At 42.7% G+C, this 126911-nt stretch overlaps 8 protein-coding genes across 26 annotated transcripts in view; 5 read left to right on the forward strand and 3 right to left on the reverse strand.

Annotated features, from left to right (window-relative positions):
• spryd3 (SPRY domain containing 3) overlaps positions 1–5275 on the forward strand; it is a 90993-nt gene extending 85718 nt beyond the window's left edge. For all 7 annotated transcript variants that reach the window (XM_024006358.2, XM_024006360.2, XM_024006362.2 and 4 more), the window contains 2 exons: positions 734–870; positions 2030–5275. In XM_024006358.2, coding sequence (XP_023862126.1) covers positions 734–870; positions 2030–2164 — 272 coding nt within the window. In that variant the 3' untranslated portion in view covers positions 2165–5275. The remainder of the gene's footprint in view (positions 1–733; positions 871–2029) is intronic.
• Positions 5276–6753: 1478 nt separating this feature from the next.
• Positions 6754–20742, reverse strand: LOC111976754 (LIM domain and actin-binding protein 1). The gene is made up of 11 exons (XM_024005854.2): positions 20499–20742; positions 18756–18912; positions 17707–17752; positions 15546–15932; positions 10531–10600; positions 9872–9966; positions 9299–9367; positions 9154–9205; positions 8913–8983; positions 8675–8808; positions 6754–8472 (listed from the first exon to the last, which is right to left on the reverse strand). Exons 2-11 carry the CDS (start codon positions 18875–18877, stop codon positions 7341–7343), a joined length of 2178 nt encoding a protein of 725 aa, XP_023861622.1. The 5' UTR covers positions 18878–18912; positions 20499–20742; the 3' UTR covers positions 6754–7340.
• Positions 20743–30719: 9977 nt separating this feature from the next.
• On the forward strand, positions 30720–34978 carry zgc:174906 (CARD and Death domain-containing protein). Of its 2 annotated transcripts, none has more exons than XM_024006585.2 (4): positions 30720–31008; positions 32599–32970; positions 33084–33164; positions 33287–34978. In XM_024006585.2, the coding sequence occupies exons 2-4, from the start codon at positions 32631–32633 to the stop codon at positions 33577–33579; spliced, it is 714 nt and encodes a 237-aa protein (XP_023862353.1). In that variant the 5' UTR covers positions 30720–31008; positions 32599–32630; the 3' UTR covers positions 33580–34978. The 2 variants fall into 2 exon arrangements, with proteins under 2 accessions (XP_023862353.1, XP_023862354.1); XM_024006586.2 differs by having other exon boundaries at positions 32599–32964.
• A 6945-nt stretch (positions 34979–41923) lies between these two features.
• Positions 41924–52855, forward strand: znf740b (zinc finger protein 740b). 4 transcript variants are annotated; one of them, XM_024006079.2, is made up of 7 exons: positions 41925–42030; positions 43279–43441; positions 43803–44033; positions 45943–46083; positions 46249–46372; positions 48093–48211; positions 49410–52855. In XM_024006079.2, the coding sequence occupies exons 2-7, from the start codon at positions 43397–43399 to the stop codon at positions 49593–49595; spliced, it is 846 nt and encodes a 281-aa protein (XP_023861847.1). In that variant the 5' UTR covers positions 41925–42030; positions 43279–43396; the 3' UTR covers positions 49596–52855. The 4 variants fall into 4 exon arrangements, with proteins under 4 accessions (XP_023861848.1, XP_023861847.1, XP_023861845.1 ...); XM_024006077.2 differs by having other exon boundaries at positions 41926–42030; positions 46246–46372; XM_024006078.2 differs by lacking the exon at positions 41925–42030 and adding an exon at positions 42055–42661 and having other exon boundaries at positions 46246–46372.
• An 11386-nt stretch (positions 52856–64241) lies between these two features.
• Positions 64242–75934, reverse strand: LOC111976741 (coatomer subunit zeta-1). 3 transcript variants are annotated; one of them, XM_024005829.2, is made up of 9 exons: positions 75827–75934; positions 72083–72151; positions 70363–70444; positions 69368–69459; positions 69203–69258; positions 69036–69113; positions 67902–67953; positions 66942–66980; positions 64242–64822 (listed from the first exon to the last, which is right to left on the reverse strand). In XM_024005829.2, the coding sequence occupies exons 1-9, from the start codon at positions 75842–75844 to the stop codon at positions 64775–64777; spliced, it is 534 nt and encodes a 177-aa protein (XP_023861597.1). In that variant the 5' UTR covers positions 75845–75934; the 3' UTR covers positions 64242–64774. The 3 variants fall into 3 exon arrangements, with proteins under 3 accessions (XP_023861597.1, XP_023861598.1, XP_023861599.1); XM_024005830.2 differs by lacking the exon at positions 75827–75934 and adding an exon at positions 75303–75335; XM_024005831.2 differs by lacking the exon at positions 72083–72151.
• Positions 75935–84549: 8615 nt separating this feature from the next.
• Positions 84550–90133, forward strand: nfe2 (nuclear factor, erythroid 2). Its single transcript, XM_024005483.2, has 4 exons — positions 84550–84854; positions 86873–86951; positions 87287–87430; positions 87675–90133. The coding sequence occupies exons 2-4, from the start codon at positions 86904–86906 to the stop codon at positions 88986–88988; spliced, it is 1506 nt and encodes a 501-aa protein (XP_023861251.1). The 5' UTR covers positions 84550–84854; positions 86873–86903; the 3' UTR covers positions 88989–90133.
• A 1270-nt stretch (positions 90134–91403) lies between these two features.
• LOC111976565 (heterogeneous nuclear ribonucleoprotein A1) lies at positions 91404–96308 on the reverse strand. 7 transcript variants are annotated; one of them, XR_011481322.1, is made up of 11 exons: positions 96198–96308; positions 95585–95701; positions 95032–95389; positions 94841–94936; positions 94547–94633; positions 94369–94458; positions 94001–94189; positions 93473–93667; positions 93214–93295; positions 91605–91675; positions 91404–91515 (listed from the first exon to the last, which is right to left on the reverse strand). XR_011481322.1 is itself a non-coding variant. In XM_024005491.2 (10 exons), exons 1-9 carry the CDS (start codon positions 96207–96209, stop codon positions 93225–93227), a joined length of 1131 nt encoding a protein of 376 aa, XP_023861259.1. In that variant the 5' UTR covers positions 96210–96308; the 3' UTR covers positions 92662–92960; positions 93214–93224. The 7 variants fall into 7 exon arrangements, 6 of the variants coding, with proteins under 6 accessions (XP_023861259.1, XP_023861256.1, XP_023861258.1 ...); XM_024005491.2 differs by lacking the exons at positions 91404–91515; positions 91605–91675 and adding an exon at positions 92662–92960 and having other exon boundaries at positions 94043–94189; positions 94589–94633; XM_024005488.2 differs by lacking the exons at positions 91404–91515; positions 91605–91675 and adding an exon at positions 92662–92960 and having other exon boundaries at positions 94589–94633.
• A 164-nt stretch (positions 96309–96472) lies between these two features.
• On the forward strand, positions 96473–103748 carry cbx5 (chromobox homolog 5 (HP1 alpha homolog, Drosophila)). The gene is made up of 5 exons (XM_024005492.2): positions 96473–96792; positions 97385–97602; positions 99416–99638; positions 100505–100605; positions 100897–103748. The coding sequence occupies exons 2-5, from the start codon at positions 97460–97462 to the stop codon at positions 101036–101038; spliced, it is 609 nt and encodes a 202-aa protein (XP_023861260.1). The 5' UTR covers positions 96473–96792; positions 97385–97459; the 3' UTR covers positions 101039–103748.
• The last annotated feature ends 23163 nt before the right edge of the window (positions 103749–126911 follow it).

Below are 126911 nucleotides of genomic sequence, written 5' to 3' on the forward strand. Positions count from 1 at the left end.
GTTAGTGAGCTAGCTAGCTAATGTTAGCCAACTTTTGGCTAAATCTAGCGAATGGTAAATCATCAAATTTACTTCTGTTGAAATGGGACAAAACAGAGGCTACAAAACATTTCCATACACACAACAGCTGTTAGATACCGCTACCTGACAGATAGCTAGAGCTGAACTGTCTGTATTATCTAGCTAACTACCTGCTAGTAGTTCATTAACTTAAGTCCAGAGGGGATGAAACATTAGCTAACTTAACATGTCAGTTACACTTCTAGCTCAGCATTGGGAATATTAGTTTTTTCTTCTGTCAAACAGCAGTTGCCTTGCCAGCTAGATTAGTCAACTAAAGAGTAGCCAGTTTCGGCTCTACTTGCTTTTAAAACTCTGAAAAAAAGCGCAACACAGACAGCAGCTGCCTCTGTCCATCTCTCCCATAATGGTCCTACACTGCAGCGGTTCAGAAGCTTTGCCTTCACACAGCCTGTTTGCACGCTCTGCTCTGTGGTGTCCGTCAGGTCCTAAATCCAGCCGACTGAAACCAGAAACCAGCCTACRCGACAGCTCTGAGGRGTATGCATGGTCCTAAAGCACACCAGCGCCGTGTTTTTGTATCACAGTGCAATGATAAAATTGGGGGGGACAAAAAACAAATCTGAATGTGGGGGACATGTCCCTAGTGAAAGTTGTGCCCCTGATGGAAATAATGAAAGTTAAGATTTGCCCCTTTGTTTTTTGTCCTCAGATGACATAGATGAGTGGGACCCATTGGAGGTGCTGCCGAGGCAGGGCGAGGGGCGCATCCAGAACGTTCTGTACCTGAATGATGAGGAGGAAGAGGGGGACGAACTGGACCAGGAGCATGACGGCAGGAAGGTCATGGTGAGCACATGTCATTGGGCACACACACACAAACACACAACACAATACTCTAGACTCAGTCACTTGTGTCACTTACCTTCTCACATGCAAATCCTTTGACGTAAAATCATGAATTGAATCTGCGTTGTGGTTTGATCGGGTTTGTTTGTTGTTATTTTGATTGACTGTAGCTGCTGGAATGGTGAAGCAGCATTCTTTACAGAGATCATATGTCTCATATGGCTGCCAGCCTTGGCCCTTGTCTCACTGCTGCATTGTGCAACGAGGGGTCAGCAAGATTGTAGGCTGCGTCCCAGATGGCATCCTATTCCCCACATAGTGTAATTTTGACCAGGGCTCTGGTTAAAAAAAAGTAGTGCACTATGTAGGACATAGGGTGCCATCTGTGCTGCTGTTGCAACCTTAGAGAGTGAGAATAGAATTGGCCAAGCTGTAATCCAGGGATTTGTTCATATTTATTCAGTGGGACACATTACCAACAAAGCCTGCTTTGACATTACAGAACACTCTGGCACCGTACTACACACACACACACACACACACACACACACACACACACACACACACACACACACACACACACACACACACACACACACACACACACACACACACACAGCTACACACACATAGTAATTTCACAGCTACATGAGAAAGGCGATATTGACAAAATGGCAGCTCTGCCATTTTTTAAACATCATTCATCAAAGACATGAAACTCTATAGGCCTTCATATAAAGAGCTGCTTTTAGAATGATTGGGTAAATATTTGATGTGTGATTTTAGCGAGTGAGTGTCAGTAACTGTAGGGAATGTCTTCGGGCGTCCCGTTGTGGCTATGCAGGTGTTCTTCATTTATGATGTGGTGGTTTTGCCTACCTCAGTTGAAGCTCGGGATTCAATCAAAGGCACGTTTTAGCCAATCACATTGAACTTGACTTTTAAAGGCAATTTACATTGGAGCCAACGTCTGCAGCGATCTCTGCGAGTACCGTGAAATTGCCTTAAAAAGGTGCATTGCCTGTAGTCTACAATGCTCCTCTGATTGAATCCTGACCTAAGTCTTTGTGGATAAGAGCGTCTGCTAAATTACTCAAATGTGAATGTAAACAGTTGTGAATCTGTGTRTTTTTGGCGCCCCCCTGTGGCTGTGTGGCAGGTGTTTTTCACACGGAACGGGAAGCTGATGGGTCGCCGTGAGGTGGTGGTGCCCCCAGGGGGATTCTACCCCACCGTGGGGATGCTGAGCAGCGGAGAAAAGGTCAAGGTGGACCTGCACCCCCTCAGTGGATGAACCTGACCAACCTGCATCCTCTTAGTGGATAAGATGAGTCCAGAAACCGAACACTGCACCCTGTCATCGCCTGACCAGTGACCACATCAAGCCTTACTGGGGATCAGCGTAGTGAAACWAGGGCAGGGATTCATTCCATGGCATTCTATAACTGACTTTTAAAGGTATTTTATGCTTGAGCGTTTACCATTTATTTGATCTCTGCAAACGTCTGGGAAAATGCTGTTAAAAGGCATATTGTGGGCTGTATAGGGTGCTGCCCTGTAACACAACTTGAATAGAATCCCGGCCTTAGTCACAACCATCAGGTCTACTGTAGCAAAAATATATATATATACACTGGTGCAGTGAAATGTGTTGTTTTACAGGGTCAGCAATAGTAGTTTGGCAAATTAGGGTAAAGTGCCTTGCTCAAGGGAACATCGATTTTTTTCTCTCTCACATTGTTGTCTCGGGTATTCGAACCAGCGACTACTAAAACTACCATCAGGACTCACTGTGGCAAAACTACCATCAGGACTCACTGTGGCAAAACTACCATCAGGACTGACTGTGGCAACACTACCATCAGGATTCACTGTGGCTAAACTAAAGGCTTAGCCTAAGACAGAGTTGTTGGATAATTCTGTGCAATTTGTTTTATCATTTTTCATCAAGCCACATTTTTTTCCCTGTCAAAGCAAATAGTCAGTCCTGCCTGGTCCTGGGCTCTGAAACAGTGGAGCCCCTAAAATGTCTCTCATGAGGTCTACTGGCACACTTTGTTTATTTCATTTGTCATGGCCCCAAACATAGCAATGCATGTCCAACAGAGTCCAAGAGCCTGCTGGCAGTTCATGTTATAGGCACTAGTGAGTGAGTAGTGCTCTCCTGTGAGCACTGGAAGCTGCTTCCCAAATGGCACCCTATCCCTTATATAGTGCACTACTTTTGACTAGTGCCCTATTTGCCCTGGACAAAAATAATGCACTATATAGGGAATAGGGTGACATTTGGGACGCCGGTAGATTCTGTGTGTGATTGAGTGAGTAGTGCCCTCCTGTGAGTGCTCACTAACCTGCCTCCTGGAGCTGAGCTGAGCTTGCTAGGCCCCAGATCTGTTAGTGCTTTATAGCCAACTCTTATGGTCATTGTCATGCCAAACATGTATACACAGATTTGGGACCAGGCTAGAGCTGGGCTAGGTGGGAGTAAAAATGATATTCTCCATATCACATGGATGGCATCCTGGTATCAAGTAACCCTTTATCGAAGACTGGAGATTATGTAAATGTATGAATATACACRACATGGTATGTGGACAAAAGTATATGGACAGCCGTTCAAATTAGTGGATTTGACTATTTCAGCCAGAACCGTTGCTGACAGGTGTATACAATCGAGCCAGCTTCCAACTTTGTGGCAACCGTTTGGGGAAGGCCCTTTCCTGTTTCAGCATGTCAATGCCCCCGTGTACAAAGCAAGGTCCATACAGAAAMGGTTTGTCGAGATCTGTGTGGAAGAACTTGACTGGCCTGCACAGAGCCCTGACCTRAATCTCATCGAACGCCTTTGGGATGAATTGGAACGCATACTGCGAGCCAGGCCTAATCGCCCAACATCAGTACCCGACCTCACTAATGCTCTTGTGGCTGAATGGAAGCAAGTCCCCMCAGCAAWGTTCCAACATCTAGTGGAAAGCCTTCCCAGAAGAGTGGAGGCTGTTATAGCAGCAAAAGGGGGACCATCTCCATATTAATGCCAATGATTTTAGAATGAGGTGTTCGACGAGCYGGTGTCCATATACCTTTGGCCATGTAGTGTATGTATAAATTCTATATCCTTTATGTTTGACTGTATAGATTCATAATCTCCTATATATTTTCCTAGATTTCTCTCCACATGGAATTCTATAACTGAAGACGTGAGAGAGAGACTGTTGGCTTTTTGTAATGGGGGGGATGGGTGGTGAGGGTTTAGTTAAAAATCCTTAGTACTTTTTAAGTGTACTCTATCCACTCCCAATGTAATTTACAAGCGGTTACTTTTTGCCTAATTATATGTTCCGATTCATTTTTCATGAACATATCATTGCAATCAAAGCAGATGAACATATTTTGGTTGAGGATAATAGATCAACTGCACACGAGATTATCAATATGTTGACAATGTCTTCTGCAACAGTATGCTTTTGTCACAAGCACGTTAGAAATGGTTYAGTCGGGTGGTGTCTGTAGTACTCAGTAGAACCAGCAGAGTGCGATCAGCATCCTGTTCAGCCCAATCTGAGAGGAATGTTTGTTTGTGGTCCCAAATGGCACCCTATTCCCCACATGGTGCACTATTATTATTATTTTACCAGGGCCCACTGGTCAAAAGTAGTGCACTATGTAGGGAATAGGGTGCCATTTGAGACTGAGTGTCGAAATGTATACAGAGGAAGAGGCGGAGCTCTTGTCATTTGTTCTTAAGGTTTACGAAACTTGTTCCGATCTATGCCAAATGTTTAAGGTTTGGCAGCTTTTGTGATCCAAATGGATTCTGATCAATCCGCCATATTGCATTTCTATTTGTATGATTTAATTCGCCATGAGATGTTTCTGTGTGCATCCCAAATGAGGCACGTCCAGGTGACAGACAATGTCCCAAATGGCAACGTATTCCCTATATAGCGCACTACTTTCGACCAGAGCACTATAGTCCCTGGTCAAAAGTAGTGCACTATAAAGGGAATAGGGTGCCATTTGGGACATTGTCTGTCACCTGGACGTGCCTCATTCCCTTGATATTGACACAATCCCACACAGCAGCACCTCTGTAGTTATGGTTCAGGCATCATGAAGACCATAGACATGCTTATTCATAGATGACATAGCACCAGAAAGAAGGCTGTACTTGTATCTCAATTAGGGTTGCAAAATTGTAACTTTCCAATAATTCTCAGGTTTCCCAGAAATCGTGGTTGGAGGATTCTGGATTTCCTGCGTATTCCCTCCTGAATCTTCCAGACAGGATTGATGGAAAACCTGAGATTATCAACCATGATCTCAATGTAAATGTTAGCACCTTGCCTACTTCCAGGAAGGCTGTCTTACTAATTAATATACGCATTAAAAGGTAGTTATTTCCATACTACAATTGTTTGACTTTCATTGTTTGATATACAGTACCAGTCAAAAGTTGACACACCTACTCATTCCAGGGTTTTTCTTTATTTTTACTATTTTCTACATTGTAGAATAAAGACTTTGAAATAACACATGTGCAAAAATCATGTAATAACCAAAAAAGTGTTAAACAAATCAAAATATATTTTATATTTGAGATTCTTCAAAGTAGCCACMCTTTGCCTTGATGGCAGCTTTGTACACTCTTTGCATTCTCTCAACCAGCTTCATGAGGCAGTCACCTGGAATGCATTTCAATTAACAGGTGTGCCTTGATAAAAGTTAATTTGTGGAATTTCTATCCTTAATGTGTTTGAGCCAATCAGTGGTGTTGTGACAAGGTAGGGGTGGTATACAGAAGATAGCCCTATTTGGTAAAAGACCAAGTCCATATTATGGCAAGAACAGAACAAATAAGCAAAGAGAAATGACAGTTTCTTCAAGTGCAGTCGCAAAAACCATCAAGCGCTATGATGAAACTGGCTCTCATGAGGACCACCACAGGAATGGAAGACCCAGAGTTACCTCTGCTGCAGAGGATAAGTTCATTAGTTACCATCCTCAAATTGCKGCCCAAATAAATGCTTCACAGAGTTCAAGTAACAGACACATCTCAACATCAACTGTTCAGAGGAGACTGTGTGAATCAGGCCTTCATGGTCGAATTGCTGCAAAGAAACCAGTACTAAAGGACACCAATCAGAAGAAGAGACTAMCTTGGGCCAAGAAACACGAGCAATGGACATTAGACTGGTAGAAATCTGTCCTTGGTCTGATAAGTCCTTGAGACGCAGAGTAGGTCAACAGATGATCTCCGCATGTGTGGTTCCCACGTGAAGCATGGAGGAGGTGCTTTGCTGGTGACACTGATTTATTTAGAATTCAATGCACACTTAAGCAGCATGGCTACCACAGCATTCTGCAGCAATACACCATCCCATCTGGTCTGTGCTTAGTGGGACTATCATTTGTTTTTCAACAGGACAATGACCCACACACCTCCAGGCTGTGTAATGGCTATTTGACCAAAAAGGAGAGTGATGGAGTGTTGCATCAGATGACCTGGCCTCTGCTATCACCCGACCTCAACCCAATTGAGATGGTTTGGGATGAGTTGGACCGCAGAGTGAAGGAAAAGCAGCCTGCAAGTGCTCAGCATGTGGGAACTCCTTCAAGACTGTTGGAAAAGCATTCCAGGTGAAGCTGGTTGAGAGAATGCCAAGAGTGTGCAACGCTGTCCTAACGGCAAAGGGTGGCTACTTTTGAAGAATCTGAAATATAAAATATTTTTTGATTTGTTTAACACTTTTTGGGGTACTACATAATTCCATATGTGTAATTTCATAGTTTGTCTTCTGTTATTCTACAGTGTAGTAAAATCTAAATAACGAAAACCCTTGAATGAGTAGGTGTCCAAACTAGAATGAGACTAAAAGTCACAGAATATTTTGTGTGCCTCCTTTTTTTTTTATTCATACAAACAATGATAACAAGCAGAATGAATATGGTGAAAACCCATCCTGTCCTTTCAGCTGAGCTCTCCTGCTGTTCTGGTCAAACAATCCACCTTAAAAACATTCATCGGACTCTTTAAATACAGACTCATATGTCTCATTCACTGGGTTCAGTTGGTATCATCAGCATTCYTTTGTTTTTTACTGTACCATCATCCAGAGCTAAGGTAGAATAGACAGAAATAAATGATCACAATAGGTAGTTTCAGATAATGGAATATCTTAAAATTAGCGTTGAATGATACACAAACATAAGACTGATCTGTGCTCCAATAAATCTATATTATGGAAAACTAACAATGTAGATATTCTGAGGACTTGCACACTCCAATTGAGGTGATAGTTCAGAGGCACAAATGGAGCTCAGAGAGAGTATAACACCTGACATTGCACCAAACGCAGCCAGACACTGTTCCTTAGTAACAGGGAAATGAAGAGAGGGGAGGAAGTTAACAGTCAGTGTGGTGATAATGGCTGATCGTTTTCATGGCATGAGAAACGCCAGTCCAGTCTCTTTCAGTCCTCGTCTTCCTCATCTTCCTCATAGTAGCGGTTCCTCTTAATCATCTCCTCTACAGACACGGCCTCCTCGCCGTTCCAGAATCCCACATCCTGAGACGTGCGGCTGGTCTTGGACCTCGGCTCAGTCTCCAGAGATGAGGGGGGCGCGGCAATCTCTGACGAGCCAGTCTGGCAGTTTTGAGAAGGTGACCCTTCCCCCTCTTTTCCTGCTCCCTCCTCTTCTCCCTCCAGCTTTTCCTCTTCCTCTTCTTCCTCCCCGTCATTCTTTGTTCCCTGTTCATGGTTTGCTTCTAGTAATTCGTGGTGGTCTTTCAGACGTGCGACTCTCCCCTCCATCCCCTCGTCCTCAGAGCTGGTGTGGATGTCCACGTAGCTGTCGTCAGAAGGCGTGTGGTAGTCAGGTGACAGGCTGTTTGGTTGTTCCTGGTCCTCCATGCCTTGTTCCTCAGGGCTACAGGCCAGTTCAGGCTCCCTGTCCTCGAATGAGCACCTCCTCTCAAGTGGCTCAGGATTGGCTGTCTGACTGGCAGCAAGAGCGGGAGCATGGGAGGCCATGGCCAATGAGAAGGGTCGGCTACGCTCCTTGAGGGAGGCGCTCCTGCAGAGGGTGGAGCGTACGGTGGACTCTGGGCTCTGGTCGGTGAAGGCTGAGTCATCCTCTGGGGGCCACTTAGCACGGGATTGTTTCCCAGCGGAGCTCCCGTCTGAGGTGGGGCTGGCCCCAATGTTACCCCCCTCTCCGTCTCCTTCAGTGCGGGGGGGCCAGGAGATCTTCAGCCGACGTGTTTCCACTGGCTTGTCCTTCTCTGTTGAGCTCTGGGCGCGGGTCTCCAGGGAGGCCGTCACCACGTTGACCTTGGCCAGTTGAGACTCCTCTACCGCTGGGCTGAACAACAGCGTGCCAGTAGAGGCGCACTTCTTCAGCTTGTCTTTGGAAAAGGAGGTGGCCTTGGTAGTCGGCTCTGTCCTGGGTTGCTCCCCAGTCCCACTCTCTCCTTTGGTCTCCCACAGCTCCTTGTGAGGGCGCAGGCCGAAGCCCTCGTCGTAGTTGCCCTTGGCCTTGAACAGCTGGCAGAAGTGAGGCTTGCAGTAGACGTGGCTGTGCAGAGAGGCGTAGGTCCCCAGGCTGGCCAGCAGAGGGAGACAAAGACAACACATTGAGAAATATTTTTTCTAATCTTGCAGCATAAACCCTGATCCTTAACTCAAGAGGAACAACACTGTGGACCTAAAGACAATATAAATTCCACTAAGAGTGAGATTAACAGATGTTTTAACAAATAAACAATTCCTTGCTGCATGGTGTCTGTCCCATCCTATCCCCTCACCTGAGTTTGGTGTTGCAGTGGGAGCACCTGAAACAGGTGTTGTGGTAGACCTTTTGGTTGGCTACCAGACGCTCTAAAGGGTAGACTGTCTTCTGACATGACACACAACTCTCCCGTGCAGGCAAGCAGAAGCTCTGTACACACACAAAATAGAGGCATTCAAGGCACGTTAGGAGAGTGAATGGTTGGTTTGGCAATTGCTGTGAGACAAATACAGAAAAGGGACTGTTGAATTCACCCTGGAGGTCTTGGGCTGAGCTTGGTCCTTCTGAGTCGAGGATGCAGAGGAGGTGCCGGTACTGGAGCTTGCTGTGATGAGACTAAAATCAGTAATGGCACACACTGGACACCAGAGGGAGCTGTTATGAAAATACTGACCTAACGTTTACAAGCTGAAACCTATAGAGGAGACATAAATAATGACAGACAAGAATATACTGTAGATCTGGTGAAATGCAGTGGAGCACCAAATCAGTTACCATTGCTCTCTGTGGAAGATGCTTTCCTACTGTTGGGCTCTGAGTCCGGACCCTGAGAGGAGAGGGAGAGGTGGTGATTTAGGTGTATCTCACACACACACACACACACACACACACACACACACACGAGAACACAATCCCTCACCGTGTCCACACTGCCTGGGGGTACATTCTCCTTCTGTTTGCTGCAGAGGTCAGAGTCCAGCTGATCACTCTGTCAGAGAGAGAAAAACAGGGACGTGTTTTAGAGTTGGGATAAGTGGCGCAGCGGTCTAAGGCACTGCATCTCAGTGCTAGAGGCGTCACTACAGACCCTGGTTCGATTCCAGGTTGTATCACAACCAACCGTGATTGGGAGTCCCATAGGGCGGCGCACAATTGGCCCAGCGTCTTTAGAGTTAGGCCGGGGTAGGCCGTCATTGTAAATAAGAATCTGTTAACTAATTTGCCTGGTTAAATGAATAAATAAAATAAAAGTAACTCATAACTGACAGCTTCTGGCCGGGATAGGCCTGAAGTTCTCACTTTGGGGTCAAGTTCTAGCCTGATCCAAGACCACCGCTGTGCTCTCGTTTCTCGAACAGAATGTAAGCTCGCAAGACTTCAGGATCGTTATACCTTACGAGGCTAGTCAGGTTTAAGAAGTGCAACCATGGACTTCTTACATGATCTTCCATGGCAGGCAGGCAGTGAAGCAGAGTAAAGGACAGGTACTCACGCTGACTGAGGAGGATAACACCTCTGTTTTAGACACAGCAGCCTGGTACATGGCCATCCTGTCCTTCAGGGGCATGGACTCTATGCTCCCTGCATCTAGGAGACCGACAGAGAGAAGCACAGGTTACACACACACACACCTCTCATAAGCTATGGAGACGACAGTACAGGTGATCCCTTCAGCACAATGCAGACTGTCTGGGTCATGGGATGTGTCCCAAGTGGCACCCTATTCCCTATATAGTGCGCTTTTTTTTCTTTCTTTTTTACCAGAACCTATGGGCTTTGGTCAACAGCAGTGCACTATATAGGGAATAGGATGCTATTTGAGACGTGCCCATGGTGTTTGTCAGGCTGCTACGGGAACACAGGGTCACAGGGGGAATAGAAGGGAAAAGCCCTCTTCCCGTAACTATCATTCTTCCTGTAATCAGACATTCTGCTGATCATGGCACTTTAGGAAGGAGCCATCTACAGTCACTGACCCAGTACATTTACAGGAAAGAAGTAGTCTGGACAACTTACATATACTTAGTCTGTCTGTACGCCTCTCTAGCCTAGTGAAACAATACGTGCATCCTCGTGGAGAACAGTACATTTGCTTTTAACTCTGGTGTCTGAGTGAGTGAGAGAGCGAGAGCTCTGTCAGCGTAATAGTACCTCCAAGTAGCTGATCCATGTTGTCAGTGATGCCTCCGGTCCCTCCAATCCTTACAGGCTCTCTGGACACCTGGAAACACAGAACCAAGCCATGCTATCAGGACGGTATATTCCATTAGGGTAGCCTTTACATTGTAGATTGAGCAGGCTCTGAACATACGGAATAAGGCCAGCAGCACTTGCCTCGTGCTTTCCATACAGAACCATATGATGCTCACGTCGCTGAAACTAAATTTAAGGCAGGGGAGAACCTGGGCCATCCATCAGACAGCTCTGAGCCCAGTGCTCTGACAGTGAGAAGAGGAGAAGAGTGGTGAGGAGAGATGAGAAGGAAATAGGTGAGAGAGGCGGAGAGGAGGTGTGGCAGCCTGTCAGGGAGTCAGCTGCAGTATCAGCCTGGCTTGTTGTCCAGCCTCCGTCCCAGCTGTCTGCCTCGTGCTCAGCCCAGCCCTCCTCTACTCTAATCCCCTTGTGAGCTAGAACCTTAGGGAGAAAAGGCGAGATGGACACCCCAGTCTGTCTTCCTGTCCACAGTCCCACATCCCCAGTCAACACCAGCACCCGCCAGGAGACTCACCAGTCACCCTCCTGCCTGACACACGGCACGGCGCATTCTGAACACAGCTGAAGACAAGACAGAGTGGCTGCCTGCTTTTCAACCAACTTTTCAACTCTCGTTTCAGTGATCAGGCCATCGGTGAGAGAGGGATTTCGTAGAGCCAAAGGTCAGTGGTAAAAGCCGAGAGGAGAAGACATGCTGTTCTTGGCACACCTGTAATAGCAGAGACTCAAGTTAAGCCTGGCTTCACCTGGCCTCTACCCGCTCAATGCCAGAACAGCCTATGGTTGAGCCCCAAATGTTGCCGTATTGCCTATAATATAGGGCACTACTTTTGACCAGGGCAAAGAGGGCTCTGGTCAAAAGTAGTGCACTGTGTAGTGAATAGGGTGCCATTTGGAACGCGCACGGTTTCCTGCCTCCTATCCGTCTGTACCGCTTGTGTCTGTAAGCCACGGGTGTGATCGGTATCAGAGATTAGAGGAGCAGCAGGGTGCCACAAAGCCAGTTGGTGCCACACAGACAGACCGAGAGAGATGAGGAGGCAAAGGGTGGCAAAAGGACGAGACAGAGCAGTGCTGTTCCGGGGGAAAAGTCTATATAGAGTTGTGCATTCGTGGCCATCTGGATTTTAGATTTGCATTCGCAGAAGGGGGTGATACGTGCTGTTCCATCCTCCAGAGTGGATTAATCTAGGCTCTAGACTCCAGGCAGAGGAAGCCAGACCCCAGCTGGCCCAGACGGACCCCAGGCAGAGAGACCTCTCTCTAACGCAGCCGGAGGCCCCTTCCCAAGCGTGGCCACTCTTCAGCCTGATCCCTCTCCTCTCAACCCCTCTCCAGACGGTGGTCACGGGTGGTGCCTCAACAAATATGAGGGAGCAGGCGGAGGATGTAAACAAACAAACAGCCAGAAGGCAGCTGAGCTTAGAGAGGGAGGAACTGATCAGCGGCCCAGACAAAGAGCTCTGACACTAATCCCACTGACAATTAAAACCCCCGGAGACAGACTGAGGCTCCTCCCTAAAGCCTACCGCCTGCCGGCTGGCTGCCTGGGACCCAGAACAATAACAAGAAAAAAGGCCAATTCAAATCAAAGTGAGTTGTAGGCTAGGCTACATATAGCACAAAACCACCATTGACAAAAACAAAGTCCTTGAAAAGCCCTATTCACTGACAGACCAGTACTTTCATCAACCATAGTGTAATCAGTGTATATGCTAGCCCTCCCATCAAAAGATTCAATTCACAGCATAATGCGCTATAACCTAATACAAACATACTAATCCAACAACAAGCAATGAAAGCAGACCCCAGATAGTCTCCGCTTTATGTTTCAGAGCCGCAATAATAAAAGTGAGCTCAAGGAGGTCCGAGGTCGAGGGATTTGAGACCAAACAAAGAAGAAAAAAATTACATATTTACCTCTCGCAAAGCAACGCTAGGAGCTACAGAGAGAAGCAGACCGAAGCACGASTGGAGGAGAGAAGACTGTTACGCTGGAGCACTCATACCTGTCCTGGAGGAGTTTGGAACATCAACCGCAGCTAACTCAATTGTGTTCATTAGACTGTGGCTCCACTGGACTGGGCTGCCTGACAGAGCAGAGCAGGGACCACGACTGGACTGGTGCCTCCTTCCTTTCTGCCTCGTCACAGTCACACAGAGAGAGAGAGGAGCAGAGGGGAGGGGAGGCCTTCAAGGGGGCATATGGAGGGGAGTGGAGGGCTAAAGAGGTTGGGTGTGACAGGGGGGATGAAGTTGGGTCAATTAAGTGCCTCTCCCTCATGACCGTCTCCTCCAGGGAGAGGAGGGGGAGAAGGATAAGGCCTTTTCTTTGATAAACCAGAGACCAGGGGAGGAAGAGTTATCTGAGGAGGCTCAGTTGCTCATCTCTACTGCAGTCACGTGCAATGCCTGCCCCATGACATCACCGCCCCATGACATCACCACCCCTGGAAGAGAAGCGAGGAGAGGGGCTAGGCCTACAGGCCAAGGAGCAGGGAGCCAGTCAGGGCTGGACGTGGAGGTGTGGGTTGAGGCCAGGGTGTGGGGGGGTGTGGGGAGAGCCCAGGTCACTTCCTGGCTTTCAGCCGGGAGAGAGAAAGCTGCTAATGTGCTTAAGGAAGGAAGGAAGGAAGGTTCAACCAGCTGGGGTGTGGCGAGGCAACTCATTAAGCCGCTACAAAACAATCCTCTGATCTGGTGTCCAGGCGGGTGCCCATGTTCAAAAACCGACTAGTAAACTAGCTTTAGTTAAAAAAAAAAAAATGAAGGTCTGAATCTTGATCAACAATCAACCAAAAACTCTACCTCGTAAGGAAGTCCCATTGAAAGTCTGGCCTTTCATTTCCAACACCTAATATTTCATACAAGCCAGGGAAAATAAACAAAATATAGACTATTAGCCGAGAGTAAAAAGGTTTAAAAAGGATCCTTTGCTTCTAAACGATCTTATCCACTTTTCTATTATCAAAATGGCTGTTAACCTCCAAAGTGAGTGTGAGGAGGACAGTGTTTGTTTCGAAGCCCCCCCATCCTACCCTCCTATCTGCCTGAGGGCATGTTTATATCTAGCCCATCTGTAGGAATGTACTGTGAGATGAGAACACTCAGAGCGATGCATGTGACTGGCAGCATGACTAACCCCAGGAGGGCTCTGACCCCTGGAGAACACACAGCACAACATTCTTTACTTCTGGAACAGGAACATTGACGACACACAGACCTGTTGTCTCAACCACAATGCTACATCTTCAGAAAAAATCWTTCAAAACTCTACAATTCATAGGGCTGCTTCACAGGGCCTTTCCTTAGTAAACACATCTAAGTCACTGTCACTGCTGGGTGATTTGACAAATCCTAGTCAATCGAATCAATAATATAATACTTTTAGCAAAGGTGTTTATCTTTGGTTTGCAATCTGTAGAGACTATGAGAATAGAAATGTTCTGAACTTTTGTGAAACATCACAGCACAGTTGAAAATTATATGGCAAATAGAAATCAAAACTGGATGGTGTTCAGAGATAGACAAAAAAAACAAGATAACTATTGTAAAATACATTGTTTATTCAACTAGGCATGTCCGTAAAATCTATATAGTACGTATAAGCTGAAAGTAGAAGCCTATGTGGTGTTTTCCATTAGTTTACTCCAATTAGGGGAGGGGTGGAAATATAATTTACATAAGTATTCAGACCCTTTACTCAGTACTTTGTTGAAGCACCTTTGGCAGCGATTACCGCCTCAAGTCTTCTTGGGTATGACGCTACAAGCTTGACACACCTGTATTTGGGGAGTTTCTTCCATTCTTCTCTGCTGATCCTCTCAAGCTCTGTCAGGTTGGATGGGGAGCGTTGCTGCACAGCTATTTTCAGGTCTCTCCAGAGATGTTTATCGAGTTCAAGTCCGGGCTCTGGCTGGGCGGCTCAAGGACATTCAGAGACTTGTCCCGAAGCCACACCTGCGTTGTCGTGGCTGTGTTCTTAGGGTCGTTATCCTGTTGGAAGGTGAACCTTCGCCCCCAGTCTGAGGTCCTGAGCACTCTGGAGCAGGTTTTTTTATCAAGGATCTCTCTGTACTTTGCTCCATTCATCTTTCCCTCAATCCTGACTAGTCTCCCAGTCCCTGCTGCTGAAAAAACATCTCCACAGCATGATGCTGCCACCACCATGCTTCAACGTAGGGATGGTGCCAGGTTTCCTCAAGATGTGACGCTTAGCACTCAGGCCAAAGAGTTCGATGCTGCAGAAATGTGTTGGTACCCTTCCCCAGATCTTGTAGAAACATCAGGAGGATCATTGGAAACAGGATGCACCTGAGCTCAATATCGAGTCTCGTTGCAAAGGGTTTGAATACTTATGTAAATAAGGTTTTTCAGTTTTATATAAAAACATGCATCCATTTCTAAAAACCTGTTTTCACTTTGTTATTATGGGGTATTGTGTGTAGATTGAGATTTGTATTTTATTTAATCCATTTTAGAATAAGGCTGTAACGTAGCAACATGTYGAAAAAGTCAAGGGGTCTGAATACTTTCCGAATGCACTGTATGTATGTTAGTATGTATGCATGTACACTACCGTTCAAAAGTTTGGGGTCACTTAGAAATGTCCTTGTTTTTGAAAGAAAGGCACATTTGTAAGTCACTGCCACAGAGTAGAAGGCCTCACAACACCTGATCAACATGACCACACTGGACTTCTAATACTTAAACAATATACAAGTGTTTCTCCAAAATACATGTGGAAACCACAGATTTGAAGAAACAAACGACTTTGATAAAAAGAAAAGATTAAACAAACAATGCATTTTGCAGTAGTTCGTCAGCTTTGCTCCTGTTTAGCCATTCTAATTTCTTATCATTTATGTGGTGGAAAATGGCAGAAAAATTACATATATCCTATTAAAATATTTAGGGGCATGTAGCTTGTAGATCAGTAAGTTTGGACTTACTTTGTTCTGAAGGTTCTCTCCTTTCTCGAACATCATCTTGAGGTTGTTGAGGGGTATGTCAGGCTTCTCACTGGGGACGCAAGGCACTTCTGCTGCTGCTCCTCCCTCCTGCCCCTCTCGGTCTCTCTGCTGCCGTCTCCTCTCCATACCTGGTCCTGCCTGGTCCTCTGCGGCTGTGGGACTGGTGTTGGGGTCTGGTGAGAGAGGTGGCTGGGCCTGAGTTGCCTGGGTCTGGATCTGGTGCTTGGCGTTAGGATCTGAGGGGAGTAAGCGGCGAGTGTGGGGTAGCGGGGCATAAGGTGTGGCTGACTGGACAGGCTGCTCCCAAAGCTTCTTCAACACACTCAGGTTGCAACTGCGGAAAATCTGTGGCGACGGCTCCGCAGCCTGGAGGAGGGGGTAAAGACAGACAGTCTCAGTCTGACTAACGGATCATAATCACTGACACATTCCAGAAGTATCCCAACTGGCTGAATCCATAACTTAGATACTTAAGAGACCAGTTTTTTTTGTTTTGTGTCGTGTAAAATAGAAAAGTTGAGGAATGATATGCGGTAGTAATTACAGGATGAGGGGGGGGGGGAATACAGATCAGATACCAGTGTTACACCCACGTCAATTGTTTCAGGAGACGAGTTGGTCTCGGATTTCTTCTATAGCTACTAATACAGCTACCGTTAGCATTCAACCTGAGTAGCATCTTTCTCCCAGACCTCTCCCTGGTTAACCCAACCTGGCTATGACGACACAGTTTCTCATGCTCATCAAATGACTAGGACCATATGACGAGAACACTCTAAGGGGTTTTTAACACGAGCTTCAATGCTTACTTTCAAGTAAACAACGGATGCATTGTCCTCTGTTTAGACAACCATAACAGTAGGATAAGTGGAGCTAAAAGTTTCATCGGCCATTTAAATGAATGCGAAATAAGGACCTTAAAAATGCATAGTTTTCCCTTCACTACCGTCTGTCTCCTTTTGTCAAAGAAAAATAGTAAAAACCTTGGAAAGCCCGGTAACCTGGAGATCCAGTTGGCTCTGTGTCTGTTGGGTGGAAATGATAAAAACTCTCCCAGATGTGAGCTTCAAGAAAAGATCTGCATGAAGGAGCTAGCTAGCCCACCCCTCCACGCCAGGAGAGTGTGAGAGAAACACAGAGAGGGAAGTAGGGAGAGAAATAGAGAAACAGAATGGAAGAGAAAGGGGGGGGAACATAGAAAGAGATGAAGAGAAAGGAAAGAAAGAGGATGAGTAAGAGAGAGAGAGAGGGAAAAAAACAGAAACAGAAAAGGTCAATTGAAAGAAGGGGAAAATCCCAAAAACGAGAAAGCGGGAAATGGTCATTTTTGGAGAAATTAACTGTTTGAGGACAGAGACCAGCAGCATGTCCCCCTCCACAAACTGTGAAGACTAACAGATTTTCTTATGTTAAGTTCTTCTGCTAACAGTGACAATGTACATAATTGTAGCAACAACAACAAAAAATCCCACTAAATGCCTTGAAAGTACCTTGAAATGACTCAATTCTACCTAGGCCAACGCCCAGAACATGCACCCTATAAATCAGAGATTGAATTGGGCTCGAACCTGTTCTAATGCTTTAATACCTGGTACCTCTTATAGAATATAGGCTTCAAAATATTAACAGTACAGTCCTGCATCCAAACAATACTTCAAGCCTTGCTCACAATACAATACAACAGCTGACAGTCGACTTATTCCAGACTCAGACACATACTACCTGGGATTGAAAAAGCTTAATGAAAATAACTAAATTCCCTGCTGTCTGTTTATATCCCCTCAGGTGACATTCCCGGGCCCCACCAACAGACCTCTAGGAAGAGTGTCTGTATTTCCCAGGTAGGATCTGGCATTACATTGTAGTCCTTCATGCCTGTGAAGTGTGTGACCACCCAGTGTTAATTGAACAGGTCTGTAACAGAAGCGTAGAAGTGATGCGAGGTACTGGGAGCGACAGAGGTTATCTACCTCCAGATTAAAAGTCTCTGAAGAAGGATTAAAGCTTTACTAGTGTATCCTCCAAGTGCAATATGTGGACAGGCATGACTGCGTGTTTAGGCCTGAGAGAGAAATAGGTTCATCCCAATATCTCTAGCTTTGTTAGATATTAGTCCCTTCAACCTTGCCTGGGTACTTACGGCTTTCTTCCTCTCCAAGTTGGCTTCCTCTGCAGCCAGTTGGTACCTTGGAAGAGGATGGAGGGGGTTGTGAGGATAGGGTTACATAACAGATCAATTGGATCTCAGACATTTTTGGCTGTATCATGGCTTAGCCAGTGCTGTTTCCACATTTGGCTAGACAAACTGGTAAAACTCTAGCCTGGTCCCAGATCTGTTTGTGCTTTTGCCTACTCCATGACAATGAGTTGGCATGATAGCACAAGCAGACTGGCACAATTAAATCCAGTTTCAAAATATTGCTGGTGTAATTGTCTTATCTTGTACCGATCCAGCAGACACGGAGAGGACAGAGAGTGGGAGGGAATGTGTGATCTAATGCTATGGTTTCAAGCAGCAGAACGGACTGGGATGGAAAAAGCTATCAGTGGTCAGTAGGAGAGGGAGAGATAAACGTAACACTGAAGTGAGTATTTGCGTTTCTACCTTGGAACAAGTATGAGGGTATGTACAATAGGAAGAGAGTGAGAGCAATAGATACAACTGGGTGACTTTACATGTGAAGAGTCATCAGAGAGCAAGAAGAGAAAGTGAGTAACAGTTAAGGTGAATGYGAGCGATACTACCACAGACTGAAAGGGTAACCCAGACACGTGACTGGGGCTATAAAGCTCCCGGGTAGTGGGAAAGAATGGAACTAGGTGAACCTGGGCCGACATTCTGCTKATTTTTTTTGTTTTCTGTTCCCAAAACTAGAATCTGTTACGAACACAGTGCCCTAAGTTTTATAGACTTGACGCTTTGCCAAAGTTTTTGGGGGTTAAATTGCGTTGTTTAGAAGGAGTGCAAGGTTCAATTGAGTTTGTGCACATTTCACAAAGGAGGCGTTCCATAACAGAAATATGCAAATACATACTACAACGCGCGGATAGGATCTCGCTCGCGCATGGCTTGGTCCAACTCCTTGTTTATTCTGCCCACTATCCTTAAATTGCTCCCACTGTAAACYACACATATGAACTATCTTGAGTTATTTATAAATATATTTGATACTACTGTACGCCACTTACTTCGAGAAGCGCTCAGCGATGGCATTGTTCTTTCCTCTGGTGCCGACTATGGACAATTCCGTAGCTGTGACTCTGAGGGACTGGGAGGCCCACTGTCTGCGACTGAACGGAGTGACGGCCATCTCGGTTGTTCTCAGGGAAAAACTGCTCTAGCTGGCTGGATAGGAAGAGAAAATATAGGATATTACATTTACCTCACAATTAAAGGAACAAAAATAAGATTCTACCCTAGACAATCATACTCCTCGTATCTCAGCATGTGTGAGGAGACTATGTGTGTAAGCCATAGGTCTATGGTATGAGTAGTCTGCAGTAGGCGACAGTAGGCCACTATTGTGTAAGATGACTCATGGTTCCTGTGGATGAATAAATCAGCAAGGAGTAAGGCACTAGCCAGCACACAGCAGTTACTCATCCAACTCCGGCCTCTCATTGAGACACTGAACTCATGAACTTCAAGACCCCAAGCTACTACTCACAGCATACACAGGCCTTGCCTGGTCATCTTTCTCAGTGTCATACAGAGACAGTGAAGTGTCCACTTGTTTCCTGGGACGCCACACAGACTTTCTGTCTGGAAGCCAGGGCAAGCAGATACATGCATTCACTCTGTCTTACTGTTATACAGTATGCACTTTCATTTCAACTGTCATTTCAGAATTACACATGGTTCACAGTACAAAAACAATTAGCCAATGTGGAGGATGTTGAGGATTCTAGTTAGGAAATAGCCTCTAGGGTTCTGTACAGTTRAATGAGCTAACATATACTGTACTGTCAAACTAGCCTGTTGGTTTAAATTTCCTTTTTAAACAGATATGGTAAGACAGGACAGGTAGACCTAGACTTTTCCTTGGTAATGAGAAATATGAGACACCTTGCACACATCCACCACCAGCAGATAAACCACCATTATTATGAATAACATTAATAATAGTGAAGTCCCCATTTAGCAGGTTGGCATTAATCCAAATATTCTGCTCTGGAATATAGGCAAGCCTTAAAGGCCCAGTGCAGTCAAAAACGTGGTTTCCTGTGTTTTATATACAGTATATTTCCAAACTATGAAATTTGAATAATACTGTGAAAATTATAATAATGCCCTTTTAGTGTAAGAGCTGTTTGAAAAGAGACCCCGAAATTTCAGCCTGTTTTGGTGGGCCGGAGTTTTGGCCTGCCTGGTGACATCACCAGGCAGTAAATTAGTTAATAGACCAATAAGAAAGAGAGTTTCAAACCTCTCTGCCAATAACAGCTAGTTATCAGTTTTCCCCTCCCACTCAAACTACTTCCAGACAGTCCTAGAAAAATGATTTACTAATAAGTTATGTGTCTTTTAGACCATTTTAATTGAAAATAATCACAGTAAGGTACTTAATTATTACCCATAAATTATTTGATATTTCGATCAAAATGGCTGCATTGGACCTTTAACACTTCTCTATTTCTTTGTCCACTGATCAAACACCACATATATCAAATCAAAATATCACCTCAGACAACACATTTTGGAAATTGCCAGCAGCATATGACTGACTACAATCAAATATTTAACTAATAGGAAATGACTTGAGCACAGAGAGCAAAAGATTAGAAAGATTGCAGCCAAATTAGGCATCCAACTTAACTTTCAAATCAGTATTTCCAGAAAGATGTCTAAGTACTAGGATAAGCCTTTCTACACAAAATATTTTTAAAAATCATCACCTCTACCCCCATAGAAAGCTCAGGCACGTTACATACCTTCAAGTATTTCTTATCACTCCTCTCTTATTTCTTGATGCTTGTTTCAACCTCCCTCTTTTCCTTGTCCTCAGTAACACCTTGCTGTCTGGCACTGCTGTGTGCTGTGCTCATGGAAGTATGTGTGCTTGGGAAAATGGGAGTGGGCAAATCAACACCATGAGACTCTTTCCAACCAATAACATAGCAGCATTTACTTCCACCTGGCAGGTACAGTACAAGCTGCCCTTCCCATCCAAACCACTGTGTTCCCCAGAGTGAATCTGAAAGCAAAAAAGGTGGGTACATACAGTATAGACTACACCTCCTTACAGTATGACATACGAGGAAGCATCCCACTCAATTCCTGGAAGTGAAGCAAACTCCACCTCCTTTCTCATGAGGTCAAAGGCTGAGAGGATGTGACTCATTCACAATCCAGACAAACTCAACTGACGGTGTGTGTGTGTGTGTGTGTGTGNTGTGTGTGTGTGTGTGTGTGTGTGTGTGTGTGTGTGTGTGTGTGTGTGTGTGTGTGTGTGTGTGTGTGACTTATCAAAAGATGAGACTTCTTATCACTATATCAAACCCATGTTATCATCCCTCTTCAACTCCTTAACAGGTCTGTATGTTTATCTGTCTTTCGGCCATTCTGTCTATCAGTAAACCCATACCAAAACAACCCTCTATACCTTGTTGTACCTAGTCTAAGATGTTTAAGTCACTGTTATTGTGCCCTCTAATTTACCGTGTGGTTAAACAGGACTGCTAAGCTTCAGATGGTGTGGCACCAGGGTCTAGTCTACATCAGTGACACATCACTACAGTCTAATCCAAACCACATGATTTCCCTGTGTGTGTAGGGAAGGGCTCTGTGTCTGTAGAATTGAGCGTAACCTGACACATAACTATGTCTATGGCAGACATTATTTTGAGAATACAAAGTTGTGTAATAGCTAAAAACCCAGTGTGGATCAGATTCAGGATTAATCACTCTGTCTTTACTTTGGGTGGTCTGTATGTCTTTGGAGCAAAGTTAATAAAATGTTGTGATTTTCTATTTGTTTTTATTTCTATTAGTTTTTACATTTTGATTTGAAATTCAGTTTAGTTTCATTTATTTTTCAGACTTGATTTACTCGTTTTTATTCAGTTTCAGTTTGATAAAAACATTTCTATTGAGTTTTTATATGCTTTAGTTTTACTCTTAGTGTTAGGGAATAAAAGTAGGGTTATGCATGGGAGGCTAGGAGCCATTTATGTGGTGTAGGCCTATAGCAGGGGTACTCCAGTACTATTTGAGATGGTCTGTCACACAAATGTCCAAGGGGGCAAATGTCTGGATGGATGTTGGCATTTATCGGCGTAGTAACAAACCCCCTCCTCGCGACCCATGTGACACCAAACTGTTCACACACTTCTTGTTGGCACAGAGAAAAATGTGCAGTTTTAAATCTCCTTTTCTGCAATTCTACGTTATTCCATGAGAGAGCAGAAAATGTAGCAGTTTTAAATCTCATTTCCTGCAATTCTACTATTTGTAGATCAGAGATTCTACACCTCACTTTGCTCAAGATGATCCTCTCCAACAGACTCAATCCCTGATCATCTGAGGTTATAAAAATGGGGCAATTGTGACAGTTAAAGGGGAGAGACTATGAATTCAACCAGAAAAGCATCTCTTGAACAAAAGAGCATGTCATTACCCCACTGGGACACTCTTTGCAGACAACAATATATTCTGAAAAACCTGCACTTTAGCATCAGATTATAAACGGAAAGGCTTGATAGACAGTCATCGGAAGAAAAAAAACGAAAACATTATGCTGTCTCAGAAGAATGCTTCTACCTTAGAAGGTTGTGGAGGATATAACGAAACAGTCTCATCCTTGCATAACAAGACAATATCAATCAACAAAAATATTTCACAACGCATTCGTTTTCTGTTCTTAACATATGGGTATTATTCATTTATTAAACCTTTATTTCATTAGGCAAGACAGTTAAGAACAAATTTTTATTTACAACGACAGCCTACCAAAATGCAAAAGGCCTTCTGCGGGGACAAGGGCTGGGATAAAAAAAAGATTTAAAAAAGATAGGATAAAACACACATCACGACAAGAGAGACCTAAGACAACAACATAGAATGGGAGCAACACATGACAACACAGCAGGGTAGCAACACAACATGACAAAACATGGTAGCAACACAACATGCAAGAGCACAAAATGGTAGCAGCACAAAACGTGTTACAAACATTATTGATAAGCCTTTTAATATAAGAAAATGTAGAGAGGGAAATGTAGACTATTCTCAGAAGATAAATTGCTAGCCTATTTTCATTCGCTATAGAAATAACCACCCAGTAATTTCTCCCACTCTGTTAGACTACATTATTTGGAGAGATATGCTTCTCTGCCTCCACAAAGCTCGCATAAAAGCGCAGGTACTCAGAATGATATTCTGCTACTGTTGAATAGTTCACTGCCTGTAAATACACTGTATCAGCCAGAACAACTTGAACGTCTTCACCCAGCTCTCCTACAAAATATATAGAACATATTGGTATTTTGTGTCAGTGGATTCGTCTGTTATTATGGAGATGCCTTCTGTTTTTTTGACCAGACTGCGCCRCTGTTCTTCACATGTGTAGTAATGAATGCACTTCATTTACGCTTTTACACGGATAGCGAATGAAAATGGTAACTTTGTACGGAAAGAGGCTACATTTTCTTAGATAAAATGGTTATCATTCCCATATAATGTTGATAACAGACAATACGTTAACATGTTTGTTGATAATGTCCTTAAGATAAGCATTTCATTTGAAGTCAATCCACATGGTTCAACATTTATTTTGAACTAATTGGATAATTAGGTTAGATGATCATGGTATGAACACGATTAATTGTGGCAATTAATTCACACGTGATGTGAGAAGACGCTATATTGGTCTCGAGGTCACATGATTAAAATACAAAAAAATCTAACGCCTGGCCCTACCCATTCATTACATCCGAAAAAAGCTTAAACCCCATTGTGTGCGTTTTTTCCCCCCCCATTTGATTTTTTCCCAAAGTTTAGAAAAAAGAAAAAAAAACTATTGATGGTCATTTTTTTTATTTAGTTTTGCAGTCAAAGATAGTGCTTTCAGAATGTATTCATATACCCTTATTCCACATTTAGTTGTGTTACAGCCTAAATTCAAAGTTTATTAAATATATGTTTTTTTCACACATCTACATACAATACCACATAATGACAAAGTGCAAACATGTTAAGACATTTTTGCAAATGTATTGAAAATGAAATACAGAAATATCTCACTTACCCCTTACACCCCTGAGTCAATACTTTGTAGAAGCACCTTTGGCAGCGATTACAGCTTTGAGTTGTCTTGGGTATGTCTATATCAGCTTTGCACATCTGGATTTGGGTATTTTCTCCAATTCGTCCTTGAAGATTTTCTCAAATTCTGCTAAGCTAGATGGGGAGCAGCGGTGAACAGCAATCTTCAAGTCCTTCCACAGATTTTTTTATGAGATTTAAGTCTGTGCTTTGGCTGGGCCACTCAAGGACTTTGACATTCTTGTTCTGAAGTCACTCCAGTGTTGCTTTGGCCGTATGCTTGGGGTCATTGTCTTGTTGGAATGTAAATCTTCACCCAGTCTAAGGTCGTTCGCACTCTGAAGCAGGTTCTCATCAAGGATCTGCCTGTACTTGGCACCATTCATTTTTCCCTCTATCCATTCTGCCAGTCACATTCTGCTAAAGGTCCCCAAAGCACACACATCCCTGGGTCGCTCCTATTTTCAGTTCGCTGCAGCTAGCGACTGGAACTAGCTGCAAAAAACATTCAAACTGGACAGTTTTATCTCCATCTCTTCATTCAAAGACTCAATCATGGACACTCTTACTGACAGTTGTGGCTGCTTTACGTGATGTATTGTTGTCTCTACCTTCTTGCCTTTGTGCTGTTGTCTGTGCCCAATAATGTTTGTAGCATGTTTTGTACTGCTACCATGTTGTGGTGCTGCCATGTTGTGTTGCTACCATGCTATGTTGTTGTCTTTAGGTCTCTCTTTTTATGTAGTGTTGTGGTGTCTCTTGTCGTGATGTGTGTTTTGTCCTATATTTTTATTTTTAATCCCAGCCCCCGTCTCCGCAGGAGGCCTTTTGGTAGACCATCATTGTAAATAAGAATTTGTTCTTAACTGACTTGCCTAGTTAAATAAAGGTTTTCCCAGACCATGCTGCTGAACAGCTGCTGCCACCATCATGCTTCATGGTAGGGATGATGTTAGATGGGTGATGAGCTGTGCCTGGTTTTCTCCAGACATAGAGCTTTGCATTCAGGCCAAATAGTTACATTTTTGCTTCATCAGACCACAGAATATTTTGGCCACTCTCCCATAAAGCCCAGATTAGTGAAGTGCTGTAGAGACTGTCGTCCTTCTGGCAGGTTCTCCCATCTCGGCCAAGGAACTCTGTAGTTCTGTCAGAGTGGTCAGTGGGTTCTTGATCATCTCCCTAACCAAGGTCTTTCTTGCCCGATTGCTCAGTTTGGTTGGACGACCAGTTCTAGGCAGTTTGGGTAGTTCCATTTTTTTCCATTTCCAAATGATGGAGACCATTGTACTCTTGGAAACTTTCATCACTCTAGAAATAGTTTTATACCCTTCCCAGATATATGCCTATCATGGAGATCTACGGACAGTTCCTTGGACTTGATTGTATAGTTTCTGCTCTGACATGCACTGTCAACTGTGGGACTTTATATAGACAGGTGTGTTTCTTTCTAAATTATGTCCAAACAATTTAATTGGCCAAAGGAGAACTCTAACCAAGTTGTAGCGACATCTCAAGGATGATCAAAGGAAATTGGATGCACCTGAGCTAAGTTGGAGTGTAATAGCATTGTGGTGTGCCTACTTACACTGTGTGGGATCTTATCCCAGAGGCCGACCCAAAACAACGCGGTCGCCGCAGGAGAGGTAGACGGTACTACCTACTGGTCAGACTGAGAAGGTGAGCACACCATACACCGCTTCCGAGCATATTACTCGCCAATGTCCAATCTCTAGACAACAAGGTGGATGAAAATAGGTGCACGAGTTGCCTTCCAGAGAGACATCAGAGATTGTAACATTCTCTGTTACACGCAAACATGGCTCACTTGGGATATGTTGTCAGAGTCGGTACAGCCACCCGGTTTCTTCACGCATCGCGCCGACAGAAACAAACAACTCTCTGGTAAGAAGAAGAGTGGGGGTGTATGCCTTATMATTAACGACTCATGGTGTGATCATAACAACATACAGGAACTTCAGTCCTTTTGATCACCTGACCTAGAATTCCTTACAATCAAATGCCTACCGCATTATCTACTAAAATAATGATCTTTGATTATAGTCACAGCCGTGTATATCCCCCCCAAGCAGTCACCTCGACGGCCCTGAAATAACTTCACTGGACTCCATGTAAACTGGAAACCATACATCCTGAGGCTGTATTTATTGTAGCTGGGGATTTTAACAAAGCTAATCTGAGAACAAGGCTTCCTAAATTCTATCAGCATATRGAATGCGTGACACGGGCTGGTAGCATTCTCAACCATTGCTACTCTAACTTCCGCGATGCATACAAAGTACCTCCCCTGCCCTCCCTTCGGCAAATCTCACCATGACTCAATTTTGTTGCTCCCAGCCTATTACAAGCATTTCGCTACACTCGCATTAACATCTGCTAACCATGTGTATGTGACCAATAAAAATGTGCTTTGATTTGACCTCAACCCCATCGAACACCTTTGGGATGAATTGGAACGCCAACTGCGAGCCAGGCCTAATCGCCAAACATCAGTGCCCGACCTCACTAATGCTCTTGTGGCTTAATGGAAGCAAGTCCCCACAGCAATGTTCCAACATCTAGCGGAAAGCCTTCCCAGAAGAGAAGAGGGTGTTATAACAGCAAAGGAGGGACCAGCTCTATGAAATGTTCGATGAGCATGTGTCCACATACCCTACATGACCAAAAGTATGCTCTACTGGAACTGCCAGTCAATTCTCATCAACAACAACTCAGACTGGTGACCAACTGGGTGACAGCCAAGGCCATGAACGATCATCATCCTCCATAGCCAAACAGTAAACAACAACAGTAATAGAACTCATCACTGAATTTGCTCAAATACATGTTCAAGTTGCTCTTCAAAATATGACTTCTCTACTCTTTTGCAATTGGATGCAATTTTGTTAACTTACAAAAAGTATACAGGAGTAACCTAATAATTTACGAGTTAGTTAGCTGGCTTCATGAATGTCAACCATGCAGCACTCACTTGACACGTGCTGGCTCTCAACAGTCCAGTGTGTGCAGCAGCCACCCTCCACCCTGCAGGCAGCGCTAAGTATCTAGCCATGCACGTCAGCACCGATGAAYAAGATACTAGGCMGTGTAGTTTAAGATCTGGAAAGTCAGAACGTGAGGATTTATGTTTAGAAATGGTGATGCTATTGTTCGGTTTACAAAGAAATGGTATTGAAATTCAGTTCTATTGGATTGCGGTTCATACAGGAGTTAATGGAAATAATATGGTAGTTATAATAGCAAAAAAAAGCTGTGGAAAATAATATTGTGGATATAGAGCCCGAATATATTGATAACAGTCACCTTGTCTTAGAGAGGTTTACACGGTTATCAAAACGTCACACCAGGGTAAGCCTACATGAAACACAGCCCTTATTTCAAGTGTTTCTAAAATCCCCTATTGGAAAAATGTATTGTAGAAAAACAATTAGAATTTCCTTTTTTGACAGCTAAGTTTTATGGGTATTATGACTCATACTGTGGCACTCTATACAGGTGCAGGTGGGTAGAGGGGAAATGAAAACAGATTCTGAAAAATGGGTTAGATTGTTGGCAGAGACAATGGGATAAACATTTTGGCAGACATGTTGATAGTACAAGAATCTGAATGGGATAGAGTGTCATGAAATGGAAACAGAAGGGAGGAAGTTATGTTGTGTAGGATGAGATTAGGGCATACGGGATCGGGATTGAATTCCTCTTTGGAATTGATAGGTCAAACAGGGGCATTGAAATGTGTAATGGCTGTATGGTAGAGGAAACGGTTGAAGATGTATTACTATTTTGTGAAATGTATGATGCAGAAAGGGAGAGGTTGTTTGACAGGGTCAGAAGGGAATGGGGATTGGGTGATATTTTGGGAATAGTGAGGTTTGTAGGGAATTTTTGCATTTTATTCAAAATCACAGGAAGCTGCTGAGGGGAGGACGGCTCATAATAATAGCTGGAATAGAATGGCATCAAATTGATGTATTTGTCACCAACCTCCTGTGTTCGAAATTCAGGGTTAATTAAGAGAATATTGTGGTATAGACAGTTGGTGACTGGCKTCACACTCCAGTACAGTAGGTGGCGGTGTATGCACCTGTCAGTTGGTTGTGATCCGCCAATAAAAAACTCAAAGAAGAAGAAGATAGTACATTTGGAAGAGAAGCTATAGTGGATGTTGAAAGATGGTCGATTAACTGGGGTTTTGAATTGTCGGTGGCGAAGTCTTGTTGTATGTTCTTCTCGAAGAAGAAAGTTGCTGATTGTGATAATATACAGTTGTTTCTGTATGGACAGCCTATGAGGAGGGTTTCTAAGTATAAATATTTGGGTCTATGATTCAATGAGCGATATACATGGAAAGATCATGTCATAAATGTTGAAACAAAATGTAAGAAGGTGGTGAATCTTATGAGCTCAGTCTCTGGTTATGAATGGGGACAGACAATCGTTGATGGATATTTATAGAGCTCTGATCAGGACGACAATTGATTACGGGTGTATAGTTTATGGAACAGCGGCGAAAACTTGGCTTCAGAGGCTGGACAGAATCCAGTATACAGCGTAAAGGATATGTATTGGTGCATTTAAATTAACATCTGTATATGCCTTACTAGTGAAGGCAGGTGAGATGCCTTTGGATATACGGCGTACAAATTGTCATTCGCTTATTGGGTTAGGTTGAAAGGCTGTGAGGTTGAGAATCCCACTGCTACCGCTCTAGACGACTGTTGGGAATATACTAGTAGACAAGGCAGTGGTTTTGGTTGGACAGTTGGAAAGCTTGTTGATGAGAGGGGTTTGAGGGAGTTGGAGATTGGCCCTTCTGTGTTGATAGGGGATGTTCCTCCATGGTTACTCCCAGATCCTGTTGTTGATCAAACCTTGGTAGAGAAAAGGAGAGATTGGTCAGAAGTCAGTGATGAAGGGAAACTGGTTGACAATTACATTGGTAGAAGTTGTTATGCTTTTTTACCACTTTTCACAGATGGATCCAATAACCCAGATAGTGGGCGCACGGGAGCAGGCGTTTACCTTCCTGAATTTGATGTGCAGATATGTAGAAGACTAACAGATGGACTGTCAGTATACTCAGTTGAACTGTTTCGCGATACTAGTTGCCCTCCAGTGGGTACAACCTGTTAGATTTATAATATGCTCAGATTCTGTCTGTATTGAGTTGTTTATCATCTTGTAAATCTAATCGGAGTGACCTACTATTGGAGGTATGAATGTTATGGAAAATTGAGACTGGGTGTAGTAGTGAGAATTTTTGGAGTCCCAGCACATTCGGGTGTGGAAGGGAATGAAATTGTAGACCAGTTAGCCAAAAGAGCTTTGAAACAAGATATAATTGATATTAATGTTCCACTGGGTTGAGGTGAGGCCAAATGTAAGATCAGAGACATTTTGATAGATGTGTGGCAGAWGAGATGGGACTCTGAGCCCAAGGGCCAGCATTTATATGCCCTCCAAAGAAAGGTCGGTGGACCAAGATTCAAAGGTCAGATTAGGAAGAAAGAGGTGGTGTTTGCTTCGATTGTGCTTAGGACATTGAACTCGTCATTACATCTGGTTGGCAAGCATGTGAATGGTTTGTGTCGAGTGAATGGTCGATGAAACGGTGGAGCATGTGTCGCTATATTGTCGTAAGTATGTTGAAGAGAGGGAAAGATTGAAGTTTAGGGTCATCAGGGTTGGGAAGGGATTTGAGGGATGGGGGAGGGTCAATTAGAAGTTAGTAGGGCTCTTTTTTACTTTTCAGAAGTAGTGAGTTAGGTAGGAGGATTTAGAAATGTTATAAACCGTGATTGACCACACACTTCAGCACAGTAGGTGGCGGCATGCTTCTTTAACGTTTGTTTGCAGACCACCATTATATCATAGAAAAATAAGATAATAGTAGTCGCTACAGGGGTCTTCTGGTGGTCCAAACACTTAAAAGATACACCCTCATCCACTTACCCTCACCTTATGCCCTTGGGGGAATCCCCGTCGRCATCTTGGAGGGTGGTCCAYATGATTAGCCAAGCAAGGGAAGTTTGCAACGTAAGCCCCTGAGCCCTCGTTTTTAGTCGGCTGGGTAGAGTGAAGTCTGTTAGGATCACGAGAGGCGGGCTGGCTTAGATTTTTTTGTGCTCCTGAGGATCAGAAGAAATGTGTGTTGGGTCTCACCCAATTTGATAAGTTTGAAGTGTTGTGTGTATCTCTTAGGAACAGAGCACCCCTCAAGGGGGTTATATCTGGCGTCTCGTGGGAAGTAGATGTTGAAGAGATGAAAAATATTATTGGAGTGATTGATGCACGTCGGATTAATTGTGTGGTGAATGAAGAAAAAGTGATGTCTATCTGTTCTTTTGTTTTTTGATATGTAGTCTCTCCCTAATCAAGTGCAGTTAGGGTATATTAACTGCAGTGTCAGAGCATTTATCCCAAGACCAATGCAGTGTGATCATTGTAAAGCTTTTGGTCATGTGTCAAGTGTTTGCAAAGGGAGAAGCCGAGATATCCAAGTTGTGGAAAAGATCATATTATGTGTTATTAAAGTGATGAAAATGTGACATGTTGCAATTGTGGTGGGAACCATGAAGCCACATCTTTCGAATGCCCACAAGGGTGAATAAGAATGAGGTGGCCAAAGTCAGGGCTATTCAGAGCATATCGTATGCAGCTGCTGTTAAAACGGTTGAGGGTGTGAATGGGGCACTTGAAGAGTCCATGGTGGTAGATAGGCCTTCACTGCAGGCTGCTGGGGTTGCCTTTCACCAGTAGGATCCTGACATTTTAAAAGTTAAGGTGGATTTTGTGGCCTTTATAGCTATGGTGATAAATGGTACTGCAAAGGTGGAGAGAAGGTCCAGAAAGATAGAAATCATTGTGGGAGCAGTTGCTGGGCCTGAAAGATTTCTCTGCGAGGGAGTTACATGGAATATTGTCACAAGCCCTACCACGGAGAATTGAAAGAAGGAAGTGGGAGTTTCGTTTTGCTAATGTACTATTTATATTTGTGTGGATTAAGTTAGTTTCCCTATCACGTATGGGTTTTCTTTTTTTACCTTGTTTTGGTTTCAACCCGTCCAGTTGGTGGCGGCAATAGACAATTTGGGGTTGTAGTCCCGCCATCAAACCCACAGAAGAAGAAGGGTCTTCTGGTGTGTTCAAACGTGTCTGGTAAGAAGTTGCATACGATTTTACCATGATAAAATAAAACATTCAGCTAATGATGTTTTGGGTTCCGTGCGTTAAATGCATTTAGCTCGACTTAAAGATAGTGGGGCGACTTCCTGCTTAGACATCAACAAAACTCTGCCAAGACTGCATTATTTAGTTATGGACATTTCGAGTCTTTTCGATGAGTAACGTTAGCCGACTAGCCGCATTCAAATGCTACTCAGAACATGGACATTTCAGACTTGCCAGCTGGTTGTAGTTATATAAGTGCCCTGTTCAAGCAGTTAGCAAGTTGGATATTTCCGAGTGTCCTAGTTCTGACWAGCACCTGCACACAAATAATAGCCGACAATTACACAGAACAGTGTGTGTAATTGCAGGCTAATTTTTGGCGCAAAAGTAATTTGGGAGCTGAAATCAGTAAATGCTTGAAAATCTACCTCGAACTATGAAAAAAATGTAATCTCAATTTAAAGCCAAAAAAGTAGCCTTACATTTTCAGATCTTCACGTTCAAATGTTTACCTGGCCAAATTAGCAGTATGCTAATCAGGCAGCCAAACGCTTCAAATAACATTGTCACATGCTTCYTAAACAACAGGTGTAGACAAACAGTGAAACGCTTACTTACCGCCCTTCCCAACAATGCAGAGGAATAGTAGAAAAATAATAAAACCCAGAAATAAATATACTGAACAGAAATATAAACGCAACGATTTTACTGAGTTCACATAAAGAACTCAGTCAATTGAAATAAATGTTAGGCCCTAATCTATGGATTTCACATGATTGGGCATGGATGTGGCCTGGAAGGGCATAGGCCCACCCACTTGGGAGCCATGCCCAGCCAATTAGAATGTGTTTTTCACTACACAAGGGTTTAATTAGACAGAAATACTCCTCAGTTTCGTCAGCTGTCCGGGTGGCTGGTCTAAGACAATCCCGCATGTCAAGAAGCTGGATGTGGAGGTCCTGGGCTGGCGTGGTTACATGTGGTCTGCGGTTGCGAGGCCGGTTCGACGTACTGCCTAATTCTTTAAAACAACGGAGGTGGTTTATGGTAGAGAATTGAACATTCAATTCTCTGGCAGCAGTTCTGGTGGAAATTCCTGCAGTCAGTATGCCAATTGCACACAACCTCAACTTCAGACATTGTGTTGTGACACAACTGCACATTTTAGTGGCCTTTTATTGTCCCCAGCACCTGTGTAATGATCATGCTGTTTAATCAACTTCTTGATATGCCACACCTGTCATGTGGATTAATTATTTTGGTAATGGAGAAATGCTCCCTCACAGGGATGTAAACACATTTGTGTACAAAATATGAGCAAAATAAGCTTTTTGTGCATATGGAAAATTTCTGTCCGCTTTTATTTCAGTACATGAAACATGTTACGTTTATATTTTTGTTCAGTATAATAACACAAGGAATAAATACACAATCTCTGTAAGCATTTACTTTGACTATAAGTTTCCAATGAATTAAATCAAACTATAGGCCTACATTTGATGAGAATGAATGCTAGTTTGCATAACAGTTTTCATTTGCAGATTTAATGATAGCTACTGTAATGCATCATTTTCTCAGGTCCAGCGATATAAGGGAATAGCGAGCTGATCATGGCTGAAGAAGAACCCCTAGGTGGCGCTCAGCAGGTACTGRGTCGTCTGAAGCCCAAGTTGATCGATACTCTAAGTGCAGACCCTGCCTTTGTGCTGCAGCATGCAGACTCCCTCAGCCTACTGGCCCGGCATGAGTACAAGCAGGTCAAAGCCCTCACTGACCCATCAAAACAGGCCCAGGACCTTCTGGACCATGTGATCAACAAAGGACCCACTGCTGCAGAGCAGCTTCTGCAGCTCCTGAGGGGCAAAGAAATGCAGGATACGTTTCCCAACCTTCTGTTCCTCAAGGAACTGCCAGTGAATGATCAAAGAGCTGCAGGTGAAAAAGGTACAGGTACTGTACACATCTCTTTAGACTCACCTGGGGGATGGTGTCGCCCCTCTATATTACCATATTTACTGTACTGAAAAATTATGCAGTTTAAATCATGTTTTTTGTTTTTCTAGGGGGAAATGAAGTTACCAGAAAGAGAAGACAAACATTTGAGTCCGAAGAGAACCTTCCCGTTAAACAGACATGCAAGGATGGTGAGTTGACGCTCTTGAAACAAGGGAATATAGGGTATAATTTAATTCAAAACGTTATAATGTTGACTGTCTAGTGATAGTCTGTCTGGTGTTTCATTTTGGACCCTTCTGTTGCTGAGCAGGCTCTAAGATGGTGGTGGAGAAGGATCTGATGCGTGTGGCTCAAAATATCGGTCGCTCCTGGAGGGCAATTGGTACAGGGGCCCTAGACATCCCCTCTGTCAAGCTGGATCAGATCCTGGAGGACTATCCACACAGCCATGTGGACCGTGTGTTCGCCATGCTGCGCTACTGGAGCACACTGAAACGGCATGAGGCCACGGCGGCCAATCTCCACTCCCTGCTCAGCCAGGACGACTGGGCCCTGCTGCCAAACAGCATAGACTTTCTCCTGGACCCCATCTTAGACCCTTAGCAGTCTGGCCTTAGCTGCTATTGCATCATTTCCACTGCAGGGATTTACCACAGTGCTTGGCCTCAGACTTTAGTGTTTCCATGGTTGAGGTTTAGTGGGGAAAGGGCGTAACCGGTGGGATTTAAACCCAAGTCTTCTGCATGGTAACTCAACGTCTTTACCATTATACCAGGAGGAAATCCTCATGGTCAGACTGGGTGACAATTGGTCTTTTATTTTGTTATTTTTTTTACCAGATCAGCTTTAAAAACCCTATCTCTTTTATACATTTGTTTTGCATCATCTCTTGTTTTGTTAATTCTTTATTTGTAAAAATATATATATACACTACCGTTCAAAAGTTTGGGATCACTTAGAAATGTCCTTGTTTTTTAAAGAAAAGCAAAAAAAAWTCCATTAAAATTTAGCAGAAATAACGTAGATGTTGTAAATTGTAGCTGGAAACAGCAGATTTTTATATGGAATATCTACATAGGCGCACAGAGGCCCATTATCAGCAACCATCACTCCTGTGTTCCAATGGCACGTTGTGTTAGCTAATCCAAGTTTATTATTTTAAAAGGCTAATTGATCATTAGAAAACCCTTTTGCAAGTATGTTAGCACAGCTGGAAACTGTTGTCCTGATTTTAAAGAAGCAATAAAACTGGCCTTCTTTAGACTAGTTGAGTATCTGGAGCATCAGTTTAATACTTTTTTGCTGATTCCATATGTGTTATTTCATCGTTTTGGTGTCTTCACTATTACAGGTACATTAGCTAATGAGTCATATCCAATGCTAATGGGCTAAAGCCTGAGACTTTTGTGTTTCCATGGATGAGGTCGGCACCCCCCCCAAAAAAATCGCGCTGGCACCAGACACTCTACTTGCCTGTCTCACTCTTTCCTGACTCTTTAATGTGGGTTTTAATCTAATTTTCATTTTATGGTGGGGGGGGGAATCCATGTTCAAAATAGATTACATTATATATTCCACTATATGTACTGATCATCTTTGTTGTTCATAATGACCTTTGTGATTTCATGTAGTTATTGTTTCACTCTGGTCGGGTAATTTTACTCACCCTTGAACCATAAACCTAGTAATGACATGGTCAAGCTCAACACTGCATTTTCATGCATGTTAAGAACATGGACTTTGTACTGTAGACTCCATTCTTAAGGGTCTAGTGCTAGCTATGTGATGTTCATCGTGAACAAGATTTCAGTTTCTGAGATTTGCACAGATGACCATTTACGACATAGACCTACTGTGTTGTATATCCAGCTCCAAGGTATGTTTGAAATGTTTTGTACAACTTAATCTTATGGTTTGTTCTGGAACCATTTTAACAGCCACAGTCTAAGATGTTTATTGCCATAGGAGATTTATTAAAATGAATCCTGTTGCTCTCTGGAAATCGTTTTCTTCGAGTACGTTACTACAGAGTACAGATATATAAATCAAGTGCTATTTGCATATTAAATTGTCATGGGATGCATTTGCTCTATTGTTTACCAATATTTTATGGTATGCACATCACATTTACAGACAGGCTTTTTAAGCCATGCGTCAARTAGCGAGATTCTGGAACCTGGTATGGCGTTCCTCTCGCAATAGCTGGAGGAATCTGAGTGTTGTTTCGGAGCGAGGTGATATGGAATGTTTGTGTTGTCTGATGGGGCGAGGGTGTACATCCGTATTGTGCAGGATTTTCAACCTGTGACTCAATATTTACGATGCATTGATGTTTCCTTCTGAACATTTTGATGTAAAATAAAAACATTGACTAGTAGTGCAAAAACCTTTTTGATTTAAATTATTGAGTGTTTGGTTTCAATTCTTGTGTGCGTGTGTATTTTTGCATCACACTGTCATTTGATTGCCATGTAACTATTCAACTCTTCATTATCTTCCTTCATTAGACTATGGGACAACTACAGAACCTTCCCCCAATGATCTGCTGTGCCTGAATGAACCACTTCTGGACCACAGACAGGGCCAGCACTTCCTAACCCAGGCTTTTAAAGTCATCATGGAAGAGGTGCTGTGTAAGGGCACAGACATCAATGAGGTCTCACATCCCATCTTCACCTTTATATAGTTGTCTGTCTAACCATTGTCTTACCCCAGATAGCGCAACGACCATCTGCACTGATAGTTCATGGCAACGCAGTCACTTTAGAATGACTCCATCTGTTGAAAGATGATTCTGTCTAACCTGTAACCTCCCTGCATTGTGTCCATTTGAAATCAATCACTTTTTGACAGCATCCCTTCTGATTTAAAAATAACTTTCCATACATGTTTGCCCATGGATGAAGTGGTCAGAAAGTGACTTTTTGGACCTGAATGACAAAACATTCAGGAGGTAAAGATGATCAAAGTTGACCGAATTTGCATACCCCACCATACCATGAGACATCCATGTCTTCATCACTGGAAAATAAAAATGGTTGAGTTTGAGATCATTTAAAAGCTTACAGTGTTGTCAAACAATTGCATTATTTCTTCAAATGTTTTGTTTTTAAATAAAAATGATTTCATTTCAATGGTGTACCAGCTAAATTACAGTGGTCTGAATTACAGGTCCATTTAATGAACTATATTTATATTATTTCAATTACACCCACACTGTATTCAAGAGCATGTGTCTCAACCGATGGCGGGACACAACTAAAAACCTTAGATTATGTAAAATAGGGTCTTGAGTTTACAAGTTTTTAGATAATTAAGGTTAAAGTTTTTATTAAAAAAACTTGTTTTCCCAGAAATTATAAAATAGTTTAGCAAAAACAATTAGGAACCACTGGGCATTGGGCTAGTACCGGTAAGTTAATTGATATCTTCCCACCTGATTGTTTGCATTACAATCAAACATTGGAAGTACACACTACCCAGTGCTGTATTTTCAGGGGTTTCTTGTGCTTGTTATACCCGGGCTACAGGTGTGTGAGTGGCGGGACCCGGAGGAGTTGGCTGCTCTGCTGGATCTGGAGCTGAGAGAGAACGGGGAGCCCCAGCACCAGCTGCTGCAGAGAGTACGGGACGTAGCCAAGACCAGTAAGTCCCCCACAGCCCAAGCTCTGGTCCAGGGTGTTAGGGCGGTTTGCTATCGCTGAGCCTTCCTTCACTAATAAGCAAGCTGCACTAACGCCCTGGACCAGAGCTACCCCAACCCCACAGGGAAACATAGACAGAGGGAGATGAGTGTGGTTCTGGTTACAGTTGATTTTTGGTAGGCAATCACTTAGAACTGTCCTGAATGCACGCACTAAATAAAGTTAAGAGCATATCTCTCTCCAGATCATCCGCGTTTCTTCAATCAGCTCTTTGCAGGGGTGGATTACCATGCCTTGACAGGACGATTCTTTACGGAGGCTCTCAACACTAGCCAGTAGGAGAGAGCAATATATGCATATATACCATAAATATCATATACACTTCCCTATGTATTTATTTGGACAGTGAAGCTAAAACTATACTGCAGCATTTTAGATTTGAAGGCATTTTCATTCATATCTGTTTTACCGTTTAGAAATGAAAGCACTTTTTGCATCTGGTCCCCCCATTTGAAGTTATCATAAGTATTTGGACAAATTCAGTTATAGTGTTTTAAATTCAGTAAAATGTTTTTAGTATTTGGTTCCATATTCCTACCACGCAATGACTACATCAAGCTTGTCAAATACAATTTCATTTGATTTGTCACATGCTTCGTAGACTAACAGTGAAATGCTTACTTGACATAACTATATATAGCAAGTAGAAAATAACATGACTATATATAGCGAGTAGAAAATAAACATGACAAAATATAGRGAGTAGAAAATAACATGACTATATATAGCGAGTAGAAAATAAACATGACAAAATATAGCGAGTAGAAAATAACATGACTATATATAGCGAGTAGAAAATATGCAGTCGTGGGTGAACAGGGAGTACAGGAGGGAACTAAGCACACACCCCTGAGGGGCCCCGTGTTGAATGTCAGCGTGGCGGAAGTGTTGTTGCCTATCCTCACCACATGGGGGCGGCCTGTCAGGAAGTCCAGGATCCGGTTGCAGAAGGTGGTGTTCAGTCCCAGGGACCTTAGCTTAGTGATGAGCTTGTGACTCTATAAACTTGTTGGATGCATTTGCAGTTTGTTTTGGTTGTGTTTCCAACAATTTTGTGCCCAATAGAAATGAATGGTAAATAATGTATTGAGTCATTTTGGAGTCACTTTTATTGTAAATAAGAACAGAACATGTTTCTGAACCTTCCCTGTTAGCATGTTTTGGGGATATGATCTTTGTGCCACTGTAACTTTCTCGCACAGCATATTGGTCACAACATAATCCAAAACGCAAGCAAAACAAACTGCAAATACATCCAACAAGTTTGTAMAGTCACAAGCTTGATGTAGTCATTGTGTGGTAGGAATATTGGACCAAATACTAAACTTTTTACTAAATGTAATATACTACAAGTGAACTTGTCCAAATACTTATGACACCTTCAAATGGGGGGACCAGATGCATAAAGTGCTTTAATTTCTAAATGGTAAACAGATATGTTAGAAAATACCCTCAAATAAAAGGTGACAAAAACTGTAAAACATTTGATCTCAAATCCAAAATGCTGGAGTTTAGAGACAAATTAAACGTTTTCGCTTCACTGTCCAAATAAATACGTATTTATTTGGACAGTGAAGATAACTTTTAATTTGTTTCTACATTCCAGCAGTATAGTATATACCATAACATATGTTATGATATGAAGAGGCTTGTGATTGACTGTTGTACAATTCTCTTTACAGGTATACCTATGAGGTAACTCCAGTGTTTGTCCTGATGGAAGACGAGGTCCTCGCCAAACTACGTTCTCTGTTTGGGTGGACAGAGGGAGATGGCATCTTCTGCCCAGYCGGCTCTGTGTCTAACATGTATGCCATGAACGTGGCACGATACCACACCTTCCCAGAAGTGAAACTAAAGGGACTGTGGGTCCTCCCTCCACTGTCTGTCTTCACATCTCAAGAGGTAGGGGAAAACGGACAGTATGGTTGAAGTAATACAATATTCAATTTACCATTCATTCATTATACTCTGTGACCAGGGTGAAGTGGGTGCCTGGTCAGATTGGTAAGGGGGGAGGTTATAGCTGCAAAGTTGGGGATAAACCAGCTATAGTATCCCACAAGTCCCAGGAAGAACCGATCTCTTGGTACGGGCCAGTCACGAACCGCCTGGACCTCCCTCTCCTGGGGCTTGATGTTCCCCCGTCCAATCAGATACCCCAGGTACTCCACCTTCTCGAACGCCAGCTTGCATTTCTTGGGATTCCCTGTCAACTCGGCTTYCCTGAACGCGTCCAGTACCACCTGGAGGCGCTTCAGGTGCTCTTCRCAACCTTGGCTGTGGACGATGAAGTCATCCAAATAGATTGCTGCATACTGTTGGTGGGGTCGGAGGAGTCGGTCCATCAGGCGCTGGAACATGGGCGGGGCTCCATGGAGACCGAACTGGAGGACCCGGTATTGGTATAAGCCGTCCGGTGTCGAGAATGCCGTCTTCTCCCGGGAGGAGGCTGCCAAGGCTACCTGCCAATATCCCWTGGTCAAGTCCAGGGTGCTGATGTACCGGGCCTTTCCCAACCGGTCGATGAGCTCGTCCACCCACGGCATGGGGAAGTCGTCGAACAAACTGATGATGTTGTTCATCCCCCCCCGAAGTCATTGCAGAAACGGAGACTACTGTTCGGTTCGGGCACCAACATGATGGGGCTGCACCATGCGCTGTGGGCAACCTTGATGACCCATCTTCAGCAGAGCCTCCACCTCCTGCTGCGCGGCCTTCCTTCGGGCCTCGGGGATCCGGTATGGCCTCTTTCGTACCGTTACTCTGGGCCGGGTGCGGACGTGGTGTTCAAAGAGGGTCATTCCGATCCGGCGGCAGTGTTCCGATCCCTGAGCTCCCGGAGCACTTGCTTCTGGGCCGGTCCGAGGTCCTCATTGCTCGGGACCACCACTGCTCCTGTCGATGTCCCGGGTTTTGACCACAACATGGCCAAGGCTGTCCTCACGTGCCACCTCTTCAATATGTTCACGTGGTAAATCTGTTGGGTTTTCCGTCTCCCCGGCACTCACCACTATCTGGCAGCTCCCTTGTGGCGTCAAGATGGTTGCCTGCCCGGTCAAATACCTCGTYGTGTCGCCGTGGACACAGGAGATGGACATCACCATGGTCGCTCGGATGGGCCAGCAGGCACGATAGTACAAGAGTTATCCAACAGAGCGTGTCATGACCGTCGACTTGGGCCCAACAGGAGGTGACGTAGTTTACTGCATGGCCCAGCTCGTCTCTGGGGCCCGCTGATGGAATTGACTCCTCTCGACCTAGGCAATTCCATGCGAGGTGTCCCCGGCCGCCACACTCAAAACACCTCCTTTGGTCTTCATCCACCTGGGGTCGGCAGCGGGTCGACTCTCCCCCGGCTTTCTCTCCGCGGGTCTGCAGTCCTTTAGCCCGGATGACTGTCGGATTGGAGAGTATGGTAGTGGGGTCATCCTTCCCCTCTGACGGATCCCGGACTCAGCCTGCGTCCCCTTCAGCAGGGCCTCGGTATTCTGGTGCTTCTCCACAGCTCCCAAGAGGTCCTCCAAGGTCTGGGGCGCACGTCGGCTCGCCYCCCTCCATGTTGTGAGGTAGCGCCCGTAAGAAGCAATCCATGACCACTTTGTCGATAACCAGGAGGGTGGCTATGTCGGTTAGGAGCCATGCCCTGGTGATGTACAGTAGGTCGCTCATCTGGGCTCGGGGGGGGAAGCTTCGCCACGACCCTCCAATTGGGCCCGACGGGCCAAGCTGTATCCATAGCGGCTGAGTACCTTCCTCTTGAGACAGTCGTAGTTAGCCGCCTGTTCGGTGATGAGGTTATACTACTCCTTTTGGGCATCTCRGGACAGGAACAGGGCCAGCAGACTCCCATTTCGCCTTGGGTCATCCTTCTTGGAGTGCTGTCCATTCAAACGTGGAGAGGTAAGTCTCGATGTCTTCATCCTCAGTTAGCTTGATAAAAAACTGATTGGGATGTGATTCAGTCTGCGTTTCTCCTCACAGCTTCCGGACTTCCTCAAGCAGGCAGAAATTCTGTAGATGCTGTTCTTCCAGCGTTCATTCCTGAATGTCCTATTGCGCTTGTTGGGCCCAAATGAACTGAGCTATCAACTTGTCTATGCTGATACTGCTTAAACGTCAACCCTGGTCTGCCCGCATTCGCCATCACTTTTGGCAGACCAGGGGGTTTGATCAAGATGTTTACACAGATCAGACACGAACACAAGTGTGATACCTCAGTTTCAAAGGTGTTTATTTAAAACAAGGAAAATTAATCGGTCTCCTCCAGGAGACCTCTTCCGTGTTACCTTCTAGCCTTCTAGGCTCCAGGGAATGCTGTCTCCTCTGGGGTCGAACACAGAGCCCCTTGGTTCTACCAGACCATGCAGACGTCTATCTGGTAGTAACCTCTCACTACCTCCAACCCTCCCATGGGAGGGGGCTGCTTTCCTGGCAGCTTTATGGGCCCCATACGGCTGGTGAGCAATCAGCCCTTGATTACTCACCAGCCTCAAAGTCCATGTCAATGCTTAAATCACATCAGAAGAGGTATGGTGTGAGGAATGTGCCGGTCTAGCAATGGTTGTGCTGCTGCTGCTAATTTCATGGCAAAATTTGCAAATAACAAATACAAATGATATACTTACATGATATACAGTTAACATTTAATTGAGAAGGCTTTGGAGAAAGTATTTCTATCAGCCCACAAGATGGTTACACACAAGAGTGATAAACAAATGCGGGCACCACAGACAGACAGGGGCAATACTGCTGGAAATTAATTGACAGATATTTTGATAGGTTTGGCTTTGTAAGACAATAGTGGCCAACCAGGGTTGGGATAATAGCAATTTTGCGTTGATTAGATAGCAGCTGGGAGTTTGTGGTTTCTGATATTTGTTTGCGGTGGTACACTTGAAAATTGGAAATAGTTTCAGAACTGTTTGGCGATCTACTCAAAGGTGGGCTGCAAGCTACTGGTAACTCAGGATCAAACTGTTGGAGACCCCTACTATACAGTATGTAAAGCTACTTTAGCAGCTCATTTGAGTTAACATGAACACTGTTTCTGTAGTTAGCTAGATAGCTCATAGGTAATCCCTATGAAGTTTCCGCTGGTACTTTAAACGCAGCCAGCCATGTGGGTGATTAGAGGACTTCCACCAGACTGACTCTGGTCTTCCAACATGGCGCCGCAACAGCAAAACCCTATATTTCCCTTACCAACATGGCCGATATCATGCGTCATTAAACTCACGTGGACGTGCTCCCCGGGGAACACTTCCGGTGTAGTTTCCTGTGTTTGTAAACTGAGAAAATTGGAACTCCGACAAGAAATATTAATCTGCAAAACTCAAAAAAAACTAAGGTAAACCKATTCTAAAATGTAATTCCCAACAAAGCCACAATAGAGTTGCAATGCATAAGTTATTTCCCAGAATTGTAAGGCAATGACAGTTTGTAGTCGGCGCTCAACCCGCACGCCCTACCTGGCTGTTGTTGTGTTGTCTGAGGGGGGTACCCAACCAGTGAGTCATCTTGCGCTAGCTTTACCTAAGCAGACCCTTGCTTTACCCCATAAATTACCCCCTCCAAATATTTAACCAAACATTATTTTCACTCATGGTCTTAGCTAACGTTACCCCATAGCTATGTGTTGGTGTTTGGCCTCGGAAACTCAGTGATGTCTAGCTATCGTTAAATAGCTAACGTTAGCCAGCTAACTTAGCTTGCTAATTAGGTAGCTAGCTCCTTCTGTAACGTTGAGCTCGCTCAGTATTCAGACGTTATTGTAGTTAACTAGAGCAGTGCAGTCTAATTGCATTGAATAATTCTGCATTTGAAGTTAGCTCTAACAAGCTAGGTAGATAGCCCTTCATTTCCAGGCAGCTTTAGCCCCTCACTTCTAGCCAACTTTAGCGGGCACTTTGCATGGAGACTAGAGTACATGTTTGTAGAGTGGAAGGAACACACGATGATCGATCAACTGTGTGTATAGGGTAAACTATGCTTTCCTGTTTGTTTTTGTACTTGACTCTTAACATGTGATAGCATATCATTAGCCTATACTTGGGTCAATATTGAATGGTATCTTGAGTAACTTGCACATGCATGAATCATAACCCCTTTTCCAGATCATATTTATGAACAGAATGTGTTCGTCCTCCTCCAGCTTTATTTCTGTCATCATTGCAACAATATTTGACAAGAATCTTTTGTTTTCCATGGGAAGAAGAGGCATACACCAAACCATTGGGGCTGCTGTCTACAAGCCTGATCAACTTTCTTTGTTGACCATGCCAAATATATCAAATTTTATTGGTCACATACATGGTTAGCAGATGTTAATGCGAGTGTAGAGAAATGCACGTGCTTCTAGTTCGACAGTGCAGCAATATCTAACAAGTAACCTAACAATTCCACAACTACCTAATACACACACATCTAAGTAAAGGGATGGAATAAGAATATGTACATATAAATATATGGATGAGAAATGACCGAGCACCCCTGATAATTAAACCAAATTACACTCTATTAGATATATTAGGCCTGAATTTGAATACCAGTAGTCATGGTCAAATAATTTGGCCTCACAATAACCCTCTATTTCCAGGCTTTGCCACCTGATGATTTGGGTGGGTGTAGTCTTCTCACACCCCTCATCCTGAGTGAACCCCCTTGATGCGCCCCTGTACCCCCAAACACACACGCATTCAATCCACGCACCGGCGATGACACACCATCCCAACAACTCAGTTCGAGACCACATGAAATGGGTCAGTTGAATCCTCCTCCTTTCCATTTTTGTTTTTATTTATTTTGACTCTTGTTTTTCGTCTTTGTGCCACAATTCCATTACATGCATGGCTTGAAGCCTTTCTCTCATCCTCACTTTTTCTGAGTCTTTCCATTGGAGGCCTGGCAGACCAGGCCAAAAATAGTCTGAAAACAGTCAGTGGATGACCATCTGCAGTCCCTGTGTGTCAGCCTTTATGTGTGAGACTGGCCCTGACATTGACCCTGATGCTGACTCTGAGCTGCTGCTTGTCCTGTGTAGTTCCTGCAGTCTGAGTTGATGACAATCCTAGGCCACCATACTACTGTCCAACTGAACTGCTGTTTGTGTTGTTCCTCCAGGCTGGGTTGCTGGGCTGTGAGGCAGTGCTGTCCAGCATGGCCCTAATGCAGGCCAACAACATGTCTGGGGGACAAAAGAAGATGTCACAGCACGACCAGGGCCAGAGGGACATCAACAACCCTGAGAGCCACCAGCAGCAGTCTCACCAATCACACCATGGACACCACAACAATCACCAGTCCCACCACAGCCACATGGTCCTGCCCTTGGGGGTCAGCTGTCCACCCCTGGTGAGAAATAGAGACACGTGCAGCCCGACTATGAGCAGCTCGCCGAACAAACATTTTTCATGTGTTCAACCGCAAACTGTCATAAACAAATCTCACAAATACTGTATCAGACACTACAAGCTCCCAGATACTATCCAATCACATCCACATTTACATTATCCCACCCTTGGTTAGCCACAATTGGCTTAAAAATCCAAATATAACACAATATCTGGCGATTAATTTCCAGCAACTTTGCCTGTCTGTGTATGCGCGCGTTTGACTATCACTTTGTATAGCCAGTTAGCAATGCTTATGATAACCGTCTTGTGGGTAGACAGAAACGTTTTCTCAATTAAATGTTAACTGCAAAGTAGGCCTACCTGACAATAATATACAGATTATTTGTATCAATTGGTGGGAATTTGTTTAGCAAACTCACATGTGCAGTACAGACACATTGCTACCAAAACGCATTCCTCTCTCACTAGGTACGCACTTGAGGTAAAGGGGAATTACACCAAAAAATCTAAATGTTTTAGTTTTTCTCCAGACCATTGTGATCTATGCATTGCCATGGACTCAGAACATTCAATTTAGTTGATTCTCTATAAATAATTGTCAGTTTGAAATTTAAAAAAAAAACTTAGCGGGAAAAAATAACACAGAAAATGGAATTCAGTGACTAGAAGGATGTGGCTATTTGACTCTTTACATTGCGGGGTTAATCTGGCAATTAATCTGAAATTATACACTGCTCAAAAAAAWTWWGGGAACACTTAAACAACACAATGTAACTCCAAGTCAATCACAGCAGGCCACAAATGTGCATGTGTCTGCTCAAACGGTCAGAAACAGACTCCATGAGGGTGGTATGAGGGCCCGACGTCCACAGGTGGGGGTTGTGCTTACAGCCCAACACCGTGCAGGACGTTTGGCATTTGCCAGAGAACACCAAGATTGGCAAATTCGCCACTGGTGCCCTGTGCTCTTCACAGATGAAAGCAGGTTCACACTGAGCACGTGTGACAGTCTGGAGATGCCGTGGAGAACGTTCTGCTGCCTGCAACATCCTCCAGCATGACCGGTTTGGCGGTGGGTCAGTCGTGGGGTGGCATTTCTTTGGGGGGCCGCACAGGCTACCTCTGGCGAGCCCATGGAGGGCTGACTGCCATTAGGTACCGAGATGAGATCCTCAGACCCCTTGTGAGACCATATGCTGGTGCGGTTGGCCCTGGGTTCCTCCTAATGCAAGACAATGCTAGACCTCATGTGGCTGGAGTGTGTCAGCAGTTCCTGCAAGAGGAAGGCATTGATGCTATGGACTGGCCCYCCCGTTCCCCAGACCTGAATCCAATTGAGCACATCTGGBACATCATGTCTCGCTCCATCCACCAACGCCACGTTGCACCACAGACTGTCCAGGAGTTGGCGGATGCTTTAGTCCAGGTCTGGGAGGAGATCCCTCAGGAGACCATCCGCCACCTCATCAGGAGCATGCCCAGGCGTTGTAGGGAGGTCATACAGGCACGTGGAGGCCACACACACTACTGAGCCTCATTTTGACTTGTTTTAAGGACATTACATCAAAGTTGGGTCAGCCTGTAGTGTGGTTTTCCAATTTAATTATGAGTGTGACTCCAAATCCAGACCTCCATGGGTTGATKAATTTGATTTCCATTGATAATTTGTGTGATTTTGTTGTCAGCACATTCAACTATGTAAAGAAAAAAGTATTTAATAAGAGTAGTTTGTTCTTTCAGATCTTGGATGTGTTATTTTATTGTTCCCTTTATTTTTTTGAGCAGTGTATTAATGTAATTATAGTTAATCTATCAACAACAACAAAAGAATACATATCTAAGCAGTAGCTTATTTTGGTTCATATGTTAGAAACATATGAATTATCAACCATCTCTCCTCTCGATAGTTTATTAGAAAGGATGGACACTCATTTCACGCACCCAGGCTGCTGGATGAGAAAGATATGCAGCCCAGACAGAATACACAACCGACAAAAAAGAAGCACAGAAAATCAGCAACACCCAACAAGCTGAGAGAGAAAGTGGAGGTAAGTTGTGTTTATGTGAGAGTGGGAAAATGGAATGTACAATGATGGATACAATTGCAGGACAGAAGTGTGTGTGTGTGTGCGTGCTGTAGCGTTACACTTATTGTGTGTGTGTATATAATATGAGAAGTTGTAATATTTTAAACTCATTGTGTTTCTCAGCAGGTGGAGATGGATATTAACGGTGATGATCATAATTCACAAGTACAGAAGAACTTTATCTGTGAGCACTGCTATGGAGCATTCCGAAGTAGCTACCACCTGAAGCGGCACATTCTCACTCATACAGGTTTGTATCGCATTACGTTTCCCCTTCCTTGCTCAGGAATACTCATAAAATGTGTTAAGTTATAACACTAGTCATAAAGAACATTCATTAGTAGAGAGACATGTACGACTCGCAATTAAAAGCAGATGTTTTATTTTTATTTATTTTTTWAAATGAAGGATCACGCWATGGTGGTAATTCCTGTCATGTCTGACTACTACAGTACTGCTTGTCCATGTACTAGCTAACAGCAACAAGCSCAGACGAGCTAGCTAAACGCTGTCAGCATCCAGCAGTGATCAGCTTGGTGGTTGCATAGTAACGGCGTCACCAGCCCGACCAGTCGTGAAACTGAGCTGCGCTGGCCCGGGTTTCCCTCGACCCAGCTCGAATTTGAGAATAACATTTGAGCTAGCTCGAATTTGGCCCTAATTTTAAGTGCTAGTGGAAACAGTAAAACTGTTTATCTTTAATTTTACAATCTGTGGATACTATGTGATTAAAGGTTCAGAACTTATGTGAATCATCACAGCGCAGTTTAAAAAAATATATGGCACATGGAAATCATAAGAGGGTGCTTTACGGAGATGGGTGGGCTGAGAACCGCTCAGGGGTGGTTTTTAAAAGACCACCATCTATAATAGTTATGACTGAAAAAACGATATACACTCAGTGGCCAGTTTATTAGGTACACCCATCTAGTACCGGGTCGGACCACCCTTTGTCTCCAGAAAAGCCTGAACTCTTCGGGGCATGGAAACATTACTTAATTGGTATCAAGGGACCAAACGTGTGCCAGGTAAACATTCCCCACACAATTACACCACCAGCCTGTACTGTAGACACCAGGCTAGATTGTGCCATGGTCTCATGCTGCCATCAGCATGAAGCAACAGAAACTGGGATTTGTCAGGCGAGGCAATGTTTTTCCACTCTTCAATTGTCCAGTGTTGGTGATTGCATGCCCACTAGAGCCGCTTCTTGTTTTTAGCTGATAGGAGTGTTGGTGTGGTCGTCTGCTGCATTCGCTCATCCGTGACAAGGACCGATGAGTTCCGAGATGCTGTTCTGCACACCACTGTTGTACTGCTCTGTTATTTGTCTGTTTGTGGCCCTCCTGTTAGCTTGCACGATTCTTGCCGTTCCCCTTCGACCTCTCATCAACAAGCTGTTTCCGCCCACAGGACTGCTGCAGACGATGTTTTGTCGCACCATTTTTGGCAAACCCTAGACACTGTCGTGTGTGAACCTCAGGAGGCTGGCCGTTTCTGAGATACTGGAACCGTCTCGTCTGGCACAGATGATCATATCACGCTCAAAGTCGCTTAGGTCACTCGTTTTGCCCATTCTTACGTTCAATCGAACAGTAGCTGAATGCCTCGATGTCTGTCTGATGGCTTTTAATAGAAAGCCACGGCCACGTGACTCACTTTCTGTAGGAGTGAACCATTTTCCTGAACAGGGTGTAACTAAAACTAGCCACTGAGTGTATAATGTATACTGGATGTGTTTAAGTACTATCTATCCAGATGTAATAATGTATATCAAATAACTATATATATTTTGCTATGTAACTACTGTGTAAAAAATGTGCTGTGCATGTCAAATGTGTGTAGAATGTAACAAAAAATAAAAAGCTATAATAAAGAAATTGMGGGGCGGTGAATGCCTCCCCCAAAAGGTACAAATCCATCAAATTCAATCTATAGCATTATGTTTTGAACAGTGTTTTTGTGTTTAGGGGAGAAGCCGTTTGCGTGTGACGTGTGTGACATGCGGTTTATTCAGCGATACCACCTGGACAGACACAAGAGAGTTCACAGTGGAGAGAAGCCCTACCAGTGTGATCGCTGCAATCAGGTAAGCGAGATCTACACTGAACAAAAATATAAATGCAACATGCAGCAATTTCAAAGATTTTACTGATTTACAGTTCATATAAGAACATCGGTCAATTTTAAATCAATAAATTAGGCCCTAATCTATCGATTTCACATGACTGGGAATACAGAGATGCATTGGTTGGTCACAGATACCTTAACAAAAAGGTAGGGCCGTGGACCAGAACCAGTTAGGTTCTGGTGTGACCGCCTCATGCAGCACGACACATCTCCTTTGCATAGTTGATCAGGCGGATGAATGGCAGGACTATGGGCCTCAGGATCTCGTCAAGGTATCTCAGTGCATTCAAATTGCCATCGATAAAATGCAATTGTGTTCGTTGTCTGTAGCTTATGCCTGCCCATACCATAACCCCATCGCCTGGGACTAATCCGTGAACCCCATCGAAACTGGGACTAATCCGTGAAGAGAACACTTCTCCAACGTGCAGGTGGCCATCGACGGTGAGCATTTGCCCACTGAAGTCGGTTACGACGCCGAGCTGCAGTCAGGTCTGCGGTTGTGAGGCCGTTTGGACATACTGCCAAATTCTCTAAAATGACATTGGAGGCAGTTTATGGTAGAGAAATTAACTTTCAACAGCCCTGGTGGACATTCCTGCAGCCAGCATGCCAATTGCACGCTCCCTCAACTTGAGACATCTGTGGCATTATGTTCTGTGACATAACTGCACATTTGAGTGGCCTTTTGTTCCCAGCACAAAGTGCACCTGTGTAATGATCATGCTGTTTCATCAGCTTCTTGATATGCCACACGTCAGGTGGATGGTTTATCTTGGCAAATTTGTGCACATCATTTGAGAGAAATACGATTTTTGTGCGTATCGAACAAATCTTATGGGAACTTTAATTTCAGCCCATGAAACAACGGACAAATACAACCTGTTGCGTTTATTTCTGTTCAGTATACATTGTGCACATTGTACACACACACACACACACACACCTGGGGCACTGTCAGCAAGGCACAACGTTGTGGAACGTTCAGATAGAAATGTCATGAATGGAGCCGACATGATTCCATATTCTACATAACATATTTCTATCTGCAACATTTGCCTACTGAACATGGTCCAGGGTTTGGGGTTAATACGTACATTACACTGACTCCCATCATTTGTGGTTACTTGTATGCTTTCCCTCTGCCCCGGTTCCAGAGTTTCTCGCGGACGGACCGTCTGCTACGTCATCGCCGTCTGTGTGGGGCGGGAAGGAGCATTCCCAAGGAGGAGAACCAGTCATTCTCCTGCGAGGGCAGAGGAGGAGCCTACTCCCAGGATGCACCTGGGCACACGGCTGCCTGGAGCCCCCTACAGCAGCAGAACAGCCGTCTGGCTGTCTGATCTTTTAACCGCTGACCCTCAGACAGTCCTCAGCTCAGTGGCACCACATACTAGAGCAGACCAGTACTGCATCCTCCCTCAGCCCAGATAAACCTGGCTAAGACACCAAACCTTAAGTTTTTCTCACCAGCTAGCTCATATCCTGTTGATGGGATAGTGGATTATTTTCTACTTTTGTAATAACTTTTTAAATAAATGTTGTATTGTTACGTACATGGTACTTAACAGAAGGAGAAGACGAGACCTCGGGTGGGGTGGGAGGAGTTTGGGCAAGCTGTCATATTACTACGGCAATAATGAATTCATTAACTGACATGTTTTAGCCTCAATTGGACAAGTGTTTTTTTTGACTGGAGACTTAAGCTCTTTCCAGACAGTAAGTGAACATTCGGAATGGAGTTCGGCAAAATCGAGCAGATTCCTATTATCTGCGCTAGGCAGCTTTCACGTGCACTGCTGACCGCTCCGCCTGGATAGAATTCGGCCCCCCCCACCTAGCTCCATTGAATGGGAAACTCCACTGCCACTTCCTGCCTGGAAAGCCCTTTAATGTGAGGTTGGTCTGGTCATACCAATATGAACAAATGTCTTTGCTTCAACAAAAAAAATTCTCCATTTGATTGTATGTGTACTCTTACCATTGGACAATACTGATCAGTAACCTAGGACACTCTTCCTGATCCACTAGCAGCCTCAGTGGCCAAGCACATACTATGGACATTATTAAGTATTTGAAGGACAATGTTGAACACACAAATCCTTGTGGCCTTGAACCACTCAGATTCATTCAAGTTGGTTCTGTTACTACTACTAGCTTAACAGTTCCTGGTTTGACTTGTTAGTGAATGGCCGTAGCCTAATAGACCTGTGTAACTAGCTGACACTACCTTGATATTGAGATCATTGTGTAGTTGACACATTTCTTGTTCTCCATTGTTAGTGTCATTTACATCCATCCAGTCCTTGTTATGTTTGACTCAATTCTGTCTAAAGATATCTAACTTTCTAATTTGCTACACTGGTCAGATGTTTAACTCTAGAACCTCTCATAGCTACTGTTTTGAGGACAGTGGCCATGGAAATGGAATTACTCATGTCCATTCTAGTATTCTATTTCTATCTAAGTGATCTTGTATTTTTGTTGTGAATAATCAGGTGTTTTATTTCAAAGGACATCTGTGCATGTAAGCCTATTCTATATTCATTCAGACTCTATGAAGAGTATCACTATTTTTTATTTTTTTGTCCTTCATTATCAAATGTCCTGAGTATGTCGATCCATCTTGTCATATTTCTGGTGTTATTTTAAAGAAGGGGTAATCTCATGAAGCAGGACAGTTGAACAGTTTGTGAACAAATGCTTCCTCTATAATATCATACCGTGTTGATGTTTCTACAGTGAGCTCAGTGTTGTGACAGTTTTTGTTGTTTTTCGCTCTGTACTCCAGCWCGTTGGATTTGAATGATACACGAGGTTAAAGTGCAGACTGTCAGCTTTAGTTTGAGGGTATTTTCATCCAAATCGGGTGAACCGTTAAATAATTACAGCACTTTCTGGTCATAGTCTCCCCGTTTAAGGGGCCAAAAGTATTGGGACAAATTCACTTATACAGGATGTGTATTAAAGTAGTCACAGTAAGTATTTGGTCCAATATTCATAGCATGCAATGACTACATCAAGCTTGTGACTACACATTTCTTGGATGCATTTGCTGTTTGTTTTGGTTGTGTTTCAGATTATTTTGTGCCTAATAGAAATTAATGGTAAATAATGTTGTCATTTTGGAGTCAGTTATTGTAAATAAGAAAATAATGTTTCGAAACACTTCTACATTGATGTGGATGCTACCATGATTACGGATAATCGTGAGTGAGAAAGTTAGAGCCCCCCCCCCCAAAAAGAAATGCTAACCTCTCTTGTTATTGTAGTGGTGAGAGGTTAGCATTTCACAATTCATTCAGGATTATCCAGAATCATTGTAGCATCCTCATTAATGTATGTGTTTAGAAACATTCTATTCTTATTTACAATAAAAGTTCATCTAAAATGACACATTATTTACCATTCATTTCTATTGTGCACAAAATCTGAAACAGAAGTTTAATGTAGTCATTGCGTGCTAGGAATATGGGACCAAATACTTTTTACTACTTTTAATACACAAGTGAATTTGTCCCAATACTTTTGGCCCCCTAAAATGGGGAGACTATTTACAAAAAGTGTTGTAATTTCAAAACGGTTCACCTGATATTGATGAAAATACCCTCAAATTAAAGCTGATAGTTTAGTCTGCACTTTAACCTTAGTCATTGTATCATTTCAAATCCAAAGTGCTGGAGTAAAGAGCCAAAACAACAAATGTCACTCCCAATAATTTGAGCTCACTTTATTCACCTCTAGCATCTTAAYGGAAGATCCTCCCTCATTACTGAAATCCAAATCAACCCCTACAACCTAGGCACTCCTGTAGATCTGAGAGAATTGGTAATACCATCTGTCTAGTCCTCTCAAATCTACAGGAATGGCTGAACAGTAGGTGCTAGGGGTCGGTTTAGAATTCAGTATATTTCCATGGTAACAGAAGTTCCACTGGGGTTCTTTTCACTCACGTTTTTATTGGAGCGTCTCGGGTTCCATTATGATAGCCTGGTCCCACATCAGTTTGTACTGGCTTGCCAACTCCTATGGTCATTGCCATACCCAACGACCATAGAAGTTGGCTATACAGCACAAAGCGATCTGGGACCAAGCTATCATTGACATTCTATCTGTAAACACTGGATTGAGGAAGCCCAAAATATAGGTAATACAACAGTTATCTGTATAGACCGAGAAGGTTTTCTATAGAGGACCAGTAGTTACTATTGCATCACTGTCAGATTGTAAGTCGTGTCAAAGGAGTTTGTGGCCCTTTACAAAGACTAAAGGCAGTTAGTTTTCTACTTCTGAATTTAAGTTAATATATATTTTAAAATTAAATTAGGAGTAGAGGCAGAACTGCCACTAGTGCCTGTCTACTGTAGCAGTCATTAACTTTTTATTACTAGTAGTTTTGCATGCATCTGTGATCACCAAAATGAAGGGATATTGTATAAATGTTTTTAGTAAAGACCGTAAAAATGGTTTAAAAATAAATATTTTTTTTAAGTAAAATAACTTTCATTATCACAATCCTAGTAAAGTTGTGACTCAGTAAGATATTGTAGTGAATGGAAAAACTAGGGCCTCAAGCTTTAATAAATGTGTTTTTCTTTTTAAACATTTGGTACTGTCAATGCTTTCTCATATGATTTAGAGAACTGTAGTTTCACCCATCTTGCCATACTGGTTCATCTGAATTGGACTCCAAATCATATCTGGACAACGATATTGCATAGCTGTGACCGTGAGACGCCACTAGAGGAGGCTCTATCCACAGCCATTATGTCTGTGATTGCAACCCAACAGCAGTCAGGCTTTGATCCTATTCGCAACATGATCTAGTTGAGAAAGGGGGGATACCTAGTCAGTTGTACAACAATGCATTCAACTGAAATGTGTCTTCATTTAACCCAAGCCCTCTGAATGAGGGAGGTGCAGGGGGCTGCCATAATCGACATCCATGTCTTCGGCGCCCGGGGAACAGTGGGTTAACTGCCTTGCTCGTACAGAATGACAGATGTTTTTTACCTTGCCTGCTCGGGGATTCGATCCAGCAACCTTTCGGTTACTGACCCAATGCTCTAACCACTGGGCTACATAGTGGGGCTGGCCCTTCTATACCTCTCCCCCTCTCTTGTTTGGGGCCATCCCTTCCTCTCCAAACCTCTCTCCCCTTTGTATTGGAGCTATCCTCCCTCTAATTGACCAGGCGTTGTAATTAAACCTCCAGGAAGATGAGCTGGATTAGATCAGCCTACACTGGAGACTGCAGGCCAGGGAGCGTGTGCTCTGCCCCTGGGGAGACATCGGCTCCCTCTCCACCCCTGATTTACAGTCCCCACAGGCCAGAGCACTTAACACTGTACTGCCTTAAGTGAGGTGAGAGAGGGGGTGATACCACTCCATAATCTCAGAAAGTGTTGAAATCATCCAGGTTTGAAATCATTCTACAGACAGCACTATGGGGTCAGTGCACTACTTTTGACCAATGTTGGAAATAGGGTGCCGTTTGGGACGCAGAGACTGAGGCCTGCTTTGTTATCCATTATCACCCAGTCAGCAAGACGAGTGAGGCGTGGCTGGCCTGACAGAAGCCCCTCTTCTCCTGCTACTATTGCTCTGTTAGGGCCCTACACACTAAGGATAGTCTGAAGAAAAATGAACAATTATAACCAAATGTAAATCTGTCAATATCTCTGTTATTGTAAGAGGTTTATAGGTTACAAAAATATCTGTGGTTATTTTGTATTTTTCCAGGGTTCGGTCTCTTTACTTACCCCTGGTTTGGTTCCTGTCTATGGTCAAATACCTCACACACACAGCCAATATGATTGAAACCCTCTGTCCCAACAATATCTCCCTCTCCCCGAGGTGCACGACCCAAGAGCCTTTCCTCCTCTCTCCTCATTTCWTGTTTGATTAATAAATGGTACAGCCGCTCTGTGTGAATGCTGCTGAAGAGTGTGTGTGCGCGCGCGCTCCCTCCCTGCTATTCATCATGACAGCCCAACTCTGTGTTAATTAGCTCTGGTATTTAAGCCAGCATACAGACAGAGCTAGGTGTTCCTTTTAAACGTGTGTGCACACTTCATTAAATATTCACGTCCTCGTTACTCCAAACCCCATCGCCCGTTGTACACCACCTCTACACACACACACACACAGGTACTACTACCTAGTACATACCGGCGGTGTGGCCACCAAGTGACAAAATATTAATACAGAAATGGTCTTGTCCCTTGAAACCTAGAGTTCAGGTTTAGGCACTTAAAAGTGTGATAGATCAATTGGTTTATAAATGASTACCAAGTCGTAAAGCATGGTTTATATCATGATGTGCTTCTAAGGTAAACCACAATCTTCCAAAGCTTCTCAAACGACAGCCTATTAGTAAACAGATACCAAACACTTCCATTACCAGGAGGCATTTTCCATAAATTCTGAAATCCCAACAGTTCTGCATAAAGAAATTGTGAAAACAATATTTTTTTCATGAACACCAAAATAATATMATATACTGAAATACTGAATGCAATTATTCTGAAATTAATTATATATGAGGGTCTGAATCCTTATACACAGTATAACACAGAGGCATAATAGACCCATAAAAGAGCTGTTCAGAGGACCCGAGACATCAGTGAGCATGAAGTACTCTCTTGGGAAAAGGAAAGCAAGAATGGACCCTTAAAATGGCAGCCATCTTATATGACTTACTGCATAAGGGTGATAGACAAAATGGCTTCCAAATAGTTGTATTCATTTGGTTTAATGGGTAAATGCAGAGACGGGCAGTAATTCTGTAAAATATCTATTTCAATTCGTTTGGAATATTTTGTCATTTGTATTTCACTGCCGGCCTGAACTACAATCCAATGTTTTTTGTAACAAGATACATTTGTGTACCATTTTTTCTTTTTTACAGCAGTTCACAATTTTGTTGCCCCCATTCACCCTGCATTGCTATCAGACTTCTGATGGTACTATGGTGTGATGAGAGCGTCAGCAAAATTACCAAAACGTTATAAGACTTAGATCACAGGAGGTTGGTGGCACCTTAATTGGGGAGGACAGGCTCGTGGTAATGGCTGGAGCGGAATTAGTGGAATGGTATCAAATACATCAGACACATGGGTTCCATGTGTTTGATGCCATTGCATTAGCTTCTTTCCAGACATTATTATGAGCCGTCCTCCCCTCAGCAGCCTCCACTGTTTTAGATGTATCTTTTGCCTACTAAAAAAAGATAGAAAGCAGCTCTATTTTGCACAGGCAATCACTTGATAAAAAAAGCATACTAAAATGTCCCCTGGCTGTGATACTATAGAATGTATTTTATATGGGATGATAAGCAAAAGCTGTAAAAAAAGGTCCAATTTACAGTTCGTTTACCACCCGATAAGCTGCTTTTTGACATTTTTGTAACACTCAAGATTAATTAGCTGAAGCATATTATTCCCATTCCTCAACACTCCTGTCCCATCTGATCAAGTCTGGGAGAGAAGTTGTCACCATCAGAGCATATGATGAGTGACTAGGGATTTGAATGATGAAACAGTCACACGATTGGCCTACTTACATGTTTATCACACCAAATCATGCATATTCATGTGTTAACCCATGAGACTCACAGACTGGAACAAAGTTTCATGTTTTCCCCTTCTGTCCACCCCCATGCTGAGAGAGTGGAGATCTGGTGTTGTATTGGTTCAATAGTCATTCACATTCCCTGCATAGGATTGACACCACTTCCGGGCCGGCGCCCAGTCCAGCCCTCCTTTCTTTCCAAACCAAGACACCATGGGTGGGTGCTTCAGTGAGTGGTTTGCCACCCCAGCCCCCTGCAGACAGAAGGAGGCCGGAGAGAGTCATAGGCGTTTAGCTGGGACAGACAGCTACATTAACCCACCGTGGCCCCACGCCACCACCACCCCATTAATCTGCAGCTCGTTGGGACCCGTCAAGGCCGGCGGGGCTGGTCCCTCTTCAGGGAATATCGAGCCAAGACATCATGGGTGGGCGTCACTGCCACCCAGCCAGCACGCTGTYGTCTGCACTACTAGTCTCTATTTACGTAAGTCACTCTGAGATCTCCAAAGTCTCTCAAGGGCCCAACTCAGAGTTGAGATAGGCAGGCAATACTCAGACTTGTGTGTAAATCATTCATTTGGAGACTTGGGCAAAAATGTAATCACCGGCTCTCAAGTCAGGATACAGCCCTAAACCTGTTAGCTATATTTCAGTATGTCACAAGTCAGGAAGACTAGTTAAATACATATTTTTCTGGTCTAAAAAGTCCCTTCACATATTTTGCTGGTATAAAAAAATCCCTTCACATATTTTGCTTGTCTAAAGAGGCCCTTCACATATTTAGTCACTCTGAGTTCACCAAGGGTGAATCTGTTACAGCAAAAGTAACAMATTACTGTTGCTGTGAATCTGTTACAGCAACAGTATGTCATAAGTCAGGAGTCAGGACCAAGAAGTAGGTTAGAGAAAGTTAAAAAAAWATATATAGTACAGGTCATAGATATGCTGAACATGAAATATGAGTCTCCTTAATCTGTGCTCACCATAGAGGAGAATTTTAACAAGGCTTCTTCAAGGCTCAACTTCTAGGCTCAGCTGTAGCAGTGTGACTTCTGGGCTGATCCCAAAAGACACCCGATTCCCTATTTAGTGCACTACTTTTGACCAGGCTCTATATATGGAATAGAGTACCATTTGAGACAACCCTGGTGTGAGAGACTGTCTGATCACTTGACTGCTCTGCTCTGACACACTGAAGTCATGTGGAGGATTTATTAAAGCAATATTCCAGCCCTGTTTGTAATCAACCTGTATGACATACTTAGTCATTTCTGAAATCGATGCGCATGGAGATATGATACAATCATGGCATATTAACCCAACGAGGCGGATGGGAGCGATCAAAAACAGCACATTAAAAAGGTTTAGAGCTTTACCTTACACATTGTGGCAACATATATTTTTTTTAATGCTCACTTGATAACTATTATACGCCTTTGATATGATTAGGCTGTCTTGTCATAATCAGAGATGGGCAGTATTTCTGTTACATGTATTTGAAATACGTATTTCAATTACTTTTGAGTCATTTTTATTTCACCGGCCTGAAATACAATCCAATTTAATTTGTATCAAGATACTTTCGAGACCTGTATTTTTTTTAAATGTATAGCAGCTCACCCTGCATTGGAATCAGAAGTCTGATGGCACTATGGTGTAATGAGTGTCAAAAATGTAAATGTAAAAAAAATTCTAAATGAACACTTGCAAGCATGCTGGGTATTATTCTAATGAACTCTGCCCCCAAAACAAGGACAATAATAATACCCAGTGTGCTTTGCAATTGTTCATTTTTACATTCACATTTTGGTTGATTAGAAGACACTCTTATCCATATCGACTTACAGTCAGTGCATTCAACTAAGGTCGATCAACAAAAAACACATCACAGTCATAGCAATAATAATAAAACATTTTTTTAAACATTACTGAGAATGTTGTTGTAGTTAAAGCATCTACTTTTATATATTTTGTATTTTGAATGAAAATAGCAACAACAATATATATTTTATGTAGATACAATACTTTGCTTGCAAAAGCCTCTTGTATTTTATCTCGATACAATACTTGGCAAGTGTCTCTTATTTTATCTTGAGACATTGATCTGTCGGATATTTTGTATTTGTAACAAGATACTTAGARGTATCTTTTGCCCATCTGTGGTCAAAATGTCAGTCATGAGTTCATAGAAGCGAGGAGCCATGCTGTTTAGATGCAGAACCTGTTTTCTCTCTTTAACACAGCACAGCAACAGTGAGTCTGCGTCTGCCATGTACTAACCTCGAGCTAAGCAAGTTCATATCCCGGTCTCTCTCTCTCTCTCTCAAGGAATTATGCAATTACATTGCAGTTGTCCAGGTCTTCTTTCTCTCTCACTCACGCTCTCTCTCTCCCTCTCTTTCTATTTTCCAGCAATTTTCCACTTGAGCAGACCAACCTAAACTGTAAGTGTCAGGTGAAGGAGTGAGGAGGGATCTGATATCAGGTGAATGATGCATGAATCCCTGGGGTTTGATAGACAGGGTCGGCCTTACCATTTACCCTTAGAGATATTCACGGGTCACTGCCGGTACAAAAGTGCACTCTGGGCTCATATTCATTATTTGGATTAACTTTATTTATTATTATTATTAATATTATAAAGCGTCTCAGAGTATTGAGTGCTGATCCAGGATCAGTTTTGTCTTTTGGATCATAATGAATTAGATGAAGCCACTGGTTCTGGACCCCGTTTTGGCTTGGTGGGAGATCTGGCGACGTGCCCTTGGGCGGGGCACTTGACCCTGGTTGCACCTGTGGGTCGCTCTGGACGGGAGACGATTAGATGACTGAATGTAATGTAAATGTTGAGTGGCTTCACTGCAGGTAGATTGTATGTTTTAATATTTAAAAAAAGATACAAAAAAAGATTAGAGTCGGAGAGATGGGTGGGACCTGATCCTAGATCAGCACTCCTACTGTGAGGCGTTTCATGAATACAGGCCATGGGTTCTTTTGGACCTCCACGGGATAGAATGAAGGCATAGGAACTGCAAAAGGCACAGGGCAATGGTAGGACAAAGATGGAGAGAAGACAAGCCAAGTTGGAGTATTTTTTCCATTTACTACACCCTGGATAATGCATGTCATTAACCTATCAAGGTGCTGGAATATTTATATGACACAGTTTGAGAAGCAAATGAAACATGATGAAGGATGGATAAATAGCTTAGTGTAAAAGCAAAAGTTATTCAATGATGAAAAGCGTTATCCTAACAAACCTATGTAACTTTCCCACCGAAAGGATCAACAGCAGCTAATAAACCAGCTACGGTCCTTGTGACATTTTTTAATCATACATCAACACGGAATTAAACATTTGCATCAGGGATTTATCGTCACCTTATGTCTGGCTGATGGAAACATAGCTAGGCGGTAGATAGATTATGTGTAGCGTGCAAACTGTATTTATCGCTGATAGGAGATACTGTACCAGTGGGCAGATAGACAGGGATTCAAAATGACTGGCAGTTTGCTTCTATTGATCAGCTATGCGAGAGTGATTTAGTTTGCCACTTTAAGTCTTATTATAGGTTTTGATATATAATAAGTGATATAATTCTGCCTCGTTGATTACAGGATGTATGGGACGGGGTAAGATGGGTGGATGGTTGAGGAGGCAGTTACTGATCCTTATGATACCTGTCTACTGTTGGAGAAATAAATATCTGATGAAGTTGCTACAGACAGACAGACAGACAGGACACACACAATTCAATGATGATGGTGGGGCAGTTGTGTGTGACTCGGGCTGCCTCTTATATTGGCCTCTTTCTCTGTGTGACTCTTTCTAGTAGTAGTAGGTCTCTCCTACTATCCGTCTTTCTCTCTGCGACTCTCTACTAGTAGGCTAGTGTTTGGGTCTCTCCTCCCCTATGGTGACATCAGACAGCCCAGCAGTGTTATCCAGCAGGCAGCACCACCTCCCTTCAGGGATAAGATTTTATGACTGAAACCTGACACTGTTTCTGTGTCCTATAAGCGGCAGAGCTGTAACTCACTTCAAAGGCAGCTGGCATCAAATCACAGCACGGCCATAAATTGCCCTGTCACGCCTGGGCCAATCAGGACAAGGCACTAAATCACACGTCGCGCTGGCGGCCAATGGAAAGACGGCGGCGGTAAATCTGTCAAGGGTATGTCTGTTAACGGGGTTGTGGTGTGGTTGGGGAATCCGTGGGGAGGGAGGAAGAGAGGGGAGAAAGTGAGAGAGAGAAAGAATAGATGACAGAGGGAGGAGGGGAGGGAGAAGGGGTGGGTGAACTGAAGGCTACAGCGGTATGCCACAGAATAAAACGCTTGTTTTCTCCCTCTCATTCTTTAGCCACGCCATGTTCAAAGTCACATCCAAAACATACTGTTTAAAAAACTTAAAGAGCATAGAGAGGGCAGACAGAGGAATGTGACAAAAACAAGACTAAACACAGCCACAAAAGAGGAGAAACATATGTGTGTGCCCCCCCCCCCCCCCCGAGGGATGGTACTGGAGTTGGATAACACCAGGAAAAATATCCATAAACCTTTACTGCCACCACAGACGGCTGTATGTCTGATGTCTGCAGTGAAAATGAGTTATGGGAATTATTTTTTCACCCTCTCTTTGCATCACTACCCAACTCCTCCAGTCCAAACTGTAGGTTGACTGTTTCATAATAACACTCACCTCTGGCTCTGATAGCCATGAAACAGCAATATCAGTGGGCAGACAAGCTGGGACAAGCTGGAGGCATGAGGGCAGACAGTGGGACTGACTGGCTGGAGGCAGACTGCCCCGGGTCTAGGGGTCAGGGGCTGTGAGCTGCATGCTCTGCTCAAAGAGGCCTCTGGCTGACCAGATGTGGTCCCTCCTCCAGCTCTCTGCAGCAGTCTGCAGTCAGCGGGTCCAAATGAAGAGCGGTTGTTGTCTGGGTACTACAGCACAGCAAGACAGAGGCCTGGATCTGAAGGGATTTCATTATGCTTCTAAATCACAAAGAGAGAGAGAGAGCGAGAGACAGAGATAAACTACCAGCTCCTCTTCCCACATCAACAGCCTTGTGCGGAATGACATCTGAGGGTTCACATCACGTATGACACTTTTCACATGTGTTAGGACATAACATACTATAAAAAAATTAAATGAGAACAGACTTTCAGTGAGGAACAAGGAAAAACATTTTGCCAAAAGTAAACTGCTGAAGGCATAGGAACTGCAAAAGGCATAGAGGAATGGTAGGACAAAGATGGAGAAGACAAGCCAAGTTGGAGTATTTTTTCCATTTACTACACCCTGGATAATGCACCCCATTAACCTATCAAAGTGTTGGAATATTTATATGACCAAGTTTGAGAAGCAAATGAAACATGATGAAGGATGGATAAATAGCTTAGTGTAAAAGCAAAAGTTATTCAATGATGGGAAAAAAAGCGTTATCCTAACAAACCTATGTAACTTTCCCACCGAAAGGATCAACAGCAGCTAATAAACCAGCTACGGTCCTTGTGACATTTTTTATCATACATCAACACGGAATTAAACATTTGCATCAGTGATTTATCGTCATCTTATGTCATTGATATTAATACAATAATTGTTTTCTCTCGCAAAAGCAGACTGTGTGCTGAGTTATGGCTGAGGGGGCCAGGGCAGAGAGAAAGTGCTGTGGTCTGTGCTCTGATGGTGTTGTTGTTTTTGGCCGGCTACTCCACAGAGCAAAGCAGCAATGATTTTCTATTCTATGGGAATCCATAAACAGCCCCTCTGAGGGCCACCATGGCGACCAGAGCCATAAAGCATGCCATACTGTAGTGATGCTGTTGAGAAGAGGAGACCAGCCCAAGACCCCTTTACTACCCCTCCTCTATCCATGCTTTCAGTCCCAGCTCCCCTCCATACACACACACACACACACACACACACGAATGTGCGCATGCATACACAAGCCTTTATAGCTCTCGTTCACACAGTCTGTGCCAATAAATGATTTTCTGATTGGTTTAAATTGAGTAAATGCAGCTCATGACTCTCTATTTTTCTACATTATTCTGTTGAAGGCAGACAAATAGGGATGCAAATGTTTGGTTTGTGTCACGCGTCAGTCTTTCCTACGATAAAAAAAAAAAACGATGTCTTCTGAATGATCACATTGTGGACGCTGCAGTAGCAGCTGAGTGGATGTTTGAGCATTGGTGTATACCAGTGATCGATGAAGAGGAAGTGTGGGTAATGAAACAGTTATGGGCTTTGACCTACGGACCCACTGTCGGGCCTCTAGTCAGATCCTCTATTGTGTTGCTAGTAAGTCCACCACTCTTTAAGTGGATAAAAGGATGCCATGACTGACAGGTGTGTTACCATCACTGGTACCATGCTATTTATTCACTCCAATATCAAACCAGTTTGCTGATACTGAAGGTCAACCTATAGCACATGTCTCAGTCAGTGTGTGGTTTCACGGGAGGGGAATCAGGAGATGTGAAGGTTAAAGAGGACATGGTTAGACAGCAGCAGATCTAGACAGCAGCACTGCCGTAGGTGCTTCGATTCATCTCACCGTGTCCTCACCCAGCAGAGGACGGAGGGAAACAGTTCAAATGGATCCCGCACGCACAAAACACACATTTGTAGTTCCTGTATTGCCATTCACTCACGTAGTTGTCATCTAGATGTTCTATATGTCCCAGTCACTGTGTGTGTGTGTGTCCTGCCGTCCCTTCAATTCCAACTAGATATTCCACCGGCGGGAGGGCTGGCAGCACCTTGGGGCAGTCAACGGCTATCTTTCATCAGATAATTATCTTTCATCGTAAAACGCCGTAGAGGTAATTTATATTAATTATACAGGAATGAGTATAATAGTCAGAAACGCCACGGTTGACACGCTGTACATAACACGCTGTAAAACAGCCAGGGGTGTGTGGTGGGCTCGAGCCTTGTAATTGATGGACAAAAACAGCGGCATTGTGTCTGAGCAGGTCGAATAAGCAAACATCTTAAGAAAAAGGACAATCATGTCTAGGTCAAGGCTTATAAGACCTCACTAGCAGGTTTGAGGCCTGTTGTTCTATGAAACACAAACTTGCTAAGAAAGGGTGCTTTGGTTCTACCTTAACAAGACTGTGAGTGTCGGTGTTATCAAACTCCTCTGATCTGACTGGACATTAATTGAACACTCCCTTCATCTCTTTCCGCKTTTGATATCCGAGCCAAATTCTCATTAAGGATAGAGGGAATAGAAAAGAGAAGGGAGCCCCAGGTGAACAGCAACCTCATCCATCCATTGTCAATTAGCAGTACATGCTCTCTGTCCTAGAGATGGGTCTGTACATGCTGGGGTTGTCAACTTAAAACAGGCTGTGTGAGTACATTCAAGACACCGAGGGAAAATCTATAACATTCACAAGCCTTAAAAAATATATATATATTATACTAAAGCCATTGTATTATCATACTGATGATATACTGATCCAATACGGTTCAAATTAATAAATGGTAGACCAGTTATGGAACATGGTACACATCTCAGTTTGCATCAAATACCTTATAGAAGTCAGATTGAGAATGTGTGTAACTACACTAGGGGCAATAGGCACCAAACAGACAAACAGGGAGGGACCATCTGGACTTCTTAATATCGATTTCCATTCCGAAAAGTTAAACAACATTTTAATTTGCGTGCCCTTATGAACACAACCCAGCAGTGCTGGAGGAATGCAGACACTAAAAGAACGTGATATAGTGCCTGATTCTGCACCCATTTCTCTGGAGGGCATCTTTCAATTGATTTAAAATGAATGTGGTGGTGGTGGGGGGGCTCTACAAAAAAAAAAAGATGAATTGCATGCTTCAATTTKTCTCTCTATTGCTCAATTTGGATTGGATGTGTAGTGAGATTACCAAGGGAAATCAAGGTAACTCAAGGTAAAAACATGTAAGACATGATTCATCAGCACCTAAACACATAACGTTAACTGAAAGTGTCTCAATAAAGACGCACTTAGTTACATCAAAATAATTTACCTCAGCAATGGGTTTTGATGCATCAACCAGGAGATGGAGCCCTTGCTTTAGCTGTGAGTCTCTCCCTGTTTGGCCAGCCAAGTTCTCTGGAAATACATAGTCTGACATGGGAATGTTGCCACTGAGACAGTACATGATTCAAGTGGACTGAAACTCCACATAATCTACAGGGCATTATAAACTGGGGGGTTCGAGCCCTGAATGCTGATTGGCTGACAGCCGTGGTGTATGTATGTATGTATGAGCGTAATGGAGCATAGTCTACCAGTTTTCATTTATAAAAACCTCACATTAACATATTTCAATGTGTGACAAGATCAATAGGGCGACCAAGAACATAACCAACCACACAATATCAAAATAGTCGAAGCTTCAGTGTCTATAAATGTTTTTTATTCAAAAGATTTAAATGACTGAAGTTCATAAAGTATTCCGAAGAGCACATAGTGACGAACAACGATGTTGCCTGATCGGACCATATGTCTGGACCATAGAATTTGAAAGGAGTTATTTCTATGGTCTGTACTAACCCATGTAATGTTATCAGAGATGAGGGGCATGAAGCGGTCAACGGAAGTGGTAAGGAACTGTGGAAGAAAACACGAACCAAACCACTGGAATGTATGGACACGCTACCATCCAATATCTCTCATAGCTAGCGTTAGAACTAGATATCAGAAGAATACACCTTTACAGTAAAGACACACACATGATAGAAATGATTGATTCAGACAGACAAAACTCAGATATCCCTTCCCCTGGCAGTGTCTGATTGGCTGAGCGATCATCCTCTCATCAGTCCTGATTGAAGGAATGGTGAGTAACGAGCACAGGGGAAGAGATGGCGTCACAGAGAGAGGAGCCATGGGTAATGGTGGTACAGTGTTAAATGAGGGGAGTCGACAGGTTCTATCGTAGCAGAGACCATTTGATCTGTTCCTTGGCAGACTGCAGCACCTGTAGATGAAAAAAACTGGCCTTATAAAACAGATCATACCAACACAAGTAAACATACAAACAAACATGTTTGTGTAATAAGCATCCAGCTTTCGTTAACGACATCCATTTTATGAGGGCATGCATCTCTCCTTACAAGCACGATTCGATATGCATCTAGATACATGGGCTCCGATACGATACAGGAGCAATACGTTTACTCAAAACGATTTGATTGTGTGTGATGTAGTGTTTGAGCTGAGCCATAGGAGGGGCAATTTAAGTTTTTGTCCCCCCACTTTTAATCTGAAATCCTCATCACCCACTGATTAAGTTGTCATATAGCAGATTAAAATGTTGAGATATAAATAGACATGTTACTCTTTAGAAATGACTAAAACACAGTTTTGGAATTCACCCTCATCTCAAAAGCGAATGGTTTTGACAGTTGGAACCTTACGGAGGAAAGCTGCTCTCGTCTCGAGTTCAGACCAGTGAGGCCCAACAAAACTGAGTACTGGTCTTGTTATGACATCACACCATTACCCTGTCCATGTAAATGCACTGACTGTTGAAAGCACAACTACCAAAAAGATTTTGTACAGTGAACCTGGCAATCGAAAAGCCCCAATCAGCAGTTAGGATGTGCAATCAGCAATATGAGTGTTCAATTCGTAGCATACACAGCTCCACCAGTAAAACACAATTTTCTACAGCGCATTTTGGTAACAATGACCCAGCAAATTACATTTGTTGTCCCTTAATTAATAAAGCCTATGATTTAATATTGCGAAAGCCATTTTACAAACATCAGAATGCTTAAGGTGTCACGCAGATGTAGCCAACGAATATTAGAACAGGGATAGGGTAGACCTAACCCTCGTTGGTGACTTGTTGATCAATTTCAATCGCAATTACACGCAAAAAAGTTTAATAGGCTGAACAAGAGGACGCAGCAATTCAGTCACAATAGATTATAGGTATTTTCCCAATAAGGCAGAAAAAAWATATAAGTGAACAAACTTTAGTGAACAGGCTATTCGTAATGTTTCATTCGGTTTTCTTACCTTTGCATGCTTCATTTGGATCAGTTTGGGCTCCTGCGGAGCGATGCACTCGTATCTTAAACTTTTGAACTGGGGACCGACGCGTATCGGGGAATCGTTACATCCCTACAATTTTGACTTCCATTTTTTTTTTTATTGCACTTCAAAACGAAAGACTTTCCCTATCGAAACAAATGAATGTAATCCACCGATTGAATCTAATCTCATCCACCTTGGTTTAGAAGACCAATTGACTATTTTAAGGAAACGGAGGGAGACCATATGATTCACATAAAAATGCAATCATTAAATTGACCTCAACAAAAAGTTTAACAAAAGGCTAGATGAGGAAGATGAGTAATGCCAGTAAAGGAAAATATGCAGGAATTAATTAATCATCTTAATTCGTTGAAGGAAAGGAGAACCAGAACCATAAAGCATGAGGAAGACAGCCAGCCATTAATCAGTAGACAGAGAGAAAGAGAGAAGGGATGGAGAGAGAGAGAGAGGGAAGGGATGGCAGGATGGCAGCCTGTCACAGGCCTCTTAAATGAGAACATTAATCAGGAGAGGAGCTAAGCGCAGACGCACACAGGCGTGTGCACACACAATGGAAACCACCACTGGCTACCATACCATCAGCCAATCATTTCCAATTGTGTYAAAGCAACACGGTAGGATTGGAGATGGTGAAGTATGCGGATCACCATCATGTAGAGGAGAGAGGGACATTGGTAGCCTGGAAATCTAGACTCAATTCAGCTCCGTTTCAGTTTTTGTTTCACTCCACTGTCACTAAAACAAGAGAGGTGAAATGTAGCGTGATTCAGTCTGGATTCCCAAGCGAGGACATTTGGCACAGCTCTAAGGTTCTGTCCAAAATGGCACCCTATTCCCTATATAGTGAACTAACTTCGACCAGAATCCTATGGGCCCTGGTCAAAAGTAGTGGACTACATAGGGAATAGGGTGCCATTTGGGACACACCCTAAGTCTCAGGAGAGTGGAAAGTCAATAATGCAATGGAGCATATTCCACACTGAGCAGTGTAGTATGTTGAGATGAACGAGGTAATTAGGGCTGTTTTTCCTCACCTGGGTAACAGTCTGCTCTGAGTAAGGCACATCTTCCCCCTGTAGGAGAGAACACATAGTGGCCTTCAGGGCATAACAATAACATTTTGGTCCACCAGCCGCTGTGGTAGATTAAAAAAAAGAATCTACCAGACATTCAGATTTTTTTACAAGTCCCCCCCCCAAAAAAAGCCCCTAAAATTACACCAACAAAACAGATGAGCATGCTTTGTAATGTTTCTGAAACAATATTACTAGTAAGACGTAAATAATCTGGTATATTGAATAGTTGTAATTTTTTGTCATCTCAGTCTTTTAACCAAAATATCACAGATGAGACAAAAATGTCACCTGCCCCTTTAAGGGCGGGAGGTTGCCGTGGTTGCGCGACTGGAGTCATGTTTGTGCCCGTGAGATTTAATCTGACTAGTAGCCGTGTCATCTTCTCTTCCCTAACAGTTGAAACTCAAAACATAGAAAAACAACCTAGCTTGTTACAAAACCATGTAAACAGCCAAGAAACAAGCATAAAGTCTCACTTCAGTAAACTTTAGTTTCACCTGCGCACAACCCCCAGCCAGGCAGTGTTTCAGCGCAAGGTGTGATAGGCTATATAGGATTCGTAGTTCTTTGATTTTGTAAGATTAATTTACCAGCTATGATACAAAAATGGCAGAAATACTTTGAAAACATCTACTGCAGCATTTATTTGACTATAAATGTGATCACACTTGACTTTTATTCACAAATGCTAGTGAAATGCTCACACTGTGGAGGCGTGACCACCCACCAACAGTGGCTGGTGAAATAGACACATTTTCCACCAATGACAAAAATCTACCCGCATTTGGCAGGTGTTCTTAGCTCCTGGTCACACAACAGCACCAATACTCAGAACACTTTCCATTAAGGTCCACTAGGTTGAGTGAAGAGTACTTTCTAGGGGGAGGATGGGAGGGGAGGAGAGAGACCTTTACTTACCCTTAGAGCTACGCGGTGGACCACTTGCTGAGGATCACTCTCCAGAATCACGCTGTAGGAGACAGCAGGGGAAAGCTTGTTATCACTCACACACTGCAAGGACAGTGGGTGGGTAAATAAAAAATAAAAATAAAAATTCACTGGGGAAGCCAGAAATAAAGGCATATTTCAACCCATGTGTTGTGATAATTGTGTAACCTGTTAGTTCATATGTCTTGCCACTGTGATATAAAGGCAGAGACAATAAGAAGACACAGCGGCAGAATAATTTCAACCACACCTTTGTTTCATCACAAAACCAGAGAGCAACCTCTGTCCGGTGGAGTCCACAATGCATATTGCATGTAACAGTTACATGACCTACAGCATYGTCAAGCAAGTTAACGTTTCCGACATACTCGCACCACTAAACAACTATGGATTTAGAACCACGGAGAGTTACCGCAAGTCGCAAAGAAAACAGGAGCTGCCTCCACTATTTCAGCACCATTTCAACATCATCAAATCACCAATGCTTAGTCTAATACAGTGACAACTAAAAGGCCAGAGGTACAATGTATGAATTAATGGTTGGGTCAGAATCGCCATTACAATCATTGGCCAGTACGGAGAATAAAGTAAAACCACAAGTCCAAATGTCTATCTCCATCCATGGCTAATTTAGGAAAGGGCCAATTTTACCTAGCTAGCTACTGGAGGACAACACAACGAAATGCAACCATTCAGGTTTTTCTGTCAAAGACGTTTTGCTCTCGACGCGATTTGATAGGAGTGACGATAGGAGTGACGCCAAATCCAAACTGGCTTCCATTGAATGCTATGGGCAGCAACAACGTCATACTCTTTTGGACCAGACAGCGTCAGATAGATGCCCTACACAGAGGGGCACTGTTTCGTTTGCTCTAATTTTTTCTTTCTGGTCAATTTTTGGGGGAAGCCTGGCTACCCTTGGCATCCATGAATACGCCACTGCCCACACTTGTCTTACTAGCACTGATTTTACTGACAGCTGCTTTACTGAGAAAAAGTTGTATTTACTATGACATGTTGTCGTCTTACCTAGCTACCTTAAGATGAAAGTCATTCTGGATAAGAGGACGGCTCGACTATCAATGTATAAAATATAGAACTCACCCTCCATCCACAATTTCATCCACAGCTAGAAAGAGACCTTCCATGTTCTCAAGTAGAGCTCTCCTCTCAACATTCTTCCTACAGAGACAGACAAATCATTTTCAAGGCTTGCCTTTTAAAGACCGATGACTAAATATGTGCTTTAATTAATAAGCTTTAGATCTCACCTCAACATTTGGCTAAGTGAGTCAAACAGACAGTTCAGAACAGCCATTAGCATCAACTGTTGGAGGGAAACAAAAACACCCGACACACCAGAAAGGTTATTTAGAGAATGGCAGAGTGCACTGAAATGAAACATGTTTCCAATCACGTCCTTCCAATATGATGACCTCATTTTCATGTGAGCTTCCAATAACGTAGAAGAAGAGATCAATGTTGCTCTTGTAGACGACTGTGAGGCCCTCTAGAAGAGCGATCTCACCTGAGTAGGCACAGAAACATGACAATGAGACAAAGAGGTAAAACACAATTCAATGACCTGTGCATGTGTTAGTGAAGTGCAAGTTGACTCATAACCTGCAGTCCCTGCGGTTATATCTGCGAGGCTGGTGTGTTTAGGGTCATGAAATATTGTGTGGATGAAGGGCATGTGGGTGGAGTGTGGGTTGAAAAAAATAGAAACTTTGCATTAAAAATCCATAAATGTATAATTATTGTGCAATTCATATCTAAAGTCTACATTGAGGTTTTTCTTTAATATTTTTTTGATCTGGTGTTAGGCCGTAAAGCTTAGGCTTACGCACTGACTGTTCACGCGCCAAATGCTTTTGGGAATTTGGGCAGAAAAAGTTAACGGCGATCAACTGAGGCAAAAAGGACAATGTCTGAGTTTAATTCAATAAGAGAGAGTTACTGCACTTTCTCCCTGGTCCCTAAACTTCTTAAAACGTTCCCGGTCCCTAAAAATGTACCGAATCGTAGTGAACTAGATAGAATGAATGCTTCAATCGTTGTATGACATTTTCTGGTGACCAAGGATTKATTTAGTCTTCTAGGGAAACAAGTAACGACAGAAGAGATGCGTATCTAAGTATAGACAAGTTGACTAACAAATAGGCCTATGTTTCTGCTTATAATTTACTACATTTTGGTAGGCGATCTAAATTAGGCGTAATTGTTTTTGTTTTTTTATCCTGCACCCACTGTCAATTTTCTATATTTTTGTGGTTTAGGGTCGGGTACGGGCCTCAGATTTTCATTTTATCAAAAATAGTCAGGGGTTGCAGATGGGTTATTAGCAATTGCATGGGCAGGTGCAGGTGAACAAAACTGACCTACACATAACTAGTCTGCGTGCCTGTGTGTATTCAAATGCATTTCTTACTGTCAGTCCTGTGTGTCTTGCTGAAGATGTTCTTCTCAAAAGCTTTCTGTTCCTTCACTGAAGGGTAGGTGCCATCATAATACTGTCAATAAAGCAGTAAAATGCATGAACAGAATGAGGGGATCGATACCACAKATATTTTTGGTTGTTGGGTAAATCCATTTGAATGCAATCACTTTTTGACAGCACCCCTTTTGATTTGAATGAAACCTTCCATACATATTTGACCATTGTAGAAAATGCTCAGAATGTGACTTTTTGGACCTGAATACAAAAACATTCAAGAGATAAAAAGGTGCATACCCCACCATACCATGGGACATCCATGTCTTGAAAAGATAAACGGTTGAGATTGATATCATTTAAAAGCTTACAAACAGGGTTGTCAAACTGTTTTATAATTTTGTCATCTTTTCTTTTTTCTTCGTAAATGATCTAAAAACGTGTAAACTCAACAAACCAAACAATTCACGTATGTTGTAGCTTAGACCCTACTTTACATCATCTGAGGTTTTTGTGCACGTCATCGGTTGAGGCACAACATGCTCGAATACAGGGTGGGTGTCCTAAAATAATAAAATAGAAATTTAGACTTTCAAAATGGTACCGGCAGTACATCAGAGAATGTTGACTTGAATGGGAATACCGGTTTTAAATTATACTGGAAGCTATAAAAAATGTTTTTTAAAGTCCCATACTCCATATATATATATATATATATATAAAAAAATAAACTCCCAGTAATTTATTGGGTATCACTGTGCCACCCTGAAGAAGGCACAGTGATGCCGAAATGTTTTTTTACCCAATGAATTACAGGGCGGTTATATATAGAGTGTGCGGCTCTTCTGGTTTTAATAGCTTACAGTTTATTCACCATTAGTCAGCACCTCTACACTAAATACTTTTCTCTGGGTGTGTGCCAGCTCATGCTTTTTATTAGTTTAAAATTATACTGTCAATCCTCCAAAGGATACCTATTGAAATCATAGAAATATAGATAATAGAATAGACATGACCATTTAAGTTGACATTGGTCTGAAGGGATAGAAATATAATTGATAGAATGGACCTATGTTTGAAATGACACCCACCTTGTACTCAAGAGCATGTTGTGTTTCAACCGATGGCTGGCACATCACAAAAACCTCTGAAGATTTAAAGTAGGGTATAAGCTATATATGCAAATAAGAAAAAAAGATAATAAAAATTGGAGTATACACATTATTAGATCATTTACATTAAAAAGGTTAAAGAAATCGATTTTTATTCAACAATAAAAAATATATGAAATAAAATTGTTTGAAGATCCTGTTTTGTAAGATTATAAATTATATCAGACTTAAATATGTATCTTCTCCAGTGATGGACATGGATATATCATGGTAGGGTGCGGTATGCAAAATGGGAAACTTTGAGCACCCCTATCTCCTGAATGTTTTGGCATTCATGTCCAACAAGTCACTTTCTGACCACTTCTTCCATGGGCAAAGATGTATGGAAAGTTTTGTTTAAATCAAAAGGGATGCTGTCAAAAAGTGATTGAACTCATATGGATCGACCGTGTTAGTACATTTCCAATGGTAGACTAATGCAGCTGGGTATTGCATAACGACAGAATTAGTTACATAGCAGAGCTTGCCAACTTCGGTTCTGAATTACTGAGTGTGCAGGCTTTTGTTCAAGCCCAGTATAACACACCTAATCATCAAAGTCTTACTTTTGCATAGAGCCTCTCGCCATCATTATCCAGAATGAGGACTGCTTTCACAGTGTACAAAGATGGTTCCTGTTAGACAGATGTACACAGACATGAGTAGCAGTGAGGGGGAATATGGGCATACTCTTCCTCTGTGGCTAAATAAATTACACACACAGATAGATAGATAGATAGAGGACTCATCTTTATATCTGTGCCATTATAACGTCTGTGACAGCATGGGCAGCGCCAATGAGGCTACAACCCATAGGAATTAGTGAGTTGCAAACTATTATTTATTTTTGAACAATTCATTTTAATGACTCGAGTCATTTCGTTTTTCATTTTAGTCGTTTGTTTGACCTGCTAGTGCTGGCTGCAATGAGTACTACAGCAGGAATAATACACGCTCCTCCGGCTCAGCAGCTTCAGAGACGTGCTCAATTCACAAACAGTCTGTCATATGCGTGCAGGAAAATAGACATGTTTAGAATTGATATTTCATCGCATGGTGCAAGAATGACTGCAATTCATTGATTATTGAATGTTAGGATGGACACAGCTTTGCAGAACCAAAACATACACAGCCTCTGCTCAACAAATTCAAACGCGTATCGTTTGGGGGGGGGTTGCAGTTCGCTTTCGACTGTGCTTATCACCAGGCCTGGCTACCCAGACTCCTGACGCTTCGAACACACCGACTGCGTCATTGCGTTTCGATACACCAGAAGTACATTCATTTCCAATGGAACGCTGCATTTGCCTTGCAGCATTGCGTTGCAGAGGCAMTTGCAGTGCGTTCTGTGTGGTGCATACGTTCGATAAATCGAACGTATGCATCAAATTGTATGAGTGGACTTGACAGAAAGTAGCAAAATATGAATGTAGATTGGTTTTTTTTGCACACACATTCAGTAAAAATGTGTGATTACATAAAAACAGTTTGATTGCATAATTTCTTTACATTTTTTATAAATGTATTTGCCAAGTATATTATTTATTCGATGACATCCTCAAATTAATTGTGAGAGCCTATAATATAATTTCCCTCCAAAATGCAGTTTTGGAGCGAAATGCAATAATAAATAGTAAAGATAGGCAGAGTAGGCTCTTTCAACAATGAGACCAACGACCACCTCATTGGCTAGGTTAGCAAGCTAGGTTAGCTAGCTAGCTAACGCTAACTAGCCACATCTAGCACAAGCTCACTACTAAACCGACCTGGCAATCCTACTATCGTGGACACTTGTCTCCAAGCAGCATTTTTTGTGTTTATGTCCCTGTAGCTGTCAGCAGTTGTGTCAAAAAGACACGGTTTTGAGGATACTGCGAAAATTATTCTCTCTTCCATGTGTCCAACCGCATGCGACCATTTGCAAAAGGTACCTGCATCAGTATAGTTGCCTAGCTGCGCAAAATGTTATGCAGCAGTGATGCAATGACGCAGCCGGTGTGTTCGAAGCGTTACACTTCGAACACACGACTGCGTATTGCGTTTCGATACACCAGAAGTACATTCATTTCCAATGGAACGCTGCATTTGCCTTGCAGCATTGCGTTGCAGAGGCAGTTCAGTGCGTTCTGTGTGGTGCATACGTTCGATAAATCGAACGTATGCATCAAATTGTATGAGTGGACTTGACAGAAAGTAGCAAAATATGAATGTCGTTTTTTTTTTGCATACACATTCAGTAAAAATTTGTGATTACATAAAAACAGTTTGATTACATAATTTCTTTACATTTTTTATAAATTTATTTGCCAAGTATATTATTTATTCGATGACATCCTCAAATTAATTGTGAGAGCCTATAATATAATTTCCCTCAAATGCAGTTTTGGAGCGAAATGCAATAATAAATAGTAAAGATAGGCAGAGTAGGCTCTTTCAACAATGAGACCAACGTTGAGGAAGGTGGTCTTGATCGCGCTGTTGGGGCGGGACCAGCCCCGCCGAAAGCGCAGGTCTGTGTGGGTCTGCTAGCTAACGCTAACTAGCCATATCTAGRACAAGCTCACTACTAAACTGACCTGGCAATCCTACTATCGTGGACACTTGTCTCCAAGCAGCATTTTTTGTGTTTATGTCCCTGTAGCTGTCAGCAGTTGTGTCAAAAAGACACGGTTTTGAAGATACTGCGAAAATTATTCTCTCCTCCATGTGTCCAWCCGCATGCGACCATTTGCAAAAGGTACCTGCATCAGTATAGTTGCCTAGCTGCGCAAAATGTTATGCAGCAGTGATGCAACGCGCAGTCGGTGTGTGCGAAGCGTTACTCCGGACAAACGCTACGCCAGACAAACGCTACGCCACGCCTACGGACGTTAGTTTATTTTCAGCAATTAGAAGTATGTAGCGAATGACAAAGCAACAGAAGAATTGAGTGCGAGTAGTTAGGCTACTTATCACCCTCGCGGCAGTCAAGCTATGCATTCCGCCACAACTAGACATTGTTTCAAATATATCAAGAAATACTCTTATTTGTACGCCAAGCAATCAACAAATGTACATTGTTTAAAGCACACCTTTACAAGTCTCCGTCACAAATGACAGCTTCAATAAGTCCACTATGCTGAACGAGAGGCTTGTATAATCATGACTCTTTCAAGTTTTCAGGTCATTGTTCGCTGGTAGAGGGTCCTGCGTGCTCTGGGCATTACAGACTCAAATTAACAAAATGTGTCTTTAAAATGGTGGAAGCCCTCAATGGCGTTGGCCACTAGAGGCCTCTATCATTCTCTATGGGGTCCTAGGCGCCTGATTTGTGTCAGTCACACTTTCGCTAACACACCTCACTCCAATAATCATGATCTCCAGTTTAGAATGCAATTAGTTTAAATCAGCTGTGTTTGCTGGGAGGGGTGCGACACCACGCCGGCCCCTGAGAACTGGAGTTTCCAAATCCCTGCTTTAAGGCAAAGATTATGGATGTACTGACGATATCGTTGTCTCTCCTTCCAAACAATGGAGTAGTTGTCCACAAAGCTGCACAGCGGGCTGTCAAACTCCCGCTTATTCCTCTTTGGATTGGTGGAAACTAATTATTTTTAATATAGTGTTGACGTCAATGGATAGAGATGCTATGCTAACAGCCTCATGTCAGAATAGCCAGCTCGAGACAACTCCGATGTTGTGGGATGTCACGCCCTACTTATCAGTACACTTGTAAAAAAACATTACAAAACTTATATTCGAACAAATAAACCATTACATTTTTTGTTGACCAAATTAGACACTGACCTCCAGACAAAAACTCATCGCTTTGAATGTAAGCGAAAAAAACGAAACATGTCCCCCTGCTGGGGAAGGCACATTTTTGCCGGAGTTGGGCTCTCGCTCGCCTCTTTCACTCTGTCTATGTTACACATCATCAATCGTTAGCTAGCTAATTAGCTAACATTAGCAACTAGTTAGCTAACTAGCTATGATAGCAGGTAAGGACGCAAGAAATAAGGACATTCGCTAACGGAAACATGTTACATTACTAAGCTGACTAAGCACTGTGACCAGAGATAGAGGATTTAGCCACAGAGTTTCTGAACTTACATACTGTATCGTCTGATTAGCTAGCTAGTTACACTGTTGTAAATGCTACATCAGCTAGTTTGCTAAAACATCCGGCGAGTTAGCTAGCTAATATCTTCCAATTTCTCGACAGGCAGCAAACACATTATCTCTCGTGACGTGGTCAAAGTCACTAGACTTTAATAAGTCACATCAGGAATGTAACATAAAGAAACTATATTTTTCAAAACAAACGTTACCAGCGTTACAGTATCCATCTTCTTCCAATAGGTCCTAGCTAGCAACCTTCTTAGCTTGTTAGCAACCTAGCTAAATATTTATGTGATCTCCCATTGGATGATATTCCGCGTCAGTCATAACACCCCGATATGACACCGTCCATTCTGTACTGAGTACAGAGTACAAAGGTATAAGGCATTTGCCAACCAGTCCAGACCATTAAGGTGCAAATACTTGAGTGAATAAACTTTGAATGTAAAGTTTCTGTTACTATAAATTATACAATTGGGTTACATGCTCATATCATTCATTATGCAGGATTTKATTGTGAGGGCCAGGGGCCAACATTTGTGGTTGGAGGAGCTGGCAGTACTAATTAAGACAACGTTAGGGAGGGACTGTGCAGTTGGGCAGTAACATTTCCAGCAAGCAGGGGTGGTGGTATACCACTAGCTTGCTCTGTGGGTATTATAAAAGTTTCAAGTCAGTTAGATTTCTTTGACCAAAGGACATGCGCTTCAACTCCACCACTGCAAACCTTAGGTTTTTACATTACAGCATAATACAGTATAYCCTACATGGTAGGCCTACAGTAATGAAGGTAGGCCAACTGTATTCCTCTCTGGCTTCAGCTCATCTGTTCTCCCCTTTGATTCCTATTGTGTGTCTGAGTATAGTCAGTCATGTTATATGAAAAAGTTTTTTTTAAAGAATCATCCCACATTAAACCAACCTAATTACCCTGGTTGTTTCTTCTGGGAAGTATCAATCTGGAAACCCATACTAGTGATGGGGTTTCCCCTCTATTCAGAATGGCATCAGTGTTTACGTGTCAACCTCCATTTTGGTTATGAACATCAATTCTGTCTGTTATTGCAAGGAGTATTGTGAGTGTAATATTGTTTTCACAGGAATGACACATTGCCATTGAAGTTATTTGTTTTTGTCATAGAATGTATTTTTCCAAATATAAATCTAAATGTATATTATATATTATATAGCCTGCATTAAATGATCATATTATCTAAAAATTCACTTGCAACAGTTATGTGGCTAACCGACACATTTTGCAATGCAGCAATGGGTTTTCACAATTGTACCACTAAAGATTTCGAAATGACCCTTGATGTCTGAGAGGAAACACAATATGCAGCCTTGACTGTACAGTCAAAAGCCTGAATGCTTCTCAGAAGAATGTTGGCATGCCACATGTTGGCATTGCTTGTACTTAGTATAGCAGTATGAGAACATTTATTTTTAACAGATTCCTCTGTTCTCATCCTTGATGCCTGTGTTTTTACAGTATAGCCTGTTCTTAATATAACCATGACAACAGTGACTGTTAGTACTTTACATGTTTAATTCCTAAATGTATTCATCATTTACTTCTATACAATATGGGCAAATGGGTTTTCCATTCAATAGAGAGGAAAGAGGACCTCCCTCCATAACCAAATCAAATGTTATTGGTCACATACATGTGTTTAGCAGATGTTATTGCAGGTGTAGCGAAATACTACTAGATTTATAAAGTATATAATGAACATCCCTTACCTACCAATAGAGGACCACAATGGAAACAAGTCTTTTGACTTTTTGTATATATAATACGCAGCAATTTTGGTATATGTATCTGTTGCCTGATGTAACATATTTATGTGTTTTAAATAGTCAAATAAAATAAAACACTTTTTGTATTGTGAGCAAAAGCAGGATTTCTCAAACTCTGTCCTGGGGCCATGGGTGCACGTTTTGGTTTTTACCCTAGCACTACAGTACACAGCTGATTAAAAGAATCAARGCTTGTTAATGAGTTGGTTATTTGAATCAGTTGTGTAATGCATGGGCAAGAAACAAAACGTACACCCATTGGGGGCCCCAAGACCGAGTTTAGGAAACCCTGAGCTAGAGGATAGAAATGTTCATGTAACTGATGGAAAATCACAAGACGTGGACACTAAAGTCTAAAGGCAACACTTTGGCAGTATGCCCCTTCCTGAAGTATGCTCAAGACACTTTTAACGGCTTAATCAATATGACTAAATTGAACAACAGCATTTACTGGTGTAACAAATAACCTCTTTATCTGGTAGTTCTATCATGTTCATCATTACAGCAAACCTGATGCTCATGGAGATTCTGCAGAATAGTCAGAAGACGGTCTGTTGAGGTTGAGTAAAATGTTCGCCATTGACCAATTGTTACATCGGAATAACAGCAAATGAGGAACATGAACCTGCACTATCATTGCATTCATTGCTAATGTCTCAATATGACCAATGATAAGATGTTCAGATTACCCTAGTTGTGATCTTTCACAATACAGAGTATTTCACCTTTTTAAACCTCACATTTTGAAAAGTTGTTATTCTATGACTATGGCCTATTACTACTATCTTATAACAATAATAAGATTACATTTATCACCTGGACTTTTTCAATGAAGTGCAACAGGAATGTGTATTGTTGTTGCAGTGTGGTGTGTATGCATAGAGAGAAAAAGAGAGAGAGAAAGAGGGAAGACGGGAAGGGAGGATGTTGGGTAGAGGAAACTCTGCTGGGTGCTGATAAAAGCAGCATTGGGTGCTTATGAAGGGAGCTGCTAACTGCTGTGGTTTTTGCCATGAGAGGGGGAGAAGGGAGCAGCCCATGCTATCGCATTGTCCCTCCATCCTCCCTGCCTTGCACCGTCCGTTGCACAATGCTGGACTAAAACACACTGGGCGTTGTCCACTGTCTACCGTCACCACAAACTTGCATTTGCCATGCAATGTGAAAACACATCGATATTAACTTAGGAATGGGAATGGGTTATATTTTGAACAACATCATCATATAAATCAAATCAAATCAAATTTTATTAGTCACATACACATGGTTAGCAGATGTTAATGCGAGTGTAGCGAAATGCTTGTGCTTCTAGTTCCGACAATGCAGTAATAACCAACAAGTAATCTAACCTAACAATTCCACAACTACTACCTTATACACACACACAAGTGTAAAGGGATAAAGAATATGTACATAAAGTATATGAATGAGTGGTGGTACAGAACGGCATGGCAAGATGCAGTAGATGGTATAGAGTACGGTATATACATATGAGATGAGTACTGTAGGGTATGTAAACATAAAGTGGCATAGTTTAAAGTGGCTAGTGGTACATGTATTACATAAAGATGGCAAGATGCAGTAGATGATATAGAGTACAGTATATACATATGAGATGGGTAATGTAGGGTATGTAAACATTATATTAAGTGGCATTGTTTAAAGTGGCTAGTGGTACATTTTACATAATTTCCATCAATTCCCATTTTTAAAGTGGCTGGAGTTGAGTCAGTATGTTGGCAGCGGCCGCTAAATGTTAGTGGTGGCTGTTTAACAGTCTGATGGCCTTGAGATAGAAGCTGTTTTTCAGTCTCTCGGTCCCTGCTTTGATGCACCTGTACTGACCTCGCCTTCTGGATGATAGCGGGGTGAACAGGCAGTGGCTTGGGTGGTTGTTGTCCTTGATGATTTTATGGCCTTCCTGTGACATCGGGTGGTGTAGGTGCCTGGAGGGCAGGTAGTTTGGGTGTGTGGTTTCTAGTTTACAAAGAGTCAGATAAAGTTCGTTCAGGGCCATCGATGTGTCTGCTTGGGGGGGAATATATACGGCTGTGATTATGATTGAAGAGAATTCCCTTGGTAGATAATGCGGTCGACATTTGATTGTGAGGAGTTCTAGATCAGGTGAACAGAATGACTTGAGTTCCTGTGTGTTGTTATGATGATCACACCACGTCTCGTTAATCATAAGGCATACCCCCTGCCCCTCTTCTTACCGGAAAGATGTTTGTTTCTGTCGGCGCGATGCATGAAGAAACCAGCTGGCTGCACCGACTCCGTTAGCGTCTCTTGAGTTAGCCATGTTTCCGTGAAGCAGAGCACGTTGCAATCCCTGATGTCTCTCTGGAATGCTACCCGTGCTCGGATTTCGTCAACCTTATTGTCAAGAGACTGGACATTGGCGAGTAGTATGCTAGGGAGTGGAGCGCGATGTGCCCGTCTCCGAAGCCTACAGTAGATTCACATATAGAGATAGGGGATGCTGGATGAAGCATACAAAAACACATTTTCCTTTCCATGTCTGTTTGCTATTGTCTCTGAGCATTATCTATTGCCAATGCTTGTGGTGATAATTACACTGAACAAAAATATGAACGCAACATGTAAAGTGTTGATCCCATGTTTCATGAGCTGAAATAAAAGATCCCAGAAATGTTCCATACGCACAAAAAGCTTATTTTTCTCAAATGTTGTGCACAAATTTGTATTTCATCCCTGTTAGTGAGCATTTCTCKTTTGCCAAGATAATCCATCCACCTGACAGGTGTGTCATATCAAGAACCTGATTAAACAGCATGATCATTACACAGGTGTATCTTGTGCTGGGGACAATAAAAGAACACTCTAAAATGTGCAGTTTTGTCTCACAACACAATGCCAGAGATGTTTTGAAGGATCGTGCAATTGGCATGCTGACTGCAGGAATGTCCAACAGAGCTGTTACCAGAGAATTGAATGTTGATTTCTCTACCATAAGCCACCTCCAACGTCGTTTTAGAGAAGTGGCAGTACGTCCAACCGGCCTCACAAACGCAGACCACATGTGTCGTGTGGGCGAGCGGTTTGCTGATGTCAACGTTGTGAACAGAGCACCCCATGGTGGCATGGGGTTATGGTATGGGCAGGCATCCGCCGCCATCACCTCATGTTTCAGCATGATAAAGCACGYCCCCATGTCGCAAAGATCTACAATTCCTGGAAGCTGAAAATGTCATAGTTCTTCCATGACCTGCCTACTCACCATACATGTCACCCATTGAGCATGTTTGGGATGCTCTGGATTAACGTGTATGACAGCGTGTTCCAGTTCCTGCCAATATCCAGCAACTTCACACAACCATTGAAGAGGAGTGGGACAACATTCCACAGGCCACAATCAACAGCCTGATCAACTCTATGCGAATGAGATGTGTCGCGCTGCATGAGGCAAATGGTGGTCACACCAGATACTGACTGGTTTTCTGATCCACGCCCATATCTTTTTTTTTAAAGGTATCTTTGACCAGAAGATGCATATCTGTATTCCCAGTCATGTGAAATCCATAGATTAGGGTCTAATGTATTTATTTAAATTGACTGATTTCCTTATATGAACTGTAACTCATTAAAATCTTAGAAATTGTTGCATGTTGCGTTTATATCTTTCTTCAGTATATTTTTGTTCAGTATACATTTCCCTCCATGGTATCAATGGGGCGGCAGGTAGCCTGGTGGTTAGAGCGTTGGGCCAGGAACCGGAAGGTTGCAGATTGAATCCCCAAGCTGACAAAGTACAAATCTGTCGTTCTGCCCCTGAACAAGGCAGTTATAACCCACTGTTCCTAGGACGTCATTGTAAATAAGAGTTTGATCTTAACTGACTTGCGTAGTTAAATTTTAAATAATCAATAAAGAACTATTTCTACTTTCCCCTCTGTCCATGCAGTCTCTATTCCTCTCTTCCCAACAGCTGTGGGCCTACTGGCTCAGAGAATTTCCCTTCTCCAGACCGCAACCAGGGGAAACAAATTCGTGGTGAGGTATTTTTTCCGCTCAAATCATATAAATCATGTTTTCGGGTTGTTAAGGCATTACTTCCAATACCACACCTCTTCAATGACAAAATGGTGACAATAATTAAAAATACTTGTCGAGAAAGAAGCAATGTATTAATCATGGAGTAGAACTAGTAGAACATGCACCTGACTCCTAGTTCTAATTCTAGAATTATCTGTGGAAAGAATGGTGATTCTGACATAGCCGTATCCATATACACTGGGTGTACAAAACATTTGGAAACATCTGCTCTTTCCATGACATAGACTGACCAGGTGAATCCAGGTGAAAGCTATGATCTGATGACCTGAAAATCCACTTCAATCAGTGTAGATGAAGGGGAGGAGACAGGTTCAAGAAGGATTTTTAAGCCTTGAGACATGGATGTGTGCCATTCATATGGTGAATGGGCAAGACAAAATATTTAAGTGCCTTTGAACAGGGTATGGTAGAAGGTGCAAGGCGCACCGGTTTGAGTGTGTGAAGAACTGCAACGCCACTGGGTTTTTCACGCTCAACAGTTTACCTTGTGCATCAAGACTGGTCCACCACCTAAACTACATCCAGCATTGGAGTCAACATGGGCCAGCATCCCTGTGGAACGCTTTAGACACCTTGTGAAGTCCATGCCCCGACGAATTGAGACTGTTCTGATGCTGAAAGGGTGTGCAACTCAATATTAGGATGGTGTATATGGATACGACTATGCTAGAAACACCATTATTTGTGTGTATCCATATATGTATATAAATGGCTATGGTTTCTAGCCCATATTCTGTAGGTCACGAGAATACAGGGTTAGGTGTGGGCAGGGTGCCATGCAAAAGGCAGAGGGCGCACATCAGGTCATTACACCTACACTTACATGGAACTACGTAGGTCTTTGGGGGACAGAGACAAAGGAAGGACTATAATAGTGCCTTTGGGGGATTATTCTCAGAGATGTGGTAAAAATTAGGAGGATGGATGAGATACTTTAAGAGAACAAATTGAAAAGTACTTGCCCAAGATGTCAAAGACCAATTGCAGCAAACAAACACAACCATAGAGAGGGGGCGTTGAGCTGGTAACTGCAGCCAGAGTGAAAACCACTGTGGTCGGGGTAATAACAGCCTGCTGTCTAGCATCCTTAGGAGGTGGGTGAGTAGGGCGCTGGGTGCTAGGAAGTTGGGAAGTCCCTTCTCTCTCTTATTCCTGGTAAACACCCACCTCTGTTGACTCTGTCAGCCACCTACTCTTCCCATGTTTTGAGAACAATGACACGAAAACATCATAAACTATGGCTTGGAGATGGGATCTGTCTTTGTAATAGGACTTTTTCAAACTTCTGGCTTGTTATTTTATGTGTAGGGGTGATTATTTTATTTTATGTGTTGAGCAATTTTTACATTCAGCATCATTGTCAAGCGAAATATAGTATTCTTTCTAACAAAGATACAGTATCTACGTCAAGATGTTGTGTATCCCTGGAAATAATCAGAAATCATTGTAAACATTACAAAACATAGCTTGTATGTGGTAAGTTGAAACGCGGGATATGGTAATTTAGGCCGTCTACACACTTCTGTACTGAATTAAATATTACCACTACCCATTAAAAACCTTGTCTATTTTTATTTCCTAAGCACCATTCAACACAATCACAATTATTGTCTGTCTTTTAATAATTGTAAGCACAGGCMTAAAGCACAGGCTTTAACACAGGCTTAACACCTAACAAACACCAGGCCCTGTTGTTATCTCATATCCCAGCAATAATGCCTTGCATTACACCTGGGAGGAAAACACTTAAATTTGCTCAACTTGCCATTGGCTTAACCCAACTTACTGTATTAGCCCACACAGCTACAATGATGCACTTTCATGCTAGGTTTAGGACCTCATATCGAAGCTTATAGAAGCACCAGCTGATGTCTAGACATCAATCTTAAAATTATCTATTTTGGTTTCGATACAAGCATTATTGAAACATCTAACACAATACATTCATTTGACTTGGTGAATTATTATTTTTTACCTAACTTGCTTACTTACCACTTTCCATATGTTTTCTTCCTTCACAGACTCTTCCTAAATAGTTGAGGAAATTATTAATTTTGTATATGGTCTCTTAGAAACAATGGTGGCACATCTTACCCCACTCTCCCCTACGATTAAAAGTAATTTGATGTATTTTGTTGTTTAATCAACATTTTTGAAATGTGAACCCAACCCCACCTCTATAAATCCCTCATAGAATTCCTCTTTCATGTTCTTTTTGTTATAAACATAAATGTTGCATGTCGTTGCTATGAATATAGATTTAAATATGAGAATATCACACCAGCCCTTTTGACTGTACGTCCATTGTTGCACTGAAGTAAAACTACTCCACCAAGTTCATCAAATTATTTCTAATAGTTAAATGGGCTTATTACCAACTCCTGGTTGTGTATTGATAAGGCTAGAGAAATGTCCGTCGTGCTAATGTTAGTTTTAGGCTTGTTCGGCTTGTCTTTATGCATACAGCATGTGTTGGATTGGGGCAGTGGTGTGGGGATTTTTGGGGGAGTAGGACTCTACTGGTCACCTGCTATGTAAGACACGCTTCTCTCCATTCTCCCCCTGCTCCCCCTGCRKCCCCCCCCCCCCCCCRRASTGGTTGCTCTGCCAGATAAAGGAACAATGTGTCCTTTCTTACCTGGTGGAGGTGTACATTCCATCCCTACTAAACTAAGTTGCAATCCAGCCTGTCTCCAACCCACCACTGCCCCCGCCTGCACAGGGCCCTCTCTAACAACAATACCAGGTTGGTTTAACTCCAGGTGCTCCAGATCACACTCCATAAACCTCTCCTTTCAGAGGACTTCTTTTGGGACATTTTATTGTAAGGGGTTTGGTTAGTTAAAGGAAGATGAGTTCTGATCTGCTAGATTTGTGTAKGGATTTGTGCATCGTGTTGTATCATTGAATGGTTAATTTGTCACAGAATGTAGTTAACATTTAAACACCTATTCATCATAGCTAAGCTATTTGCCTTGGTTTAAAAGGTGATTCAACGGGATACTTGTTGGTCTGTCAGGCCCTTGGTTTGTGGTTTTCTGCTTTACAGGAAGGTTGCTTACATCGCAGGCAGAGACATCCCATTTATGCTGGGGATTGTTTGTGAAGCAGAGCAGAGAGCTAGAGAGAGAGCGACAGAGACAGAGTGAGTGAGAGTGAAATCACATGCACTCCCTATAATGGTCGGTTAAAAGCAGACATATTAACAGACGTCCTCACTAAACTGAATAGAAAGACTTTTTTGTTCTGTTTCTACTTTTTTTTTTTCTTTATGTTTCATAGGATTATGTTTCTTACGTGTCAGTCTGAAGATGTTTTTCTCCTGAACACCTGTTGAAGACACAGAGACATGTTGCTCAGGTACAGTATGTTCTTTCACAACCCCCTTCTCTACAGCTTTTTAGCAGTTTATAGTTTTTCATTGCTAGATAAGGTTGATTTGCTACCTCTTTCAGGTCTCTTTCCAGTGTCAAATATAATCCGTTTTGAATTAACTCATTGTTACTTTGTCATATTAATGTACAAAACAGGTCCTACAAACTTAAGAAGCGGTTATTCAAAGAACAAATGTAACTTCATTGAAAACATATAATGGCAATAAATTGTCAAATGTATCTCATTCAAAATGAGTCACAAGCAAATATTACGATCATATGCTCAAGCTGAAGGACAGGCATATTATAGAATTCGAATCAAACTGTCATCTTCAAGAGTAGAAAGCYTTTAGGCCAGAGCACTTATTGTAGCCATTTATTTGGTGAAATATTGACTCACAAGCCTTTTTTCCCTCTTCAGTAATTAATGTCAAATTTACCACACTGACCATTGCTAAGAAGGATTATCCACACAAATAGCATATTATATCCTTTAATCTTATCCACATTACTGTCTATGGGTTTTGCATACAAATATATTACATGTATTTTGCTCTTAGTTATGTGAGTAAGTTTTCCCTGCAAACTTGAATTGTATCTCTTCAGATAATGACATGCGACACAATTTTAAAGACAATTTAAAATATGAAAATGTAGTCTAGTGGATCTCTGTTCCCTACCAGTGTGCTCACAACTGATATTCTGGTTTATGCAACACACTGACATGTAAGAAGAGTTCTGGTTAGACAGGCCAAGCAACCTTGTCCCCTCAGTACTAGAGGAAACAGCCTTAGGAAGCATCACCACAAACATAACAGTGGCTGTGGCAAGATATGGTGAGAGTTACAAGCCCATCCATGTTGGTTACTCTATGCATGGGAACCTGTAGCTACAGATCACATAGTAGAGATACAACGATGGATGAACCTGTAGTTGGTTTGATAAATTAGGCAAGTGGGTATTTTGTGGGATAAGGTCATATCTTTGCAACAGTGTTCAGGTGAGAGCCATCACCTGCTAATTGTGAGAGATACATGTAGAGCGGAGTGCAAGTGTGAGAGACAAAGTAATTCCTCATCAAATGTTCCACTGTGAAGCAGTATATCCAGATTGCGTGAAAACATTTTCTGTTGCCGAGGAGATCACCTCAAGTAAATAAACAATTGTGGTCATGGAAGATGGAATGGTCATAATTGTGCTGTTGCAGAGAATTCTTGCTCTTTTCCCGAGTATTTGTTGAGATCCAAACAAAGCCAGTGAGGAATGAGAGCAAATGCTGGACAATACATAACTTAATTTTTGCAATGTTCAAAAGTTAGACCATGACCAAGTATCTCAGTCAATACCTTGCATTCTATAGTGCCAACTACAATACACATAACTAAATATGGAATTCATGCATGGTATAATGACTATAAAACCACAACAATGTACTGTCTGCTATTCTCAATTGAGGACTTATTTATGTGCTGTCCCAGACGTAAGGTTAAACCCTTTATAAAGGTTATAAAGCCCTCTCTGACTTTCACTTTACTATATGGAACTTGACTGCGGTTAGGGCCCAGCCCCAGCCTCTGTTTGCTGCTGCTGTGGAGGGAACGCTGTGCTGTGCTGTCTCCCAGGAGATTGCCTTATCGGTGTCTGGCATAGCAGCACCACAGCTCAGCTGATAGGATGGATCCAGCCCAACGGAACTCTGTGTGCCTGGCTTTCGCATGTCCCAAAGAGTTCAACACAGAATAGCACCCAAACACTCATATAGTAGGTTACATGTCACAGTGGGTATAGTTTTGGTATATACATCTTTCTGCAGGGCAAATAGTATAACAATAGCATAACATGATTTTCTATATTTTAAAATGTCATGTTTTTGCTTTGAGGAGACTTCGTCTAGATGAGTGTTTTCCTTGTTAGTTCGCAGCTACGTATTGAATCCGTAGATTTCAGCATTTTCTAATGGCTGAATATCTGATAGTAATATTTGTCAATGTCTGTCTCTTCCAGGAGGGGGCGCTGCAACCACAGCCTGTCCTGAATGTGTGCAGCAGCCAACTATGTGCTCCCATTGAGGAGACACAGTGAGGTGAGTCGAAAACTCTTTTCACAATATCATGCTGAACTAAACTGTGCTGGCTCGGATATTTCCTCTTTTGGAGGGCTGTGGCATCATGCAGTGTAATAGACCATAGACATACACTTTATTCATTAAAACAAGCAAAACTACATATGATTTGATGACAGGTTGTTACTGATTGTGTTTAATTATTTGAAGCAAGTACCAGGAAGTACCTGTCGTTTCCACTTCTTATGCCACGTAAATTGGACAAAACAGGGCTGTAAAATAAAGCATTACCAACAAATTCCTATGAGCTATCAATATCTAAGGTGATTTGCTATAAGTTTATTTCTATTCTCCAGGGCTTGGCGAATCCTGGCAGGCTGTGTGGGGGGGTATCGATGCCCACCCATGCCCCTGGAGCCCGGTCACATGGAGCCCCCCACCCACACGACGAAGAGATGGACTTGGCTTGGCAGGAACTGATGACCATCACTGAGCTTCAGGTAGGAGGATGAGTATTCAATAACCTGACAATTACGTCACCATATAGCCTAGATCATACATATCCTGTGGTATGTACTTTTGCGTGTTCACAAATACACACAGCATTTTAAAACTCAATGACAAACTTGTCGAATTGTTTTATTTGTTGTCAATACATATAGTAATGATAAACTGTAATGATGCATAGTTTTCCATAGACAAAGCATCCGCCAATGAGCCTTACCTTTTTTTTTTTCATTTCAGGAGTTTGAGGTCCCACATGACAGCCCATATGAAAATATTCAGTACCATCCCTTGGAGCTGCCCATCTCTCTGGGAGGTTATGGCATGGCTCAGTCTCACTCTCATACAGAGCCCCTCCGCTGTGGTGGTGAGACAAATCCTGATGCTGCTTATGAGGGATCCTACTCTAAAGTAATGCCAGCTTGCCAACATCAGGCCACCAGGGAAGCAGCAGCAGAGGCACTGTACGGACATTCTGGAAACCATTCTGGAGCCCAGCTGAACCCCAGAGTTCTGAACCCTCTACAGCCCTCGCTGATGGGCCTTCTAGAGCATATGAGTCTGCCGAGCGTCGGTGGTGAGGGACTTGTTGGAAACGACAATGCTGGCCCCTCTCAGGGCCCGGGTCGGTACGTGCTAGGGACAAGTCATGGGCAGAGCAAACACCCGCCATGCACTGTGGATGATCTGGAATCTGACTCTGGCCTATCTCTGGGTTCCAGCCCACCACTAGCCTCACCAGATGATGCCATGACTGGTGTCCCTGCTTATTCAAGCACAGAGGTTGGTCTGAACTATAGTCACGGGGAGATGGAGAATATGGGTGAGCAAGGAAGGAGAGCTAGCCTCTTTTACTCTGTGGACTATCAGCAGCATCCCAATCACCCCTACCACTACTCAGGGATGCACTCCTCTTACTTCCCTGTAACACAACCATCCCAAATGCAACCACAGCCTCAGTTCCTGCCTCCCATATCAATGAAACATCAACAAGGTTTACCCAGTGCCTTGAACGACCGGCATCTTAACAGCTCTGCCACCAGAGAGAGCTCTCCCCAGGCGTTCTATGTAAAACCCAGAGGTAACCCACTTCCTGTCCCTCTGAGCCGGGATGAACGCCGAGCCCTCGCCCTCAAGATCCATTTCCCTCTAGAGAAGATCATCAACCTACCTGTGGATGACTTCAACGAGCTCCTGACACAGTACACCCTCACGGACTCCCAGCTCGCKCTTGTCAGGGACATCCGCCGGCGGGGGAAGAACAAGGTGGCAGCCCAGAACTGCAGGAAGAGGAAACTGGAGAACATTGTTTACCTGGAGGGGGAGTTGGGTCAGCTACAGGCCCAGAGGGAACACCTGGCCAGGGAGAGGTTGGAGTTCCAACGCAACATGACTATTGTTAAACACCGCCTCACAGACTTGTATGCTGAAGTCTTTTCTCAGCTCCGGGATGAGGATGGACATCCCTACTCTATAGATGACTACTCTCTACAGCAGACCCCTGATGGGAACGTATACTTGGTGCCTCGTAGTGAGTTGTTGGAGGGAGAATAATGTAAAGATGAAATCTATTGGACAGTTATTGTATACTGCCTCAGTTTATATATCAATATGAAATTGTTGCTAAATCTACAGTACAATAAGTGCCATTAAGGATATTTACATACAAAACCATGGAACAGTGTATGTAGAGATCAGATAAAATGGCAGCTAAAATGGCACCATGTTAAACAAACTAATCAATACTTAGAGCCTTTAGAAAGGAGTCATAACCCTTGACTTATTCCACATTTAGTTGTTATAGCCTGAATTCAAAATGGATCAAATATACTGGACAAAAATATAAACGCAACAGTTCATATGAGGAAATCAGTCAATTGAAATAAATGCATTATGCCCAAATCTATGGATTTCACAAGACTGGGAATAGATATGCATCTATTGGTAACAGATACCTTCAATAAAAATAGGCCTCAGGATCTCGTCACAGTATTTCTGTGCATTCAAATTGCCATCGATAAAATGCAGTTGTGTTCGTTGTCCGTAGCTTATGCTTGRCCATACCATAACCCCAACATGTTTGTTCTCTGTTCACAACGTTCACATCAGCAAACCGCTTGCCCACGCCATACACGAGGTCGGTGGTTGTGAGGCCGTTTGCCAAATTCTCTAAAACGTTGGGGAGGCGGCTTCTGGTATAGAAATTAACATTCAAATTCCCTAGCAACAGCTATGGTAGACATTCCTGCAGTCAGCATGCCAATTGCACGCTCCTTCAAAATTTGAGACATATGTGGCATTGTGTTATATGACAAAACTGCACATTTTAGAGTGGCCTTTTATTGTCCCCAGCACAAGGTGCATCTGTGTACAATTCAGCAGTGTATTGATCATGCTGTTTAATCAGTTTCTTGATATGCCACACCTGTCAGGTGGATGGATTATCTTGGCAGAGGGGAAATTCTCACTAACAGTGACAAAAACAAATTTGTGCACAACATTTGAGAGAAATAAGCTTTTTGTGTGTATGGGACATTTATGGGATCTTTTATTTCAGCTCAGGAAACATGGGACCAACACTTTGCATGTTGCGTTTATATTTTTGTTCAGCTACACAAAATACCCTATAATGACAGTGAAAACATGTTTCAAGAAATGTTTGCAAATGCATTGAAAATTAAATACAGACATCTCATTTGCATTAGTGTTCACACCCGAGTCAACACGTGATATCCCCTTTGGCAGCAATTACAGCAGAGTCTTTCTATGTAAGTCTAAGAGCTTTGCACACCTGGATTGTACAATATTTGCACATTATATTTTTAATTCTTCAAGCTCTGTCAAGTTGGTTGAGCATTGCGTGACAGCTATTTTCCCGTCTTGCCATAGATTTAAACAGATTTTATTCAAAACTATGCCACACAGCAACATTCAATGACGTCTTGGTATATCACTACAGTGTATATTTGGCCTTGTTTTAAGTTGTCCTGCTGAAAGGTGAATGTGTTGCCTGGAAAGCAGACCAGGTTTTCCTCTATGATTTCACCTGTGCATAGCTCTATTCAGTTTGTTTTTATCATGAAAAATTCCCTAGTCCTTGCCGATGACAAGCATACCCATAACATGATACAGGCACCACTACGCTTGAAAATATGGTATTGGATTTGCCTCTAACATAACGCTTTGTATTCAGGGCAGTTAATTTCTTTGCCACATTACTTGTGCCTTAATGCAAATAGTATGCATGTTTTGGAAAATGTCTATACAGGCTTCCTTTTCACTGTCATTTAGGTTAGTATTGCGGAGTAACTAAACTGTTGACCCATCCTCAGTTCTTTCACAGCCATAAAACTGTTAAAATCACCATTGGCCTCATGGTGAAATCCCCGAGTGGTTTCCTTCCGCTCCAGCAACAGAGTTAGGAAGGCCGCTTGTATCTTTGTAGTGACTTGTATTGATACATCACAAGTCTATTTAGTAACTTATCCATGCTCAGGGATATTTAATATATACCAATAGGTGCCCTTAGCGAGGCATTGGAAAACCTCCCTGGTCTTGGAGGTCAAATCGGTTGAAATTCCGTTTGACTTACGGAATTATATAAAAAAAAAAAAAATCAGCAGTTGGTGCAACTTAAGCACATTTTCTCCTGAAATTTATGCTAAACTACAAAAAAAAATCCACCTTGATATGGGGTATTGTATGTAGGCCAGTGACAGGCTCAATATAAAATGTTAAATTCAGGCTGTGACAATGTGGAGAAAGTCAAGTCACTTTGAAGGCACTGTAGTAACGTGAGCTAACCAGTCATATGCCTATGCTCGTTCTGGATACAATGATAAGTCTTAAATGTAAAATGTACACCTGGGAATTCTATTATAAAAATGTCCCTGTATACCATGTATATCAGAATATGAAAATGGTGTACAGTGTGGTAGTTGAACAGTATTTATAATATGAGGAAAGGTATGTTGGTAAAAAATATTTTATTGATAAAACAGGAAGTGGGTAAAAACAGTTTAAAATCCTGCACAGCAGTCTTCGCAGTATAAAAATAGCCAATTGCATCTTCCCAGTCACCCTAAAAGAGAACAGACCATTGTTTAAAACCAGGACAGCCTCACAATCTCTTAATATTTCCAAGTTATCAAAAAAGTTATTGTAGCTTACTATATGCAATGCAACAATGTTCCGCTTAAAATCATGCTTTTGGATAGCTGTCCGTTCGAGCACTCATTTTCCTAGAAAGCACCAGAGGAAAAGGAGACAAATGAGTATCAGAAGATAAACCAATGAAAGGCGTTAGTCTGATATATTCCATGATTTGACTGCAAAATATATTCCATGATTTGACTGCAAACGTCAGCATGCATTATGAGATTGGCACGCCGGTAAAGACCATGTTACGCAAAAGGTCCAGACCGTTGTATTAGATGGGGGCATTGGTTTCTAATAAAACACTGCACATCCAAATAAAACATACACGGTCATTAATGCTATACTATTAATTTCTACAATAAAACTAGCGTTTGCTCATACCAACTACAGAACATGTTATTCAAACTGACAGTAGTTGGAAAAGTCTTCTTACCTACAGGCGGCATCTAAGCGCTTTGGGAGCTGCTGTCTGCTAGTCTCACATGCCTTCTTGCTACTCACTCTCCTGCTTCACACTGCTCCTTCCTGCCAGGCGATGGGTTTGTTTGCTACGTCTCTCCCTCAGCTCAGCTGGCTTCCATGGCTGGCTAGCCTCAAGACTGCATCATGTAAGCTAGCCTTCTGCTGGCAGCTGTACTGTCTGACAGGCAAGTCTGATCTAGCCATCCAACTCACGTCTCTGGTGCAGTTCTCAAAGAGATGGGCTCTGTGTGGACTTAGTATTTGTACTACCATAACTTCATCCATTGGAGTTCATCAAGGACTTCAACGCTATTGTAACACTACTTGGTCACAAACCTTCCATTGATGTGCTGGGATATGAGATGTTCTACAATCTGTAGTATGTGCATTGGAACAGACTAAGAATGTCTCGTGTAAGAAAGGAATAAAGCATATTGGGCTAGGCAAAGTCTCCATTGACAGGTGGTACTTCATCTTCTAAAGAATGGCCATTGACTGCATCTATCATTCAAATGTGGATTTGTATAGTCTAATGCATTAAAACAAACCAGAAGAGAACCTCCCCCTCCCACCCAATCCCCTAAAAGAGAGGCTAACAAGACTGAACGACAGTTTAAAAAAACTGAAAGGTGGTTTATTTCAACTTGATTGTTGCAGTTACACAAATAAAAACCATAGATGCAAAATCTACATAAAACCTCATTGGAATGCTTGCTTTCCAGAAACATAAGAAACCTGTTTGACAGTACAGAAAAATGTATGAAGCCCCTCCATGATTTCTCTATTGTACACATCTCTTCTTGTAGCAGCTGTAACCTGCCACAACTGTTTGGCTGAGCAGATCTAGGGTGTAAACCTGCAGCTGCCCTGTCATTTGTCTCGCTCTCCTCTCCTAAGTACTGAGTCCTGTTGAACAATACGGAACAACATTAAGTTAAACTGTGCACTGACTGTTGGATTAACCAGAACCTACTACATGAGATCCAGCATTAGTAACGCTTGGATCAAACACAACTACTAGGACTGTATGTATCAAAGGGTACAAGAACGGAGGTAGTTTCTGAACACTACATTTTAAAGACAAATCCTAGAATATGCTAGTCTCATCTACACACTMCGGTTGTTATGGTTTCAAACTGTCACGTTAAAAAAAGCATACCTTTTGAACATTTAGAATCGTCGTCCACCGGAGCCCCCGCCATACCCACCGCCACCACCTCCTGAGTTACCTCCATATCCACCTGAAATGAAAAAGAAAAACATAAAAAGTCAAAGGTTGAACAAAACACACTAACTTGTGCTTTCTGGTTAAGTCAGCCAAATAATTATTACACAACCTAAGTCACCTGAAGGCGTGCCAAACCAACTTGAGTTAACAGCTCAACCAGTGCCTGGTCTAAAGCTAGTCTGCCACCTACCTCCATATGGGCCGCTACTCCTGCCGCCGCCGCCACCACCACCGCCGCTTCCACCACTGCTGCCACCACCGCTACCTCCACCGCCGCCACTGCTGCCTCCAAAGTTGTTACTCTTCATTGGGCCGTAGTTGGAAGCCTGGTTGTTGTAGTTGCCAAAGTCATTGTAGTTGTTACCGCCACCGCCGCCAAAGTTTCCTGCAACACAATTTGAACAGCCACATTACTTTAATGAAATTGGTTCTGTACATTTTACACCGGCCCAAGGATGTTTTGAATGTTTAGAACAGCTGAGAACAGTATTTTGTACGTCACTTTCACGTAGTCAGCCATGACATAGTCCTCACACTACTTCACATTTAGTAGGCCATTTGAGTTTACAATATGATTTTGTAGCATGTGAAATATCAGGTGTAGTATGGTAACATTTGTTGCTTACTTTTTGTAAACAGTATATAATATATCACTACTTTTTACCAAACAGAATGTAGTGTGAGAATTAAGTCACAGCCTATGATGCCATCCACTTACCACCAACTGGGGCTGCTTCTTGTGGGGAAGCCATGGACTTACCGCCGCCAAAGTTTCCACCATTGCCATTGTTGTAGTCGTTATAGCCATTTCCACCACCGTAGCCGCCACCRTGTCCACCACCATAACCTTGTCCTCCGCCGTAGCCACGGTTACCACCATAACCACCAGGGCCTCCACCATAACCACCTATAGAAAGGAAAGTTTGAATCTAAATACACGACCATCTAAAAAAATTGTAATATCCTTGTGGCTTCTCAAATAATGCATGTTGTGTTAAGTTTTCTACCGTAATGACATGTTTACCAGCTAAAATTGCCACTGGTGAGAAAAGCTATTGAATGGCTATTCTGGAATCCAAATCTTACCGTCACCTCCCCCATAACCATTGTTGTAACCGCCATCTCCTCCTCCGTATCCACCCCCTCTGCCTCCTGAAACAGACGAGTCAGCGTCACCTAAAGTATATTGAAACAATCACAAGGGGTTAAGCATACAGGTTAAAGCAGAGAGAGAGAGAGAGAGTGGTGCAGGACCACAACATACCACGGCCATCGAAGTATCCACCATCACGGCCAAAATCATTACCTCCATATCCTCCACCTCTGCCATAGTTGCCGCCACCTCCGCGGCCTGGAAAAGAAAACTCAAAGAATTAGTGCCAATGCAACTTGGCAATTATATTATGTGAAGTGACTGATCAGTACTCAAATAAAATGTATCATAATGTGTTACACAGGGATACTGCTTATCGCAAGGATGTGAACTCCTTCCCAGGCCATATCACATGTCCTGAAGCAGGAAATACTCCTGTCCCTTTCTGTGTGCAAATGTACTTACCACCCCTCATACCCACTCCTGTTGTCTGCATCTCCTGTCTGGACAATGCTTTCCTCACTTCGCAATTGTGACCGTTCAACGTGTGGTATTTCTGGACTGAAAATACAATGGCAGTMTTAAAATACAGCAGATAACTCATGAAAGTCAGCTATTTTCATCAATACAAAGAGATTGTTCAGACAACTACTTACTGACAATCCTGTCCACTGCATCATGGTCATCAAACGTGACAAAGGCGAAGCCCCTCTTCTTGCCACTGGTGCGGTCGGTCATAATGTCTATTACTTCAATCTTGCCAAATTGCTCAAAGTAGTCTCGTAGGTGGGAGTCTTCAGTGTCTTCCTTGATACCGCCAACAAATATCTTTTTCACTGTGACATGAGCGCCTGGACGGCTAGAGTCCTCTCTGGAAACAGCCCTCTTGGGCTCTACCAGCCTACCATCAACCTTATGGGGGCGTGCTTCCATGGCAGCATCGACCTCGTTCACACCAGAGTAGGTGACAAACCCAAAACCTCTAGAGCGTTTGTTGGCTGGATCTCTCATGACCTGTTGATGAGATTAAATTTAAGGCAAAAACATTAATTAAAAAAATAAAATACATACGACAGATTCACCGATATTTAGGATTACCAATCAAACATTAACAAGGAATGTAAACCTGTGTGACGCTGTAGTCTATTCGGGTACAGRTCTCCCTGCAGCTGATAATATTTCTTGTTATATTTTTTACATTATACTCACCACACAATCTGTAAGAGATCCCCATTGTTCGAAGTGTTCTCGCAAACTCTCATCCGTGGTTTCGAAGCTCAGACCTCCGATGAACAGTTTGCGGAGCTGCTCGGGTTCACGTGGGGCCTGGACAAAAACAATTTACAATGTATTTAGAACAAAAGACGCAGATCAGCAAGCGAGCGCTACACTCTAGCGAACTCAAAGTTCATTACCAACCGTTCGTCAATATTCCTGCAGTTAAGTTTGTCAAAAACAAACACGTTGGGGGGGGGGGGTCAAACAATAATATCAGATGGCGTCAACATGGCGGGGCATTTGGCAAATGTGAACCAAAACTATGAAATGTGTGATGGTTGAAACATGGATTAAATTATCTGACTAATATTAAACGCAATGGGGGGAAAAAAGATACGTCCTTTCTTGCAAAATGGCTGAGCAAAGCACACGAACAATAAGGCCATGAGGCCTTTAAGATGGCGGCGTCCCCACATGAGCTATGGCTGTATTAATAGATAAGCGCGAGTGGAAAACCCTTTTGGTTAGATTGGTCAACGTACACGTTAAAATTTAATGCACATAAGAACAAAATTGTATGTAGATATTCGTTAGAGACACTTACCTCTTTCGACATTGTGGATGGTAGCTTACGATTCCTTTGCCTTATTCGAAGAAAGACGATCTGCGACAGAATGCAACGACCCTGCAAATGAAACAAAGAGTACAATAAATAGGGAGGATACGCCTCTTGGATTCAGCGATTGGTTATCTATTGCCGTTGCATTCAATTTCTCACTTCCGCTGCAACTCCAATTGGATATTTTACAGTCAATTATCAGCAATGTCCAATAACAAAACGATACCAGCCGGTGGTGGGTGTGGGCTTACGTTTTGTCAAAACGTTATGTAGACGTCACTTCAATTCCATTCCATTCCCAGGCTAGTCTGTATACATTTAGCAAATAGTCTATTTGATAGAAGTAATACCAAAAATACGTCCGCATATTTCRTAAGTGAACATAGCTACAACATTTACTGATGATCTCCTAGTTATTTGGCTTGACGGTTTCGTGGGCGTGCACGGTCTGCCATTGTGCATTTTGGCGCTCGCTTTCTTGCACAGCGAGGCAAACAAGCAAGTCGTTTGTGAAGGGGAAACGAAAAGCCCAGCAACAGCGTCAAGAAAACGAACCAGTAAACCGCTAAAACTAGCAAGGGTGAGTAAATACATATAGCAATTTCTTAGCTACTTAACTAATATTAGCTAGTTTACACCCCCCCCCCCCCCARTTCAATCAKTCCGTCTCAAGCAAAAAGTATTGAGGATAACGCTTGATAAATTGTTAACGTTAGCCAGTGGCGAACAGCTAGTTAGCTCATTCTCATGCTAGTCAGGCGGGGGTTAGGACAAACACAAGTCTACACGCGCTTAGGGCTATTTAGCTAGATTGAAATGCCTCTATGTACTGTAAATGTAACATTATCGTTGGCAAAKTGGAACGAATTAAAACGGCAATTGGATAACTAGTTAATTTACCCTTATTTATTTTAGAGGACAGGCCATGTGTTGTATCAAGGAAGCAAAGCYTCTGCTTGCCAGCTAGCCGTATTGGCTAATTTAGCAAACGTTAACCTACTAACGTTAGCATGGTTTTTAATTCGAGTGATTCCCTTTAAACGGACAGTCAGCTGTATCATGATTTTATACTAGTTAGGTTAGTTATCTGCTGTAGCTAGCTAGTAGCAATGAACAGCTGACCAATGTATTATATTGCACGCATTGCTTAACCCTGTTTCTACGTTTTCTAGGTTTTATTTCGAACGTTTCATTTCCAAGTTGGGACGTGCCCCTTGTTCACTCATTTGAGGTACCGCTACCAAATCATGGGAAAGAAGACTCGTGAAAATGATGATGATGRCTCGGGCTCATCTTCAGAAGAGGAAGAATTTATTGTGGAGAAGGTTCTGGACAGAAGGACGGTGAAGGGCCGAGTTGAATTCTTCCTTAAGTGGAAAGGCTATTCAGAGTAAGTCCATCTGGGTGATTCCAGACGAAACTATAACAAAATAAGATTTTCACAAAGTGTAAATCCATGGAAGGGACCTTTGGAGAAAGTATTGTTGACATTTGAGAAATAATTAATTGAAGTTTTAAGTAGGTGCTACAAAGCAAAAGTTGGGGTCATATAAAGCTTTACTGCTTGCTCTGTAATGTGTGTAGTATTTTGATTTGGCTCACTTTTCAATATTGTTGAACATAATATAACTTGGTGGGTGTACAATTTCACACATGTACAAGCACAACTGTACACAAGGAGCACGTGTGCGACAAACTAGAAACGAGCACAAAGAAAAACATTTGAGGTAATAAAGCCAGAATCCTTCATTTCAGGTCACAAAGCAAAATATTTAGGTGCATATGTGAGTAAAATGGTCACGTTGCAGAGCCCTGAAAAGTGTTTTACTACGCATGTGTGGGTTGGAAATGTGTTTTTTTGCATATTTTTGCACCCTTTTTTGCACCCTCAGAAGTTATGGGCCATAACTTTAAAACTATCAGAGATCCCACCCTGGAACTTGTATATTATGTTAAACAATAGCTGCATTCCAAACACGTAAAAGACAGACCCTCAAATTAAGTGGACACTTGGTTACTTTTTATTGGACCGCCCTTGCCTGGAAATCGCCACTCGTTCATCCTATGGTTGTTTTCAGTGATCATGGAACCACCGGTAGTTGGTGTGCTTTATTTGAGCTACAGTCAACTATGATTGCAATTATTGTCTAACTTATTTACATTCATTTTTTGCTTACACTTGTATGCTGACTTCTCCATATTGATGTTGGTCTTTACATTTTGGTAGGCTTTTCTTAGCGGATGTACAATCATCCCAAATTTAATTATGGGGCATTTCAGGCCCTGGCGTGAACAGAATTGCATACTCTTATCACAAARGAGGGCTGACGTGCTTACGTTGCCAACTTCCCTTGCTTGGCTAATTGTTTGGACCGACGGCAAAGATGGCCATGGATATTCCCCAAGGGCATAAGTGGAGGAGGTTGGGTCTTTTACGTGTTAGGAATGCAGCTATATTGATATATCAAATTTTATATTTTCAATATTCATGTTTACAAGCCATAAAGSTTCAAATGACACTAACTTTTGCTTTGTAGCACCTGCAGACAAAACATTGTGGCATCTTAAAGGGGGCCTGGGTAAGGCAAAAATTATGCTTTAAGAAACAAATATCAACAGAACATCAAAGGACCCTTCCATGGATAACATTTTGATGAAAATCCCCAGAAGAAAAATATTTTGGTGTTCTAGTTACATGTTACTGAGTATGTATGAACTTTCCAATTTGTAAGTCGCTCTGGATAAGAGCGTCTGCTAAATGACTTAAATGTAATGTAAATGTATTATTATTTTACGACTTACGACGTTTCCAGTAGCTCGCTAATTTCTACCCCTAACAATTCATAATGCTATTGATTTTTCATGGCTTTCAGTGCTGAAATGTTTTGGTTACCTTCATGCTCTGTACAACGCTCTGACTCGTGCACACCGAGGGTTGGGTGTAAAATGAATTGGAAACCATGTGAGAAGGCCAGTGCAGGTGTTTTTCTGTGTCAAAGTGGGGCTTAGGCGGTGGGAATGGTTTCACCAGTTTTACATTAAAAAATGAAAAAGATCTTATTTAAAATAGGTCAATTTTCTACATACTAAGTATACACCTGCCCAATACTTAAAATAAAAAATATTCAGAAATAACCCTGCAGTGTGTTTTCCCTATCGAATATATTTTGTTCWTGCTATGACAATGCATTTATTGTTTGCAGAAAGCACAACACATGGGAGCCAGAGAAGAATCTCGGCTGCCCCGAGCTCATTGCTGAYTTTATGAAGACTTACAAGAAGCCTAGCGGCGTTGCCACCCCCAGCAGCGTAGGAGCCAAGTCCAGTGCGGGGTCATCAGGCCGTAGCAAGGAAGGCAGCAGCAAGAGGAGAAACTCTGACGATGATGAGGAGGGGAGCAGCAACAAGCCCAAACGGAAAAAAGAGGTGCGTAACCTACCTCGTGAATTCGTGTGGACAAAGTCTCCCCCCCCCCCCAAAAAACAGCGAGAATGAGTTGTTTGTAATCCAATAGAAATGTATTTGTCACATGTGCCGACTACAACGGGTGTAGACTTTGCTGTGAAATGCATACTTACAAGACTTTTCCCAACAATGTGGAGTTAGAAATGAAGACATTTGCGAAAGGGAAACGGTAACACAATATAACAATGATGAGATTTATATACGAGGAGTACCGGTACGAGGTAGTTGCGACAATATGTACATGTCGCTGGGGTAAAAGAGGCTAGGCAAACAGGATAATAAACAGTAGAAGCAGTGTGTGTGAAAGTGCAAAAATAAGGGGGGGTTACATAGATAAAAATCTAGAGGAGGGAGGGCGGGTTACATAGACCAGGCTTGGTTAACACTAGATAAGAGCTATGTGAATTGACTGCCACATGCAAGTCTACAAAACGGATCATCACTTTATGAAAGGGGGTGACTTTCATTGAGATTCGTTACCTCTCCAGCTTTTGCAGCTCACTGATAGGCCATTCAACACTTTTTGTTTTTAAATGACCTCTTAAGTGTCCAACCAAGTGTTGCAGCATTGTAATTGTTGGCTAGAACAAAAGCTTGATCATCTTGGAGAACTTTCCTTTGCATATTTATAACCAACTGAAGACGCCTCATTTCAAACTGAAATAGTTGAGCTTTTGGGTGTTGCTTACCGTCACTAGAATGACAAAGGCTTTGTGAAATACAACTGTTGTCTGTGCTTGTTTCCTGCGGTGGTGCCTAAGTTTCACTTCTAATGTACAACATAGAGATGATCAGCGGTATAATTGGTCATTTCTCCTTTCTTCCAGGATGACGTCCTGATTGCGAGAGGCTTTGAGAGAGGTCTGGAACCAGAGAAGATTATTGGAGCCACAGACTCCTGTGGAGACCTCATGTTCCTCATGAAGTGGTGAGTGTTGAGTACTAAGACATATGTCGTCCACTAGACTACGCCACTAAGAATGTCTTCAAACTGGTGACTGGAAACTGAWTAACTGAAGTTGTTGCTCACTTAAAGTTGATTTTGTTAACTATTCCTCTTCAAGACAGTGGGTCTAAGAGCTTTCTGGTTTTCCTGATCCAGTCTTGTGACATCGTGAATTGTCGTTATTTCCTAAGTCTACTAGGGCGTCTTGTCTTTACTTCATCATGGTAATAGGCCTGTAAATAAAGCATGTTTATTTATTTCGTCTCGCTACAGGAAGGACTCTGATGAGGCAGATCTGGTGCTGGCCAAGGAGGCCAATCACAAGTGCCCGCAGATCGTCATAGCTTTCTACGAAGAGCGCCTCACCTGGCATGAAGACGGGGATAAGAAGGAGAAAGGCGCTGTGAGCATGTAAGCAGGAAGTGTCATCACAGGAATGGTCACTGACCCCCCCCCCCCCGACTGCAGGGACGACCTGGAGACACTCATATAGCCAGTACCAAATCGCACCCTATTCCTCCCCTTGGCCTTAACACTTTTTATGATTGCCTTTTTTTTGTGGCTTGGGTAGGTGTAAGCAGTGTAGTGGTATATTTTCCACCAGTGACGGGTTAAGGCAAAATGGAGGGWTTGTGTGCGATTTGGGACTGAAAGACCCCCCCCCCCCCGCTAATGACCATAACAAAAACCACACAAACCAACGATGGACGACACTGCCCACTTCATGATACCTCCCTCCGTGCCCCAATGTACAGGTTAATGACCCTGAATAACAAAGAGCCCAATCTAGCCGTTTTACACACAAACTGAGAAGGATGGGGTAAGACTGTGGGTTTTGGAGGTGGTGAAACAGGCTGGCTGGGCTCGCTACTGGGGACGGCTTGTCTTTCTTTCCTCTTGCTTTATTCCCTTTCTGTATTTTTGTGTAAGTACAATTCTTGATTCTGTGGTACCCTGTCTAGGTACTGGCAGCCATCTTAAGGTGACTTGAAGGTAGTCGTCTTAACTAAGAGGTAACGTTAAAATGGCCACGTCTATCAAAGTATGGTCCAGTGCCCTGTATGAAAGTCCCGCCTACTTCCTGAATCATGTACTAGCTGTTTTTGAATGGGATTCAAGATTAAATCATGAAAACGTGAAGGGAAAAAAGTTTTTTATTTAACTAGGCAAGTCAGTTAAGAACAAATTCTTATTTACAATGACGGCCTAACCCGGACGACGTTGGGCCAATTGTGCGCCGCCATCCTAAGCATATATTTGTTTTAGTGGATTCATTTACTTCTACCTTCATGAAAGCCATCAGTTCGGAGTAAATCTACTAATATCATTTTACATGTATCTTTAATGACCTTTTTCATGAATTTGATGTACTCTGGAATCCCATTCGAAAACGGTATGGGACATSATCCAGGAAGTAGGGGGGACTTTCATAGCGCATTCACAAAGCGTCTCAGAGTAGGAGTGCTGATCCACCTGTCCATATATTCATATTCATTGTTATCTAAAAAGTATAAAAAAAACTGATCCTAGATCAGGCAKTCTGGGGAAACTTTGAATACGAGCCCTCGACATGTTTCCCCTGGGAAGATGATCACCTTCCAAGTCTTATCAAACCTCGAACATAACAGTAGTTATGCAGTAGATAAAATTGTTTTATCGTAATCAGATCACCTTGGTAGAAAATCTCCCCTGCTTATTTTTTTTGTTCAGTAGTTTTAGTCCACCTTTTGATGTTTTAAGGTCAATATGGTCCCCTCTAAGTACTCCYTGTCTTGTTTTATTTCTCCAATTCTTCGCTAGTACTGTGGCTGGACTAAGTTTTGAATAACCTACATTTTAATATTTAAACTCTTTTGTCCATTGGCTTCTGTTATGTAGCTGTTCTGTAGGTCAAGTAATCATGTAGCTCCGATTCCATTGCTAAGATCATGAACATATTTAGTCAGAGTAGCTGCTTTTTCCTAACTTGGAATTGGATTCTTCCGATTACCCGTTTTTTTRCCTTTCTTTTTTATCAGACAATTTTATCACCACAACAAGCACAATTAAGCAAATATTACAGATGCACAGACGGGCCACTTCAAAAGTTGTACCCAATGTTTCAAGCCATCTTTATTTGCAAATGTGAATGACATAATCACAGCAGTGCTGAATTGGAACCCGACCCTAAGATCAGAAGTCAGTTGACAATCAGCATGCCACATGCTCTGCAGTAGAAAGTGACACCAAACGAGCATACTGATTGATTTGATCAAGGTATGCCACCCTGGGGCTAAATGTCTTGGCCGACTTGCTCTGGCCAGTCCCCTGAGTGAGAGAATGGGATAAGGCAGATCGGTGCTTACTTCCAGACACTGTTCCTTCTTGGGAATGCTTATCGATCCATTTGAACGTTTTAAGATCCTGTCAATGATTTGATTTATTTAGAGTATTAAGTGTTAAGTCACTCAACCTACAGAGTATTTGTTCCACTTGTAGAAAGATCATTTGTCCTGACCTGAATTTCTAGTTTTATCATCTTTCCTGTTAATGCTAAATACTGAATGTTTTGGGAAGATGTTATCCACATCATTGGCTTCATATTACAGATTTGTTTTAACTGCCTATTTTGGCTTTCCACCCCTTGTGTTGAATGTAGAGCATTGAGTTTGTGTTCAATGATATCATATCCACATGTGTGGTAACAAAGAGCAAGGTTGTTTAGTCACAGAATAGAGGAACAGTATTCCAGTATATTTGTAGCCTATACCATTGAGTTGACGATGGACAGAGTGCTATTGCTATGTATTGTGGTCAAATATTCTCGTATTCAATTTGTGATGTTTTCCCACTCAATTTTTTTTTTTAAATGAGCAATTGGGTCCTGAGTTGTCTTGTCACTGTAGTCATAGAAACAAGTGAAAGATTACTTTGATATCCTTCTCTCTTCAGAAACACCTCTATTCAGGACAAATGTAACGGTTGTCTGTTTTTTATTTATATTTACTCAAAGATTTTCATTTGTAGTCCATTTTTGATTTTCTTTTTTTTCAGTGTTCCACATTTTGGTGTATCTTACATTTTTTTTTTAATGCTCTGAAATTTGGGTTTTATATGTATTGTGGTAAACTGTTTTCAACATTCAACGGACTGGTGATGTTTCTGCTAGACTGCTGTGCACCAACTAGTCATATTTAACCAGTAGATGGAGCCATTTGCCATGTCAAAGGAAATCCTGAAATGGACCTAATTGGGTATTTATTGCTCATAAACTAATCTAATTTCCCCACATTACAGAGAATACGCATTATATCTATCGAGAGATTCAATGATTGATATACTAATAGTTGCTTTATACATCGCCTAGACTATTTTACTTTCAAAAAACGGTTTAATTCAAGAGTACCATCTAGGTGACAGYTGGCATATTGCCTCCATTAGTCCAACTCTGTATATTGAGCTAATTCAATGGAATATTCTCTTCCACCTGGCCCGTATGAAGAGGCTTTATATAGTAAAGACTACAACCAGGCCCTTGAGGTATTCCTGCTTTGATCACATGGTGGTCAGGAAAACAACCTCACACGTATACATAGGCAACTATAGTACAGCGTTTATCACTGTACCAGTGATCGGTGAAATATAGTCCTCCTRTTAACCAGCTCGTGTTTAAAAGACGACTTGTAAAAGCACCACTGGATATACAACTCACCACTATATGTTGCTTGCTGTTACATATAGTGCCAACGTTAAGGAACAGGCAGTACATCTATCTTTCTGTGCTGGGCCCAGCAACATCCAAGTTGTGAATAAATAAACACTTTTTAGATAATGATTACTGAATAAATGACCATTGGCTTATACCTTAAAAGCCTATCTGCTTATTGCAAATATAAGTGCCTGGCTGTCATATGTCCCCTGCCATCCTAAGCGTTAATTACTATTACAGGTATAGGTACTAGGATGTTGCTGGGCCCAGCACAGGCAGTGTGGTCTTCTGGTCCCAGTGATGCTGAGCAGCACAGGCATCTCTGCTGCTGCAGCAGTCGTGTAATGGATGTGGGGAGAGAGACACACTGACATGTACTGCCAGTTTGATATTTACAAACCGTTTGTTCACCATTTAATAATAATTACTCCCACATTTGTAAATGTTAGTAAGCTAGTTATTCACAGGTCTATATAGTTCCTTTAATGTCCTGTGTTGTGTGCTTGTTCTTTACCAGGTACTGCAGGAATGTCTACCAAGGGCGTGTCCATCTTTTTGTGAGAAATTACACTGGTCGCTCAAAGTATTTATAAAGTGTAAATGGCACTCACTTTAGATTAGGGACTGCAAAAATACTTTACTCATGATTAGCAAATGGTTAAATGTAGGAGTAATTATAAATAAATGAACACACAATTTATTAATGGTTTATTACGGACCTTTATTCATTCACTACCAGAATGGGTAACACTTTATTTTAAGCACATACTGTATATTAGARAAAGAAAATCACTGAACACCTTCTAGATGACCATTGGCTCATATAACAGCCTAACTACATATTTCAAGTGTCCCCCCCCCCCTGTCCACTTTAGAAAAGTGTGTAAATATTAGGCTACATATAATTCAATAGGAGAGAGGGAGACTGCCAGTTCTTTAATGTTCTGGCTGTAGCCAATGGATACATTAAGGAACTGTTAGTCTCTCCCTTTCTCAGTTTTTAAAAATTCAATATAAAACCTGTGTTTCTAGAAGAATGATGCCGGGACTAGTTTATGTGAATGCAGATTAATTTCTGAGTGAGTGTGTCGGTCTCTGTTTCCTTCCTACCTCGACTGCACCACAGCATGTGATCTGTCATGATCTCACAGACACAGCACTCGGACCAGCAGAACCAGAACTTTTAGAAAATAAGTTGGTTAATTTCACACGTTTGGCAGCGTCAGCCTCAAACCCTTTTTTGGTTTAACTTTTTCCTGCACCATCTTTCTGTTTTTACTGAGAGTCAGAGCGCGTTTCATTCTCTTTGGTGCGTTTGATGGTCAGCCAAATGCTCAATACAGAATCATTATGACAACAGAAATAGCGCAAAGGTCAGAAAAAAACAGGCTCATGGGCCGACGGCCGTATCCATTTTTGGCCCATCCCATCCTAATAAAATAATTATCGTTGTAAGTAWTTGCCAGACGGTCAATCCGCCCATGCCCGTTGGTGCAATCGGATCTCTCTCATTCATATATATGATCTGAATATTTATATATATATAGCTACATTTAGGGGGGTAGAATTTTCCAGGCAAAAAACATGAAAAAGTTCTTCCACTCCAAATGGAATGCAAAGGTCACCAGTAAATGATCCAGCCCGTGGGACCATTAAGTCCAGAAGGGGGTTTTATGGAACCTGGAGTTGTCTGCTCACTCTGCTGAAGAACTTGGAGTGGTGCAGTGGGAGAGGAGAGCTGTAGTACTCCATGTTCAGATTGGCTATTCTCCCAAAGTGTGCACTTGTACACCTGCCTTTATGGATTTAAAAGGAATGGACTGACTGGTGTAAGGAATAAAGTGGAAACTCCCTCCAACCGTGCTTGCGCCAATGCATGAGGGGGAGTGAAGGAAGTACACACTTCTGGAGAAGGGTACAGAATCATAACGCATCCTTAGTCAGGACCAGGGCAGCTTTCTCTGTCCATGATGTGTGTGGTGAATAAGGCTGAGGCATCTCTGGAAAAATATGAGCAGTCTTACAGAGAGGGTTGAATCAAACCAGCCAGGGACTACGGACGAGAATTTGCTGTCTAGCTATATCAGGCACTAATATTACACCCCGGTATTGTGTGTATCTGTTGTGTACTGTTAAAATACAGTACATGGATTTCAGYTGAGGATTGTTGCAGTGATGTCATGGAGTGTAAGCAGACATGACAAATTGACTGAGCACATGTACCATTAAGCGTGTGTGGGTTGCTTTCTGTCATTAAAAGCGTGCGCGCCAGCCTCCCCGAGCACAGCCCGTGCCGCATATTCTGTGTTTGTGTCACTTTCAGTGTAAATGAGTTCCAGAGGGCATTGCCTGTGGAAGCGGTTGGTTGTCTTGCTGCACATCATCACAAATMAGTGTTGAGGGGGCTACTGTGCAGCTGGGGTTGTTAGTCGGGAAGGGAAGGATGGCTGCAGTGGGCTTGATCAATATTACATGGCCTGTTCAACAACAACACACACACACGGCAACTGAATTTATACAGCATCTATTATTGTATTTTGRTGTTAAATGTTGAGTTATAATGATACTGTATTTCAATAGGGGCTGTGTGTCGGAATATCTCTGAGACCAATGCCATGTCATGTGGTCCTTCTGGTGTTCTGATCAGGTCTGCATAGCTGTCCTCCAGCTGTTGTTCTGTGGGTGAGTGACGGCTTCTGCTTCAGCCTCTCACAGCACAGAACCAGACCTGGGTTCAATTACTATTTGAAGTCATTTCAAATACCTTATCTGTGTTTGATTGATCTTTCCGGGCTTAATGGACCAAGTAAATAGTTCCAAAATGGCAAACCCCACCCATCTGGCACTCCAGGCAGGCTAGAGCAAGCACTTAGTATTTGAAAGATTTTGAATAGTATTTGAACCCATTCRCTGACATCAGTTTCTCACAGCACAGTGCAGTATCACTGATCCGTATGAAGGTGATTGCAGAGTGATGCGCTAATTTGACTCACTATCATGGTTAATGTGCAGTAAGAAGGCAACAGAGAGAGCTTCTCCATTTTCAMTGCGTAGCGTTTTGCACTGTATAGAGAATAGTGTTCCATTTAGGACACTCCCGTTGTGTCCCCCTCCGCTGGCGGGATTGGGACCAACCCACTCCACCGACTCCCTTCCCTTCCCTCCTCCATCCTTCTTTTCCTCCCTCCTCCCCTRCATCTCTTCTACTGACCAGGGCAGAGAGTTATAGCTGCCATAAAAGGCAGGTAATGCATTGTTAACTAATTCTGTCTGCTCAGAGCTGATATACCCCTCGCTCTAAATCTCAGTGCTTCCAATAAAATGTAAATGCTAATTATTGGCCCCTATGAGCAGATATAATTTAAACAGGCTAGCTAGAGTTACATGCTGGAGGCAGAGTGTGAAACGACTGACTAGCCCTGAGAGAAGAGGGGGAATCCAGTAAAGGAGAGATGAGGAGGAAAGGGGAGAGGGGAAGATTAAATTGATAGCAGCACCAGATTCTTACGGGCATGTCTTTGTTATGTTGTTGTTGAGTAACCTACATGTGGTGGGACAGGGGTAATTCGAGTTCTCCTCACCAATGAAACCAGCAAAGAATGAAAGCCTAGTTACTGGATATAATGCATGATATTGCATGATATTTCCATGTTAATACAGCCGGTGTCATACTCAGTGTTACCATGGGCTTCTGAATATTGATCTCATTCTAGATTTCAATGATCCAGCTCTGTTTCTCTGCCATCTGTTAAGGATGGTGATCTGGCTTGTCCTGTAATTACATCATCAATTCATTTGCACCAAAGAAAGGGAGAGAAAGAAGATTGAAAGCATTAAGTATGCCGTTCGTGATTGGTGGGGGGGAATGAATTGATATGCAACGCAGGCACACACTCAATGGTTCCAGTGTTTTAGTAATTGTATAATAGAATATTTTGCTGAATATATTCCAATACAACAAAAGTTTATATTCCTGCAAGTTTCAGATGATACATTTGTAATTTGGTGAGGAGCTAAATAAGAGGCAGAAATAGCTGAAATTAGCTAATTGTTCTAACAATTGTTATTACATTGTTATAAACTAAAAGTGTTTCTCCGTAGCAATACATTATAAGAACGTAATACATCGTTAGAAGAAAAAGTAAGGGATCCATCATATTAAGTAGTGTGACTCTTTGGACTGTAACAAATACTATGGATTGACCAAATAGTTTTCCAGCGCACTCTTCTTGACCACCGTGCAGCGACTGATCCATGGGTAGTATTCATCAGGCTCCAAATGGAAGAAAATGGACTAAAACAGGGAGGGACAGACAACTAGATTTACCTGAACTTGTACAATAAGAAGTTTTCGTATTCCATTGTGCCCTAATGAATACAATCCAGGTCCTCCTTATTTACAGTGCAGCAGCTAAGAGGAGAGCTCTAAAACCCAAATGAATCCTGATTCATTTTATCGTCCATGTTGGTAAATTACACATGGAGATTGGGACTGTCGCAATGGATTTCCTGAACATTTTAACAACAGTTCAAATAAGTTTTTTTCTGGGATGGAGCTCTCTTTGCCATGTGTAAATTCCTATTAGACAAGCCTAAGTTACCAGGCAGCTGCACAATGTGATTCAGAGGCTAATTAAGGAATATAATGAGCTTCCCTTGTGTTGGAAAATGCATTCTCAGCAGGGATTGACTTTGAAGTACCACAAACAGGCTATGTAGATCAGCCATTTAAACGGGATCCTTTTGGAGGTTGCATTGTCTAATATCTACCCTAGAACAGCAGTTAGAATACATGGCCAATACATAGCTTCATTCTAAGTTGTGTGCTAGGATGGATGTCGGAATAGAGCCTCAGCCAGAGTGAAAATACAGATATGCTAACAGGGAGGGTGATGATATNCTGTATAGAGAATAGTGTTCCATTTAGGACACTCCCGTTGTGTCCCCCTCCGCTGGCGGGATTGGGACCAACCCACTCCACCGACTCCCTTCCCTTCCCTCCTCCATCCTTCTTTTCCTCCCTCCTCCCCTCCATCTCTTCTACTGACCAGGGCAGAGAGTTATAGCTGCCATAAAAGGCAGGTAATGCATTGTTAACTAATTCTGTCTGCTCAGAGCTGATATACCCCTCGCTCTAAATCTCAGTGCTTCCAATAAAATGTAAATGCTAATTATTGGCCCCTATGAGCAGATATAATTTAAACAGGCTAGCTAGAGTTACATGCTGGAGGCAGAGTGTGAAACGACTGACTAGCCCTGAGAGAAGAGGGGGAATCCAGTAAAGGAGAGATGAGGAGGAAAGGGGAGAGGGGAAGATTAAATTGATAGCAGCACCAGATTCTTACGGGCATGTCTTTGTTATGTTGTTGTTGAGTAACCTACATGTGGTGGGACAGGGGTAATTCGAGTTCTCCTCACCAATGAAACCAGCAAAGAATGAAAGCCTAGTTACTGGATATAATGCATGATATTGCATGATATTTCCATGTTAATACAGCCGGTGTCATACTCAGTGTTACCATGGGCTTCTGAATATTGATCTCATTCTAGATTTCAATGATCCAGCTCTGTTTCTCTGCCATCTGTTAAGGATGGTGATCTGGCTTGTCCTGTAATTACATCATCAATTCATTTGCACCAAAGAAAGGGAGAGAAAGAAGATTGAAAGCATTAAGTATGCCGTTCGTGATTGGTGGGGGGGAATGAATTGATATGCAACGCAGGCACACACTCAATGGTTCCAGTGTTTTAGTAATTGTATAATAGAATATTTTGCTGAATATATTCCAATACAACAAAAGTTTATATTCCTGCAAGTTTCAGATGATACATTTGTAATTTGGTGAGGAGCTAAATAAGAGGCAGAAATAGCTGAAATTAGCTAATTGTTCTAACAATTGTTATTACATTGTTATAAACTAAAAGTGTTTCTCCGTAGCAATACATTATAAGAACGTAATACATCGTTAGAAGAAAAAGTAAGGGATCCATCATATTAAGTAGTGTGACTCTTTGGACTGTAACAAATACTATGGATTGACCAAATAGTTTTCCAGCGCACTCTTCTTGACCACCGTGCAGCGACTGATCCATGGGTAGTATTCATCAGGCTCCAAATGGAAGAAAATGGACTAAAACAGGGAGGGACAGACAACTAGATTTACCTGAACTTGTACAATAAGAAGTTTTCGTATTCCATTGTGCCCTAATGAATACAATCCAGGTCCTCCTTATTTACAGTGCAGCAGCTAAGAGGAGAGCTCTAAAACCCAAATGAATCCTGATTCATTTTATCGTCCATGTTGGTAAATTACACATGGAGATTGGGACTGTCGCAATGGATTTCCTGAACATTTTAACAACAGTTCAAATAAGTTTTTTTCTGGGATGGAGCTCTCTTTGCCATGTGTAAATTCCTATTAGACAAGCCTAAGTTACCAGGCAGCTGCACAATGTGATTCAGAGGCTAATTAAGGAATATAATGAGCTTCCCTTGTGTTGGAAAATGCATTCTCAGCAGGGATTGACTTTGAAGTACCACAAACAGGCTATGTAGATCAGCCATTTAAACGGGATCCTTTTGGAGGTTGCATTGTCTAATATCTACCCTAGAACAGCAGTTAGAATACATGGCCAATACATAGCTTCATTCTAAGTTGTGTGCTAGGATGGATGTCGGAATAGAGCCTCAGCCAGAGTGAAAATACAGATATGCTAACAGGGAGGGTGATGATATGCAGCCAGTCACCATTAGATCTCAGTGGAAAACTGAAAAGATACCTGCATCCCATAATGTCCTCACTGAGGAGGACACACACACACAGCTGAAAGTGTAGATATTCTGAGGCTTAAAAGAAAAAAGGGGAAGGACAATCAAAAGTACACACCTGCTCCTTGGCCCTATCCTATTCTTCATCACCACCTATCCCCTTTGCGCCCCCTGTCCTCCCTTGGCCGGAAATAATCACGGCTGACAATCCTCCATCACCCAGCCTCAGGCCCCCTGCCTCACTCCTCAGCTTTGTGCCCCCTGTCCTCCCTTGGCCCAAAGGAATCACGGCTGCCTGACTATTGGGCTGTTTCAGACAGCATGTGACCCTGCATTTTACTACAGAGCCTTATTGGCGCCCTTTTACGTTGAAAAGTCGGCTTGTATTTCCTAAAGAGGTCAAATGTGTGGTGAGCATTAATCCGCTCACATTTAGCCTAGACACGTTCTGGGTCTCTGGCTCTTAGCCCTGCCCAAACCCCTGACTGGGTGCTGCATGTCCACCGCCCACCACTGATCAAGGCATGCTAGAGCCAAGCGGAGAACCGTTTCTGCTTTCCCTCTATCCGAGCATAATGCTTCGCCATGAAGTATCTAACGTTACACTCTCTCAATGAATGGTATTATACGCTTGAGGTTTCAATATGGGGGATCAAGTTTAAAAAAAAACAACAACAACAAAAACAGCTGTGACTGTAGAACTAAGAAGCCACATTTGGCAATGGAGAGAAAAAAAACAAATGGCCACATCTGTCTAATGTTAACCTATGCACCAGACCTGGGTTCAAATAAGATTWGATTTTACTTTCAAATAATTTAACTGTGCTTGACTCAGCTGGAAAAGTGGAGAAGTTCCAAAAGTGCAAACACTGCTCATCTTGCACCCCAGGCAGGCTCAATCGAATGTGTCAAGATTTCAAATACTATTTGAACCCAGGTCTGCTCTGTCTACACTTCATACATTTCAACTGGAGATGTCAGACGGTAACTGAAATGGCCATTAGAAGGAAACACACTCTTTTCATGGGGGCTTATGGTTCTAAGAGCCTGTGAAATCCTCTAGATTTCCAACTGCGATATTTCTTTCATCACAAGATGTAGTTCTCATATTCATTGATTAAGCACGGAGTTGGATCTGGCAAATCTTTTTAAGTGTCTTTGATTCAAAATAGAATCCTTTCCACAAGAGGAAACAGGTTTACAAAGCACAGTGGACTTTTGATGCTCATGGGATTAGTGTTACATAGTTTAAGTGTGGTGTAGATGATCAATCCTTCTTACTCTGGATATTTGCATGGGTAACTCTACGAAAATGGAGGCTTTCCTGTCCCGGCCTTATACACCAGGAAAAACACTTAAAAATGTGAGATAATGACCCCAAAATAACTATAATACTTTCCTTTGTATTAGTTATTTAGTGGACTACTTAAAAATTACAAATACTTTACGAGTAATAGCTGTCCCTCAATTTCATGTCACTAGTGTTAAAATGTATAAAAACCACCACTTTGAAAAAATGCAACATCCTTGCCAAATTCTTCCTGGGTCAAAGGTTCATTGGAGACGAGACTATTTTGAAAAGCACACGGTGAGTGTGCACTCTCTCTTCATATGTTAACAATTTGAATTTCCACACTGGTGTCCTCTATGTGGCAGAGGAGCCCCCCATCTCCTTCTGCACCATCTCACCCAGCAGAAGGCATGATCCAGCAGCCATATGGGCTCACCTGGACCCCATCCTGGACATGATAAAACACCAGTACCCTGCCATGCAACACCTTCATTTCTTCAGTGATGGCCCTGCCACACAATATAAGCAGAAGGGCAACTTCTACATGATTTGCACAGAACCTTACAAGAAGGGCTTCCAGGGGACTACGAGGAACTTTTTTGAGGCCAGTCACGGAAAAGGTGCTCCGGATGGAGTGGGAGGTTCATTAAAGAGGTCAGCCGACCTCTTGGTCCGCCACGGGAGAGACATAACGGATGCAATGTCTTTCTACCAGGAGTTGAGGGACTCTGGCAGTCAAATACAGTTGCATTATGTCAGCGAGGAAGAGGTGGAGAGAAAGTCACAGAAGATGTCTGAGGTATCTCTGGTTACCATAAAAGGAACCATGCGAATGCACCAGGTTGTAAGTATCACACTTGGCATCCTACAATATAGAGACAGAAGTTGTCTCTGCCAAGCAGCGGAAGGTGTGTGGGATTGCCCATGTTATGGACTCCCAAGAAGTCACCCTCCCGACAATGCCGGCTAATGGCCGTGATCTCTCCTCCACATCAACCAGATGTCATCGACCTGGATACCTCAGCTCCACTTTGTCCGGATGTCATCGACCTGGATACCTCAGCTCCACTTTGTCCGGATGTCATCGACCTGGATACCTCAGCTCCACTTTGTCCGGATGTCATCGAGTCTCACCACAGTGGACAGTGGTGTATCGTGAACTACGACGAACAACACTGCCATTATACAGGAGGTTGAAGAACATCATGTCAAAGTTAAGTGCAAGCACAGCAATGGTGTCAACAAGTTCTACTGGCCAAGCCCAAGAGATGATATCTGGTATGGGGATGACCAGATTGTTTGTCTGATGCCAGAGCCGCTGCCAGTGAACAAAAGATCAGATTCAATTTGCCACAGTATCTGGAAGTACTTGGAGGAGCACCTGACTGTGTGAAAGTGGCAGACGTGAACTGGCTACTGGTGAAGACGCCGTCAGTAGCTAGAAAGCAATGGAGATTGGCTCAGAGATGATAAGAGATGGACACGACACAATAACATGGCAAAGACAAACATATCTGAAGTAAACGTGAAGAACAATACAGGACAAATTCCATGAACATGTTTTATTGCAGACAAAATGTTGGTATCAGTGTGGTTAGGAAAACAGTTTAAGTTTATGTTCAATGTTGATGTTTCTAATGTTCTAGTGGACATGTTTAATATGTTTGCATGACAATGGCGTGTTATGAAAGACACATTTTAGTCAATAGGCTTCATCTTTCGGTCTTAATCTTTGACCAATAACCCTCGTTTTAATGTTCATATTAAATCAACCCACCTCATGAAATCTGAAATGATTTGTAATTCAAAATAGTACTAATAAATTGATAAAAATGTGTTTGAAATGATCTTGCGTGTGTCACTGGTTTCACATTGTGTCACTGTTATTACTGTATGGCATATTGGTGCTCTGGCGTCAGAGTTGCCCAATTGCATTGAATACGTTTTTTTGTATCTACCGAACTGTTGCTACATTCATTAGTAAACGTTTTAAGGATATGATCATTCAATTTTGACGTCTCCACCTCAATTATTTCTAATGTTACAAAAAAGAAAAACTATAGTACAAATGGAAAAATGTCAGACAATAGAATGTTACATGTTTCAAGTCAATTATTGCTCATCCAAATAATTCCTTAGTATTATCATGAACTTTTTCTGTCTTTGATTTTATATGCGAATTAAAGACTGAAATTACATTCTGGAAAGCCTGAATTGTCATCTAAAATATAGGTAACACCAGTGACAAAAAGGCAGCACAAGCATTTAAACAAAAATGTAATGTAGTAAAAATATGTTGATGTCATTTATGTTGATTTATAATGTTAAGGGGTTAACTATTATCTGACTATAAGTTTGGATTTTTTTTTTAAAGATTTCAAATTTGTAAAAGTTGGCTGTTCAAAAAGCCACCATTTTCATAGAATGACCCGCATGCGTAATGCATTCACAACAGTTCCAAGCCCTTTATATCAGAAGTAGGAAGTATCTTTAATTACGTTGAGAATGTATTTGATCATAGACAGTGTGTCATCATCAGATCCTTCATTTCTAGTGGTTGAGAAGAGCCACATGACCATAATACATCAAAAAAATGTTGAAGGTATTTTGTATTTTTTTTGCTTTATTGAAGAGATGTGTTCAGGTAAGGGTGAGGGAAGGGTGAGTCAAAGGGCAGTGGGATGGATTCGAACCCATGCCGACTCATACATGTATGCCAGAGTCAGTGGCTCTCACCGCTGGACCACACAGGCCACCATACTAACATTTCACATCAAGTCCATCTCGTCTCTTCTCTGTTGGCCAGAAATAAAGCCAATCTTCCCAAAGTAGCCCAGATTAGCGTGGCAGGAATCCAGGAAATGTGAGTGAATTTGGGGAGCAGACAGAACAGATGGCCTCTCCACCACCAGACACCTCCCTCTCCAGTACCCTCCCCTAATCTTTCCTCACCAACTTCAGCTCCTCTCTCTCAAATTCAAATATTCTTTATTGGCATGACAGGAACGATCAAATGTTGCCAAAGCAATACAATACACAAAATAATTAGGATATAATAAAAAATTACATCTCCCTCTCCCCTTCTCTATCTCTCCTTTCTCTCACCACTCACCCTCCCTCTCTCCCTCTGTATCTAGGCCTTTGAACCACTGTGGCACCCTGCCCTGGTTTCCTGACTCAGCCTGACATACATGTTACAATATTGATACGGCAAGGTTTAATGGTCCGTTTTACCACGTAGCATTTGACCATCTACTAGACATGATAAGAGCAAAGAGAGGAGAGACAGCGTCACGTGTTTCATGTGTTTCCACTACTGACCTCTCCATGATGGCATGCCTCCACCTGGTTTGTTTCAGTGAGTTGTTGTAAAAAGGCTGACTCCGTGTCGGAAAGGTACAGTATATCATGCAATTTTGGAAGGGATCATTTTAAACTAGAGTAGAAAGGGAAATTGAATTGATCTGTAACACTTGAAGCTTGTCGGTAAGGTGCATTACGATGCAGTTATAATGCATTGTAAGGCTTGTCATAAGCATGCAGGCCTATTACCCTCTTATAATGTGTTATTGTCATCTCATAATGATCTTGACTATATTTCCTCCATGATGGCGCTAGACTAGGGTGTCATCTTTTATCTGGTCAGGGATACAACATGGATGGTATAGTCTTTATTTCCCTGAGGTGAACTATTGATCCAGGTAAGAAGGTGGGAAATATACACCTCTTTCACATCTCAGAGCTACTGGACAGTATATCTAGGTTCAAGAACGTTATCCTAATCCCAACTGTAATAAATAACCGTGCTACTTTCAACTTGAAAAGACTTCCTCTCCTGAGTGTGTTGTTACTTTCAAAACGGTCTGCTCGAAAAAGGAGACTTTACTCCAAACTATGTGCAAATGTATGTCAGATGTGTTGCCTTGACAACAGGAAGGGCAAAGGAGGGCCGCCTCGGACTAAGTATCTCATCTGTTTCCTATTGGCTGGGGGAGAGAGAGAGAAAGGTAGCGAGACAGAGAGAGAAAGAGGTAGAGATTGAGAGAGGGGAGAAAAGGAGAGTAGGAGAGGGAGAGATATTGAGAGAGGGGGAGAGAGCGAGAAAGAGGGGGGGAGAAGTGGAGGAGACAGAGGGAGAGAGAGAGAGAGAGAGAGAGAGAGAGAGAGAGAGAGAGAAGTGAAAGATTGGGAGAGAGATGTGAAAGTCTGAGGGGGGGTGAGTGCTGAGGTGTATTTCTGTCTGTAATAAAGTCTGACCACTGGGTACACTTACAGCCCTCCTGAAGCTGCTCCATTCTACTGACTGCCAACCCACTGGGCCTTGAGTTTACAACACCTGCTGCGTCTGGTTCCCCTACATAAATCCAGGTGCTCCTGAGCAGGCGTCTCTTTCTGCAGCCGCCACAGGGAGGCTGAAGGATGGAAGAGGGAGGGAAGGAGGCAGGAGGAGAGGGACTGGAGGGGCTGGAAGGCAAGGGCTATGAAAGGAAACGGGGATACCTAGTCAGTTGTACAACTGAATGCATTCAACTGAAATGTGTCTTCCGCATTTAACCCAACCCCCTTAATCAACATGCTATGAGTTCTTAAAAATGCCCCAGTTAGCGTTCTGCAGAAAAAAGCCAACATTTTGAAAGCTGGGGGTCCCTATTCCCACCACTGAGAGTAGGCCTATAACTTTACCACTCAATCACTTTATTTGCTTGTTTAACTGTAAATTGTGAAATTAGAGTGTACACTGAAAATGAGTGTATCAACCCATTTGTTTCATAGCGTTAAAAATATAACAGTGGCGGCGGGGCTGATCACATCATGCCTGCTGAGGTTCGGGTGTGGTGGGAAGGGAACAGCCCTACCCTCTTGGCCCCACACTGCCCCCTGGCCCTTAGTATGGGATTTGCAACTACTGAGCTGATAAACCCTAGAAATGATTTCCCTCTCAGCAGCTCAACCAGCTCCTCCAGCTCAACACAGTACACCCAGTGCTCTTTGCTGATTGATTCATGTACTATGTTTGGCGTTTTATGGCTGTTTTATTACCCTCCTGCAATTTACTAGGCTTTATGTGCCTTTACTGTCCAGTGGGTGGAGCACAGCACAAGGAGCTATAGGTGTGCCCACAGCACAAGTGCACTGTAACCAGTGTTGGTGTGTAGTGAACTACATGTAGTTCAACTAGTAATTTCACTACATTTTCCAGTGGTAGTCAAAATCAATTGAAATCTAGGTAGTGTTTTCAGTAGTTTGTGTTGTTGTTGTTGTTGTTGCCATATAGTGGTGCAGCCAACTGCTGGATCTACACCCTACCTATTTTTAGCAAAAATAAAATATGGGTGAAGTAGGAAATATCATGTTTTGTGTTTTATAGAGGCTCATTTACACACACTCTTAAAATGTGACCCCAAAGTGATTTGTTCTTGCGATTTGTAGTCCGCCATTTCAGATTTACATATCATTTTTCAATAAGTAGTTTGGATGTAGCAAACTACTTTCAAAGTAACGTTAAGTAAACTATATATTTTATAAAAGTAACGTTAAGTAAACGATATATTTTATAAAGGGACAATAAATAGTTTAAACAATAACAAAGAGGACTCCCCACTCCTGTTTCGGTAAAAAGCTGAGGGAACGGGCTGGATAAATGTAACCACTCTCAAAATCATAAACAGGACTATGGATTGAATCATGGTACCATCRATGATACCAAAAGTATAGTTTTAGCCATGTTTTGAGGCTGTATGGCATTTGTTTACATTTACTTTGCTTACAAACATTGGCGTAAAACAAGCAAATATTTTGTGTTCTGATGGGGTACAACAGTTGAACTAAGCTCATGAGGCATTTATACGTTATATTCTTCAAGAATCAATGGGCATATATAATTCATTTATAAGTGGATGTAGCAACTATAGATTACCTCTTAAATGTAACTAAATGTAATCGTAAATGTAATCTATGTAATTATTTATCATGAGGGCCATAAACAACAACTAGTAATGCTGCATACTCCAAGAAAGGTTAAAATCTCACCTTTTGGTAAAAAATAATTGGAAATTGCTGAGTTGTAGTATTCCAGGCGTATGCATTGTTGTTTAGGGGCTCGTACGTAAGCATTTCACTGTAACACCTGTTGTATTCGGCGCATTTGACTAATACCATTTGATTTGATTTGACATCTTCGTCACACAGGCAGAAGAGACATTGTCATGTGTCCGTGAGAATCAGGGCTACCGCTACTATGAGGTCCACATATCCGTAATAAAAAACACGTAGGTCCCCAAAACAGGGGACTTTATATCTAAAAGGTTTTACTGGTAGCTTTAGTTTAGCTTAATTTCTTCCAGTTTGAACTAATTGGTAGTTTGGTAAACTATATTTTCAGATAAGCATCCCCAACACTGACTGAAACCATGCATGTATGGTCTAAACACACGCGCACCGTAGGCTACGTACATAAACTTGCATGCACTCATACCTGCGCACACACACACGCACATTTATAAATGATTAAAGCTGGTTCAGGTTGAAGTGGGTATTAACACAATGCGGATGTATCACTTTTCAAATAATTCAAAAGATTGGCTCACCCTGCAAGGCTGCTGAACGAGGGCTCTGGCCATTGTCATATCAGGATATCACCACTAGAGGGCGACACCACTCAGTGGAGTATTTTGGAGGTTGGCGCACCAATGTTTGGGCTAGATTCCTCGAGATTCCTCAGCCCTGATTGGTGAAATTAGTGCCAGAACGCAACGCACTGACGTTACCTTTTGAGTGTCACGCTACAAGCAAAGCCATCCATCTCCTTCAGCTGCACCGCCCCATTACAACACACAGGCACTCCTAGTAACATGTGTTGTAGCCCACTCAGGTAGCTGTTGTAACATGTGCAAAGGAACTCTTAACATCTTCTACCAGACTTTGTTCTCCCATTCATTTCAAACAGACCAGAGCCAGTTAGCTGCAGTACTTCACTCTTCTTAGCATTTAAAACGAGTATTCAATAAACGAATTGTCAGACATAATGTTGAGTGATGTGTTTGTGTTAACAGCTGTGTCTTCAAAATGCATTTTTTTCATGCAGTGCAACTGTAGGCTACTGGATAGACTTGTTAGAGAGCTAATAAATCATATTTAGAAATATTCTAAAAATGCCCACCAGAGGGAGCAAGATGCTGTCAAATCTAGTTATATTGAGATATATCTCCTGCATTCGGCGTCATATTTACTTACAGTTGGAAATACAAAGCCAAGGTTATGTAAATTCGTTTTTATATGCAGCAACAAGCTATGCAAATGTTACAAATAGTCCAAGCCAAATCCAAGCCAAATCATTGCTTGAACGTGAATAAATCTGCCTACTGCCCCTGAATCCCCGGTAGGCTGTCATTGTAAATAAGAATTCGTTTGTAACTGTCTAACCTAGTTAAATAAAGGTTAAATAAAATAAAAAAAGGTCAAATGTAGGCCATTTTCCCTCCTGCTCTCTGTGAAGGCAGTGCTTGAAGTGGACAGAAATAGATGCCTGTGCTCTTTAGGATTTTAGAGGCAACATTTTTGGAGGCTATTTACCTCTTGCTTTCAGTAGAAAGGATATCTAACTGAACGACCAGTAACCCCAGAGGCTCTTACAGCACTAAGAGCCTGAGATCCATCATTCTTAATGGAAGAGGATAAGTTTTCACCCAGTGAAAGAGATAAGAGACAAAGAAGGGCGATTTATGATGGAGGGAGAAGTGGGGGAGAAGAGCTTGCGGCTGTGTTCCTCCCTTGATTTTTTCCAGCTGCTTGGTTTACTGCTGCCTGGTTCTGTGGCCAGGTTTGTGTCTGTACATGACTGTGGCCAGAGGCTAGGGACGCTCCCAGCCCCAGGCCAGGACCACACCACTGGCTCCCACAGTCCCGAAGAGAACAACCCAGGCCGGCCCCGCCCCTCTGTGGGCCCCGCCTGTGATGAGCCAACTCCCCCGCGGGCCCCAAAACCACTTCCAAGACCCTCAACCCTCTCTCTGGGCCCTGGAACTTTGAAGTCCCCGCTCCAACCCCCATCCCCTCTCCCCCATCTGGCTCCTTCATCTTCCCTCCTCTCTCCTCTCTCCTGAGTGATGAAACATAGAGTGGAGACATGTAACATGTTAGTTTAAGAGATAGTGCAGGTGTAGATAACCCATGCAGCAGACTCTGGCTAAGCTTTATTTATGAGTAGCCTGTCAGTTGTTTAGGTGTTGGAGTGACATGAGCAACTAAAGCCATTTACTCTGCAGTAAATCAGAAGTACCCCGAGCCATTCTGAGAAAGACGGCGGGTAGAGTGTGTGTTTACATGTGCGTGCGACTGTTGTGTAATGTGTGTGAGCTTGTTTGGCTAAGTGGTGTGGCATGTGGTGTGTGTGTCAAGGCAAATCAACGTTTATTAGTCACGTTCACAGGATACAACCTGTGTGGACCCCAGGAAGAGTAGTGAAATGCTTACTTACAAGCTCAATGTCAACAATGCAGTGTTCAATATCAAGAAAGTCCAGTATAGATATTTTACAAAAAGCACAGAATCAATAGTAGGTCAGATAAGAATAAAACACACAAACGTGTAAGCTAGATATAAGTGTGTGTGCGTGTGTGTGTTTGCAGGCTAACAGTGAGGGTGCGGGGTGAGGCCACCAACACAGATCTAGAGACAGCATGGTTGAGTCTAGTCCATTGCTACAGACATAGCAATAGAATCATAAACAGGTTTTAATACGCCCCACTAAAAGCTATATTTACAGCTGCCTCTCTAGGTCTGCGCTTACACAGGAAGCCCAGTTGTGATGTTTTTTTCACTATTTGGCCTTTTGACCAATCAAATTAGCTCTATTAAAGATCTGATGTGAAAAGATCTGATGTGATTGGTCAAAAGACCAATTAGTGGAAAAAAGATCAGAATTGGTCTGCCTGTGTAAACAGAGCCTAGGAAGTCGACATGAAACCGACTTGCAACACTGTACCCAAATACTTCACCTGGACTTGATTGAGCTTCGCTGGTACAATGGAACCAATAGAATTGTCACATAAGTGCAAACCCACCCATCTGACACTTCAGGCAAGCTTTGCAATTGAGTTATACGGAGACTTGTACTGCATCGAGGCCACCTCAGGACAGGTCTTCAGGTATCAGTTGGCAGGCTTTCAGACCTGTCATGGTGTGATTGATTGCAAAAAGGGTTACATACTCCCTGTATTTGTTACTACTGTTTCCCCTGTCTGTAGTGTGAGTGTTGTCTTCTTTTTCTATCTACCCTTTTGTCTGTTCTTTCTCCCCCAGCTGTCTCTGTCCTGCTCAACAATGAGTGGGTCTCTGGTGTATCGTTTTCTTCCCTTAAGTGGGTGAGTTGCAGGGCCTTAGTGAGAGAGAGAGAGGAGAGCAGAAGGGAAGTTGAAAAAAGGAGGGAGAGGGAGAGGGGAAGAGACGAGAAGAGAGGCGGAGTGAGAGGTAAAGGGACAAGAATAAAAGGAGAGAGAACGAAAGAGTGAGGAGGGGAATCTTGGCCCTTATCTGTTGTGCTGGAGGCAGGTAGTGGTACATCTGCTCTGTCTCCAAACACAGCTGAGCTCTGGGCTGTCTGTCTGGAAACTGATGTGTTTTTGTCCCAGCAGCTACCTACCACTGGCAGAAATACTGCGACTTTGTGTATGTGAAGAGAAAGACAGGGAGGGCAGAGAGAAGGGGAAGAGAGATAGAGAGAAGGGGGAGAGAAAGGGAGAGAGATGGGAGAGAGGGGAGGAGAGAGAAGGGGGAGAGAAAGAGAGAGATGGGAGAGAGGGGGGCAAGAGAGAATGGGGGGAGAAAGAGAGCGATGGGAGACGGGGGCAGAGACAAGGGGGGAGAAAGAGAGAGATATGGGAGAGGGGCTAGAAAGAAGGGGGCAGAGAGGAAAATAAGGAGAGAGATGGAGAGAGGGGGGGTGAAAGAGAGAGATGGAAGAGAGGGGCAGAGAGAAGGGGGGAGCAAGAGAGAGATGGAGAGAGGGCAGAGAGAAGGGGGGAGAGATGGGAGAGAAGGGGAGAAAAAAGAGAGATGGGAGAGAGGGGGCAGAGAGAAGGGGGGAGAAAAAAGAGAGATGGGAGAGAGGGGGCAGAGAGAAGGGGGAGAAAAGAGAGATGGAGAGAGGGGCAGAGAGAAGGGGGGAGAAAAGAAAGATGGGAGAGAGGGGCAGAGAAAGGGGGGAAGAAAGAGAGAATGGGAGAGAGGGCAGAGAGAGGGGAGAAAAAAAAGAGAGATGGGGAGAGAAGGGGGCAGAGAGAAGGGGGAGAAAAAGAGAGATGGGAGAGGGGGGCAGAGAGAAAGGGGGGAGAAAAAGAGAGATGGGAGAGGGGGGCAGAGACAAGGGGGGAGAACGATGCAACCATATCATGTCAAATCAAATCAATGTTAATTAGTGCGTATACAGATTTGCAGATGTTATCGCAGGTGCAGTGAAATGCTTGTGTTTCTAGCTCCAAAAGTGCAGTAATGCATAGCAATACAAAACAATACACACATAATCCAAAAAGTAAAAAGAAAGAATTTAAGAAATATCAGAAGGAGCGATGTCAGAGTCCGGAATATAAATATACACTACATTACCAAAATCATGGGCCTTAACATGAAGCTGGTCCCCATTATGCTGCTCTAACAGCCTCCACTTTTCTGGGAAGGCTTTCCACTAGATGTTGAAACATTTCTGCYGGGACTTGCTTCCATTCAACCACAAGCATTAGTAAGGTCAGGCACTGACGTTGGGCGATTAGGCCTGGCTTGCAGTCTGCGTTCCAATTCATCCTAAAGGTGTTCGATGGGATTGAGGTCAAGGCTCTGTGCAGGCCAGTCAAGTTCTTCCACAACGATCTCGACAAACCGTTTCTGTGTGGACCTCGCTTTGTGCACAGGGGCATTGTCATGCTGAAAGAGGAAAGGGCCTTCCCCAAACTGTTGCCACGAAGTTGGAAGCACATAATCGTATAGAATGTTATTGTATGCTGTAGCATTAAGATTTCCCTTCACTGGAACTAAGGGGCCTAGCCTGAACCATGAAAAACAGCCCTAGACCATTATTTCTCATCCACCAAACTTTACAGTTGGCACTATGTCCACAAGAACACAGTGGCCTCCATCATTCTTAAATGGAAGAAATTTGGAACCACCAAGACTCTTCCTAGAGCTGGCCATCCGGCCAAACTGAGCAGTTGGGGGAGAAGGGCCTTGGTCAGGGAGGTGACCAAGAACCCGATGGTCACTCTGACAGAGCTCTAGAGTTCCTCTGTGGAGATGGGAGAACCTTCCAGAAGGACAACCAATCTGCAGCACTCCACCAATCATGAGAAACAAGATTCTCTGGTCTGATGAAACCAAGATTGAACTCTTTGGCCTGAATGCCAAGCGTCACGTCTGGCACCATCCCTACGGTGAAGCATGGTGGTGGCAGCATCATGCTGTCGGGATGATTTTCAGTGTCAGGGACTGGGAGTCTAGTCAGGATCGAGGTACAGATGAACAGAGAAAAGTACAGAGAGATCCTTGATAAAAATCTGCTCCAGATCGCTCAGGACCTCAGACTGGGGCGAAGGTTCACCTCTCAAAGGACAACGACCCTATGCACAGAGCCAAGACAATGTAGGATTGGCTTCAGGACAAGTCTCTGAATGTCCTTGAGTGGCCCAGCGAGAGCCCGGACTTGAACCCGATCAAACATCTCTGGAGAGACCTAGAAATTGCTGTGCAGCGACGCTCCCCATCCAACCTGACAGAGCTTGAGAGGATCTGCAGTGAAGAATCTGAGAAACTCCCCAAATACATGTGTTCCAAGCTTGTAGCGTCATACTCAAGAAGACTCAATGCTGTAATCGCTGCCAAAGGGGCTTCAGCATACTACTGAGTAAAGGGTCTGAATACTTATGTAAATGTAATATCTCCGTTTTTTATTTTGAATAAATGTGCAAAAATGTAAAAAAATATTTTTTTGATTTGTCATTATGAGGTATTGTGTGTAGACTGATGAGGGAAAAAAGCGATGTAATCAATTTTAGAATAAGGCTGTAACGCAACAAAATGTGGCAAAATAATACTTTCTGAAGGCACTGTATACACACTCAGTGGCCAGTTTATTAAGTACACCAATCTAGTACGGGTCAGACACCCCTTTGCCTCCAGAACAGCTTGAATTCTTTGTGGCATGCATTCTGCAAGGTGTGGCGTTCAAACATTGCTCAATTGGTATCAAGAGACCTAACGTCTGCCAGGAAAACATTCCCCACACCCTTACACAACCGCCACCAGCCTGTACCGTTGACACTAGGCAGGATAGGGCCATAGATTCTTGCTGCTAAGCCAAATCCTGACTCTGACATCAGCATGATGCAACAGGAACCCTGGATTCAATGATTTTCTACTCCTCAGTTGTCCAGTGTTGGTGATCACGTGCCCATTGGAGACTCTTCTTGTTTTTAGCTGATAGGAGTGGAACCCGGTGGTGGGGTCGTCTCTGCAATAGCCCATCTGTGTAGGACCGACAAAGTTGTGTGTTCTGAGATGTTGTTCTTCACACACTGTCGTACTGCGCCGTTATTTGTCTGTTTGTGGCCCTCCTGTTAGTTTGCACGGATTCTTGCCATTCTCCTTCACCTCTCATCAACGAGCTGTTTTCACCCCAGGACTGCCGCTGACTGGATGTTTTTTGTTTGTCTCACCATTCTCCTGTAAACCCTAGACGCTGTCATGTCGTAAAAAACCCAGGAGGCAGACGTTTTCTGCGATTAACTGGAACCGGGGCGCCTGTCTTGCCTAGAGCCTGAGAAAATTGGCTGCGGGGCAAGGGTGTGTGTGTTTGTCTGTTTCGTTCTTTTCCTTTCCTCACTCCTTCTCTCTCTCTCTCTCTCTTGTGTGTGGTGTGTGAGTGAGAGAATTTTCTGTCAGTGTAAAGGTCCTTAGGGGAGACCACACTCCCCCCCCCTTTCAAATCACTCCCTCCTTTTGTCAATGGCTGTCCAGAACAGCTTGTTCCTTCTCTTCCCCCCTTCTTTCTCTGCAGTCTGTGGCACTCTGTTGCTTTATTGCATTGATTCTAGCGTGTCCATTCCAGTAGATGGTCAGATAGCAGCTGAGGCTAAATTGCCGGTCAATAAAGCATCTGCAATAGCAATGGAGCCGCCTCAGGGTGAGACAGCTGCTGCTAACCTATAGGGAGTAAGGAGTATGTAGTCGTTGTAAGAGTCTTAGTAGAGAGTTGTTAGAGCTGGTATACAAAGGTTTATCAATTAATTATTTTTAATGTGTATGGAGCATTGATTTATACTGGATAAGTATGAACGCAACATGCAACAATTTCAACGATTTTAACCGAGTCACAGTTCATAATGAGGAAATCAGTCAATTGAAAGAAAATGAATCAGGCCCTAATCTCTGTAGATGTCACGTGACTGGGAATACAGATATGCATCGGTTGGTCACAGATACCTTTATAAAATGGGCCTCCCAATGGGTCTCAGGACTCGTCCATGGTATTTCTTTCCTCAATAAAATGCAATTGTGTTCGGTTGTCCGTAGTGTATGCCTGTCCATACCATAACCACCGCCACCATGGGGCACTCTGTTCACAACGTTGACATCAGCAAACTGCTCGCACCGCACGACGCCATCACACATGTCTGCGGTTTGTGAGGGCCGGTTGTTTGAGTACTGCCACTTTCTCTAAAAACAACGTTGTGGCAAGCTTATGGTAAAGAAATGAAACATGAAAATTCCCGGCAACAGCTCTTGAGTTGGAATTCCTGCAGTCAGCATGCCAATTGCCACGCCCCCTCCAACACATGAGACACTCTGTGGCATTGCGTGTTGTGTGAAAAAAAACTGCACATTTAGAGTGGCCATTTATTGTCCCCAGCACAAGGGTACACCTGTGTAATGATCATGCTGTTATCATCAAGCTTCTTGGATATGGCCACGGATTCATGGTATTAATGGATTAATCTTTGCAAAGGAGAATGCTCCACTAACCACGCGGATGTAAAGAAATTTGAGAATAAAAAATAGAGCTTTTGTGCGTATGGACATTTCTGGGATCTTTTATTTCAGCAATGAAACATGGGACCAACACTTTACATTTTGCGTTCATATTTTTTGTTCAATTTAGTTAATCGTGTTTTGACACTTAAATCAATTACATACAGATTATTTTTCACATTTCAAAGTTTTGTCATATTTTTTGTTCTTACTAAAAACTAGAGTCAATAAAGTAAAAAAATATTTTTTGAAATAGATAAATTTAAATGCTAAATTGATATTGATGATATTGTGTCATAATATTCATTATCTCTGGTGCTGTGGTTGCTGTCAGACTGTTGAAGAGACGAATTAAAATAAAAACTATAACTGTGTCTGGTGTAATTATTCGACTTTTTTTTTTTCCTTGTTTCTGTCCCTCGACGATCAAGCAAAATAAAACATGGGGAGCTATACCTACCTACTCAAGAGGGCGACGTTGCTAAAGTACCGCCTTGGCCATTTGTCAAGTCGTCTCTCAGAGATAG

This window comes from Salvelinus sp. IW2-2015, linkage group LG17 (genome assembly GCF_002910315.2).
Source record: "Salvelinus sp. IW2-2015 linkage group LG17, ASM291031v2, whole genome shotgun sequence".
NCBI classification, from domain to species: domain Eukaryota; kingdom Metazoa; phylum Chordata; class Actinopteri; order Salmoniformes; family Salmonidae; genus Salvelinus; species Salvelinus sp. IW2-2015.

Bases quoted from the DNA above. Each gene is read 5' to 3' on its own strand.
- LOC111976754 (XM_024005854.2), bottom strand. From the start codon at position 18,877: ATGGCCGTCACTCCGTTCAGTCGCAGACAGTGGGCCTCCCAGTCCCTC. The intron at 17,753-18,755 runs GTAAGTGGCGTA...TCCTCTTCCAAG, and splicing joins ATCGCTGAGCGCTTCTCGAA to GTACCAACTGGCTGCAGAGG. The intron at 10,601-15,545 runs GTAAGTCCAAAC...CTGTGTTTCCAG, and splicing joins GAGAGAACCTTCAGAACAAA to GTGTCCAGAGAGCCTGTAAG.
- znf740b (XM_024006077.2), top strand. From the start codon at position 43,397: ATGACACACCATCCCAACAACTCAGTTCGAGACCACATGAAATGG. The intron at 43,442-43,802 runs GTCAGTTGAATC...TTGTTCCTCCAG, and splicing joins TTCGAGACCACATGAAATGG to GCTGGGTTGCTGGGCTGTGA. The intron at 46,084-46,245 runs GTAAGTTGTGTT...TGTGTTTCTCAG, and splicing joins AGCTGAGAGAGAAAGTGGAG to CAGGTGGAGATGGATATTAA.
- LOC111976741 (XM_024005829.2), bottom strand. The intron at 69,114-69,202 runs GTGAGATCTAAA...CTGTCTCTGTAG, and splicing joins TCACTTAGCCAAATGTTGAG to GAAGAATGTTGAGAGGAGAG. The intron at 64,823-66,941 runs GTGAGGAAAAAC...TTTCATCTACAG, and splicing joins CAGAGCAGACTGTTACCCAG to GTGCTGCAGTCTGCCAAGGA.